General features: G+C 41.5%; 1 protein-coding gene across 4 annotated transcripts; it reads left to right on the plus strand.

The window, feature by feature from the left end:
- The first annotated feature begins 55,704 nt into the window (after positions 1-55,704).
- On the plus strand, positions 55,705-121,490 carry PRICKLE1 (prickle planar cell polarity protein 1). 4 transcript variants are annotated; one of them, XM_074903022.1, is made up of 8 exons: positions 55,705-55,897; positions 112,805-112,984; positions 115,230-115,343; positions 116,154-116,291; positions 116,799-117,002; positions 117,565-117,751; positions 117,915-118,778; positions 120,135-121,490. In XM_074903022.1, the coding sequence occupies exons 2-8, from the start codon at positions 112,853-112,855 to the stop codon at positions 120,989-120,991; spliced, it is 2,496 nt and encodes an 831-aa protein (XP_074759123.1). In that variant the 5' UTR covers positions 55,705-55,897; positions 112,805-112,852; the 3' UTR covers positions 120,992-121,490. The 4 variants fall into 4 exon arrangements, with proteins under 4 accessions (XP_074759123.1, XP_074759124.1, XP_074759125.1 ...); XM_074903023.1 differs by lacking the exon at positions 55,705-55,897 and adding an exon at positions 106,816-106,954; XM_074903024.1 differs by lacking the exon at positions 55,705-55,897 and adding an exon at positions 107,242-107,336.
- The last annotated feature ends 406 nt before the right edge of the window (positions 121,491-121,896 follow it).

Consider the following 121,896-nt stretch of genomic DNA (forward strand, 5'->3'; position numbering starts at 1 on the left):
AACTTGAGCCATCCAAATGTAGACACCAGTTAGGCTGGTCAGCTAGGTTGTCCCTTGTACCCAGTGAAGCGATGGCCCTTCCACAGTGCAAGTCACCCAAGTAGTCTCAGAAGAAGACAAATCACCATGTGGAAATATTTATCTCCATCTATGGGGGGATGGGACTACAGGGATAACTTCGGCAAATAGCTTAGTGAGAAACTTAAATTTTATGTAGTTCAACATAAGTCAGATGAATCTCACGCTTTTGTCTGAACTTGGGAAAATAACCAAGTAAAATAAGGAAGTCATAAGTGATTCAGTCTTTTTTTATTACACTCTACCAAGCTTTGCATAAATGCTGGCTAAGGCATTTCTGTATCTAGAATAATAACATGAACTGACATTGCTGGCTGCAATTTTTTCCCCCTTTCATTCTGAGGAGGCTGAACATGGAAAACAAGTCACTGGGAGGGAGGGAAGCATGAAAAATGTGTCTCTGTCTGCAACTGGAACCTTTTGCTTATTAATTCTCAAAGGACTTAAGGCAGAATCTTGTGGAAGTTTAAAATCTGACAAAGCTTAAAAAAAAAAAAAAAAAAAAGGCAAGTCCTAAAACTTTCAAGGTAATAAATCATAGATTTCAGATTACCCATTTCTTAGAATGTCAGTTAAGATGAAAGAGCCTGAGAAGGAATAAAATACATCATCTTCTTTAATTATTCTTCTTCCAAGTCATCATTCCTGTGTTTCTTTTTATTTTACCTACAGAAGATCCATTTCTCTCTGTGTAATTTACAGTTAATTTACAGGGGGTCAAACTTTTCCATGGCTTTTTGCAAAGAATGTAGAATAGTCTCTGTGATGGACTGTCATGAAATAATATTCTAATGTACCATACTGAAAAATTATCTCAACTTTCCCTCCTATTAGATAGGAGAAAGATGTATCAGATGACGCATTTATTACTCAAATCAGTCAGATACAGTATCATTCTACTACATAGGCCCCTGAAATTGTAGAAAAAGACCGTTGAAGTTGCAAAGTACAGCATACAGATTCTAGAAAGTCCCAAAGTAAAGGATGTATTAAGTGGAGTGTTGCAGGGGCTTCATTACACATCAGTACCAAAGAGCAATTTAATGTTCCCATGCTGTGCGCAGAACTACCTAAATGCAGCCAACAGAAATGCCAGTCACTGTGATGTTTTGTCTGCATCTTATGCAGTTAAGTGAAGACTGCACACAGATATTTTTGTCCACATGGGAACTAAAATTTGGAATTTACTCTAGACAGTAGGTATCTGCCTTTGCATGGGAGGGGAGAAAGTTTTGTGACCATGACTCATGATGGGAAAACAACTGAATAGGTGAAGCACTTGACCAGGAGAAAATACAAACTTAACCCTGAAAGAGCATTTGAACAGAATGCTGACCAGGAGGCTCTGCTGACCACTGAGAGGGTCAGCTGGGGGTGGAGGGGAAAATCATACCCTCATCTCTGGAAAGCCCACTGCACTGCTGAGCATAGAAGTACCATGGCACCAAAAAGCCCAGAAGTGAGAAGCACTGAAGGGCCCAGGTGCTTTGGCAGATTATCTTCTCCAGGGAGGTGTGTGACATTTAGGGACCTCTCCACTCACCTATTTGGATCATGAAATCAGACAGTGCACTCATGGACAGACAGTTGGTCTGTCCAACTTGCTGTCCTGCCTCCAGCAGTAGGACCATAGCCATCAGCTGACACCTGAGGAGGATTTGGAGAAGAGGCAAGCCATACAGCCATGCTTCCCTGGTACCTGCCCCACCTTGAGGTGTAATTGCTGACGTCTTTTCGTCTGACAGCCTTTGATGGCTTTTCCTTCTGTGGACTCCTCCTCTAATGTCATGAATAAAGCCAATCTCTGCGGTGGTGGGGATATTTGTGCCCCCACAGGGACCTGCAGGTCCAGAGTGAGGGGCCAGCCGGCAGCAGTGGGGGACAGGCATTCTGAACGGCTCCCCAGCAGCCAGGTGCCTCGGCTCCACTCCAGCCTGCCAGAGGTGCCGAAAATAGCTAGACTCAGTCTGGCCTCAGGAGTTTAATGTTCCTTTTATTGCTGAAGCAATAGCATAAAACATCTGAACAACAGTTCCAGAATGTAATCTAACACATTGTTTTGTTTGCATCTTTTTAAAATAAAATTACTGGGGTATAAAAGGCGTTCTGTGAATTATGCTGGCTTTCATGTGTACTGGAACAGGATGTTTGAAGCCATTCAGAATAAGAGTCTGCTGTGGAAGATACCATGTTCACACAGTAAATATAGTGTTATCTTATGATCTGAGAGAGGACATTTCCAGAACAGGTACTTCTTAGCTTTCTTTTCTTAATTAAGCTATGGCGTAGATATTACATGTACAGCCAGGATGTTCCTTCACCCTGCTTTAGGCATCCCCCAGGGGGCTCAGAAGAGCCCCTCCTCAACAGCTACCATCACAGGTCGCTAGTGCTTTACTTGGTCCCCCTCATCACCCCCACCCCCCACCCCGGGGAGCTCAAAGCAGATAGCACAGCTACCCCAGGGGAAGCTGGATTTTTCAAAAAAATTGAGCACTTATGAGCGGGACCAGGTTTTTAAATCCACCCAGCATCTGCCAGCTCCCACGAAAGCTGAGAGCATTTAAAGTTTCACCACTTCATTTAGCTGCCTAGGTGGGAACTGGTGGGCACTGAACTCTTTGGAAATGCTGCCCTGTGAAACTATCCTCCAAGCGTTTTACATCACAGCTAACAGTGTCAGTGTTGACTTCTACATGTTGAATAAGTAAGGTCCTGACATAATACACTATAATGACTCCCTGTGCAGCTCTTTAAGGCTTTTATGTAAAGACACACTTAGATGTCTTAATAGCTCAAAGTTGTTACTTTTACTAGCCATAGCTGTCTTAGACATGCAGGTTTATATATCGATTCTTGTCGGTATAACTGCTAGGTGAACATATTCACTTAAGCCTTGGAATTTTTCTCGGAAAATGCACCAAAGCTTTCCCCCCTTCCTGTAAAATAAATTACATCCATTTGATGGGGTGCCTTCTCTGGTATTCAAAAAGGTCATCGCTGCAAGAGTTAACCAATTATCTGCCAGAACATCAGTTGTAAAGATATGCTTGTCTGTGTATCCACTAAGCTAAGTGTTTTTCAGTCTAGTATATTAAAATCAAGTCTGCTTTTAAATTTTAGGTTTTTAAATTAATCATTGTTTGTTTTCAATTTTGAAGAGGTTTCTTCATCTAACCATTGAATGCCTGAAAAAAGAGTTTATGTCTGGAGCTCTAATGTAACAAGAGAAGCAGGCCTTTAGATTGCATGTATACTTTAGACTACACATGTATTTTACAAACACACTCCATGTGGCTATGTTTAATATAAAGTATATCACAATGAATGAACATTTAAAAGTAATCATGTAGAGGACAAGGCAGATCTCTGGATTAATCACTATAGCTTTTGGGTGGTCCAGTATATGCTTGTAAACATTTATGCTGGGCAAATTTAATATTATGCACAAAAATAATCTTTGCAGTATACTCCACCTCTGCGTTCCTATGTCTGCCATTCTCCCTAGCACAGCCAACACAGGCTCAGGCACTAACAGGGGCTCAGCCCGTGGGTGTGGAAATGCTGTGCAGACCCTTCACAAATGTGTAGGACTGACTGTGCAGGTATGTATTTGTTGGTACATGATGGACTTTTCCATTGATACTTGCCAGGCTGTCAAACCAGACCAGCTTCTCTTCTCTCAGATGTATTCCTGATGCTGCCGAGACTTTGAGGCCTGTATATTAATGTGTTTGGCTTTATTTTTGGCAAAGCAGACTCTCTGAACTCAACTCAGGATGAATGCTTTTTTCCCCCTTAGCCTCTAGCAATATGTAAATAGGTGAAATCATCTCTTACATTTAAAAAAATAATTTAAAAGTTAGAAAACTATCTAGCTATATCCACTTTTTCAGATCTGGCATTTATTGCTTTCTCTGTTTATAAAAACTAGGTCACAGTGTGTGTTCATTTTAAAGAAAAAATTTAAATACACCTTTCAAGCACAAATTAATACTTCCCTGTTATACCTTTCTACTGTGTTCAAAAAAAAGTTATGGAAAATAGCCGATTTAACATGGAATTAATTTTTAAAATTGCATTAAAAGACAAAGGCTATCATAATTTACTGACTAAGCTTTAAAGTTGTGGTAAGATTAAAACCAGAGTGATAAGCCTAATAACATCACACATAGTTTTATTGGTTATGATTGTAATTATTACATCATTCACAAACAGTACTGTCTTTTTGTGACAATTATGGAGCTATTAAAGCAATAATAACTAAAAAACTTCCCACGAACAAAGAATGAATGAGTGGGAAAAAATGCTTTTCTGTAGAAGGATATGTTAATTGTCCTTGCTATAGATGTCTGTCTGAAAACTATTCAAGCAAGAGAATAATCCAAAAGCAAAACTTGTCTACCATTGATATTAAATCTTCCAGAAACTTCTTCAGTTGCAATGGCAAGAGAGGAAAAGAGCAAAAGAAGCCAGGGTCTTTGGTTCTCTCCAGTGAGCAGGCAGGGGTGCTTCCCAGATCCCAGGAGCTGCACGCCCCCACCTCAAGACAGCGCAACAGCACTAGGGCAGCAGAAAGCACAGTCTCCTCCACAGTATTATTAGTATTATTTTTCCAGTAATCAGTCAGATCAGAGAAAAACCCTTGGTAGAGAGCAATGAAGAGAAGAACTGTGTTTCCCTTACAAAGCTTGATGCAGTTTTGGTTTCCCCCTGGGACCTAAGGAAGGGAAGTTGCGCTGATAGCTACCAGCAGAAGCACAATGCAAAGTGCTCTTGTTGCCTTCAGGAAAATATAAGCTTATTCCCTGTTCAGCTGAGCCCTTTCAGCTGGATGCAAACAATATGGTAAGCGGCAGCAACAGAACAAAGCGTACACACACCTCTCTGTTTACTGTGGTCTGCAGCTAGATACACCAGCTCTTAGTTAACATTTGAAGTAAGGAGTGACTGAAACAAGTGATCAGCTCTGGCATGCCTGCTGGTGGCCCTGCCGGAGTTACCCTTCACCCAGGTGTGGGTCCAAGGCAAAACAGTCCTGCAAGGGCCAAGGCTGCAGGGAGGCTGGAGAGAAAATTGGCCGAGACCAAGAGGGAAATTTGCATTGATGCTGCCCTCATTATCTTGACTGCAGGGATATAGAGCTTGCCCTTACAAGTATGCTGCAATGTATTACAGCTTTTCTCTCTCTCTCTCGCTTCTACCCCATTTTTTTAATCAGACACACACAAAAAGATTTCAACTCGTTCTTAATGTTAATCTTCATTGCTCTGACTAAGGAAGGTAATGAAAGAGGATAGACGCTGAAAAAGCCTGTTGCTAATGTTAGCACAGACGTAAACAGGTTTTCACACTGACAGTTCATTTTGAGAAAGCTCTCTAGCATTATCATCTTTAAGCTCACATTCAACATGTAGCAGGACTAGCAACTCATCCTCTAATCCACTGGCTGTAGAGTATACCTCTGCATGTATGTCTGCAGACAACCGTGGAGTAATATAAGTACAAATGAAGCTGGTGTCCCTGGCCCCTATTGTTTAGATCTGGCAGCAGAAATAAAGCAATAAAACTGTTAATAAATATTTTGAAATACCTACTCAGTCATAGCTAAACCAGACCTAAACCCAGTCTTTTTTGGAAAGAGGAAAGAAACAAACACTTCATTTCTGCACCTCAGCTACTCATGAGCACAGCCCTTGTTTGTAAACCTGGCAGGCTCAGGCTTATGAACCTTACAGTTACAAAAGCATTATGTACAGAAAGCTGTTTCCATTCATCCTTAGGAATACCTAATTGTGTATCTTTTTTTTTTTTTTTTGGCTTGGTCCATAGTAGGTATAAAGTGTGCTAGGACAAAAATGCAAAATGCCTGGGATATTGATGGAGAGGTGAGAACTTGGAATTCTTTTTTCCCTCTGCCTGGAAGACTTTTTCAGGAAGTTAAATTCTCTAGAATTTAAAACCTAATTCAGATGTAATTTCAGATTAAAGCATTTTCATCAAGTATGAGGTGAGCTGGATCAATCTTCACTTAAGATGAGCTACATATATTTACTTGTGGCTTTGCCTCTCCTGAGCAATGGAGTCATCCCTAATAATCACTCCCTAAAGGACCCAAGCCCCACTGATCAAGGGACTGTACACACAATAAAAAGGCTGTCTAAAGGAGTTCAGTCTATCTAATGTACAGACAATCAGAGAATCAGCTGAATGCCAGCTGTATTTACTTAAGCTGTTTTTTCTATTTCAAATGTACACAGCATGTGTAATTCTTGAAAAATCAGTTACATATTAGTTGAAAATTGACTTAAATAAAATCGGTGAAATATATTTAAAATACATTAATTCACTGATTTCTTAAACCGGTTATTTAAAATAATAGCATACGATTAAAAATTGTTTTGGCTAAACCAAAATATCAGTTGTCCCAACCATTAAAATGTCCTGGCTGTGCTCCTAGGTGATGACAGTACTATATTTAGCCACTGAGTACCACCAGCTGTCTTGCTAACAGAAGTCTGGCATTTTCCTTAATTGAGAGATGCAGTATGTGTGAAATGATACCACTCACACTCACTCATGATAATACTAGCATGACCTAGTTGAAAGCTTTTGATTTTTTTTTTTGCTTCTTTGTTCAGAAGAATAACAGTTGGTTCAGTACAATGTTAAAACCTGAAACCTATCCAAAGGGTTTATAAGGAATTCTCTGCAGATTATGAACTAGAAACCTCATTTTTCTGGGTCCCCCAGCAGGGAAGGGCAGGTGAGAGGGAAGAAATGGAAAATGTAACCTTCAACGTTTGACAATTACCTTCCCAGTCACCCATATCTTGCAAGTTTGAGTGATGGGTTTTTTGGTTTTTTTTTTTGTTTTTTGTGTTTTTTTTTTTTGCGTAAATGAACGCGGGGCCAGGGATAGCTCAGGGTGTTACATTTTAGTGGACATTACTGCTTTCTGTCAGACTTCTACTTTAAAAGCAATGGTATAACTAGAAGTGGATGATTACTGTTGTTGCTGAATAGTTTGTCTGTCCCAAAATCATGGTTTTGGATACAACAAAATGATTTGTGAATTCTGGTTTGAATTCCTAGAGTATAAATTTCAGAGAGAAGTCAATGGTCCCTTTCATCACTCTCATGCCAAGACTGTATTGCCCATTAGGTAGGACAAACATCAGGTTGGAAATGTAACTAAGTGCACCACTTCCCATGAGAGGTCCTTGGTTTTGGGGTCTGGGCGATAGGTAATGTAGCTTATTTATTCTTTCTTATAGACATAATTCCACTCATATTCATAAATAAACGTTCACTGAAGCAGCAACTAAAAATCTGACCTTCCCTTTGTCCAATGACCTCATCACCATCTTAGATGTATATTATTTTTTATCCAATAAGTATTCAAGTTTTCATTGTTGAGTGGTCCAGCCATAACAGAAGAGCCGTGAGCCCCTGCCTCAGCACACACTGCAGCTTAACACTTGTGATATTTTCTGAGTGGGGCAGCCTGGGGTTAAAACTCCTGCTGTGGACCAGACAAAGAAGAATCGGGCCCAACGTTTCCCACATATGATGTAAATGTCCAACACTGGTGTCTAGGGCACAGGAAGGAACAGCTTTAATACCAGCTTCTCATGATTACCTCATTCCTCTTGTGAATCTGACCCTTGGGGTTTTTTTACAATGTCCCAAAGTGAAACCAAATGATTCAAGGTGAATTAAATGTTGCAAGCAGTCCAGAACTGCTTTTTTTTGATTCATTGAAAATGTTGAAAAGCCTTGTCTGGGGGAGCAGTCAACCACAACAGCCAAAAAGAAAAATGGAAGAATGGTTGTTGAGCAGGAAACATCCTTGTTCACTGTGCCGGCTCCTGAAGGGCCAGCTGGAGCTGACGTGTGCAGCCAACCATCTTTACCAAGAATGCAACAGCTTATGAATGGACATAATAAATATTTAATAGTATTTATAGGCACTGTGGGCAGGTGAGGGGGCTGAACCTGAGCCTGCAATTCAGAGATGTGAATTCAGTTCCCAGCTGGGTCACAGTTTCTGTGCAACCTCATGTGAGTTGTTTACTCACTGGGTGTGCAGATGCAAATTCTTGTAGCTCTGTGAGAGGTTTCTCTGTTTCTGTGGATCAGTTATACCAGCTGGAGATCTGGGCCCTGCTACCTCATGCCCCTTGGTATAGCAGGGTAGGTAATACTTTCCTAGATCTTGAAGACCTTGGCCTAATGATAAAGTCATTAATGTCTCACAGGTGGCTATTGTGATGGACTCATAAAGACCTAAAAAAACAGAACAAGTAAAACAAATAGCATGGGAACACCTTAAGCAGCAATTTTTTGTATATTGCATAGCAATTTGCTGTACACTATATTACACTGCCATCATGGGCTTTTAAAATCTTTAAACACAGGATGGTTTCCTGGTCTCACACACTTGATGTTTCCTCCAAATGGGGAACTTCTGGTGCATACAGCAGATCAACCATTTATGTATTCATTGTTCTGTGCAGTCACATTTTTCAGGAGTGAAGCTGTGACATTTTGCTTCAAAGGTGATTAAGAAGACAGCTGAACCTGTACTACTTAGCAAAATAATGTAACTGGTCATAATTTCTCACCATGTATTAACTGTGAAATATACTTGAAAATTGAGATTTTAATTAAAAATCAGTGTTCTTATCTGACATGACTGGAGGGTCACTGAGCAGCACAAGAATGCAAATGAATTCTGGCCTGCTTCAGCAGTGGTTAACAAGCCAAAGGAGATTATAACATCTCACAGAAAGCCTGAAGAGCCGAATAGGAAACATACCATGTTTCCCAGCCTGCCAGTAAGTGAAGATCATCAGATCTGTTTTTCTGCTTTTCTGTTCCACGCTTGTATCTGCCATGGGGAAAAATCTGGAAGGGATGAGCAGGCTCTCAATCATTGTTTAAGTACCTTGCTTTTCATAAAAGCATGAAGCAGAAGTGTTTTGTTTCCCATTGCATTTCACAGCTTCTGCACATTAAATGTCTTCAGATTCCTGCAGAGAGCTAAATATGGTGTGCAGGCTGCAGCAGGTAAACAAGGTATATCTTAATGAACTGCCAAGTAATAACATGAGGGAACTTTTTAACACAGCTTTACTTTCATTACTCATGCTAAACTCCCTGACTGCTCCTATAGCCTCTAAGCCCTGAAAAGAAGTGTCCCTGTGCTTCCTAACATGGCTAAGAAGCACGGAGGCGCAAACTTGACCCTAATTCAATGCAGCTGAATCACATGCCTTTACAAAAAGTCTGGGTTAATTATTTTTTAATCATTTTTTATTTTTTTAAAGGAAAAGAGACTACATTGAAGATCTACATTTAACTGAAGAGATGTTTTGGTTTCAAGAATATGCTCAGCAGGGTGGCATTTAGTAACAGCACTGTCTCTTCTGGCAGTAGCTTGTCACTAGGGGCGCCCAGTTCTACCTGCTGTTCAAACATGATCTGAGAAATAGGTCCTTCCCAGAATATTTTAGGATCTCAAAAGAAAATGTGACAAGTTAGTGCAAGCAAACAAAAAGGTCTTGAAAGGAAGAAGCAGGGAGAGGGAAGGTCATATGGCAGGGCAGCTTGGCTTAGTGCAACTTGGGCACATGCTTTTTTAAGAAGAGAATCAAGAGATCATAATAATATCAGCGGGCACCTTCCATCAGCTAGAAGTTTGGCATGGACATGGTGGTAGTAAGGGACCTTGAAAACTAACCCGAAGGAAAAGACAGAATCCCACAATCATGGAATGATTGGGTCTGAAAGGGACTTCTGGAGGTCACGTGGTCCAATGCCCCCTGTTCAGGCAGGGTCATCTAGAGCCAGTAGCCCAGGACCATGTCCAGATGCCTTTTTGAATATCTCCGAGGATGGAGACTCCACAACTTCCCTGAGCAACCTGTGCCAGTGCTCAGACACCCTTACAGTGAAAAAGTGTTTTCTGGTGTTCAGAGGGAACCTCCTATGTTTCCATTTGTGCCCACTGGCTCTGGTCCTGTCACTGGGCAAGCAGAAATAACTAGGATGTTCCTAGGAAATTATTTTCACTCGTGGATTGCAAGATTCCAGATTTCTGTGTTCACAAAGCATGAGATGCATAACTAGATAAAATTCTTACCAGGCTACTCATAAAGACCAACATTTAAGAAACAACAAGTCAGCTTCAGACACTGTAACTTGAAGACCATGTTTGAAAAACAAGCATACAAAAACTGGAGATATTATATCCAATATCTGACTTTGCAATAAAGCAGGGGCTGCATGTTCCATCTGAAATTGCTTTGCTGCTTAGGATTTCTAGCAGGGTCACTTGTAATGCCATACTATCACTTTATATGTTTCTACATAATTGTTTTTCTTTGTAAATCAGCCACATATTCTGGCTCCAGAAACCTAGGCTTTCATTTCTTTCATATTAAAATCATTAACATAATTAACAGTAAAGAAAAATGTCACGTAGCAAATATAAGTTCTCTGATGTTGCAAACACCATGAAAACAACAGCTTTGATATGTGACCTGCAATCATTCATCTCAATACAATATTAACAATGGAATATTAATTGCAAGCATAATGCTACTTCTCAGGCCAACATTTTAATCTATTTCACAGGTCACTTTTGTGAAAACATCACCAACAGATGGATGCAGTAGAAGATGTTATGGGAAGATGCAACAGGCAGCTTGCTGTTGTCACTGATGCAGTAGATCTCAAGCATTCTTTGCCAAAGTATAAATTACTTACCAGAAGGAGAATATTCTCCAGGTTTGGCACTGAAGGAATCAGCTGCCTTCTATTCCCAAAAATCACAACCAGATTACATATCCCTGTGTCTCTCAATCTACTGGTTCTTCCAAGATCATTTCCACCGGGCATCTGCAGTACAAAACTGTGATACCAGATTGACCAGCTGACCAACAATTAATTTAGCACTGATTATAATGTTTCAAGTGATGGCACATAGTGCATTCCCATCCATCTGATGTCACCTGGTCCTCAGTTATTTTTTGACTCACGATGATCTATTTCTTAATAGGCAATGTAAATTGTTGCTAGCAATGTATCAGTCAAATAGATGTACAGAGCAGAACATCTGTATTATGCTCTCAACACAAAAGCCAGATGTCTAATACCATATACTAATGGAGAAAAGTGGGGATGTGGTTTTTCTTCCCTTATGTGAAGACAACTTAAAACAGTAAGCATCTGGTGGAATTTGCAAGAGCCTTGTGGAGCTGATGGGCTATTGTGGGTACAGCTTAGGCAATGCAAAGCCCACAGGGGTATGTCTGCAGCATCTCAAGTTGACTAAATGGCAACTGACCTGAAAATCTTTAAAGACCTGAATGTCAGCACTGGAAGGTACATTTTCTAAAGGGTGTATTTTATGAGATGATTGCCATCCAATTCAAAGGGCCACAAACTGCAAAGGTGAAATTTGATACTCCAAAGCCTTTGGGAGCAAGGAAAGAAGTGACTGGAGATCTGCAGGGTGAAACAGCACCTAAGCAGTTTCCATGTGTCTTCCAGCTTCAGAAGCCCTGCTGTGAAGAGCCCCTGAGTAGGAAATAGGACAGGAGCAGGAGACTGGAAGTGAAAGAAAAATTACTGTTTGGCATAGTCCTCCATCACATCAGAAACTGAACAGCGGATTGCAAGGAACAATGCCAGAAATTGCTTTGAGCCTGAATCTTTGCCAAACACAGTGACTGTGCAGAGAGACTGTCACATTTCTGTGAGGTGTGGACTTAATAGGGACTCAGGTGATACATCCAAATGACCAAGGCTGGTATCTGTGATAGAGAAGCCAAGGTTTGTCTGTCTTAAAGGCTTTGTGTCAATCTGAGGATGTTAATCCCTCTCTGACCAAAACCTGGTCATGTTGTAGCTTTTACAAGTGGATTTCTTCCCTCTTCCATGTTCTGCCATGAGGGGAAAAAAGGCCAGTTCCAAGCTAACCATTTTTTCTGGCTTTGCTCTTTCTTGACTAAGATAAGCACAAATAAGTAAGGAGAGCATGATAAATCGCATGATAGATTATTGTCAATAACTGAAGCAGAAGCCACAAAAATAAACAAAATACAGAAGGATCCATTTATAAAAGCATAAACCTCATTTGCACTGTTCATTCCTTGCTTCTGCATGTAAATTGCAGGGGGATGTCTTCAATATTTTTCATGCCTATTTATCTTACAACATTTTCATGGTTCTAACCTCTTTATTCCTCTCTGAGACATTTCTAGCACTGCGGCTGGAGAGCCCACCTGGGATACAGCTGTGTACTGTCCAGCTTTGATGAGCTATCAATGTTTTCCCTTGTGCTAACATTGTGACATTGCCCACTGCTTTGGTTCCTTGAATGCTGGTGGTTAAAAGGCAGATCTGAAATCCCCCAAACTGCTCTTTTTAGTCAGGCTTTGCTCTCCTTTTGTATCAGCAGCTTCTAATTAAACAGCACCATGCTAGAGGACCTAAAGATCATTAAAAGTGCACTCGGGGTGTCCAAGAATAGAAACACAATGCAGGTGCTGTTCCCTCAGTGCCTTTTCAAAACGGACTGGTCAGTCTCTTCATTGATTAGCAATTGCATTAAATGTCTTATAAAAGTCTGACCCTAACACTGTTAATACCTTTGGTCAGCCAAATAAATTCTTTCAAACTTTCACAGTGGAAAAAGCCTTCTATTTTATGATTTTATAACCCTGTCATTAGCAATCTCTGAAACAGCATTCCACCCCCAGGTTGCGTTCTGTGGTTATGAACTTCATTTGATCACTGTCCCATCAATTTGACATTAACTGCTACAATTTACAACTGCTCTGGCTTTCTACCTATTATTGTCGTACCTCTGCAAGTGCAAAAAACTGCTGCCCAGGGGAAGTCTGAAAGAATGCAATGTCTTGTTAAAACCTGAAAGGGCAATGGGGGTGGGGGAAGAACCTCCTAGAAGAGAAAACCAAAGGTTTGATAATGAATAATGCTTCATTCTCTGCTGTGAACATGGGTGACCTGGCATGTAGTACACAGCAAAGTAGTGAATAATTCACTGAGAGAGTCATAGACCTCCTGGTAGACCACAGCATTGCTTTGTCTCACAAATATGTTCTCCCACAGAACAGGGCTTGACAGGATGTTTCAGTCTACAAATGTTTAAACAAAAGGAGGGTGTGACGGGCTATTCAAGGGCAGTATTGTGCATGGCGCAGGCCAGCCTGAATGACTATTTTTCCATTAGCAGTTGATTGATAATTCTATAGGCACTGCCCATAAGGGCAATGGAGAGGAGAATGGCTTTGATGGAGCTGAGGCATACAGCTCATGTCCAATTTCTAACCCAGACAAGAAACCAATTCCACCCACAACCAGGGATGTTTAAGCATCATTAATTGTCTGAGCTGAAGCCATGGGAGCGTGGACATTTTGAGCAGCAGCTGGAATCCAGACTGATTTCCTGACCTTTGTGCTCATAAAAGGAAAAGCATCCAAAGGAGCTATTGGGTCTGGAATATGGTCTCAGTTTCCATGTGAGTTGCTTTCTTTGCTTTTGCGGGTTTTTTAGTCTGAGAGTCAAATCTGAAGCCAGGTGGTTTCTGTTTTAGTCTGAAAAAGGGAAAAGGTTCTTAAGTCACTGAACACTATTCAAGCTCTACCTCCTTTCGTCTCTGAGCCCAGAACTGTGGGCCTGGGACCTGAAGGCTGTGCTGGGGACAGGAGAAGAGCAGTGCAAACCCCCCTAAATCCCAGCTCTGATCTGGGTTTCAGTTGTGTTTGGAAATAAAGCTAGCAGGCACTTTTTGTTAACTTGGATATCAAACTGTTTATAGAAGCTTTTTGCCATTTCACTTTTGCTTTTCCATCTTTGTAGCCAGAAAAATTTTGAGACTAATCTCATGGTATATCTGAAGTTTAAATTGTTTGGTCTAATGGGGCTTCTGAGTAAGTAATTTCTATATCCAGGTCCTCTCATGTTACCTTACTCACACTAAAAAAGACCTTTTGATTTTATTGTGGTTATTTTTCCAGCCTATAAGATAGTTAATGTCTAGCCTGTGCTTTTCTTCTCTTATCCAGATGAGCTGAGATATTCTCAGGCTCTGTAAACTGCATAAGAATCAAGCAACTATTCCTCAGTTCTTCCTTCTGCTGATTCTCCCATGTTGCACAACCTTCTGTAGATCTGTTTTTTCTAACATATCAAGCAGTGCCTTGTTCTGTCACATGGTGAAGGACACGTCTGATCTGTCAGCTCACATGCCAGGAGAAGGATGCCCAGATGCTAAGACTTTAGTTTTAGACCATGTCCTTTTGGCATGAGGCAATGAGGCAGAGAGGACACAAGTTCTGGTCATGACTTGGCAACTACTGTGTCTTGCTTAGGTGGTCACCAAGCAGAAGAAAGACTGCAGGTTGTCAGCATGCTTCAGAAGTGAGCAGGATACCATTCTTAGTGCATGGGAAGTGGAGGCAGGGGTCAAATCATAGAATGGTTTGGGTTGGAAGGGACCGTAAAGACCATCTAGTTCCACCCCCCTGCCATGGGCAGGGACACCTTCCACTAGCCCAGGTTGCTCAAAGCCCCGTCCAACCTGGCCTTGAACACTGCCAGGGAGGGGGCAGGCACAGCTTCTCTGGGCAACCTGCTCCAGTGTCTCACCACCCTCACATGAGAGAATTTCTTCCTTACATCTACCCCTTTTCAGTTTAAAGCCATTACTCCTCATCTTATCACTATACTCCCTGATAAAGGGTCCCACCCCCAACTTTCCTGTAGCACCTTTAAGTACTGGAAGGCCACTGTAAGGTCTCCCTGGAGCCTTCTCTTCTCTGGGCTGAACAACCCCAGCTCTCTCAGCCTGTCCTCACAGAGGAGCTGCTCCAACCCCCTGATCACCTTTGTGGCCTCCTCTGGCCTCATTCGAATAGGTCCATCCCCTTATGTTGGGGGCCCCAGAGCTGGACACAGCACTGCAGGTGAGGTCTCACAAGAGCAGAGTAGAGGGGGAGAATCCCCTCCCTCGACCTGCTGGCCACACTTCTCTTGATGCAGCCCAGGATATGTTTGGCTTTCTGGGCTGTGAGTGCACATTGCTGGCTCATAGTCAGTTTTCCATACACTAATACCCCCCTAAAGCCCTTCTCCACAGGGCTGCTCTCAGTCCGTTCTCTGCCCAGCCTGTATTTGTGCATAGAGCCTCCAAGGAAAGGAAATCACGTCTTGAGTGAGATGTTTTCTTTCAGTCCCCTTCCCTCTTGGCACTGTTTCCTCAGCACCACTTGTACTGAGTGATGGTCAATATGGCTCAGTTCCACTCAGCATCACACCACAGAGGAAAAGAGATACTGCTGTTGTGATTCTATGTCAAAAAGCTTTTTGATTTTTCCATTTGCGGATCATGGACTGGTAAGGTGGGACAATTCATTCTGGAAATGTCCTTTCCAGTCCATGCAGTTCTGCATGTGCTTGCAGAAGTCTCTTCACCAAAATGCTCACAATAACCTGGTTGTACAACCAGACAATTGATTTTCACTGTATATTGCAAATTTGTCTAAAAACTTCATTTTTAAAAATGAAGACATTTTGGTGTAAGTTACTGCAGAAAGGTGGCTATTCCACATTTAACAGTGCTTTTAACTTTCAGATCATACTGGTTCTTCTACTTAGTAAAGCCATAAATGCTTTATAATATCTGTTATTTTTATTCCAGATTCTTGGAATGATTTAGTCATCATTTTCACTAGTTAAAAGGGATTTTAGAAGCTACACTTAATGTTTACAAGCTTCCACTGTAATCTTATTATTTTTCCAACCATCAAAGTCACATGGTCTCCTGCAAATTGGCTCATGGAACACCACTTTTTCAGTATCTTTTTTATTATTTCCACCTATTACATACTACCCTCAAGCTGAGAGAAAACTTTAAAGGCATACAACTAAAGAATCTTTGTCTATTATTTGGAAAAGCTTGGATTTATTTCCTTTGGCTAGCTTTTACTTTGAGTGGAGAGCTACAAGTCCCTGTTGTTTCTAGCAAATAACCTTTAACACACAATTTTCTAATCCGTAGTAGATAATAGCAGATAACACTGCTATTGGTATCAAATGAGCCCTCATATTTTCCCAATCGATGGATGCCTGGCAACTTCTACGAGAATTTTATCTGAGAACAGACTGACTTATTGTTCAGCTTCCAACAGCACGACTCACAGGCAGGATCCTGCCACTCGCTGTCTCCTCTTTTCCTGCTTTCTGGAGGGGCCTGGTTTGGCTCCCAGCTTCCACTGAAATCCAGGGGAGCCAAGAGCACTCTCAGCCTCTCAGAACTCACTCAGGACCTTCACGGGGCTGAGTCCATTATTTTCAAGGACTGCTTTGACAACCTGAATGTACCACCGAGGTAAGAGAGCTGCAATCCCATTTCAAGCCAAGATGCTCTGAGAGTCACTGCATAACACCTCCTGCAGATTTTAATAGGTGTGCCACCTCCTTCAAGAGAGACCATTACCAGTGCAGTACAACTGCAATGGTTACTACACTGATATCTAAATCAATTTTTCAAGGTGTTGCCCCTGCTGTGTGGGTACCACTCACTATCACTGACCTGTTAATGAGACTTTTATCTACTGACAGTACAGATCAGGCTCTGTTCCCATGGTGCACACCGAGAAGTGCTTTCTTTCTCTGGTTACGCCTCAGAAACAAGACTGACAGAATCTAACCCTTTGCCCTATAAAAATTGCATGTTGTTCTGAAAGTCAAAATGCAAATAATTCATGAGTTTTGTAAACATCTCTAAGAGAAGAGAAAAATGGTAGGCAGAATTGGAGTCTGCTATTTTTACACATGTGCCTAGTTGATTACATGTCATTCTTCTCACACAGAACTAAATATCTTAAATGCAAATAGCCAGAGGTTGTTGTACATTTTTTGCCCTTTTCCCAGCTGTTCATTACAGAGCTCAATAGCAGCTGACAGCAGGTGAATATGTGGATGATGGGCCATGGATATATTCTGTTAAATAGTATGAATAAACCATTAAATGATCTTATTTCTTGATATGCCTGAATGCAAGCTGCATCTACAAGCAAAGCAACATTAAATTCTGTATAGCAAATCCCTCTTGTATTTTGCAGCACATCAGTCATGCAAATTTTATGCTATAATCTTTTAAGCAATTATAACCTCAGTTTATTTTTAATGATATTGAGTATCCTTTTGCTTTTAGTTCTAGACAATTGAAATAAGGATGCGTGAACCTGATATATTAGACTACTTACACCTGGTTCATTTTGTAAACTATATTTGGTGTTTCGTATAACTTGTTTGACCTGGGTGGGAATGAGTCTCAATGTATCTTCCCTTTTTGAGAACTGGTATCTCTGGGATTCTCTAATACAGTAATTTAGCTGTATGTCTGTATGACATTGCTCTCATAGGAATTGAGGATGATTTGGAGAGTGCCATTTCAGAGTGAATGCATATTGCATGTAAGTAACACAATATAGACATAAATTGCACATTTTAGGCAAAAGGAATTAAAAGATAAAAGAAATTATAAAATTAGTCCTAAAGCATCATATCCAAAAAATAACCACAATATTTTGACCATTTTCTGATTTCTGATTTAGACATCTGATGCCAGATTTGAAAGTGTCTTCAATTTACAAGTTTCTATTTCCTATAGAAAGTATTACTTCACATATAGCTCTGCCCTCCATTTGCTCAAAAAGATATTTTTTTCCAAGTAGCTCCAGGAATGCAGGATCTCCAGCTCCTTCCACGGCACACCGTCACACAGGCATGACCCTGTGCCAGCCCAAAGGCCATTTTACCTGGTCCATGAGAGCATGGGTTTTTGAAAGGTCAAGCAGATCAGAGCACTCCTCTGTATAAGGAGGAATTAAGAGGACCAGCCTGGGTTGGCACCTTCACCTGAGGGATGGTATCACTGCACAGCTATTTCTCTACCTCTAAATATGGAGCTGGGGAAAAAAGTGACCAAAGAGCGTTAAAAAAGCTGACCATCCCTGCCTTCAGGGGTTCTTGTGCCTTGTTGCTTACTCTGCCGAACTTGCTTACAGAGCAGTTTTTGTCTGGACTCCAAAATCAGGGGAGAAGCTTCACCACCTTCACAGAGACCAGTGTGGCATTACTCACTCTGAGAACTGCAGAAGACATCCATCTTGGATTAGTAACACCTGCCTCTGTCAGACTTGCATGACTGTTGTGAAAAACAGGGTCAACTACAAAAGCGAGCAATTCCAATAGCACTAAAGGCCAGGTGGAAGAGAGGGTATTTGACATAATTAGAAGATTTCACATTCCTTCCTTGTGTGCAAGCAGAAAGCAGTGTGAATATTTTGTCCTTCAGTGAAGCTCAGATACAGCAAGATTTACTGAAATCAAAAGTACAGGGCATATGAATCAGAAGCTCTAGTAAACCAGACATATTTTATCCCACTGGCCCACATGAAAGTCAGACTCCAACCCTCCATAGTCCACTGCTATTATTTTGTGTGGAATTAGGTTGCATTGTACAGCGGGCCTAATACTGTTACTTTGCAGCCTACCGTGGACTCAGAACAGGAGAGAGGTTTAGTTAAGTTTAATCCTTTGTTTTCTGCCAGCTTCTGGAAAGATGTTATGTGCTGTGTATTTAGAGTTTTCTTTCTTTAGGAAAGTCTTCTGTTACCAGCTTCCAGGGAGCACTTTTTTCCGGTCATAGTGCTGCAGTTTGGCCCCAGTTTTGACCTAATGTGCTTTAAAAGACAGCCGTGCCATTTTTTTTAACAATTGAAATCCATGAAAAGGTGCTTTACAGTTGTCTGCAGAATTGTCACAGGTTTAAAGTAGGTTTTGCCATTAGCAGAATTAAAGAAGCCTGGCAGCAGAAGCATTTAAAATATGGCAAGAAAAACTGAATATAAAGAACAAAAAGAAAAACTAACATGTAGGCTACAAAAACATAAACTAGATAAGATTTATATATTTAAATGTATTTCAGCAATATACAGAGAAGTTGCATTATAATGAAAAGCAGATACCAAACCATCTAGCTATATACAATACTATAGATCTGTGCATGTAAGGACACTCATAAAAAATGAACATTGAACTAAACTGAGTTGAACAGACCAGAAAACAAAGAGCAACCCTGTCAGTATACCAAGTTTCAGTAAGATTAATCTGTGTTGCAAGTGTTGTTCCCAATGTATCTCTCTGCACTCATCCATCATCTCCCTCCATGAACCCAGCATGAGCTTGTAGCCTTTTTGCTGCCTAAGGCAAACTGGTGTGTGTATGCTTGTGTGTAAATATAGATTATTTGTCCAGTCCCCAAGCCAACAGTCCTCATGCAGTTAATAGCCAGCAGGACATTTTGCTGTCCCCTCACTGGGAATATCCAAGCATTCTCCTGCTCTTGTATTCACCCCAAATAACTTCAGCTGTTAAAAAAAAAATGTCTTTTACACTAAAATCAGTAGAAAAAAATGGGTACTTCCGAAGGAAGGAAGTATTTTAGACATTAAAAACTATGGAAAAGTGTATGTTAACTACAGAGGAAGCCTAATTGTGCAGCTCAAGCTAGACACCGATTTGTACATGGTTAACATCCAGAAAGATGCATCCAAACCATACTGCATACATGAGTAGCTGCTACAGTCCACCAGAACCTGTCCATAGCCTGAGTACTCGTTGGATCAGCACTTGAAAACCACCACAGGCTCACCAGCAATTTTTCCTCTCTCTCTGGTACACACTGTCTGTGCTTTGAAATTAGCTTAAATTAACCTGCTTCTTTTTTTTTTCATAAAACTGGTAACTCATAGTGATAACTTTTCCAAGCCCTTACATACAGCACTAGTCTCAGCTCCCAATTCCCCATCTGTGTGGACAGAGCCCAGAATATGCCCCACATCCACAGCAGAGATGAGGGAGAAGTGGGAATTCTCATAGTCCTGTCCCTGTGTGATGCCATCTACTTCCTCCCTCCCCAGATTTTCTCTGGTGTCATCTCTGATGTCATTACTAGCACAGAGTGGGGCTAACACATATCTCACAGGAATGTTGTGGGTGTTAATTAATAAATGCTCGGAAAATACTTGGAAACCTTCAGGCTGAAAAATGTATAAAAACTTTCCTATAAATATTGTTCTTATTTTCTGTATTCAGATACTATGTCTCCAGAGATCTCCGCAATTTTAAAGTAGGTCAAAATTTGGCTCTTAATAAGTTGAGTTAGGAACTCTGAAATTCTCCTGCAGACACAATTTTGTACTGCTTAAATTAAGAAACATGAGGCCTGCTTCGTACTGCTTAAATTAAGAAACATGAGGCCTGCTTCCCTACACCCAAACGCTGCTGAGCAACAGCTGACGACAGCAATGAAGAGATCAGAAGATGTGGTCCCCATGCCCAGGCAAGGTGCATCTGCAAGCCAAATGTTGACCTTGAAGTGTCAACCCACCCCGTGCTAACACATGCCTCAGTTTCCATGGGCTTCTATGATTTTACTGTTTGGGTCCCAAACAAAAGGCATCCATATAATTGTATCATTTACAGTAAACTCTTCCTTTTGGAGGAACCATGATAAGCCAAGTAGATGCACACATTTGATTCATGCCATCTAACCAGGTAGAACACAGGCTGTTAAAATTCTCTGTACATACCAATTGGAATGGCATCAAACCCTAAAAGAAATACATGGCATTACGCTTTGAATTTCAATTCTGTAGGAGCAGACAGGGCTGAGACATAGGGTGTTTCCTGAGGTTAATGATAACCTGAGGTTAATGGTTTCTGGCTGAACTTTAGGCCCTCGGCTCCCCCTAACCTGTCATTAATCCCCAGGAAATGCCTGAAACCAAGCGTATTATTTAAATCTGGCAGCAATTAATTTATCTCTGGACCTTACAGATGCTCATATTAAATTAAAAAGAGGATGATTTATGGAGAGCGCCAATAATGTCCAGATCTAGGCAAAGATAGATGTTATCCTTAATATTTAAAATTCAGGTTTCCTTTTTCACTGAGTCATTGGCTATCAGCTTTATTAAAGGTTTTTATTTAATTATTCCAGCAAATAGGATCTTTTTCCTAATTATTCCCTTTAAAAAAACACTTTATCTTGTATATCCTGCCAGCTGCATCAAGATTTTATCTTTTTTCCTCTTTAGGAGCGTTTCATGAACATTGTTCACTGTTGCCTCTGAACCAGAAAATAAATGTAAAATGTATTTTTAGCAACTTAGTTTAAAAAGAAGCAATCAGAACAAACGCAGTGGCATGTATAAGAAGTAAGAATTATTCTCTCGCTCAGCAGTAGATCTACAAGTCTCAGACAAAATAACAGCTGTTATTTTATTTCCACATATTAAGAAGATAGGCCAAAAGCACAGTATAAAGTTGTTGGATTCTGGAGAGCCAGAAGGTGAAGCTGTACACTGGTTTCTATTCTCAGTTTATCTCTGGCTTTTAGGCTGAGTCCGACAACAGTGTGTACACTCTCTATTAAGGCTTCTGAAGCCTTACCAGAGCTCTCAGTGATGTGGTTTGGCAATAGGTACCACTAAATCAGAGACACAGGCATCAGTGCAGTTGGCTCCGTAGTTGCAAACAACAGCCATAAATCCATTGAAACTAATCCATGTACCAACTGAAATAAAATCCTTAATCTCGCCTCCTTTCTGTTGTTCAGCTTTCACTTTCAAGTCTTATCACAGTGTAGTGCCATTAGCTCTACAGATAAAATGGAGTCTTCCAGACTCCTTAAAATCTGAACTTTTGCTGTAAAAACAGCTTAAGAAAAATATTTTTGACCTTCTGAGTTAAAGGTGAACTGCAAGGGGACAAAAATCAGAGCTGGATTTTTTGATTCTTTGCAGAGAATTCATCCAGTAATATTTTTAATTATAAGATGGTTACTGAAAAAAATGCACTTTATGCTTTAATATTTCTGTAAACTGATTAAACCAATTCCCTACAGAAAAATTACTGCCTGCATTGCAATATGAGCTCTACTGATACACAGTATTACTCCACTCTTAGAGAATAACAGGAACAATCTCACATGTGTATATGTGGTCACACATCTGGCTTTGTGCAGCATTAGCACTCCCTTTCCTGAAATCAATATCTCCTGAATATTTTCTTCCTTAACAGTCTTTTCTCCATGCTAGTTCTGCTGCCCCTCAGCACTTTCTGGTATAACCCACCCGGTGGAGAAGAGGGGGCAGGTGCGGTGATCGTGCTATTCTGGTAAGGCTCCTCACCAAGGTGGGTCTTAGTCCCAGAGCTGCCTCCTCTGAAGACAGTTCTGCCACTGGTAACACCAGTCTGTATATGTGGGGAGTAGACGTACACTGCTGTACACACGTATCCATGAATACTGCTATGAAAATTTCATGTGAGAACTGGAAGACAGACTTTAGCCTCCTCCACTGACATGTGGCTCCTTCATGTTTGAAGAAAATGATCTTTCTCCAGATTCAGTGAAGAAAGTGTTCAGAAATGTTCTTTTAACCCACTTTTTTTTACAAGCTTAGTTACATCCAGTAGAATTTCAGCATCTCTTCTTTTTACAATATTTTGTCTCCTTCATTTTGAAAATATCACTATATGTGTTCCAGTCACAGGTGTTGCCCTGTTTAATAGTAACTACTTAAAATACATATTCAGCGAGATAATTGTCTAATGGCTACAAATGTGTTACAGAAATATGGCTATAAAATGCCAGCCGGGGAAGGTGAGGGCGGTGTCTGCTGCAGCTGTACCTTCCTCTTTCCTGCAGAGTCATGTACAGTGTTCATTTCTTCCAGGATGCAGTCAAGAAGCTAATGAGCTTCACCAGTGCGCTGGAACCTCCTGTTCCAGCTGATACAAGCGGTTTGGGTTTTTTCCCTTGGAGCAGTCAAAATGTTTTAACCTTGACTGAATAACTGAAGTGCCCACAAATGTTAATGAGCTAAAGAAAATATATTCCTAGTGTCCCTCTAATCATTTAGGGCCCAATCTGTATCATACATCATTTAGGAAGGACTTTGCTATGCACTTTACTAATCCTTGGTCTGAAAGATATACAATGTGCTATCATCCATGTTTTGTGGACATTTCTTTATGGCAAGAGTCAAATCCAATGACGTTTACATGCTATTTTGTAAATGAATACCATTTCAAGGAAAAAGAAGCCAACTAGCAAGATACAGCCACATTTCTTATGGTTTCCTGATTTTCTGCCTTCTGGTATACCTAAATCCTCTAAATATAAGCTACTGAATCAGCATTTTGTATGCTCCGATGTGATTAAAGCTGCTCAGAGGACAAGGATTCCATTTTGCTGTAAATTTCAAGGTTTCAGAATTTGTTTTCACTATTCACAGGAATGAAAATAAACCCCTCAAACATTTTTGGAAACGGAAATTGTTATGAAATGTCTGTTTCTGGATAGAAAACCTGATCTTTTCAGCTCAAGTTCTTTCTCCTCTGGCCATAAGTGACAAGGGAACCCCAGGCAAAAACTTTCTCAAGAAACGTTTGTCAAAACTGATATGTTGATACAACATTTTGGCTTTGATGAAGTGACAAATTTCATTTCAGTGAAAATATTCTGACCAGCTCCAGATGTGATTGCCTTACTTAAGCTAAGAAAATTATTCACTGTGAGTCTGAATAAGCCAATAAAATAATAAAGTAATGCAATGTTCTTCAAATCAATAGCATTGGATCTGAACTTTTGTCTTTATGTATGGGAGACATTCATAAAATATAAACAAATTCATACTCTAGAAAGGATGTTTATGTCCATCCAATATAATCTCCTGGATAATACTGGCCATTTCCTTCAGAATTGTGAAGCCATAGAAAAGTAAGATTGGAATCCAATTTTCTCCTGTGCTGAAGAACTAATATACATAGAACACATCTGATAAAATTTCATGTAACATGTTCTTAAAGTTTTCTTATAGAGGAGAGTCTAAAATTCCGCCGGATAGCTGGTCTTGTACTATCAGCATAAGCTGGCCATTGAAAATGTTTTTCAGCTACCTAACCTACATTCTCTTGATGAAACCTCAGCTACTTAGTTTAAGTCAAACTAGAGAATAATTGAACATTGCCCTCAATTGTACCAGTTCCAGGTATATTTCAAATATGGTGGAACTTTTCAAGGTCCCCTCTCATTATTACTTTTTCTTAACTAAAAAAAGCATTTCTTGAAGTGCTTCCTAACTACCTGTGTTTTCTAAACCTGTCTTTTTGAAGGGAAGAGCAATGAATTCATTTTATGGGATGATTTCTGAATCATATTCATATTATGTGATTAGTCATTTCAACACTTATATAACTATATATCCTAGTATTTGGGTAGCATTTTCTACATCAGGTTCAGCTCCTACACCACCTTTAGTAAGGGGCCTCAACCTCCATTTCAATAAGAAGAAGGTAGTCAGATCCTACACCAGTTCACCACCTCAGGCTGTCATAATGATGTCTGGTGTTAAGTGCAGCTCTGGCCACCAGCATATGTCATGCAAGCCTTGACACAGCCACCAGATGCAGAAAATGTAGGGTGTCTAACTTCTTGTGAACTTTGCACTTATCAGGGATTGGAAATCCCTGCCTGAACTAGAGCTTTGAATATCGCCTGTGGAATTTCCCAAGCCATCTGACAAAGTGCAGGCATCACATCAATAGCTCCTGCCAAGCCATAGCAGTGATCCAAACGCCATTTCCTTCTTAGTGTGTCAGGAAGATTGGTGTGTTTTCAGACCAAGCTAGAATTAAACCGCAGAGATGGTTTCACCATGAACAGAAAAGAGGGGATGAATAATCAGTTGTTTTGGTTTTGAAACCAGAAAAGACCAAGACTTGCCACACTGATTTTATCTCAAAATCTATAAACAGAAAATGTGATTAGGCCTTAACAAAGCTCTGCTGCAGTCAATCAAAGAAGATAATTTTCATAATTAATTTGGGATGTTTGCCTAATTAATATAATTGCAGTATCTATCAGATCCAGAAGTGATGCAATTTGGGTGGGGTTCAAGCACCAATAGGAAATAAAGCCTCATTCCCAGACATTTCTCTTGGGAACAGGCTGTCCAAACCCTCATAGATCAAAAAACCTGATTCTTACTGACTTCTGTTCAAGAAGACTCCTGGGGCCAATGGAAACATATGAGGTTTCATATCAGGTCATTAAATTGTCATGCTTTGTCCTTTGATTTAATTAAAATCTTCTTAGTTATTCAGATTTCTATGCTGCAAGCTGAAATGTAAATGAATGGTAAGATGAATGGTTTAATATAACATCCACAATTCTATATTTCTTCTTACCTGAGAAGCTAAAATTTGATAATGTATTTCTAACTCCACACAATCATCACTTCTCAGTGTTCAAAATAACTGCTTGTTTTAGAAAACTATAAAACATAATTTATAGTTTCTGTACTACAAATGTTCCCTAAAAAAATTCTCTTCTCTTTTTCTATCCACCAAATGTTGTTTAAAATGTTATGAAGTTTAAGGGACTGAACAACATCCTACAGATCATTTTGATGTTTTCATATTTTGCCTAAATAAGCACAAAAGCTGATTGATATTGTTCATAATTCAATATCCTCCTTTTTTATCCCTTTGGTGAACAGGAGAACAGTTAGTCCCATGGCTATAATCTACTTTTTAATATACCACTAATGATTTATTATAGATGTCTCTCAGGAAGAAGAGTAAGATTCTTCTGCATTCTTCCTCTGCTGACTTCAGCAATATAATCAGGCATTTTATTGTATTTCAACTGATACCACTAAGTTCTAAAATCTAAGAAAAACATGTGTATTCCTTGATACCACTGGAAACTAACATTCAATACAGATGTTTGCATTCTGCACATTTGCATTCTCCATATGTATTCTCTTTTAAAAATCTCTGCTTAGTGTAGATGGCAACCTACTCAAATACTCTCAGAGTATTTTGCTCTCCTAGACATAACATCTGCAATTCAATTAAATGTTTAATCTATTTTCTTCCTATCATTCCAGGATATAAACCTTGATTCTGTTAATCCAGTGTTGGTGCTTGTTTCATTGTGAAGAGGACATTCTGAAATTCTTTAAAACAATGCAATACTTGAGAAGTGAAAAGAAAACAGCGTATTTTGACTTAGGAGAAGCTACTATGGGATCAGAACAGTGATTGCTTCATAATCACAGCTTTTCCCTGGAAGGCAATTAGAGGAGATCATATATGCTGGATTTCTCTGAGGGCACAGAAATGCTTAGTTTCTGTTCCAGTTTTGAGTAAGAAAAAAATTACCAGTTCTACAGCTTACAATTCTGTGAACGGTCTCTGATTTTCATCTACTTTTTAGATAATTTTGTAGTAATTTCTGCAAGAACAAGTCATAGCTTTCAAACAGTGGGTCTGCAGAAAGACATCTCACATGAATTGCTGTGGAGTAGCCCAACACCTGCAAAAATAGACACTATTTCTAGAGATAGGCTAAGAATTGCCTACTTATCCCACACAAATGCTTTTGCAGGTTATTCTGCATTGCACTGGCTTTTCTGAGCCCTTGTCATTATGGTATCTGATCACATCCAGACATGAATTAAGTGACAGCATTAATATCTGTTGCATTTTCTGTCATTGTCTGTCATGTCTTACTCATAAGGACAGCACTGCACAGAGTGGACAACATCTATCTTTCTAGGTCCGTTCATTTAACATGTGTTTAGTGCTTGTAGGAGTCCAGTTACTCTGGCAAGTCAATCCACCATCTCCAAGGAGGTCCTGCTGCTCCAGGAGGTGGTACTCAGCTGTTGGACCAGGAGGTGCTGGAGAATTATGGCTGCGCTCACCATCCTCCCTCAGTACACCTTTATGGGGGAGTCAGGCCCAGGCTGCTGAGTACGCTCAGCGCTCATGGGAGCAAGGCAGAAAGAGAGGGAAGAGTGGGAGCACAGGTGGCAGCCCTAGGGGCTCTCTCCTGGCAGAAGTTTCCCGATGCTTCTCTGGTCACCAGCTCCATGATGCTGCTTGCTGCCTTCCCTGGGGACCCTCTCCTGGTCCCTTCTTTGAGGCATCTTGAAGGATGGCTGTAAAACCTGGGGTCTGTCTTATTAACAGGAAAATTAAATTTCGGAAGTCACTATCTGTACAGCTGCCCAGACCCAGAATCCTTCTCCAAGCTAACCTTGAACATGGAGTGGTTTAGATACAAGTTCTGCACCCAAAAACTCTGTGTGCTCTTTGTCTGGAGTACATGCTCCCCTCCCAGCCTTGTCTTTTTTCTTCTCCTCATTTGCATCATTCTTTTAGCTTGCTAGACCAATGCACTTTATGCTCAATCTACAAAGGACAAATTTTTCAACCAAACAGCACACAGAGGAGACAGCTTGTGACAATAGCATCAAGTGTTGATACTGAGGGATTATTATTTTATAATAGAAGCTAGAACAAATTATTTTTTGTGAAAGAAAGTCTGCTTTCTCAAATGCATAAAGTTTACATAATAGTCAGAAACTGGCCAGTTCAGCAGATTTTATCCACATAAATGTTGTAAGTAATATTTTATGTATAAAAGTTCCAAGTTTACTCCAGCGTAAAGCTTTCCTTTAAAGAGTAATTCTCACCCCATAATTCACTTTTATGATTTTCTTAGGGCTTTAAGTGTAAAAGCTCAATCTGGTTTTGTTTTATTCTTTCTTTTTTTTAAAAAAAAAAAAAAAAATGCATAGAGCAAGTTAATTTTTACACTGAATCTGCCAAAGGCACATTGTCAGATCTGAAGTTAAACATGTCATGTTTGCAAACACATGCGCACACACACGTGCACATCCAGATACATAACAGTTTTTAAGGCTTAATGACAATAGAAATAGTTTCACGCAAGTGGGAGAAGGGAGGCCCTGACTGGAGCCGATGACTGCAGCAGGCTGTGCTCATTCTTGGGCTCCTCTCCAACCCTCCCTCAGGCCCTCCTGTTTCACATCTAGTGTAAAGATGTTTCTCTCCCCCAGACAGTTTCTCACAAATCTGAAACTTGGGCTTTCTGCCAGATGTTGGATCTTAGGCTGTCCTTTTCCTGACCACGACTTTTTCCATGTCTTGTCCCTTCCCTTCAGATTTAGAGAGCTGCACAGACGGCAACAGGCAGGTTCTTCGTTTGTTCTTCCTTTTCCTCTCCTGTCCTGTATGCACAGAGGAGAGTGCTGACTCCTGCTCAGCCAAACCATGTGCAAACATTCTCAGGTGGTTTAATATGACCCCAGAAGAGAGGAGTTGATGAGTCTAATTGAGGAAATTACATGTGTTTGGGCTGGAATGTTATCAGACCACAACACAAATTTTGAGAGTTCCCTGGATCCATCAAAGTCAAGGATGAAGATGCCTCTTTAGAATGGTAAGAATGACTGTCAGGGATGTCTGCTTCTTCAGTCTCCTTCCTTCCTCAGTAGCTGCTCAATTTTCAAGTATAACATGCACCAACCCCTTTTTGACCGCCAATACTCTATTTTGGACAGAAATTACTCCCAGTATTGTCTAGGATCTAAAATATACCTGCTGCTCCCAGAATTGCAAAACCAAAGCCATACATGGTTTGCATTACCAGAACTGACTCCGCTAGGAGCTTGAGTCTTAATACATTTTCTCCCCATGTAGACCACACTGTACTTGGGAGCTGCAAGGATTCCTCTTGCATTCCACTTTTTATTTAAAAATGCTTTAACTCATGTACATGCTGCAAAAGGGAAATGCTTTTATCATCAGTATGTTGTATAAAACTGTTTAAATCCCCTGTTCACCCACACAGGGGTTACAGCACAAATAATGACAGCAGCCACTCCACCACCACTACCTCCGGAGTCCCTACCATCTTACTGATATGACAATTTCATAGTGACGATGCTTAATTAAATAACACTTCAGGATCAGCCAGTAATGTGGCCCCAAGGTTCATGGCACAGCACAAATACAGAGCAGCTTATAGGATTCCTGCTGCGCTTCAGCAGCTTACAGTTTCTGGTGTGAATATTCCTCAGTTATTTTATCATTTTTATTGACAACCACATTTATAAAGGTGGATCTAGTTGTGTAAAGGTCAGTTTTCTAGGAAAACAGAGATTGTTTCAGTCAAAGGAGATATGCCAAACTCACCAGGAGCAGTCACGCAGACTATCAGAAATGAGAAATAAGCATTGGTCTCATGGGATTGCAGAGGATTCCTCAAATCACTTAGTCCTATGATTATCCACACTGTTCAAGTCGGCTCACTTTTTAAGTGAAAAAACTGGTGCTCCCTAAGGCCAAAGCCGCATGCAGTTCTGGGGATAGTCTACTCCAGGGACTGCTGCTTACTGTGAGAGAGGTTTGGTTACCAGCAAGCCACGTAGTACATGCTCACATGTAGGCATACGACTGATACCCTCAGTATCATCTTATAAAAAACAGTCTGCAATATTGCCTTCACTTTATGAAAAATCATAAGTAAAAATAAGTATTTATGTATAAACACATGCACACACATATACGCATCTTATGGTCACAGAGATGCCACTGGTGCCTCTATGCACTCAGCAGCTCTGCTGTAGAGAAACTGCCCCAAACAAGCATGAGGGAGATCAGTCTATCTTTACTGTTTAGACACTGTTGATACTATTCTTGCAGTCCTGGAAGAGACATCTTTCCTCAGAGCGCTTCAATTGCTCATTCAGTGATTGCTGCATATCTGCTATATGAGGTGTGTGACCATGTAAAGAAAAGGCACAGCGAGGGAAGTGAGCTAAGGTTGCACAAGCATCTTAATTTTGGCATTTCCTAGTTTATAAGTGACTTCAATGTAAATTTTGCCTTTTATTGTGAGAACTTCCATCATCATTGGAAAGATATTTCTCAGCTACATCTCACAGAAAGTTTGATTTGAAATTGTGCTCCAAAGGAGCTCATCTTCGTTACATATTTAATTACTTCTGGATCCAAACCAGAATGCCTGGATAGTTTAATATGTCACCATAACTACAGCTGAGCACTTTGGTTTAAGTATTTTTTCTCTACTCTTCTGTTCAAAGAACCAGTAGCTGAGTCATAGATTTCACATTCTTATTCTGAAACAGGCTTAATCAGACCAAAACAACCATTTTAGTCTGTTTGTCCTTGGTACACAATAGACCATAGGCCAAATATTTCCTTGGTCCCAAGAGGTAAGTCCATTGAAGAAAATACTTTAAATGCATTATTATTGTTGTGTGATCAGCAGAAATATGTGCTTCTGACAAAATGTTGGTAGCTTTTGATTTAGTTACCATTTTTAAAGATTTCATTTTCATACCTAGTAAATCTTGATTTAACATAAATAAATACATTTAAGCAACAGATTTCATAAACCTGTACTTTCAGAGGGATTTCTTTTTCTAGTGAGCACACCCACATAGATTTTCAGATGAGCTTTAAAATCTTGGTTCCTTTACAAACAATTCCTTTACTGGAATCAAATACTGGAAAAGTTTGATAACAAAACCTTTAACTAAAAAACTATAGTATTTGAAGTAACAGTCAGACATGTTCACTTCTGAAGTGTGTAAACCAAGTGGGATTCTTAGTTTTAGAGGTATTAAAATCATACTTAATATCTTTGATAACCAAGATTTATTCTTATCAAAAATATAAAATCAATCATAAATCTCCATCACAAATTCCCTACACAACCCTCTTTGCATTACTCAAAATTTTGGGGTTGCAGACAGCAGGCACTAAGACATATGTGGAGACCAAGTTTTTACTTGCTTCTACAACTCATGTACTGAATTACACAAATAATGTTGAAACACCATGAAGAAAAAAATCTCAAAGATACATGATGCACTATAATTTGCAAGAGATTTCTATATTTGTCAGATACAAACCTCAGGATTAATTTAATGAAGGAGGTAGTTCTGCCATAGTCTATGAAAAGCTGTACATGTCAGAAGGCTGGGATGTAAGACAAAACATGGGCCAATATCAAGCAAAAGGGAATGTGTACCACGCCCTCATTTATCACACCACTCCTTTTGTGTGGCTGCATAACATGAGTTAGTTTTCATGTTAGTGATGTCCTTGGTGATATAAAAAGTCAGCATATCACCCTGAGTGATGGAATCTTAAAGCATTGCTTATGCCTTTGAAAGCTCATTTTATATTAGTCCAAATATCAGGTGTAGATCTCAGTCAGTGAACTTCTTAAAGATGTTATTTAGCATATTGTGAATGGATAAGATGTAGACCAGCTCAATACAAATCCTCCTTTGGTCTCTCTACAGATGAGACCACAGCTGAGCACCTGTAGAAGAGATTATGTACAGATGTCTTCAAAGATTCAAACAAAGAAGAGCATTAAGGGAAACAAGGTGCTGTGAATTCAGGAAACTATGTTTGGATCACTACAGTCACCAGAGCACTGCAAAAGTCAGACTAATTTGTCATCTAGAAAGCCACAAAAGCTAGATCTGTCAAATAAATATGAACCTCCACCAGCCCCTATCCTGTTTCATGGCTGGAAATAACATATGATTAAGTAGCTGAGAAGATAAATTCATTAAAAAGTAATAAAACAGCTTGTAGGAACGTAGCAGTGTTCTATCCCAAAACTGACTATGTAGATCTAGAAATTATTTACACACATAGTGATCATTCACTGCCATGTTTCAAGGGTAAGACAAACTTTTAAACAGCACAAGTCAACGTATGTATCCATAAGCATTTTCTCAGAGAGACCAATTTGCTCAAAACTCAGTTTTAAAAGAGCAACTGGTTCTCTAGATTATGTTATGCTGTTTTGAGGCTGGTCCCAAACCTACTTTCAATCCCAATGTTATGTTATACCCACATTCTCAGACACAGGTGCCTAGTTTGTGCCAGTAACACTCTTTTGTCTCCACACTTTGATACGATTATCTACTGACTCATTGAGAAGAATGTTCACAAGTTATCATTCTGAAATATTTATTGAGTTAGTGGCAATTTAATTAAAAATATTTAATCTCAAATACGGTTGTCTTGTTAATGCAGCTGAAAATATAGCAAAGCTTGTCTAGCTGAGCCAGAGATTAAATCACCAGGAACACACTGAAGTAGTAGTTTATACACTGTCCCACATGACATCCTTATCTCTAAATTAGAGAGACATGGATATGATGGATGGACCACTCAGCGGATAAGGAACTGGCTGGATGGTCTCACTCAACGCGTTGCAGTCAATGGCTCGATGTCCAAGTAGAGAGAAGTGACAAGTGGCATTCCTCAGGTATTGGTATTGGGACTGGTGCTGTTCAACATCTTTTTCAGCGACATGGACAGTGGGATTGAGTGCACACTCAGAAAGTTTGCTGACAACATCAAGCTGTGTGGTGCGGTCAACACGTTGGAGGGAAGGGATGCCATCCAGAGGGACCTGGACACGCTGGAGAAGTGGGCCTGTGCAAACCTCATGAAGTTCAACAAGGCCAAGTACAAGGACCTGCACATGGGTCGGGGCATTCCCATGCATAAATACAGGCTGGGCAGAGAATGGATTGAGAGCAGCCCTGCAGAGAAGGACCTGGGTGTATCAGTGGATGGAAAACTGACTATGAGCCAGCAATGTGCGCTCATAGCCCAGAAAGCCAAACATATCCTGGGCTGCATCAAGAGACGTGTGACCAGTAGCTTGAGGGAGGTGATTCTCCCCCTCTGCTCTGCTCTCATGAGACCCCACCTGCAGTGCTGTGTCCAGCTCTGGGGCCCCCAACATAAGGAGGACATGGACCTGCTCGAATGAGGCCAGAGGATGCCACAAAGATGATCAGGGGGCTAAAGCACCTCCCTTGTGAGGACAGGCTGAGAGAGTTGGGGTTGTTCAGGCTAGAGAAGAGAAGGCTCCACGGAGACCTTATAGTGGCCTTCCAGTACTTAAAGGGGGCCTACAGGAAAGATTGGGAGCAACTGTTTATCAAGGAGTATACTGATAGGATGAGGGGTAATGGCTTTAAACTGAAAGAGGGTAGATTTAGATTAGATGTAAGGAAGAAATTATTTACTGTGAGGTGATGAGACACTGGAACAGGTTGCCCAGAGAAGCTGTGGCTGCCCCCTCCCTGGCAGTTTCAAGGCCAGGCTGGACGGGGCTTTGAACAACCTGGTCTAGTGGAAGGTGTCCCTGCCCATGGCAGGGGGGTTGGAACTAGATGATCTTTAAGGTCTCTTCCAACCCAAACCATTCTATGATTCTGTGAAGTATGCTCACAGGTCTTTAGAAATGTTAGTCAGATTTCCATGGAGTTAATAGATTCTTGTATTTTCTAGAACTAAAAAGGACAAACCAATGCAGAGGAAAAGTGATCCAATTTCAAAGAAGGATGATCCAGCTATTATTCTTTTCTGACAATCTAAGTACAAATTCCTGCTCTGTTTCGGTCATAAAACAGTTTTCCTTATTGCACAGGATCTTATGAGGATGTTCACACTTAATAGTGTGAGGGACTTCAATAATTGAGTCACCCAAACTCCTAAAATAAACAAAACAAAAAAGATGGAGTCAGTGACCTCCATTCTTCCTCTGGAAACCCTTCCAAGGATGTCGTGGAAAGACTTTCCTTTGGATGCATCAGCAAATTTCTCAAATGTGATTGTAGGACACCCATCATATGGTCTCATTTTTTACTGCTTTATGCTAGTAACTTCAACAGGACCAGGCTGAAATGTCTGCACATGGTTGTCCATTCTGTTCAGCTGTTAGCATACTCTCTGTGATCTCTGTCCATCACCGCTCACACTCTTCTCACCTGGGCAAGATTCCATATGAAAGATTGTTCCTAATTGGCAACACAGGGGGAACCATCCTGTTTTGAGGAGAAAAGCACTATGGCTTGAGATGTGATGTGTTGTTGGCCCTCAGAGTCTCAAGGGCCACTACTCAATGCTCTCAGAGGCCGTGGTCCCTTTTATTCACTAGAATAGTCATAAATCACAATCCCACCTTCCATAGCTGCTAAAAGACAAATTCTGCATCTTGGGTTTTATTGTTGATATTTTTGGTGGTGTTAGTATGTGGAGAAGCACAAGGCATAATAAGGGAATATTTCCTACTATGCCCTATTCCCATAACCTTCTTTGCATTTTCTTTAAATCCCAGGCATGCGTTTCTCTTCATTATGGAAAATGTATGCTTAATTTAAGACCCAAATCTGAAATGCTGCTTACAGTAATGCTTTCTTGAGTCTTATTAACTTATGAACTCTTGGTGGGTTGCCCAGCACTTAGAGCAGCTTTTCTGTTATTTTCCAAGCTACATCAAAGTGTTTGTCTCAAGGGCCCGAGGTATTTTTCGTAATTTTTCAGTGAGCGAAAGCCTCAAGAATAATTTTCTAATGTTAGTCATGTGTGCTATAACTGCATTTCTCTCTTTATGCTAAGCTTAGTAGCTCCTCTACACATAATACAGAGGGGAAACAGTACTCCAACGCTAGACATAAGTGATGTACCAGTTATCTGACACATTTTTCCTTCTAGCAACCTTGGGAACTCAAAAGAGGACCTCAGCCATGTAGTGCAAATTTATACCCAAATGTTTTTCTGTTACAATTACTCAGGGTATTACACAAAGACCACAGCAGACTTCAGATGAACTTCAAGGCACTGCAGAAAGTACAATGAGCTATAGCCCATATCATTCCCGCATACAGTAGAACCACATCCATGAAGGGTATGTATATATCCAAAGTTTGCTCTCTAGCTGGCAGCATTCACATCTGAAGATGAATCATGAACATTATTGATTTGTCAGGTTTGCATGCTTGGAACAGTGACAGACCTTTCTTCTTTTCTTATAAAGCCAATTTGTACAACCAGCCCTTTTCCCCCAAGCTACATTAACCCACAGATGCAGAGTAAACACATTGCTGATGAGATATGGAAGGCTTAGAGCAGTGTATCATACAGACTACAATTTCTACTTCAGCATGCATTTGCACAGTATTTAGGTGATTGGTATCCATACTTTTCCTGAACCATGCAGGGCAAAATTCACTTAGTAACAGTTACTGTCCTTGCAGAGAGACTCTTAAGCTTTCCCTCATGCCTGAAGAAGCAGCTGCAGTGTCACTCAGTCAGGGATGCCTGAGCACCAGAAAGCCCTTCTGCCTAGATGCGGATGAAGTAGGATCACCACTATACACCACAGAGCAACATGATTGTCTGTGCTCAGATTCAGCTCCTCCTCACACCCAGAACATATATTTTGCCACTGCATTTTACCTCACCAGTTTCTGGAAAACTTGAGAGAAGGTAAGCAGATTTTCTTTCTTTCTAATGTTTATCCTTGTCCTGGCTGGCAGCAAAGCTCTTTCTTAATTTTTTCAGATGCATTGCATGGCTACTGATACAGTGAAGACTTCAGGTAGCAGCACATCATGATGCCAGCAGTTCTGAACATTTATTGCCTCAGTGGGAGACTGCAAATCAAACACAGCGAACCAGCAGCTCTCCTTTCAGCAATCAAATGTCCTGTCTTCACTTCCCAAGGGATCAGACCTTCTCGGCCTCTGCCCTCTGCTTCTTACACAAGAAAACTACGTACATCTCTAAGCCCCAGAGACCTGTTTGACTAGGATTGGTCCTTAAAAGCAACCTGGGGTGGACCCAAGTCCACAATGTTATTGCTTTATGTTGTTATATGAGATAAAGAAGTCACAGTGACCTTCTAATGCAACTCGCAGATTAAGGGCAGATTTCTCCTAGCAATAAGCACTAGGGACATAGATCTGCAAACACCAGCAGGGCTTCATCTCTAATGCATACCACAAAATAGATACAGACATATGTTTGAGAGGAGTTCAGAGAGAATAATTTTATCATTTGTTGTTTGTTTTTTTCCTGTGGAGCAAGGGAGTGTGGGGATTAATCAGTATGTGTGCAGTGTGGATGATGAGAAGACATCAGCTCCCGCAGAACAGGGAGAGATCCAGCTGGAGTGTGCAGCCATGTGCCTGGGGCAGCTGCATGCCACTGATCTGTACTGCCCCAGAAACCCACACAAGAAAATCCAGAGGTGCCATCCCGTGGGCCTCCCTTGGGTACCAAGGGAGCTGATGGCAGAAGGAAATAAGGTTAGCTGTTCCTGATTTCTCCCTGGTCTGAGCCTCCTGCGCCCTGCTCCACAGGCAGCCCAGCACTGAATCAATCCTCTCAGCACTGACATTACCCAGGATGGGTGAACTTTGAGTCTCAGGCTGAGCTTTGCATCTTACAGTCAGCTCTTTTAGTATGTGCTGGGTGATTTTATGCTATGTGTAGTGTATTGTAATCCACTACATATCCCCTTTTGCATTGCAGCTTCAAAGAGACACGCTTCTTACTTAAAAGTAATTCATTCACTTGGGGCTACAGGCAAGCTTAAGTGACCCCAAAGGCAGAGGCAGGTAACAAAGACAAGACCTAATCCCGAAGCACATTAATGCTGAGTTTTGTTGGGAATTTTGTCTGAGCTGGAAGGATCTGGCCACAAAGAGTTTGTGGAAGCACAACTCTCTCAGAAAATGTAACCTATTGAACTCTTCCTAATTAGTAATCAGGCTCCTTTCATTCTTCTGAATTGCAACCACCAGCAAGACAGAGAGGGAGAAATCCACACCGATGCTTTATATCAATTAATTGCAACAGAACATCGGAGTTTATGTATTCTTAAACCGGCTATATAATTATAGCAAAACCCCTTGCAGTGGTTTGTCAGATATATTAAGTAATCACTTTTTTCCTACATCACTCCTTTTCTTTCACAGTTTCATCTGTCATTAAATAGTTACTTTCTTTTTTAAAAATCTCACAGTTCTTTGGTACTGATTAAGCATTTTTCATCACTAACATTTCTCTAACATTCAAAAGTTCTATGAAACTCTGCTGACTTCAGTGTAACCCCTTGTGTGAGCATCCGTTCACCAACGGGAGACGCTCATGTTCTGGCATGTTTTGTTTGTCACTGGCACACTGGCACTTCTGATTTCAGAGGACTTCTGAAAAGATAGTGGTTTATTGCTTACTCTGTCATTGATATAAATCTTGACAGTCTTGTAAATAAGCACAGGTAAAAAAAATATTTCAATTAATTAGCCCCATTTTATTGATGAGGAAAAGTGGGCAGAGGGATGATGTACCACTTCTAAGCCTTCCTTCATAGTATTTTGGAAATAAGATGGAAAGTTGATTGCACTACTCAGTACAGTGGCTCACAGGCCATAAGGCAGATTGTCAGGAGACTACTGTCTGCAGCTCCTGGGTTCATGCCTTCTGAGACCAGAATGAAATCCAGACCTAAGTTGTTCGTATCTATTATTTGTGTATTTATAGGGTGTCAGTCGCTGAAGTACTGGAAGGCCAGACTAGCCCAAGGCCACAGACTCAGCATCCAAACGAAGTTCAGCTCTCAGGAATTCCTTTGTCCCATTCCCATGCTCCGTCCCCTCCTCTGTGTGACATGAAAATAAAAATAAAGCTCAGGCCACCATTATCTCTAGGACTTTTTGATTTGACATCATAGATACAAGTACACCATCACTGCTGCCAGTAAATATTTATGAATTTTATCCACATTTCTACAGGAGTTTTATGATGCAGAAGAGCAGTGCTTCAATCATATAAATCAAGAGACTTATCTCAGGATTGTCATAAGCCAATTGCATTCCCCTTGCTTGAAGTGAACAAGAAGACGTAAGAAAAACAGCGGTGACAGAAAATATACGTTAACGTTCAGCCACATCTCCAACTTGCTCAGCAAAGTGCTTGTTTATTGTCTTTATTCATTCTCATGCTCTTTTTTGTCCTGTTCAAGACAATAAAAAATGCAGCTTGGGAAAAGAGTGAGGTAGTGGAAGAAGGGAACAGTTGGATTTTTTTTTTGGTACTCTTTTGTTGCCCTAAATGATTATCTTTTTCTAGTAATAAAAATCATGTTGTGAGCAATGAAGGTGACCTTTCATACAAGTCTTGCAAACCACAGGACTTTGGAAACTCAGTTCGAAATCTGCTGAGGAATCTAGAAAAGTTAACTCCTTTATTCTCCTCTTGCCTAATCCACAGTTAGAAACAAAGAGAACAGGGCTCACCTAATGAAACATAATCTGACTATCTGAGTTAGTTATCAATGTTCCCTTTACCATTAACAGAAAGAAATAGGCATCTCTGCTAATGAAGGCCAGGTAAATCTTACTCTGTTTCTTTCTCACCAGTAGTTATGTAGGTGGTTTATTGGCTACCTTAAACAGAGTTATCTATACTAAAGTCCTATGAGACAAATCCCAATTTGAGACACCACAGTTTAATCAGCTTTATCCTTATCATTTCTGGATTATTAACAGTTTAGCACAAGGTATGAGGTGTATAACCCTTTATTTTATATACTTGAAATAAGTATTGTAGTTTATCATTTCCCTGTTCTCTGTGAATGGCTCCACACTAAGAGCCCAACTCAGTAGGTGTTGCTCAGCCACAATTTCTTTTTAATAAGTAAGAAATGAGGGACAAAGACCGGAAGAGCTCAGAGAGCTTCTCTGCCCTCCTGTCTTTTAACTTCTCTCCATATTCCTTTCTCTCACCTAAACTCTCATCACCATCTACAGCTATTAGCAGCTGGTGGCCATGATAAAACATGTCAGCTGCTGAAATTCTTCAGATAACTTTTGACAGTCAATTTGGATCAACCGTCTACAGGAATAGTGCATTTCTGAAAGCCACACTCAGTTTATACCCCAGTGCAAATGGCTAATGTTCAAATATGTCAAACAGCTCAGGATTAACTGTACTGGAAAGTATGAATTTAATTTCCTCTGTTTAAGAATTAGAAGAGAAACTTGTTTTTAAACTTCACAGTTGCAGAATAGTAATTTAATTTTACTTTAGGGTTGATTTCTGCAGGATGGGGGGTTGGTACCACATACATCATTCATTCAACAACATGCTTAAGCATACATATAGTTTTAAACAACTAAGTAGCCCTAATGAAGTAAAGAATTTAATATTGCACTGTAGGCAAGACCTGAAAGTCTGAAAAATAATTTCTATTTTTTCCCCATAGAAAAAGCAATAGAAAAACGTTTCTTTCTTAAAAACCTATTCATGCAGTAACTAACAACTTGACTTTGGACTGTGGTATTGTCTTGATAAACTTGCTTTCCAAGATACTGCTTAGTTTACTCCAGACCAGGAAGAAAGGGAGCAAGCGAGAAAGACTGACACAGGGTTGTGTTTGAGGCCAGATTACCCAGAGGCAGAAAGTGGTGGGCAGCCTTGTTTGGGACCCTGTTCCAGTGACATAGTATGTCTTTTCACTAAAGAAAAACTGCTTTCAAAGACATCATAGCAACTCCTGAAGGACACTCTGACTTTTAAAATGGGACAGAGAGTTACTGTTTAACACTGAAGTACTATTCATTAGATAAACATTACATTTAAATAGCAAGAAAACACATTAAGCCATTGCAAAAGTTAATGTATTTTCTTTGCTGCAGCTTTGTCTTTCATGTTACTTTTCTTGAAGAAAAAGTTTTATATCAGAGCAAAGGTTCAAAAAGCACCATTAATATAAATGGCAATTTCCTTCCTCAGTAATACTGTGTATTCTCCACACTGTTCCATCACTGATTTCAATGTTTACTCCTGAGCAATTGCTTTCTTTTTCCCAACTCAAGGATCTTCTCATTGGTGCAGGAAGAAAGTAAAAACTCCTGTGTGCGTGACATCAGTCTGCTGCCACAGCAATGAGTGTCATCTTACATGCAACCTTTCAGGCTAAATTCTGCTCTTAATTATACTTGATTCATGCTGTTGGCTTGCATGCTTTTGCAGAAATTTAAGAGAGGAGAGAGATCTACTGCAAGACTATTATGGGTACAGCTCTGCTCCCATGCTAATCTTACTTCACTGGTTTCAAACAAGTTGCTCCTGATTTATATTAGTTTACCAGAGATCAAGTTCAAGCATGAAAATTATCAGGAAGTAATAGACCTTTATTCAAAATAAAAATATTTTCCCTCATTAATCAGGAAAGGCTATGGAAAAAGTAAAGAAGTGACTTTACATTTGCTGATATGTGGGAACATTTGCCCAAGTACTAAATCCCCCTTTAAAAAAAAATAACATGTGCTAAAGCTTTAAAGGAGTCCAAACAGAGGATTAATTGAGGAGATCAATTTCAGTTCTCCCCACCCTAGTTTAATAGGATTTTTCCCAACTGAGTTTTGGGGGGTTTGGTCTTTTAAACCACTTGTTCTTAACAGCAGTGAGGAAGAAATCTGGGAACTGATTTATTGTGAGGACTTTCTATTGTACTCAATGGACATTCTGTACTGCCTTTTTTTGCATACTTTCTACTTTGCATCTACTAGTAACATATATCTTACTTAGACACTAAACACAAAAGACCTGGAGCCTGTATTAAAAGACTGAAAATTTCATGCTGATATTTTACTGAAACATATAGCTCTTATTTTCAGGTTGCTTGGGACTGTAAATTTGCTGATACGCTACTGTGCTTTAGAACTGCCGTGTATTAGCTGAGGACCATAGAGTTAGATTGAACCTGAGAACTAAAAATCTTCCATAACAAATGTAGCATTTGACCAAAGACCAAATCCTGGTTTGGTTTTGGGTCATGAAGGTGCAAGTCCCTCATCAATCAAGTTCCTTTTGAACTCATCTAATTCCAGGACATTAACTCTTAAGAGCCCCAGGAGCCAAAACAGAGAGGAAATTACTCCTTTTAACAGAGGATGCTCTTGTAACTGCAGCACCGTGACCCACTGACAAAGACAGCTGTGTCCCACACTGCAGGAGAGGAGCTCAGGGCAACTCTGCCCAGGGAGCTACATCTACTCTTGGTAACATCACAGGTGGGGACAAGCAGTCAGAGGCAGCTATTTCTCAGCATTGCTCTACCTCCTGCTATTTAAAGCTCTGGCACAGCACAGTGTGATCCAGCTTTACTGCAGCTCTGCTAGCGGATTTGGTCCTGCTCTGCATACGCTGGTGTAACTCGGACCAGTGTCAGACACGCCAGGCCAGATCCTTGGCTGCATTTGCAGACCACACACCCAGCAGGCTTCGCCTTACATCAGCTAGGAACAGCTAGAGCTGTTCAAAAACCAGAAGGGGAATACTCCTGGTTTTATAACAGCATAATTTTTAATTGTGAAAATGTTCTTCCAGGTTTATTTAAGCCACAAGAGATCAGAACAGCAGGCAGGGAATCAGCTCCCCAGAAGAGTATCCCAGGCACACCCCTTTCTCTCTAGGAACAGATATGCCCATACTATGGCCAGAAACTGCTGACTCTGTGATGCAAAGCACATGATCTGGCCTCTATACTACATTTTCTGTCAAAGCTATACCTTGAATTTATGAAACTCTGGTGATTTTTTTCCCCTCTGTTCTGTTTTAGATCAGGCTGAGAATTCATCTGAGCATTCAGAGATTTTTAATATCGCCTTTTTCTGGCTAAATAGACATAATGTTTTATTATTTTCCCACATTGCAGGCTTTCCAAAATGTACTGCTTTTATAAGTATAAATGTAAGAAGAGGGAGAGAAAATGGGCAATTATATGTATTATCCTTTCTTATCAAAGCTGTGTGTCGGAAGAGAGGGAGAAATTGAGAAAAATTGAGAATAAAATTTATTGTAGACATTATTTCTCATCTCAGCTGAATGTCTTCCAGCTAAACTTCCTCTCTCAAACCTTGTGATTTCAAAGATTGTGTATGATACATCTTTTACACAAGGATTTCAATTTTTTTTTTCTTGCAATGCAAGAAAATAATGTTTCCAGTCTAAAATACCAGGGAAAAAAGTGTGTTCAGTGATATCTCCCAGAACTACAGCTGCATTATGACTGTACAGAGAATTTAAAATGCCTGGCCTGCCTATAGAAACCAGCTGGGGAAAAAAAAAAAAAAGAAAAAACCCTATTCCTACAGGAACCTGAAGGAAAGCACAATTAGTAGATGTTCTCACTTACTCTCCAAAAGCTATAGCATGTGCTCCTTTCCCCAGGATATATATTAGTGATCTCAAAGGAGCATTTGCCTGTCACATTGCACCCTGGAGCTTTGAATCAATATTTGCCTACTCCTGTCAACCTCAAGCACTTAAAAGTCATGACTCCTACCCGAGGCCAGTATGTGATGAGCTCTCAAATCCTTAGATGCTTTTTTTCTTGTATTTTCATTTTTCATTAGAAAGTTTAGATCATATTTTTAGATCATATCTTCCCTTGCCAGATATCCATACAGTATTTATAGTGCTGCCAGATCCAAAATATTGAGACTATTGAGAAATACTTTTGGAAGTTCTTTAGCTGGGAGCCCCACCTGTGGTCAGCTCACAGTGGCTTTGTTTGGGCATTATGTCTCCCTCAGCTTCACATCGATTCAGCGACATTCATCCCCACATCTACAACTTAACTTTTCGAGCAGCTCAGCCGGAGAGCAGAAGCAAGCACACACTATCCAGCTATAGATCAGTTCAGCCCCCAGCCTCACATCTGCTTCTTGACCTAGCATCACCCCTGCTCCTTTTGCAGCACTGGAGGCTCCATGTCTGATGGGGTTAGTCCAGGGAGGGTTCAGTCCCCGCCCCTCCTCCTTGTCCTGAAGAGGGATGGAGGCTCTGGCAGATGCCTTCTTTGAGGGACTGCAAGATGAGAAGAGCACAGATGGGGCAGCAAAGCCCACAGTCCTGAACCACCGCATCTTTTCCTGATCCCCTCTTCTTCTTCCCTCCTGTAGTGTTTATATGGTATTCCCCTCTTACACATTCCTGCAGAAAATGTCTCCAGCTCATGCACAAGAGGGAAGGTGTCCTGTGGGCTGCCCCCAGCAGCCCTGCCAGATTCCCTGTGACTGCAGGCAACATGGCAGAGGCAGCTAGTCAGGACTGCAAAGCATGCAACGGCTGAAATCTCTTACCCCACTGGGACCTCAGTATTTGTTAGACATGCTCTTACTACCAAGAAGTTTTAAAATGGGGTGACACTATTTCTTCCCACCTGTCCTGAGCAACCCCAGTCAGGCTTGTCATATTCAATCACCCTAGCAGGAGATATGTTGTGTCTAGAGCTGCTTTCCAGTGGCTTATTTTATCTCTTCAACTAGAAATTCCCTGGCACTGCCTTTCATAAAATATCCACTTTATCGCTGTTTCTCATTACTTTTAGTGACCAAGCTGTACTTAAACATGCAGCTATCAGTTACACTCACAGTTCCATACTGAAGTAGTAAAATTGGCTAATCAGTCAGAAGCTTGAAGTTTGGCCTCGATTTCTGAGACAGATTATTGTAGTTCTTAGTATAAATTGTGGTTATATTATTCAGTTGTAACCAGCTACTGGAGTTACCCCAGCTCCAGTGAGAAAATTAGGAAATCTAAATGAAAACAATGAATTTTCACCCCTGCATTTAGGCATAGAGCATGGATCAGATTCCCTGAATGAAAACGGTACAGGATGACATGGGTATTACGAATTCAGACAAACCCAGAGGTTCATATGAAAGATCATGTACCTGATGGAAATTCAGTTTTGAGGTGAATGTGTGCTTTGGGTCTGAAATTAACAAGAGATAGACTTTTCACATTTTCCAACGCGCCCAGCTCCTCCACATCTATTTTGTGGTAATCTATTGTCTTGTTGATACTACAGCATTGCAGAGGTAAGAAAGAAGAATGGTTCCCTGTTTATGACTATAAATTCTACCTAGTCAATGTTATGAAGCACAATGAAAAATTCCACACAATAGGATCTTTAAAACTAAGTCCAGCCTATTGTGTAAGGCTGAACAGGGAGTAGCTGGGGAAGAGTGTTGCTGACTTTGGAACTGTTGTTCCAAGATGCTCTACTTAAGCACCTTGGAAATTCTGTAGAACATCCAGGCAGTGGAGGTCCCCATAAGATTTGGAGCAAAGAGTATGGAAGACCTACATGAAATTAGGATGAAACGCTCGGGAGAGTTAGGAAACCTAGCAATCTAGCGACAGCTGCCTGGAAAATGGTAGGGAGAGAAAATGGAGAAACAGGCTGTCTATGGAATAGGTGTAACAGTTAAGAAGTTTGCTACTGAAACTCAGTAGACTATGGTTACCCTTTTTGTCTTGGAGGTTATTCTTTATATGTTTTCTTCATTTGCTTGGTCCTAGGGACTGGATTAACAGTCTTACATCTTTCACTATTAGTGTACTTGTCAAAGAAATTTTACTTGTTATTTACATCTTTTCACCTCTGGAAGACGTATAAAAGGATTTCTATGTGACTTGGATCTTGCATGCAGACATGAAGACTCACATGCATCTCAGAGATTCAGGGGCAGAGTCACAGAGAGCAGAGCTCTACACCATGTTGATGTACAACTGGGAATCAGTCAAAGGAATTGAGTGAAGTTCAACACCTCAACAATATCCCACAATGAATTGATTTTGATGATTGTTTCAAGATTTATCTCAACTGTTTTATCTCCCCCTCCTTGAATGTATTTAATGTCACACTGTCTTCTCACCCTCCACCACACCTTCTGTAAGCCTGCTGCACAGAAGGGTCATTTTACAGACTGAGAGTAACTCAGCATCTCAAAGATACCTGTGCACAAGGTCAACTTTTTCCATTTGAATTGGGAGCAGGGGCAGGTAAAGAAAGCAAGACTAGCAAATTTCTAGCAGTGAATAGAATAGCATAGTTTCTACTAGATTCTATTTTTCAGGCAAAATTCTGCTTCCAGAGTAACACAGCCAATTCTCACTGACCTCAGCAGGAGTCTTGGGTGAGTATCTGAGGGCAGAGTTTGTCCCCTTGACTTTTTTGTGGACCAAGGAGAGAGAAACAGGCTGTTTCAGGATTGCCAGGTCCAAACTAATGCACCAAACACACCCACTACTTCATTTACATTTTGTACATACTCACATATTACCTTGCATCTTGTTTGTGAAACAAAAAAAAACCCACAAAAAACCCCCCAAAAAACCCCATGTTTCTTTTCCATTCCATTTCTGTGAAAAGTAGATCAGACTTCAGAGAGCTCATAACTTTTGTTCACAGGAGTCATATTGATAATAACAGTTCTGGACACAGTGCTGCACCCCTCATTTTTGGATGCTCTCTCCCTGGAATGGAAACTGTTAAACGAGTGCCCTAGTCCCAGCGGGCACCTCCTGACAGTGACACACATAGCAGCAGAGGTGCTGAGTGAGCAGGTGGTACAGGGATGGTATGTCAGGGAAAGAACCTAATAGCAAATATTATAGAAAGAGGAAGAATAAGTAGATTAACAACAAGGGAATAAGGGAGAGCAAAACTTCACTGCCAGTGAGTCAAAGCTGTATCGCCATCCAGGAAGGAGAGTAAGACTCATGATGCTGAGAAGAGCAGCCAAAGCTACAGCACAACTGTGCTGCCCAGGGACACAGGAAGCTCCCAGACAAGGATAAGGCTTTGATCCACATCTCAAGCTTCAGGATGCTCATACAGCAGGAATGAAATAGTCACTAGCAAAATAATCTGGGATTATCTGATGGGAAAGCAGATAATCCCAGATCTCCAGTTGTGTTTTCCTATAGCTGTATTTCCTTATTCCTCCTCGATTCCGCTCCCTTTTACACCCTCCCTGGTCAGATGAATAGTTACTTCCCTGTCCAGCACCCTGTGTCCTGTTTCTCCAGCACTGTTTTCACATCATTCTTATGCAAGGTAGGAGATAGGAATTTTAGCCCTTAAACTGTGGAGAGAAGAGAAGCAAGGTAGCCAAGCCTCAGGTTAGTGTTCTGGTGACCAGGCTGACATAGAAGATGGGAATTGGATTCTCCACCATCAGCTGGATCTGGGGCTGAACTTCTTCCAATTGGCATGCACCCCTTTGGTTTTCCAAGCCAAGACCGCCTTTTTAGGAAGCACCAGAGCAGATACAAATTTTCTAAAGAAAGTGCTCTCCTCACTGTCTTGGTATTGTCTGCAATGTCTTTGACCAAGTCTTAACTTAGAAACTATACAGATAGAAAAGAAAACACTTTCACTTAATGAATGCCATTCCTCCCCTCTTTTACTACTTTTAAAATCTGTTCCCATTTTGTGTGTGTGTGTTAGCTACATTTGATAAGTCATGAGCTAGGGGGCAGTGAGATATTGCCATGGTTTGACATAGATTTGACAAGTACTGACTAATCCTGACAAATTTCCCACTGATGACATTTCAAGATACTGTTTTGCCACTGGCTGAAAGAATTAGGACTTTCTAAGACATCTTTGTGGGTGAGCAAATTTCTCAGATTAGTACAATGAGAAGAATGAAAAGGATCACAGCTAACACATGCACAAGAATACTGTTTTCTAAGTATGAAGGAAACGTGCTGAAAGATTTTACAAAAGGTTGTGATTCTGTAATTTTTGTACCCGATTTTAAGTCCATTGGCTCAGTTGCTTTCCTTTGATGCAATTAAACAATGTACAGAATAAAATCATATTGTATTCTAGAGACTCTCAAAACAATGTGAAGAGCACAGTGAGTCCTGAGATATTTTCTTCTCAATTAGCTTAAACTGGCCAAATAATTCAGTGTAAGTTTGCCAAATCCTGCTTTGCTGACTCCAGTGTTTTGACTTTCTGGAGTTTCCATTATATCAGGTTTAACTACATAAAATGCAAGCAAAGAAATATAAGGCATATTTAGCTGACAAATCAGGCAACTTGACATATTTTCACATGTCAACCTTGACAGATAGTTAGGCAGTGCCTGAAAAAATGACACCTCCAAAGGAACAAGGATGCCTTTTTACATCCAGTACCTCAGCTTACTTAATTGTTGACACTTCACAGAGGCAATTAATATACAAGGAACCTTACAGGATAGAAAATGAAAAAGTACAAAAATTTGGCAACAGTCCCCTCTAACGAGACCTAGAGCGAGACTGAGTGCCTAAGGGAGCTGTCAGGGCTATAGCAAATTGTGCTGTGACACTCCATGGGAGAGAAGAAACCCGAAAACTATCAACTGTTTTGGTTGATTCTTCAGTGAAGAATCTTGATATCTGAATCTGGCAAATGCTGAGGGAAAAAAGAACAAGCATTCAAAATCTGTAAACATTTTTGATTTTCAGAAATGCAGCTCACTCGTTATCCCCTTTTTGTTCTGTTGAATTTCTGGATCTTTACCACCTACAAAAAACATCCTTTGATTTATTTATTTACCGCTTTTATGTTTCCATGAATTTCCATGTTACCAAGTTTTACAACTCAAACATTTTCTGAAAAGGCATTTCAAAGCCATTTGAAACTTCTACAGCAGTCAGAACCTTAAATTCTATGCACACACTAGCAGCATAGTGCCTTTACCCAGTAAGAAAATAGAAACAATGTCATGCAGCCTAATACTTGGGAACACAAATAATTTGAATAATCATAGAATTACAGAACAGTTTGGGTTGGAAGAAACCTTAAAGATCCAACCCCCCTGCCATGGGCAGGGACACCTTCCACTACATCAGGTTACTCAAAGCCCTGTCCAACCTGGCCTTGAACACTTCCAGGGAGGGGGCATCCACCGCTTCTCTAGGCAACGTGTTCCAGTGTCTCATCAACCTCACATGAAAGAATTTCTTCCTTACATCTAATCTAAATCTACCCTCTTTCAGTATAAAGCCATTACCCCTCATCCTATCACTGCACTCCCTGATAAAGAGTCCCTCCCCATCTTTCCTGTAGCCCCCTTTAAGTACTGGAAGGCCGCTATAAGGTCTCCTGGAGCCTTCTCTTCTCCAGGCTGAACCACACCAACTCTCTCAGCCTGTCCTCACAAGGGAGCTTCTCCAGCCCCCTGATCACCTTTGTGGCCTCCTCTGGCCTCATTCGAACAGGTCCATCCCCTTATGTTGGGGGCCCCAGAGCTGGACACAGCACTGCAGGTGGGGTCTCACCAGAGCAGAGTAGAGGGGAAAAATCATCTCCCTTGACCTGCTGGCCACACTTCTCTTGATACATTTGGCTTTCTGGGCTGCGAGTGCACATTGCTGGTTCTTTGTCAGTTTTCCATCCACTGATACCCCCAAGTCCTTCTCCGCAGGGCTGCTCTCAATCCACTCATCACCCAGCCCATATTTGTGCTCGGGATTGCCTCGACCCATGTGCAGACATTGCTCTTGGCCTTGCTGAACTTCATGAGGTTTGCATAGGCCCACTTCTCCAGTGTGTCCAGGTCCCTCTGGATGGCATCCCTTCCCTCCAGCGTGTTGACTGCACCACACAGCTTGATATCATCAGTGAACATAATGAACATCAAATACTGAAAACACAACATGCATTTAAAGCACAGAAAGCTAATTTCTTGCGTGCTTTCAATAATATAAATATGAGTATTCTTTACTTTGGTTTGGGTCTGTTTTTTTCACATTTATTTTCCATAATTACTTTCAACAAATGCTGAAAATCATTCAATAGTTGATACTTAATATAAAGACCCAGTAAAATGTATTTTGCCTAACAGAAAGGAGAGAGAAAAGAAATACTTCTGATGACATTACCATTTCTGCCTCATGTTAGAGGTCTAGCTAAAGTGTTGTTTAAATTTGATTGAATTCTGTTCCCCCTTTTCATTTTTCGAAACAATGACTATGTAGGGAATAGAATACATTGTTCCATGTGCATATATGTTACCTGCAAACTTAGCCTTTATGGCATCTGAACTGATAGTTAAAATGCATGTATGCCATTGAGGCAAAAAGATCTAAAAAACTGAGACAATTCCTATCTAAATCATAGTCCTAATCATAACTGAAAGCATATTCCCAGTACATGAATGTCAAATCTACCTAAATATTTGCAGTCTGTGTATTACTACACTAATCCTACCAGCACCAAAACAATGTCATATGAGGTTATTGTTTGCAGCTAATAGCTGCATTTAGTTGTATAGCTTGAATAGTGATTACTTTTACAGAACAGTTCATCCCTGGTGTTAAAAAAATCCCTTAACTTCATCGATCCTTCTGAAATATTTTTTTGCATTTGATAAAGAATTTGCTACATTAGTGACCTTCCAGTCTTCCAGTTTACTTCTTCAGGTGGAAGATCATTTCATTCCTTTCATTTTTAGCATGATAGCCAAAAAATGCTGAATATTTCAAGACAGCATTCATACGTGTTGGGGACTGCTGTCAAGATCAGACTTCACTTTTACCTGAGTCCAATTGACTGAGAAATTATTTCATTAACAGTGGCTTTGATGAAAACTAATGCTAATGTTTTTAGTGTTTCCTAGAGATACTTTTTCTAGGAATGTTACACAACTGAAAACAAAAGGAGATTTTCCATTGGTTTACATGGCCAAAACCCAAATTCTTACAGCAATTTAAATTTATCTATATTCAGTTTGAATCTAGACTCTGAGTGGCACTTAGTATGAAAAAGCACAAATTAGGCTAAAGATAAATCTAGCACTGGAATTAAACACTGAATGTGGTTTTAAGAATCTGTTTTACTTTTTGTAACCAATGCAACGGTCACATAATAATGGAGGAGGCTAAAATCTATAATTGTAACAGCATCTTTGCATTAGACAGAAGTAATGCATGGGGAAAAAGAGAAAATATTTCAGGTAGCAAATGTCATCTGTGTCCCCATACGTGAATACATTCTAGTAGATTACACTTTTCTACAATCATTACTCAGTGCCTCAATCAGGCTACTCACATTTTAATTTCAATTTGATTTAATTGCAAGAATTGTAATTTCAAAAGAAATTATCAGTACAGAACGCAATAGTGTTTTATCTTAATTATAGCTTATTCTTCATGACATCTATTCTTCTCTGAGGATGATGAATAATTGATTACATGATTTGCCACAATTATTTGATGAATAATCAATGGTATTCAATCAATTTGTTTAGCGATTGTACTTTGCAATTTACATTTAAGTAAAAGATTAAGATCTTCTGCACAGTTAAATAATGAACTATGTTTAAATAATGTTAAAACCGTAACACGGTGAAACAAAAGCTAATCAAGTTAGGGTTGTGATTTACACTTGTGCCACTATGGAGAAGGAAGAGGACAAATGGTATAGCGTATTATCCTTAACTTCGAACACCCTGGCTTCTCAAAGTGTAATTTTTAAGTAAATTGAATTTAATAAGAACAAAACATTCTTAAAATCACAATGGATATTTATCCAAAATAATATTTATTGCCTTCTATCATTTTTTTTTCTGTGTAGTACTTATAAATCTGAGTGGATCTTATGAAACAGCTAATCTCAGGGGATGTGGGATCTGATATATGCTCCCAGAGATGTTTCATCTCTCAAAGTGGGGACAACAGAAGGTTATTCAACCTCAGTGTCTCATGTTCAAAGAGAAACAGCTCCAGGCAACGAAATGGCCACGCTTGAGGAAAACACTGTGAAAAATCCGTGGTAGCCTCATAGGCATACAGGTAGGAGTCTAATGCCTGGTGGGACTGGGAAACAGATATGCAAAGGACCACCGGGTTTCTGAGTATTCGTCTAGAACTAGAGAAATGCAGGGAGTGTGGCCGTTATTTCTTGAATATAACTGGATTCATCTGAGACCACTCAGAAGGCAGAGTACAATCATCCACGGCTGGAATAGCTACAGAAACATTGGGATGTTTTCCAAGAGCTGCTCCAAACATCACTGGAGCTTGCAGGACTGACTAGAGCTCCAGTGGGAGGGAGCACAAGGCACAGCAGTGGATCTCAGAGCAACAGGACTGGGATTACTTACATGTATTGTAAACTGAATGTTGTTCTTTTCATCTCAGTCAAGTTGTCCATTTTATCCTAGTCCACAGGAGATAACTAGGCTAGAAGAACCAGTGGAGAAGTCTGTGATCAAAGGCAGGGTGTGAAGCCTTCACCTAAGGATAACGTTTTAGCCCAGGTAGAGAGGACAGAGAGTTAAACAGTTAAGGAAGGTGCCTGGGAACGAAATCTGTAAGAAACTTTGTTTAGCTGGCCATGTGAGGATTGACTTTTAAACAGAGATTAGGAAAAACCATATAGCTGAATAAGTTATGAGCCATTGGATAAGGCTAAAACAAAATAAAACAGGCAAAAATCGGCAGGAGAGCTCTTACAGAAAAATGAAGGACTATTACAAAAATAAATCAGAAAAGGAGACTAGCCTAGAACAGTATTTGAACTGGAAAACCTGAGAAACTATCCCCTGTCCCGAATGCAAGCATACATTCCAGCTTTCTCCTGACTCCATATCAGGATGCAATTCCCTCCCTCCATGTATGCTACACCCAGGTTCACATGGGAAAAGGAATCAAACCTGCATGCTGAGATGGAGTCATAGTACTCCTCAGTCTATCCCTGATTTGAATGACTGGTGACCAGGTTTCCAATTACCCTGCAAAGACCACTGAGCACTTGGAGTAGGTCTGATTTGTTGAGACTCCTGAGGATACAAAGGAGGAAAGCAATACACCTGCTAAGGTAGTGGGGAAAGCTGTGCTCTTAACGAATCACATTCTGAAAACTCACTATTAAGACTGGGTTTTTTAAGCCGAATATATACACCTGATAAAGAACATATTACTGGGTACAAGCTAAAGAAAAGAGTTGGGTTTATAAGAATCAGCATTTGAAAATTTATGCCTAATTGCTTCCACCAGTCCACATGACTTCATTCCAGTTGAAGTGGCCCAGAAACACCCAACAACGAACTAGAACAAGGTGCTCTTGTTAATATGAATCACTGACGTGCTTCTATACAGCTTTTTGTCTGAAAAGCTCAAGTGCTGCACTTGATTAACTAAGCCTTACAAGACACATGTGGTTTAAGACAGTTTTATTCTCTGTATGAAAACAGGGAAACTGAGGCATTCCTACCACTACTTAGAAGTACAAACAGGAAAATAATAGCCATTGTACCCATTGTGGGCTCCCTTCCTGAAGAAAGACCAAGAAATAAAATGAGAAAGTATAAACCCATTGTACGGTGTTGTAGAAAATGAGCAGGAGAAATTAAAGCATTGTTCCAAAAAATCCCCAAATGAAGCTGGCCTATTCTTCACACCACAGAGAAAACCTAAAACAAAACAAAAAAGTACAGTCTGATCTTGTAAAAAAATCAAAATCTTGCCCCTAATCTGACACAGTTTTTGTTTTAAATACACAGTAAACCCACCAGGTAGACCACTAAGCTTCAAACTCTCCATCCCCAGCCACTGCCTTTTTTCTATTCCCCAAAATTTAAACTGCTTTAGTAATCAGCATATTGTGACCAGTATCTTCTGTACGGGCTGAATGTAACAGCTCTAGATCATAGGACCAGGGTTGGAAGGGACCTCTGAGGACTAGCTCGTCCAGCCATCTCTTCCAAGAAGGCCTAGCTTCGAAGCTACATCAGTGCTAAATTATATTTTTGCTACCTAGCTAAGAAACTATTTCTGTTCACCTACCTGCAGTTGTGGTTGCAACTCTGCATGTAAGGTTTCAGTATGAAAGCATGGGATACTTTAAAGACAATAAGAAATATTTAAAGTATTAACTGGAAGAGGTAGGATTGGAAAAGAAGGTCTGATGGATTGCTCTAGGTATTTCCCTCCAGGGTACCTGTATGAACCTACCTATATGGATGCTTTTTCCCTTACTTCAAAATCACACAAAAATTTTTCATACTTCCCATTTTTAAATTTTAAGCTCCTGCAACATAGGCCAAAAATTGCATTCCTCACATGAAATTCACAATAACTGTCAGCACTACTTTCTAGAGAAAGATCCTAAATATAGAACATATTTCAGAATACATTTTTCATACAATAGCTAACCATGGAAGTTGAGGTTTTTACAGGGTTACGGTAACAAAGCTGGGACTCAAGCCCCTTTAAAACTTGCTTCTTGGTAGTTTACATGTTTTTTCTTGCATAAATATTTTTGAAAGTTTGACATATATATAAATAGATATGGTAACTCTGGGCCTTTTTAATGTGCTAGTTTTCCTCTTTCAACATATTCCAGTGTCAGAGTAGACCTCATCCTCAAATTATCCCGACTTCAAGTGAACGAAAAGTGAATGCAATAGAAAACTGCAAACAGTACCCAAGGGTGGAATGCAACAAAATCACAGGGGACACAAATAGCTCCCATCGAAAGTGCAAAAAAACCTGATGGAGAATATTATAGCCCCTTCCCCAGTACTTGCATTTGCAGACTGTAATTTTTTACCTTATTTCCTACTGTTTACAGGGTCATGGGCATATTTTTCTCTCTGATGCCAAGTCCTGTAGGTCCAAAGAGAAAATTGCGCTGTTTCATCAGGACTAGAGTTGGCAACTTGGACTTGCTTTATTTCTGTCCATGTCGTGAAAAACAGAGCAGGTTGTAACACTATTAGAGCAGTTATGCTTGATTTGCATTGCAGACATGGCTGTAGAACGGGTAAATTACATTACTGTAGCAAACTTCCCAGGCTACCCATATGGTTAAGCAGAAACTAAGAGTTTATAGCTTAATTAGAGGCATTTGTAAGTGAGGATCAGATAAACAGATATACAACTTAAAAGAGTGCATTGGCCATAAATTCTTTCATTCCAGATTCAGATCTGCTAATATATGACTGTAAACACCTTTGACAAGGTTATTTAAAAGCCAAGCAATCTTATTTCCTATGCCTTTGGAACCTGAAGTGGGAAGAAGTAAATGACGGAAATCATAGAACATTGCCAGCACAGTCTAAACATATTTAGATCTTTGTGATAAGTGCTACAGAAATGCTTGAATAGGTGGCAGGACACGGGACAAACAGCCTTACGGCAGCAGCTACAAGCAGCCCTTTTGCCATCTTTGCCCCTTTATATTCTGTTTAGAATGTATTCATTTTTTCACATTTCTACAAAACCTCGTGATTTTTTTCTTAAATTATAGGAGACATCCAAATTCATTCTGATGCAAAAAGTGATGGAGACTTCTTTTAATGAGGTTTTACCTGTCTGTACAAGTGTCTTTGCTTTCTCTCTGAAAACTGTCATGTATATGCCAATGTATAATTATGCCATGTATAATCTGGAAGTGTTTATTTTCAGACTTGGTTAAGATTTAAAAGGAAGTGTTTAGCAATGTGATGGTGGTACTACATCCAGGCTGCACGGAAACGGCTGAACAGAGCACCCAGGGTTAGAATTGCAACTGGAACTTTTAAGGTCATAAGTAGATTTAACACTCTTGCCTATAATAAAGTTGTAGCCCAGGGTTGTAGTCTAAAGTTGTTTCCTGTGAGTGTTATGTTTGTATTGCTTCAGATACAGAAAGATGATTTTGACCAGATTGAATTCCAGATAACAAACTTACTCTGCTACCACAGGAAAAACAAATGTGCCTCAAAACATGAAGGGAAAATTGTCATTTCCTAACCTCAAATAATTCCTTGTTCAGAGAATCAAGAGAGACACTGCCAGACAACAGACCAAATTTCAGCTTTACATTAAGCTTTCATAGCTCCAAACACCTTTGTTTCACCAAGTGGGGAGAGTTTGTGATCATTCAGAAGTCACACTGGTAAAATTACCTCACCTTCCAATTTGCATCTATAGAAAAAAATACAACATTAAGCTAAACATCTCCGTTGTTAGTCATCCTTCTCTTTGATTTTTTCACAGAGGATTTAAACACTGCAAGACCACTACAGAGAGAACCAGGACCTAAATTCATGTTGCTTATTAAAGGGTGTGAGGTGTGAGCAACTGAAACAAGGGCTGCAAACTCCAGTAGCTTAAACAGGTACCACAAGTGCCAATAACAATATAAGGGAAGGGATTTAAATGTATACCTGGCAACTTCAGTGTCCCTTTAATGCCTACCGCATTTGTTTTGCCATCTTATTATTTACCTTAACACTAGGGATGCTTTGCTTCGAGAAGTGCCCAACCGTGCCAACCCTCCTAGGAAGCTTTCCTAAGCCACGCTGGCCCCACACACCCAGAAGGGCAAGGGCAAGGGCCGGTGATGGCGAGGGCCGAGGAGGGGGCAGTGACCTCGCACCCTGTTCTCTCCAGCACTGCCCCGGGTGCAGACGGTGGGTGCGTGCAGCCCACAGACAATATCGTGGGCTGCAAATACAGCCGGAGCGGGCTCCATCACCACTTCTGCACAGATCAGAGGGAGAAGTTTTTAATTAGTTTTTTCTCTCCAGCCCTCTGGGTGAGAGCGGGTGGCGAGGAGCCCGCACTCGGCCTCAGAGCTCCGTCTGACCGGGGGAACCGGAGGGGGGCGGTGGGGGAGGACACCTGCCCGTCCTCCGCCTGCTCCCCGGCCTTGCCCCCGTTGGCGGGGGAAAAGGGGTTTCACGAGTTTTGACGTGCCCCCCCGAGCTTCAAACGGCAGCGGCGCCTCCCCCCGCGCCGCCGCCGCCGGGCCCCGCCCCGCCCCGCCGGGTTCTGCGAGCCGCCGGCCGCCCCGGCCCAACGGCGATTGGCGGGCGCGGCGGGCCGCAGCCAATGGGCGCGGCGGAGCGCGCATGTCGCCGTCCCGGGCGCGGGGCGGCGGAGCCCCATTAGGGCGGGGAGCGGGCGCGGGGCTCGGCCACTCGCGGCGGGGCGGTGGCGGAGGCGGCTGCTGGCGGAGGCTCCGGGCGGGTGGTCGGTCCGTCCCCTCCGCGGCGCCGCTGGGGATGCGCGTCTCCCGCCAGCGCTGAGCCCGCGGGGCAGAGCCGCGTACTCGCCTCCCCCGCCGTCGACGTGACGGACTCCGCCGCCGCTGCTCGGGAATACGTCGCCGTGGTGGGCCGCGCTGCCGGGAGGGTAAGTGGCGGGTCTCCGGAGGGGAGGACTGACGGGTGGCCCGCGGCGGAACGCTGGCCGCGGCTGTGACCGTGCCGCTGGCGGCGGCGGAGCCCTTCCCGCGGCATCCCGCTCTGCGGAGAGGGCCCTGCGTCCTGCCTGGGGTCTGCATCGCCGGGGCGTGCCGGTGAGGAGCCGCCCGACCCCGGAGCCGGCAGTCGTCAGCGCCGCCGGAGCAGCGCCGTCCTGCACGGAGTTGGACGGGGGCTGCGGGCTCGGGAGAGCGGGACGGGGGGTCCCGCTGGGCCCCGCGGCGGCTGCCGGAGGGGGGCGGCGCGGCGCCGGCTCGGTGCGTCCGGCGGAGCGGGCCGGGGCCGCCGGTCTGAATGAGGGTCTGGATGCGGGAGCTCAGCTGTTGCCTGTCAGTGGGGTGACAACTGGCCACCTCCAGGCAGTCTCCGCCTTCGCCCTTACCCTCCGCGGGGTCCCGGCGCTCTCCTGCCCCGAGCGGGGCCCCCGCGGGGGGGGGGGCGACCTGGGTCCGGCATCCCGGCGGCATCTTTCGGGCTCTCAGCTGCGAGCGCCTTGTGTTGCTGGGGGTAACGCACCCCACACACCCTCCCCCCCCCCCCCCCGCCGTGACAGCGGCTGAGGTGCGGCAGGGACCTACCCGAAGTATGTGGGGGGTTTTCTTGCCTCACTGAAGAGAGCTCTGGAAGGGCGACGGGGGCTCCCTGAGCCCCCCTCTCCCAGAATATATATTCCCACCGCGGGATTTGAGTCCAGCAGCCACCATTTATCATCCGGCCGGGCTGGGCTGAGTCCAGACGCCTTCGTTGTGGTCCGAGCCTGGGGCGGACAGGAATCTGTCATTGTGCCCCAGCGGGGTGGCCGAGGAAAGCAAAATAAAGCACCCGCCGGTACCAGTATTTCTAAATGCTATCAACTGGAGAGCCAGGAAACGCAGCGGGGGATGTTTTACAAGCTCTCTGAGAAATGTTTATACAGAGGATTTAAAGGTTAACAATGCATATTCCCTACAAGCTAAAACCTAAAAGGTGGCAAAAATAAACGGCTGGCCTTACTGCCGGCGAAGTTCCCCGTTTTCGCTGCTCAGTTGGTAACCGAGGTCTTTAAACGGCAGGTTTTGCGTGGCAAACTCAGAGTGACGGCTGAGATTTCCTAGCAGGATGTGTTTTTCCCCCTTTAGTTATTATTTCTAGGAGGAATTATTATTATTATTACTTCTCTACCTCACAGGTATATCACAGTGGCCAGGTTTTCATCCCAAAATGTTAGCAGGGCAGAGTGAGCTTGGAGGGGGAGCGAAGGGGAGAGGAGAGCAGTTATTCTTGGCTGCAGTGACAGATTCTTCCATTCCCCACTGCAGAGCCCCGGATGAGCTGGGCTGGTGCAGTTCTGCCAACAACACGGTTAATTGTGTCCTGTAAATCAAGGTCCACGGAGCTGCTCTCTTTCTGTATAACAAAGGGTTTTGTAATGAGTAAGCCCAGATCAGTCATATAAAAATTTTAACATCAACTGGGCAAGGTGTGTGTGTGGGGACCTTGCAGGGTTAATAGCTAAACTATTAAGATTGAAGTCAGATGTGGGTAAAAGCAAAAGGACAGTCTGTTTTTTCCTAATATCCTGTAGTATGATAACTCTGAAGAAGGTAATTGTTTAAAAAAAAAAAAATCTGTTTCAATTTAAGATTTATTAAGCAAGAAGAACCTTAAGTAAACATCAGAATCTTTCTCTTGTTTGGAAAGGCAAGAAATGGCTAGAAATGTCAGCTGAACTTAAAAGTGGAAAACTACAAACTATGCATGGATTTTCATGCATATGTGCAAGAATGTTATTAATCTCATTTTTCAACTAGCTTATTCTACATCTTGTGAGGACGGGAGCATTTAACTCCAGCTTTTGGCAAAAAGTCTGCTGTGGTTTGTTCTTTCTAACATTTAATAACATGTTTAGAATACAGGAATAGGAGATAGCAAGTGTCTTCCAAAGGAGAAATCGAGGGAGGGGCAAGCCAGGTTTTACTTACATATATAATAAGACAGGAATGTAAATTTGTATATGAGGAGGAGATCTGAAGAATGAGTTGGCACGCTAATGACCTGGCTTTTCAGAACTTCGAGTTTGGTCTGTCTCCCCCTATGGTTATAATAAGAGATTAAATGCATTTGACATATTTAATTAATTAACATATGAAAATCAGATGGCTTTTACTTTGTCATTGTTTTCCTGTGAAACTTCTATGCTAATGAACGTCATTTTACAGAGTAATTTAAATGGCTTTGGTTCATATTATGTCCTTGCAGATTGCTTTGACCCTTTCTAATGCTGCAGCCTTTCTATCCTAGCCTAAAAGTCCTTTCCCTTTGTAATATGGATCTTGCATAATATATTGTCAACGGCTGCTATACACAGCTTGTAACAGGGCAGGCTGAGAGTTGCACTTAAATTTAAAGCCTCTATTTGCTTGGATGCTGTCTTGCACATTCCAGAGTTAATCGTATGTGTAGTGGTGAAGTCCATTTAAAATAAATGAACAAGCTGCGTTTTGTTTCTGTTTTCTACCACTACCTTATCCTAAAGTAAAGAGATCCCTGCTGTTGGGGTATAAAAACATGCTCTGAAACATTACTGGGTTGGTTTTTTTTACAATTACAAAGCATCGTTTGTGTTTCTAAGAAAACTGTTGTATGATATAATATTGTATTAAGAATACTTGATTGTGGGATGGGTGCATAATGACTAAGTGGCTTATATCAATATTCAGTTTACCCCCTTATATTAAGGCTTAAGCTTCAGTTTGGCCACCACTGTTTTCTGCCTATTCTGTTTAAACAGAGGTAAACTTGAGGTTAGCTCTAGTCTTTAGTATATGCTTGGTGTAAGCCATGCATGCTTAGGTCCTGCTCCTGGAATTGTTTACAGAAATGAGTAGCTTTTATTTGTGTGCTTAAATTGTTTGGATTAGGAGTTGTATAATGGGAAGAACCAGCTTGGAAGGATACAGAATGGCTGTCGCTCATCTTTTCCCATCCCACCTTGTGGCTGAAGAATGATGGGAAGAAACATGTTTTGCAAGTAGTAGCACACTGAAGTCGTGATGTTTCTGGCAGAAATTCCCAAATAGAGTATTAGATCACAATTTGCCAAAATTATGCATTTTTTACAGAAACAGCTCTGGCTGCTGGTTCATTGTCAAAGGATATTTCCAGTTACTGAAGAAAATTTCACAAGTGGTCTATAAATGCTTCTTCGTTGTATTTTGCTTGTTTATATTGTGCACTAAATACACTATAATTCTTTTAGCAAAACTAAATGAACAAATGACTTCTCAGCACAAACTGACAGTACTTCTCAAGCATGTTCTTGTGCAAGGAGACTCTTAAATGTACAAAATGAATTAAGTGCTCAGATACAAGAGGTATGAGCCAATACAAGCATCTTTAATATTCTTTAAGTATCTGTAAATGACAGCTTTTTGCTAGTTTACCTTTTCTTGGAACTCTGCCTAACTCCTTAAAAGTTCTTAAATATAGCCATAAGATTGAGTTGCTGTTCAAGATAATTTTGAAGCTCGTGTTTTGCTAGCTAGTAAACCTGGGGTAGACAGTCTCTCAGGCAGACCTTTCATTTCCAGTGGATTACACATCAACAAAAGCTGGAACTGTGTTATTTCAGTTGTTCTGTACCAAAGTCATGTACTCCTGTCTAAGGTTTGTGTTTGAAACATTGATTTATAGCACCTGATAGCTCTTGCTGTTCTGCCTTGTGTGCTTCTCCTTCATTTTCCGTCTTCACCCCCTCCCCCTTATTCCCTTGCTCTCTAGTTCTACCGAGCTGGCAATAAAGTGATAAGAGCATTATGGAGTATGCTTGTAGGTTTATATCTGTAACAGTTTTATTCAGTTGCTCCTCTTTTATCTAAGCACAGATACCACAGCTTGCAATTACGGTCTTTGACTTCAGTAACAATTCTGTTTTTTTGAAATGTTTCCAGTTACACACAATATTGGCTTCATTGAGCAGCTGCATGCCAAAAAAGCATTTCCAACTGCCATCCAAATATTGAAATATGATGGCTTTACTTTTATGTAAAATAAACTTTGTTTCTTGTGATGTTTTTATAACCACCTTTTTGAGCTTGTTGCCTTCTAATCTTCATCAAGTAGCCCCAGTCTTCTATATTACTTGATTCCAGAACTGGGATTGTGCAATGTGCCAAATCCATGTCTAATGTTTGTGTTAATGTGGTGTATACAAAAAAATGACTTCCCAGTGGATTTGATCACCGATTCATATAATTGCAACCGGCATGATTAAAAATCTGCATGTCAATATCATGATGCTTATAATAAAACTCACAGATTTCTTTTTTAAGCAGGGTGATGTTAGTACCTTAAATTTTCTTAAAGGGAGTCTTCATTGTCCAAACATCCTAATTTCTGAAGGTGTTCGAGTGTTTTAAAAAGAAAATAAGAACAGAGAACATAGTGCTCAAGGCCAGGTTGGACGGGGCTTTGAGCAACCTGGTCTAGTGGAAGGTGTCCCTGCCCATGACAGGGAGGTTGGAACTAGATGATCTTTAAGGTCCCTTCCAACACAAACTGTTCTGGGATTCTATGGTAGATGCAGTTATGAATATAGCAATGTAGGCTGCAGATCACACTGTGTGGTTGGACTCTTGCATCCTCTTATTCTGTAGGAAGGCTGCATCTTCTCTCACCAGTCTTAAACACTGAAATGTAAATTATGTGTTAAGAATTGTGCAATTGAATCTTTAACCATATCTAGACAGATTCTGCTATACTGCTTCTCACAGCACGCTTCTGTATTCCTGTGTAGCTCACTGGAGCAATGTAAACCACGTCTGACACAAGTGCTGTAATTGTTCAGTTTTACCCATTTTACCCTCCCTTAATCTCTTCATTAACAAAGTACTCCTGTGACAGAGATAGTGCTAGCTCAGCAAGAGGCTCCACCGAGGCACACAGGCACTCTTGCTCAACCCGTTGAGCACATGGTCTAGGTGGACACTGCCCTCACCCATGGCCTATTTCTGTAGCACCACAAATGCACAATAACCATGGCACAAATTGAAAGCCACCTTGCACTTTCAAGGGTGGATCAACCTGTCTAACCACAGTAAAAGCTAACTTGTTTTTAAGTATGTTAAAAATTAGTGCATGATTAGTGAAGATTTTTAAAGATCTCTTTTTGTAATCAAATGTTATTGTTAACCACCCAGAAATTTAAAAGTGTTTATGTAAAGAAATTGCATGTGTTTGTGGGCATACTTTAGAACTACTATATTTTTGCTTTAGCCTCCTTGCAGGAATCCATATTTTCATAGAAAAATGAAAGCTTTACATGCTGAGATGGCTATTCAAAGTGTGAATATTTATGTACTTTAAAATTAATTCCATGAAGGTATTGAAGAAATGTCTGAACTTAGTGTACTTGCATCAATATATACAGACTGATAAATGAATTATGCTAGGTCTAGAACCTCACTGGTGAATTGCAGATACCTTTTGTAAAAGTATACATAGGACTTTGAGAGCTTTGAATTGTTTTCTCATGCTTTGCTCATCAAAGATCTTATGGATAACTTCCTTGTAAGAGGGTTTTTTCAGTCTCATTTGCAAAGCATGGTGGATCTGTGTGATACTACTGAGTTCCCATTCATCCTAGGACTGAAATGAGTTTTTGTGAGTATGGAATATGGGAATCAGATACACAGAGGATATGTTCATATTTAACGAAATTAATAGTATAAAGCAGGTGCGAAGGAACTTAAAGGCCTAAACAGCTTGGCAGGCCAATAGCCAATGAATGCCTTTCTTAGAGTACTGCCAAACATGTAGAAAGCAGACCAGGCTCTCATCTGCACTGAGGTACTGGAAAAGTATGTAATTTCCAGCCTGGTAAGGATGTTGTTACCCAGGATGCATCTTTCTTCAGTCTTCTCAGCAGCTCAGTACAGGTTTGGATTTCAGCAGGTATCTACTAGGAGGTAACCGCTGTTACTCAGGAGAAATGCGAGCTGCCTAAAAAAGCAAGCAGTTGTGTTAGGGCAACTCTTCTCTGCAGCCAGCTTCCAGAGTGTGGGTCCTATTTTGCAGGGCATTGGCCTCCCCACTAGGGTGAGGCTGGAGAGAGCATCTGGATGGTAAGAGGGAGCCCTACTTACTGCTGACATGCTCAGGTATGAGCCGCTCAAAAGCTGTGGAAGCGGTCACAGCATTTGCAGCCGAGTAGGATAGTGAGCTGAATGGTTGAATTAGCTGTTTGTGAACTCAGTAAACTTCAAGCTTTACCCCCTGACCTTTCATACACACAATCTGCTTGGACAATCCCTCTGCGGGGGATTTCAAGTGGTGCAACCACTGTAGTTCAGTGGTCCAGGCGAATAGCCCATTTCTTTCTCAATATGTGATTTTCCAGTTATATAAAACTTGATTTCATGCAAGAACAGCTCTTATGGTTTAGAGTAGCTGTTAGTATGTTGAACTTGAGCAATTGCAGGTATTTGAACTGAAGTGACCACAGTGACAAGCAGGCATGTTTCATTGCTGCAGATTTATTGCTTCTCGGATTTCCTTGCAAAATCTTCCCTGACATTCAAAGCTCTATTGTCGTCTTGTGAATCTGCCACTTTTTAGGCTGTAATTTTAGTAGGTTAGATCCTAATGTCTCACTGTCTGTCTTATACCGTAGCTGTTTATAAACCCTTTTGACCTATTAGTTGATGTTTTATTAGCCTGGAGCTGGTGCTGTAAAGAGGTACTGATATGATGGTGACTCTGGCTGTGGTATAGTAGCACAAGGGTATACTTGGTGGCCTTACTTTAGGAATTGAGGTGATACTAGGCTCCTGTTCATTTAAGGCTTCTTTCTTTACTTTGTGTAAGCTAGTGTTCAATATCTAAATACTAAGTCCAAAACACTTAAAGCTTGATATTCAAGGGCATGTGTGTTTGTTTCTGGGTCTCTTTCCACCTTTCCATGGCCTCTGGAAGGAGACTAATGCTTTGAAAGAACAGGTCTCATGAAAATCAGCAGGTTTATCTTGAATTATGCAACATTTTTTCCACAGGTTAGAAGTCATCCTCCTTTGTGCAATTCTGTGCATTTACCTTCTTCCTGCTTTGTCATGTCCTAAATCAGCCAATATATAATGCAGTTGTGAGAAGAAAATCTAGTGTTTTTAAAGGAAACCGCTGGCACATCTTCCTACCAGGGTGCAGGGGGAGACTTAAAAAATAGTATGTGAGCTGCAGCATCGGTTGTGCACATGAATGAAGGTGGGGAAAAAGTATTTCCAAACAGGCAGTTACAGTAATATTCTGTCAGTCTTGAACTCTGAATGAGTCAGTCTTGCATTACTATGGTATATAAACCTGATATAAAAATGAAATAAGTCTGTATTCCCTCTGTAAAAATACTCAAGCTATTTTCATTGCACTCTCAGTTCTTCTGGTACAGCTTGAGCAGGGATGTAGAGACCATTTGAAAACATTTGTGTGTTTTCCTGGTTTTTGTTTTAAGGGAACTTCCCAAATCAGTACAGACTGGTACTGATGGTTAGTGCAGAGTTACTCACTGGGGTGGTGAAAGAAGAGATTCCTAACCATGTGCTGCTACCCAAAAAGAGACCATAAAGTTGTAGTTTCTGTTGTGCCGTAGGTCCAAACCATGAAGTGGTTTTGTCACCTATAAATCATCTAGAACTTTTGTCTGACATGAGTTCCAGTCACAAGTGTTGCTCTTTGTAGCTACTGTAATATTAGTTGTCTTGGACGATCCTGAAAGTTTTTGGAAGATACCAGTTTGAGCTTGGGTGTGAGTGGTGGTTAGGCACCATTTCTAGTGATACAAATAGTTCAGACCTCCCCTCGCCCCACTCTTCAGTTTCTGGGAACAAAATGTCTGTGTCCTTTGCAAAGAAAATGGCCTGCTCCTCATTTTATAGACTAACTGTAGGAAAATATAAATCAAAGAAAATGCAATATTTATTTCTAAAACTTGATTTTAAACCCAATTTAATTACTGGGTTTCTGACTTCTTAATACCAATCCTAAGTCTTCAAAAAAAACCCCTGGATAAGCTGCAAGTTCCCCACCACTACCCCCAACTAGAGCCTCTTTGCCTGCTTTTGCTTGTGTACTCTATCGGTTTCACAGTTCATATACTGGTGTTTTTTTAAAATCTCCCCCTGCACTCTGGTGGGAAACATGTCTGCTGTTTCCTTTCAAACACACAAGGCTTGATTCTCCTCTCACAATGGCATAAATTGTGAAGAACTCCACTTGAAATCAATGGAAGTAAAGACATGTAAAATGGGGTGAGAGAAGAGCCCAGCCTCTGGTTTCTATTTTTAAGTGAGTCTGGTTAACCTAAAATTGTTCAGTGTGCCACTGTGACTTTAGTTTGTAGATATCACTTGCTATGCTTGTTTCTCTTCATACATAATGTTTCATTTTCATATATAATACATTACAGCTAGTGCCCCTAATCATGATGCACATTTCTTTGATTTAATACCTCAGTACTACTACATCAATTTTGCTAGCTAATAAGCAATATGTATGGTAAAGTACTTACCTTACTAGGGTCAGATCTTACAAAAAGTCTAGGGTGTAGCTGTATTCCTGTTCAAGTCCTGAAGGAAAGAAGGCTGGATTGGCTCTATCCATACAACTTAAACTTTGTGGTTTTCTGTTGCTTTAGTTCTAATCTGTGAATCTTGTTCCTCGTTATCCAGGTTCAAGATACTAATTCTACATAAACAAAACTTTCTCGGTTATTGTTGGTTTTTCCTGTGCTTGTAAAGTGTTTGGCTCCACTCTTTTGTACATACTCAAGAACTTACTTTAACTTCAAATTTTCTCTGAACAGCTAAGTACTTGGCAATAAACCTGGAATATCCACACACAATTTCTGCCACTGCCTATGTTTTGGTGGTTGCTCAAATTTGTTTATTTTTTGGCAATGGATTATGGTCTTTAATTACCATCAGTAGTCAAATAACTGAATGAGATTATACAGCAGTGCTGTACAAACTGTTCATGCTAGCTATGATCTGTACATGTGTGGGTATCTTTGAAAACAGTCACCTCATTCATTAACCAACAGACTCCAACTTTACCACTATTTAATTTTTGAAATTAATGCAGCATTCTCTAACTGAAACGTTGCTTTGACTGCCTCTTTTTATAGTTTAAAAAAATAACATGAAATAGTTGACTCTTGTAATGTATTCTAACTTGGAGTAGGTCTGTTGGCTTATTTGAATTTGTTTTCTGCTTGAGTAGCAAATCATGGGTGTCTGCATGGGAGTCTCTTTAAACTTGAAGAATGTGGTAGGCTTAGTATATCACTTTAAATTTACCTCTAACTTGATTATGACGAGAGTGAAAACTTTGTGGTATTTAGTCTCTTGCGCTGTTCAGTCCTTGAGCTTCCCCCTTCAACTTTAATCCTCCACCCCCCAAAAACATCAAGAGGTTGCTTAGCTAGTATGTGGTAGCCTTATGTATCAGCGAAATATCAGGGAAAGAAGATACCACAGAAGGTTGCTGTGCTGCGCAGGGTTGTAGTGTTGCAGACCTCCATCTTCAGTGTGACTTCCCAGCCACAGAGGTGATGCACAACCAGCTTCTGACCTCTCGACTACAGTTATTAATCCCAATGGCAAGTTCTGTTGCCTCTGCTAGGTTTTGCATTACTTACCACGTGAAAAATCAAGCATTTTAGATAGTTGATTTATCATAGTGAATTGGTTGTAGCTTTAACTGTGGCTTTTCTGAAGTATAGTTGTCCAACAGTGAAGTAGCATTGATGATGAAGACTAAACCAACATGTGGTGTTCACTGCTGCTGCAAACTGTTGTGATGGTGTGCTGTAGTGCTTGCCTATAGCTGATGAGAGGAGTGCTGGGGGCAGAGAAGCATGTATGATAGGGATACATATGCTTGTCAATCAAATACGCTCTTCTCAGCTGGAAGCTGGACGATTCTCAGCTTTGTTCTGGTAGTGCAGTCCTTGTGGGGTAAGGAACTGACAGCCTTCCAGATGCAGAGGTGTGCAGGCGGTCTTCCTGGTGGCAGGTTTTACTCGTTTTTAATTTGATGGCTTTGAGACTCATTCTGTCATACCATTTTTGGAGCATTTTTAAGCTCTTCTGAGAGTTACTATTGTAGAGGCTTCAATGCATGTCTGGAAGAGAAACTAGTAGTATTTTAAAAGCATAAGATCTGGTGTGCAAAAGTTGTTTTTGGGTACAGAGAAACAAAAAGGTGCTGTGGCCAGAGTATGAGAATCTCTGTGAAAATGAGTCTCTAATGCAAATTGGTATATACAGCAAGCTTGAAGAACATCTGAAATCTTTGCCAAGCAATATGAAGCAACTTACCAGTTTCATGAGCAGAGCAGCTTCCATTGAAAAAGATACGGGAACAGAAGAGCATGCTTTGAGCTCTTTATTAGTTGTGGTGGTTGACAACTAGTCAAAGACTTGTGTAATGAGGTTGGTGACTAAAGTGACTAAAGTCTCTGAAGAGACTTAAGTTTGTCTTTCTGCCTGTTGTGAAACTGATGATGTAACACTTGACCTCAGGAAATGGAGATGTATTTGGAGATCCAGGGCTTGAACTTGTTTATAGTTTTGAGGAGTTGTCACCAGAAAAATGCGGGCCTGATGGTGCAACACTTCTGCAAGACACAAATCTGTTTTGAAAGTAGCAATAAACCCAAGGTAAATCTTAGGAAGCAGTCCTTCTAGTAAATAATTTCAGAGGTATTTGCTTGCAGTCTTGATTTATATGTGGGTATCCTAAAACTATGACTTGTGAATAGGTCACTATGTACCTACTCCAGATATCTTCAAAATCTAGCTTTTTTTCTCACACAAATTCTGACAACAGGCTTGGGTTAGATGCTGGGCACCCATGTCTTCAGTGGTAGTAAGCAAAAATGTATGGGATCAGGAGTGTGAATAGATTACTCTTGAGTAATCCTTCTGTTTAGTTACAGGTCCATGTTGTGTACGCTGTAAGAAAGTGTTTAAAACTCTTTAAGAATATGCATGTGTTAAGGAAAAAAGGGGAGGGAGAAAAGTAAAGCAATCTTTAAAATAATACCAGCAAGCTCTAAGTTTTTATCATTGTCCTGTTTAAGAAAGGTAAAAATTATTAAAAATTAGTATACTGTGAAAGGGTGCTTAGAAAATATGTATTTCTTGATACCCTTCCAAAATTACTATTTAAAGACCATTTTGTAATGTTGCTGCTTAACAGCATTCTGGTAGCCTTAGTTTTCTTTCCTGTGGAACCGTTCCAGCCCTCACCTACAAATTAATTTGTTCTGTAATACTTTATGGAATAAATATCAGGAGGACACACTGCAAAACAATTGTATCTAAATTTCTGACCAAAGTATGCATGCAGCTTGGTACAGCTATGAATTTGACGCTTAAGAAAAACATCTCTGAAGACATGTGAGCCTGTGTGCACACACTGCACCTGTACACAATAGGTAAACACTGAGCATGCTTCTGTAAGAAAGCCTGAGATCCCCATCTCCAAAACTGAAGTGTTTATGTAGCTGCTGGCCTAGCACTGAAAGGTGTGTTACCAGCATGGAGGGCAGAGCATACCTGACTGAGAAGGTGTAGGTGGATCTCAAGTCAGGGTTGTGCTGGCTGTCTGCAGGAGAAATGCTTGAGAACAGCCACCTTGAAACTGCATAGATGAAAAATATGCAGAATCAATGACAGTCCTGGACATCTTCACTTAAATACTGAAATACGGGGCTTGAACTCTAACTACATTTTTTGTAAAGAAAACCAGACTAGTGTGTGTGCTGGTTTTGGCTGGGGTAGAGTTAATTTTCTCTAGTATGAGGCTGTGTTCTGGACTGTGCTGGAAATAGTGTTGATAATTCAGGGATGGTTTAGTTATTTAGTTATCAGGGATATTTAGTTATTGCTGAGCAGTATTTGTAAAAAGCCAAGGCCTTTTCTGCCTCTCACCCCACCAGTGAGTAGGCTGAGGGTGCACAAGGAGTTGGGAGGGGACACAGCCAGGACAGCTGACCCCAACTGACCAAAGGGACATTCCATACCGTATGGCGTCAGGCTCAGCATATAAAGCTGGGGGAAGAAGGAGGAAGGGGGAGACATTCAGAGTGATGTCGTTTCTCTTCCCAAGTAACTGTTATGTGTGCTGGAGCCCTGCTTTCCTGGAGGTGGCTGAACACCTGCCTGCTGATGGCAAGTGCTGAGTGAGTTCCTTGTTTTGCTTTGCTTGTATGTGTGGCTTTTCTTTCCCTATGAAACTGTCTTTATCTCAACCTACGAGCTCTTTTTTTTTTTTTTTTTACTCTTTCGATCCTTTCCCCCATCTGATTGGGTGGGAAGCGAGGGACTGGCTGTGGAGTGCTTAGATGCCAGCTGGGGTTAAACCACACTCGACTGCGTGACTGGGTCTGCCTGGGCTCTCTTAGGAGGACTCCGGGGAAGTCACCAGTCTTCACTGGCCGAGGCGGGGTGTTGCAGTGGGGAGGGGAGCAGCCAGGTCTGGTCAGGCAAACACCACATTACAGGCTCCAAGGGGGCAGAAGATGTCCTGCTTGGCCGGTGGGGTATGGAAGGCTCGCACCCTGTGGTGGTAGGGCTCTGGCCGCTATTCATTTCCAGTGGGGGTCTCACTGGAAGTCCTGGTGGAAGAACGCCATGTACTCATGTCTTCTCACCTGAGAGGGGTGCGATGGACCTGCCGCCGCGGAGTTGGTGTGTCTTGAGATGGCGGCTTAATTTATAGCTGAACGGCGGGTCGGCGACTGCCAGAGAGCTCGTTCCCGCCCCGCCTCACCGCTCCCGGCGCCGCGGCCGCGAAGAAGCGGCGGAGGCGGGAGGGGCGCGCGGCGGCCGCCCCCGCTAGGTGGCGCTGAGTCCCGCGGCCGGGGCTGCGGGGGGGCCCTGCCGCGTCCGAGGAAATGAGATCGCTCGTGCAGTTTTTTCAGGGTACTTTGTGGCACTCGAAGCATTTTTGCCCGACTATTTCAAGGCTGAACTTCAGGACGCTTAAGATTTGTTCGCTGTGACACTGAGGGGAAAATAAGAGTGTGCTTTGTAATTTCCCTCAAATTATTGGTAATTCTACTTGAAATGAGTGAAATAAATGGATTTGAAGGACGGACAGCAACCTGCCAGTGCAAAAAAGCAGAGGACTTGCTATTTCTTGCTGTGTGTCTGTGTTAATTTGCACAAAATTGTACTGAAACCCAAAGGAGAAGGAGACAAGCTTGAAGGTCCTGTGCTGTGTGCTCAAAGGTATGTTTAAATGTACATCTTTTGGGGTGACATCTCACCTCTTTTTTTGTTGTTGTTGTTGGGAGATGTGCTTTGTAGGTAGAGTCTGAGAATGTGAAGGGACAGGAAGCCATCAGCCTCGGGTTGCCCCGGCTGACCAGAGGGGTATGGCAGGAGCTCAGCAGGCTGTGGCACCTGTGCCTGGGGAGTGAGCTGTTTCTCACCTGGCTTTTGTTCCCCAGAAGACCCTCTGGCAGGATGAGGACATGTTTTGTTTGTTGTTGTGGTGGCAGCTCCATGAGGGTGTAAGTGGTCCAGTGTATAAATGGAGGCAGGAGCCTAGTAATAACTGCTCTGCACTCACAGGAGACAACAGAAGAAAACCAAGCACTGTGATGCCTTTCAGTCCCTTTCAAGGCCCCTGGTAAGCTGCCTAAACTAGTTTAACCAGGCCCTGAGACAGCAGAGGGAGGAAGAAAGGGATTCTGCTGAAGAGCCAAAGCAGTGCTTCCTTATCACTCTCATTCCTGAGGAGCTTTTGTGCTGAAGTGAGCCTGTTGTGAAGGTATGGGAGTGAGATGGGCCTGCCTGAGACTGCAGGAGAAATGCATTTAGTTAATAATCATGAGGAGGCTGTTTGGGGTCAGTAACTATTGGTCCTTCTTTTGAAGGAAGGATGGGCAGGTGCTAAATACAGGCCTGAGGAGTAATCCTGCTTGGAATGAAGGCTGCTACAGGTTCTGTCTAATGGCCTTGGAAGGAGAAGGGGCACCTCTGGAGATCACTGAGACTTCAGGTGGGTTGTGCCTTCTGATGACAGTGTCTCTTTCCATGGATGCAGGGTGACTCACACAAGGGAAGGATGCATCTCACCTGGCAAACAAGAGAAGGCTTGGCAGCTTGTGCAGCCTGCAGCCAGAACATTTGTGGGTCAGAGTTATTGAGCATTGAACCCCAAACTGTGTGCGTGGTGAACTCCTCCACCTGGATTAAAACAGTCTAACTGTAAGAATTACACCTGGCCCAAATATTAAGTATTCAGAAAATTTTCTCCAGAAAAGAAATTTTGCTGCAGAAGAATTGCTGGCACTGCAGAACTCTGGCATCTGTCTAACTTGACCAAAATATTGCTAATAAAAATTTTAGGTATATGTCTTGAGAGTTTTTAGCTAACTACTTGTAAGCCTTATCCTGTTAGTGTGAAAAGAGTTGCTAGCTTTGTAGACTTTCTGATGGGGCTGTAAGACAGAGGTACTAATAATGGATCACCTCAGTGGCAGGCATTGAAGCCATTCCCAAGTAGACCAGAAGGGTTTGTTTTATCTTCTACAAATACTGGTTACTGCTACACCAAACAAGACCTGTCTCCTTTTGTACCCTTATTCCCACAAGAAAAAGAAAACATTCTTTCGGGGTGGTTTTTTGTTCCTTGATTTCAATCTTGGGAAAGGAAACCCTCAGTGGTAAATAATTAGGTTAGGAACTAGCAGGATGGGCTTAAATGAAAGTGCCTCCTTCAGCGACTCCTATCCCTTCTTAGTTGTACAATGGACTTTCTCAACTCTGCTTCCTGGTATTCATCCAAGTCCTCCAGCCCTGAGTACCTGTAAACAATTAACATTCTCCCACATGGCACACAAACCCTTGGTCAGTGTTTAACAGGGTACTTGTGTGTAGCAGCAGTTTAACCATCTCAAGGAATCCTTCTGTCCTCCTTCTGCCATTCTCTTCCATTTCTTTCCTCCCAGTTGTTTGTTGCTATATATTCAACTGATATACAGCTATTTCTATGTGCTACTGCCTCCTCTGTCTTAAGAAGCTATAATTGTACAAAAATACCAGTTTTTAACTGCATATCTCTAGTAGTCTCTGTCTAATGTTGTTTGCAGCTGGTTATTGGTTTGTTATAGGAATAAGGTGCTGGTGGGAATGTGGTGTTCCGCGTTCTCATCTTGGAAAGAATGAAGTGATTTCCGGGTGTCCTGTAAGGTTTCTTGTATTGTTGTTGTCACCCTGTTCTGAGTCTGAACAGAGTATGTTGCTAGTTGCCTCTTGGCTGGGCAAAATCACAATGTAGTGATGTGGAAGCAAGAGCTACTCTGAAATGTCTAGTATGTAGCATGGCCATTGAGTGACAGGGAGTTAGACCTGTGGTGCTGAACATGTTATAAGGTATTAAAATGGATGTGTAATGAGACTCTCTCAAAAGTATGTTTCTGACTAGCAGGACTTACTGGTGTGGGATATGTACAAATGAGCAGAGTCTGGGAAGTACTTACTAGCCAGTGGCAAAGGGTAAGTAAAAACAAATCATCATCTCCCCCAGCTGAACAGTAAAAATGGTCAACTCCTATGTGCTTCTAGAAAATGGGGGGTCTCTTAAGTGACAGCTTTGAGCAAAGCATTGCTCAGCCCTGGTGCTGGTTTTACTGTGCAATCATGAGGCATCAAAATTGCTCAGTGCTCCAGTATTTTAAAAAGAAAACCAAGCCTCAAGGTTTTGAATATTATTCCATTAGCATTCAGTTCTCATCAGATGATGCACAGCTTTAAATACACCTGAATGATAAGTTTAAAAAAAGAGAACTGTTTTAAATGTGAGGAAGTAATAAAAACAATGTAGTTGCATCTGAGATGCCAGTCCTTAGAATATCAGCAGCAGTTAGAGTAATTTAGGATTCTGTATGCAATGATAAAGTGTGCAGTGCCTGTGATCATCTTCCTATCGAGCAACCTGCTCAAGAAACCAACTTCAAGGATCAAAGTTGCCCACATTTCACACCAGAAGAGTGTGTATAACAAATAGCTAGAAATACTTTTGCCCAGTAATGGGTTTGACTGACAAATAGACAGAGACCTTCGGAACAAGGGAGGAATGGAACTGGCCCTTATTTTTAAAAGTTTTCTTCTTATACTGACTAAGGTTTCTTAACAAAAGCACTTTGCATTTCAAAGTATAGATACTTTTGTTTGGAACTTAATACATAATGTTAGGAACCAATATTTAAATCTTACTGCAAGTGCTAACTCAGTGTTTTGTCTGACTGACCATTTCTTACTCATTACAAAGCTAGTAGATTGAATTGATAAGGCATAACCCTGAAGGGGCTTCCTGTACATGATCTTCAGTGTCTTTAAAATTCTTTTCTTATCACATCGTAATCATGTCTGGCAGCATGACACATGCCTTTGGGGATGGCAGACTGTGGTCACGTCACGTGGGATTTTTGTCTTTAAGTTTTCTAGCTTAAATTTTAGGACGCTTATATTGATTAGTTAACACTTCTTTTGTCTCTGAGTGGATAGCATGGTGTCTGTACCCTGATAAGTAGAGCGTAGTACAGGAATACAAAAAATTGGCAATACAGGCAACAGTGTGCAGTTGATATGCCATAGTTCAGTGTTTGTGCTGTGACCAGAGCAAGCTAAGATTTGACAGGAATGTCAGCTCAAGGAATGCTTAGTGGTAAGTGATGTAAATAAAATTATTCTCATCTCAGTGTTGCTTCTATCTTAAAAAGTCTATAAAAGGAAGACAACTCTTCCACTTCACTGAAGCTTGTACTAAATGTCAAAGATGTTTCTTGAAATAAGACAAAATACATTGAAAAATAAGGACAGGAAGGTTTTGTTTCTTCTGGAAGCTCAAGTTAGTTCACTAGAGGGCTGACATTATGTGGATGATTGCTGCTGATTGCTGTCTCCACACAGCACCTCTTTGCTTCATAAACCCATTTTTGAATGAAAACCTAAAATATCCTGTCCCTTTCTGTAGAATGTATATGTCTGTGCCACTGGCTGCCTTTTTTTAATAGGACTGAATTCATTTGATGGACCTAGCTTGTGAGCAGCTTCTGAAAAGCTACCGTATGGTGCATCAGGGCAGCATCTGGACAAAATGCTTCGCAGAAGTATGTAGTACCACTGAGAAACCTAACTCATAAAATAAAACAAAGATCTAAAACACTGAGAAAGGCCATCTTCTGTGTCATTTCCAGCTCTAAAGTTCTTAATTCTCCTAAGCTGATGTTTTATGAAGTCAACTCTTGGGCAAATTATGTTATATAAAAATAAACAAACTTAACTTGGGACTACTACTGGCAACATCTTTGAAAGCTTCTCCCTTAAGACCAAATCCATCTTTAATCAAACATCTGTACCCTAACAATGGCAAAAAATGTCACTTTAAAAAATCCATTGTTTTTTTGAAGTGTTTGTACTGCATTTTTAGATTGTTTAAGCTGCATCTGTTCATCTGACCTGTTTTTGTCTTTTTCTATAAAATGTTACTGTACTGTTGCTATGGAAGACCTTAAATTATTGGGATAGTGACATTGGGCAAGTATTGATTACTTTGACAGATTTACACAAGCACATTTTGCCATCTGTACATAAAAAAAAAAAAATCCATTAAAGAATTGAAGCATTTCAAGTGAATGTGCTTCCCTCCCTGTCCTTTTTTCTTATCAGTAGTGTCTGTCAGGAGGATATTTAGAAAATGAAATTTACAACATAACTAGTCTTGTTTCTGTCTAAAGTATTGTATATGTTCTTTCCTGCTACTGGTTAACTTGATCAAGACTTGGGTTTACTTTTCTGCCACTCAAGGACTTGAGTCCTTAATGATTACAGTGGTGGTTACAGAAGGAAAATGGTACTCATGGGATCACAGTAACATATGCAAGAGGTAAAGAGGTTGAGAATCTGGAGTAATTACCTTACCTATTTTTCAAACAGTTCCTCCTTTTATTTGAATAGAAACAAGCTTATAGTGACCCAATACCGCTGATAATGAAATGGCAGTATAGCTCTGACCTGAGTGGGAGTTATACACTTTAAATGGTAACTGAACTAGGGTATTGTACTCATAAGGAAATAAAGTTATTGTGTGAGCAGTGCTTGTACATCTGCCACCCATAGTTTGCTTAAAAAAGCAAATACAAAGGATATCGTGCTCAAAATGTTACAGATTCATTTTAAGGGAGGACAACAGTTCTGTAGTGCTTCAAGTGTGTTTTTGCCAAACTGACGCAGCCACTGTGCTGGATGGGGGAGTTTTGGGGCCACTCCTGTTTAACATCTTTATTGATGATCTAGACGAGGGGATCGAGTGCACCCTCAGTCAGTTTGCAGATGACCCCAAGTTGGGTGGGAGTGTTGATCTGATCGAGGGTAGGGAGGCTCTGCAGAGAGACCTGGACAGGCTGGAGCCATGGGCTGAGCCCAACTGTGTGAGTTTCCATAAGGCCAAATGCCGGGGGCTGCCCTTGGGCCACAACAACCCCCAGCAGCGCTACAGGCTTGGGGAGGAGTGGCTGGAGAGCTGCCAGTCAGAGAGGGACCTGGGGGTGCTGATTGACAGCCGGCTGAACAGGAGCCAGCAGTGTTCCAAGAAGGCCAATGGCATCCTGGCTTGTGTCAGCAATAGCGTGGCCAGCAGGGACAGGGAAGGGATCTTACCCCTGTCCTCGGCACTGGTGAGGCCGCCCCTCGATTCCTGTGTTCAGTTTTGGGCCCCTCACTACAAAAAGGACATTGAATGACTCGAGCGTGTCCAGAGAAGGGCAACGAAGCTGGTGCAGGGTCTGGAGCACAGGTCGTACGGGGAGCGGCTGAGGGAACTGGGGGTGTTTAGTCTGGAGAAGAGGAGGCTGAGGGGAGACCTCATCGCCCTCTACAGCTACCCGAAAGGAGGTTGCAGACAACTGGGGATGGGTCTCTTTAACCAAGTAGTAAGTGATAGGAGAAGAGGGAATGGCCTCAAGTTGTGCCAGAGAAGGTTTAGACTGGATATTAGAAAGCATTTCTTTCCAGAATGGGTTGTTGGGCATTGGAATGGGCTGCCCTTGTTGGTGGTGGAGTCCCCATCCCTGGAGGTGTTTAAGAGTAGGGTAGACATAACGCTGAGGGATATGGTGTAGCTGGGAACTGTCAGTGTTAAGTCAGTGGTTGGACTGGATGATCTTCAAGGTCTTTTCCAACCTAGGCGATTCAGTGTGGTTCTCTGTATGATCACAATTGTAAAACATAAGTCTTCACATCCATGGATCATTGGAAAACTGGGTTTTGGACTGTTAGACTTATTTTATCATTTACATTTATTTGTCAGGTCAAACCAGGTACAAATCCTGTGTGAGAGCTGGCATAGTTACTCACTGTCTTCTCCACAGGAGAATGTACAAGATCTTTTGTAGAATCATTCTGCTTAGAAACAACCTCAGGAGATCATTTGATCTAACCTTCTCTCAAAGCAGGGTTGACCGCCCTTCATCAATGCAGCATTTGGATTTCTGCTGCACACAAAGTCTCTTAGGAAATAAGCCGACATTTCTAAGAATTGTGTCTTCATAAATTAGAACGTCTTTAATAAATCATGTTCCCACTGGAAGAATGATGCTAATAGAAAAAATAAACTTTTCTTCCCTTCTGTGTACAGTTGTTCTTTGAGTGTGCAGTACTGCATCTTGATTGGTTACAAAGAGTATGTTGACCTGTTTGTATGGCTTCCTTCATTCATGGATGCCTGGTTGCTGAAGTAGCTGGTTTCATGATTGTCTAAGTGGCACTTAAGTAACAATATCTTCCAGTGCTGCTAGGAAGTGATTAAGATTAAATTACTGAATTGGTTTTCTATTTAAAACATCTTCTAAAATACTAATTTAGAAGCTGTATTCATGAAATAGAGGGCTTGTTGCTGTCTAGAGATATGCCATAAGTGATGGACAATTGAGCTCTGTCATGCTAAGGTGACTTGGCCATTATGTGAGACAGCAGATCCTACTTGTAATTCATGGCCCATGATGGTCAGGGATTTGTTCTCAAAATCTTTACATCAGGAAAGTCTTCAGAAACAACTGCTCATGAGTTCCAGTCTAGAGTACTTCCAAAGGAAAATATAAATAAAAGGCAATAAAGATTGTCATCTCCTAAATCTGCATGGTATGAAATAAGGATGAAAAACTGATCATTTTGAATGAGTAGAAATCTTGCTCATTTTGAACCTCTTGAGTTTGTTTTGGTTTTATATTCAGCATGTCTGCATCATGCTCCCTTGCAAGCAGTTGAAGTTGCATGTTTCTGCCCTTTCAGACCAAATTTTTATGAGTGGGGATTCCTTCCAGGTAATTTGGTAGTAAAGGGGAAGTTTGATAAGTTGTAGCTACACCTTAAAGAACAACTCTGAAATTTCAGATGCCCAGACATATCTGCAGCAATTTAGTGGAAATGGGACAATAATGGTTTGAGAACAGCAAAGAAAAAGTTCTGGAAGAGGGCCTGGTTCCACTGGCTTAGAGTGTTATTTAGATAAGTGCTGCTGTGGTCTGTCTTTCCTCTTACAGTGGCATTACTGCTTGTCTGACCTCATGGTGAACTGGTTTAAAGAATCAAATCAACAGGAAATTTCACATTTTATCTTTTTCTTTTGGCAGAGTTAGCTTTGTGCTTGTTTAAATTCCTGCAGAGTTTCACCATGCGATCAGCTGAGTGCCAGTGCTGGCATAAGGAGGCTGTGTGCAGTCAGCAGAGAGGAAGAAGGCAGAGTCCCTGCAGCATCCCAAACATAGATGGGTTTGTGTTTTAAGAGTTCCCAGTTATCCAGTTCTTGTGTATCTTGCTTTGTCTTGTTCTGCAGGTACAGCCTACTTCTGTCTTTCTGCTCTTTTAACTTGGCTCATTTTTGTGACTTTCCTAATAGTGAAATGATCCTCAGAGATGTTAGCATGTGCTAAAATAGTCGGGGACCTGCTACCAGTGGTTACTGCTCTTGGTGGTGCAAAGATTATTAGGAATTGGAACCCTTTGCTGGCTCTGTGTACATCATCAGGGCTGTCATCCCTGGCCTCTTTGCTAAAACTTGCTGTCCCTCCCCAGTGGAGGGGGTGGAGTGTAGGGTGGGTTGGGTAGGTCTCAGCCACTTCAGGGGAGGTTTCAGGCTAAACCATGGTTAAAGATGGGTTTGAACCCAAGTAGTAGGTAAAGAGTACATGCCCTGGGAAAAAAAAGGCATATCCTCAGATCTTTTTAGGTCTAGGATGAGGGAAGTAATTTCTAAAGCTGAAGTCTCCTACATGACAGACTTTTGTTTTATGTTTTTCCTGTAGATAAAATCTGAGAACTTTTATACTAGTGCTTTTCTTTAATGTGTGATAGGCAGTAAGACAGAATTATTACAATGAAAAAAAAGTGAACAGAATCTTTTATACTTAGTGGTGTGTTTGGTTCTTAGTTTGCCATCCAATCTTCTGAGTCTTTTTCTAGAGTACTATAACTTATTTCGGTTTGTGGGTTTTTGATTGCTTCTTTCAGGTTTTTTGGAGGGTGCAGGGAAAAGACTCTAGCACTTGAGTTTACATTTTCCAAAGGAAGGAAGTTTGGCTTTGTGTGACTTATTTGTGTCATATTGATCTTGATGCACAGAAGGATGGTGGCAAGAGATTTAGGAATGCTTTACAATAATCAACAACCTCTGAAAATGGCTGGAACTTGCTAGATCTTGAATGCTAAAATTAGTCCCTCTTCAGTGGGGTTGTGTTGTATGCTTTTGTAAACTTCTATGTGTTCTATCCTTAGTTTGATCACTTGATTTGTATTGTGCCCACAAATGCAAACTCGGGTCTGATATTCATAAGCAGGTGTTGTTTTATCAAGTGTACAAAAGTAGAAGAAACAAGAAGGCTTAAAAAGAGAAAGTTTAATGCATTCATACTGTGTGTCCACTACTATGCTCTTAATAAAGGATTTCAGAGGTTCCACATCTAAGAGTTTGTAGATAAGTTCTTCCTTATTTGGACTGACTAAATACTGGGTTTTGGTATTGACAGAGATGAGTTCCTTGAGGAGGGGAAGTTTATAGAGAATCAAAGTTCTGACTTACTTGAAGGATGGTGCTCTGACATAAATTTATATTTTTGTAGATAATCTGCATAAAACATTTTGTTCAGTAGTTCAGCTTTGTGATCTACTTAACCGTTAGATCATACAGTAAGTTCAGTGTATTTTTAAATACTGTGACACAACTGTGTTTTTAAAATATTAACATATTCTTTCAGAGAGCAGACTTCTTGAGTCCCAAAAACTGGTGATAACAAACTTCATACATTTTTGAACTAAAGAGAGATTAAATTTGATCTAGGCAATTTGTGCCTATGATGTACTTGCCAAAAATTGTTACTTCATTATATCCTGCTCCTAGGGAAGGGAGATCCTGATTGCAGCTGTGTAATAAGTAGGCCACACCATGCTTTAGAAAAGAAGCCAAGAATATAATAAGTCTAGCAATCAGTTCATTTGAGGTAATACCTGTAGTTAAGTGATGATGAGCTGATGTAGAAACTCTGTGTTGTCAGTGATCTGTGCTGTTCTTAGGGTTTAAATTTTCCTGTGTACTCTTGTAATTATAAATCTTAAGAAACAAAAAGCATAAGATTTATTCATGCAATTAAAAAATGCAAAACGGGCCATGCATCTTCACATGGTCAGTTGAACTGTTACATGATCTCTTCTAGTGTTACACTGTGTGCAGAAGGTTTGGATGTTTAAAAAAAAAATCATTACACAAATAGAGAGCAGGCAGGGACTGGGAAATGAAGTTGTCAAGATTCTCCAGCTGCAGCAAAAAGCCGACTCAAATGCTAGTTGCTGAGGTGTCTGCAGCACTTGGCTAGTAATGCATTATCTTGCTGTATTCTTGACTTTGAGCCGCTATTGTGCTAAAGTGTGGGTCCCGGCTGTTGAAGTCTTTCCCACTTTCTGAGTGCAGGAATGGCTGGAGCTCTGAGAGAACAGATTGTCTGGCTCTTTTTTCTTTTTTTTAGCCAACCTTGTTTCCAATCTGGTCTGAATGCAATCAGTTATCTGTAGATAGCAAGCAGTGACTGGCTATGAATAATGTCTGTGTTACTTAAAAGTGACATCTGTGACTTGCCAGACTGCCTACGTGAAATGCTTCCAATGATCTAGCTGTTGCTCATGCACCCACATAGAAGGGGACAGCAGCCTTAGCGCAGGACCAAAGTGCGCTACTTCGCTTTGCTGACCTCGGTCATAGCCTGAGATCCCCAAATCCTGGTATATGTGATCCACTTTGAAATGGTGACCAGGCTGGCGAAGAGCCACAAGTGCTCCTGTTGCTAACAGCTGTGCCTGCTCCTGCCATCATACGGATGGTACCAGGAAAACCAAGACTTCGGCAACTCAGTGTTTTGACACTTCTTCAGAACGTTTTCTTTGCTCAATGAGCTTATATGTCAAGGTCAACTCATGAGGATTTCACAGAGAAAGCTGAATTTTCACTTCAAGGATCAAAACAACAAATCTTTTGAAAGTGATAATACAGACAGTAGATCACCCTGATGGTGGCTGAAGAGTGTATTTTAAGAGACTTCTGAGCCTCGTCTTACTCTTAAGAAGGGAACAGAAGGATAGTTGCTCAGCTCTAGTTAAAACCAGGATCTAAAAGTCTTTATCTCGTCCTTCTGAGGTGAGGGCTTACATAGTACAATATAAAGTCTGATTCAGAGGGCTGCAGTTGCTTACTGCTTGCATTCACGATCTGGAGAAGATACTGATAACAGATTGCTCTCACTGCCATTGGAAGTTCTTTATTCCACTGTATTTCATGATGCTGCTAGGCTTCAGCCTAATGACTATGACATCTTTCCCTACCTACCTTAATGTGTGTGTAGTGTTTGTGCTGTTTATGTTTACAACTGAGTCAATATTTGCAAACATTCAGAAGACATGGAAATACCCTTTTTTAGGAGGGAGGAAAACTAACAAAGACCTTTAATTGAAAAAATCCACTTGTTTATCTGTAACTCACTTCTGTTAGCTGTCCTGAAAGTTGGTTTAACAAGGAATGTAGAGGTATGCTCAAGTACTGAAGAAGGCTTGTTTGCTGTGCTCACATCTTTCTTCCAGGCTGGTAGAAATAGGAAAATGACTCTGACATGTGGGAGATAAGTTGTGTAGAGAAGTGGTTTTGGAGAGTTCTGATAGTGACTTCTGTCTAAGAAACAGTAATTACAGCTTTGAAACCTACTGAAGCAAAAGTCTGAATGCTGTCTAAGGATACGATTATTCCTATTATTTTTTAAAAAGCAAATGCATAGCATGAGATACTTAGAAGCAGTTAAACTCAATATGTTAACTTAATCATACAGCCTGAACAAGATCCCCAAAACACAGCTATTACTTGTTTTTACCAATTGATCGTGAAAAGTCAAAGTAACTGAGTTTAATTATCCCTGTGTTACGCCTAAGGAAGGTCAGACAGGGTTGTGGAGTGGGATGCCTCATATTACTGACCAGGTTTGGGTGCAGTTTGTCTCCTGGACCTTGTACGTTTTTCTGAGACTTCTGTTAAGGACAAATGGATAGAGCTTTACTGCTGTATCAGTGTTTCTCAAGACAGCAGGAGAGGATTAGGGCTTGGTGTTTTTACTCCAGAATTGCTGTTAACTTCACGTCTATACCCTTCAGAAACTTAGTAGCAAACAGGATGGGTTGTTCTCCATCATCCAGGTAGTTACTAATTGATTGTTTTGAGGAACTATAGTATGCAGATATGAAGACTATCCTTTGAAACCAACCCTTAAATCTGCATAAAGGTTTTCTCTTGCAATGGATAAATAGCTTTTTCACAGACATGAAGGTCTATATTTACAGAAGTTCTGTTTACTGTCTAGCCAGGAGATGGCTCTGTCTAGCTGTTTCCATAGGACATCAACATTTCTGAAGCTAGAGATAATTCCTTGGGAGAAGTGTCTTTAAAACTGGTATTTTTATGCATTTGTTTAATGAATTTCAGGATACCTGTAGTGGAAAGCTTGAATGTGAAGGAATTCTGAACAGAATTACAGTAAGAAAAATGAATACATGCGGACATGCTTGACTATAATTGGAGGTCTGTTTCTGGAAGGCCAAGATAAAAGCCTTACTGTAACCAGAGCCTGGCTACAAAAGCCAGGTAAGCACTTGTGGGGTTGTCTTGCTGCTGGAAACACAGCCTTTGGGGTGAAGCGTAAGTAGCTGAAAAGTGTTGTTACACCTAGTAGATACTTCCACTGATCTTTAAATAAAATACTAATGGTACGTGCTTAGTAGCTTCATGCTGTTAAGCCACTGATATTTTAGTCCATCACTTACAGGAAAAGAGAAAGGAGGGTTACCCATCCACTCTTTGGTACTTAGTGGTCCAGTACAAGACTGGGACCTAAGAGGCAGGAATAAACAGACTATTTTACTAAACTGAAGCAGCAAGATGGATACTTGGGAAGACCCATCTTCAAAGAGCAGTTGTTGACTACTGTCTGTTTAATATGCTGCAAAAATTCAAAAGAGCACATGTTGAGAGTCTTAAGTGCCACATAGAGTCAACTATGATATGAAGGAAGTGTTGCACGTACATAGATTTTACAGTTAAAAAGCTCACTGGAAAGAACAGATACAACTTGACTATGAATTGTAATTTGGAATTATTAATACAGGTGCTGATGATGCCAATTCTCACACCACCATATTCTTGTGTCGTCTAAATGTTCACAAATGAATCCTTGCTGATTAGGTCAGGTGAACTAACTACTGGGTATCTTGTCTACAGTCATAGCTTCTTAAATCAAAGAGAATCGTAGTGTTTTTCTGATGGGCAGTAGGTTATTAACTGTTACTTTTTTCTCAAATCAAATTAAAACCAGGTAGTTGGCTAGTATAAAGCCTCTTACTGTTCTTGTGTTTTCTCTGTTGTAGTACAGATGACTTGCTTAATTTAGACCCACATTGATAGATCTGTATTCACCAAATAGGGGTCTCTAAGTAGTTTTCTGTCTAGTTGTACTCTTTACTGGTAACAAATGTTGGGAAGACTTTGCATAAGCAAACATTACTGAAAAAGGAGGAAACTGCAGTTTTCAGCCCCTAAGGCTTCAAGTGAAGTCTTTGTCAGAATTCTTAAGTTTCAGGCACAAAAATACCATATGATGTATCTGAAAGTATTGTTGTAAGATTGTCTTGAAATGGCCAATATTTATTTTTTTTTTTAGTTCTTAGTATTTGGTGAAATTTCCATCAGTGTTTAATGCTGAGAGACCAACCTTCAATTTGTAAATGAAAACCTATACATTTAAACTCAGGCAAATTTGTGCTGAAAAGAGAAAAGCAAAATATAAGCATTTTAAAGTTGCAATAAATATGGCTATGCGATGGGTAGCATCCATTCTTCAGGGATAGGACTCAATTTAGGACTTTGGGAAGTTGCTTGGTTTTCTGTTTTTCTTTATTTGCTGCTTCCTTTATAGACAAGTTGATTTGCATTTTTCTTGTTACTAAAATGCCTCTGTGATTTTGAGATTATAATCTCAAATTATTCAACACTTCTGGGAAACCCTGGCTAGTAAATATGAATAAATTTGGCATTATTATTGTCCCAGGTTCTGAAAAGCTGGAATTGTCCATGAGGTTTTAGTATGGTTAGTTTTGTTTTGGTTAGGAGACACATGAATTTAGTTTTTTTTTTTTCCCCAGGGGTTTCATGGAACTGAGTAGCTTCTGGGCACACAGGGCTGACTTGTTTGCCTGCCTTTATTTTTTTCTCAGTGACTTGATAGTTAAATATTTTGTGTAAGAGCACTCAAGTATTTCTGACCTCTTATAAAATATGTATGACTGAATGGTCTTCTATAAAAGTTTTGCAACATGACAAAATATGAAGATACAATCAGTAGAGGGAGGTGTGTGGAAGACCAGTGTTTTCTTCCTTTCTGTGGTCCAAGTTCTGTGAGGCAAGGCTATTTAAAAAACTTTTGAGAACTGGCTGACTTGCTGTAAAATACCACTGGCTGTTCACTTGAGACACTGGTGTAAACTAATCCAAGTGCTTTAGGGAAGTGCATTCCTATACAAATAGATATAACTGCAATTATCCTTTCTCAGATGTTCATGAAACCATAGGCTGATCATAGAAAAGTTAATTTTGAGATGCAGAACCCAACTTGGGCTGTGCCTTTTTTGAGCAACAAGTTGCAAAGAGAATGAAAAGCACCCATTTCGAAATCCCCTTAATATCTGTAAAAATTCTCGTCTGGAGATTTTTTCTCATCTGGAAAAATCCTTGTCTTAAATTTTCAGAGCTCATTTACAACTGCGCAAACACTTATCCACTAAGAAAAATAATTGTACTTGATTTTTTTCCCCACCCTCTTTAATCCTTGTACTTTCTATAGCTCTGAAGTAAGAGTTTTAACAGCTGCCTCATGAGCAGCAAAGACATCCTTATTACCACTCAGAAAAGGGTGGAACAGGCAGGTGGGGAAGGAACATCTACAGTCATGTAAAGATTAGTTATTTTGAACTTTGGCACATCTAAGCACAAGAGAATCTAGAAAGCAGACAAGGTTTTGTGAATCTTTGATTTACTGTTTTTGAGTCTTCTAACTACGAGAATTGTGTGTAAGTGTGGCTTTTAGTGAAGCACTGATATAGAAGGTTTGCATTAGTAAGCTCTTCGAGATGCACAACAGCTGGTGAAAGTGTAATTTTGCCAAAGTTAGAGATTTAAGAAAGAAGCTTTTTCTTGTAATTTGTGCATGCATATAATTGGTAGGTTTAAACTCTTCCATCTGCATGATTGTTCTATTGCATTACATAAGCCTTCAAGAACAGGTTTAATTACTTAATTAAGGCTATGGTTATTATTTCCTGTGGAACATTTTAATTACAAATAAAATCCGAGGTGAAGTATCTAATGTTGAAGGAGAAGGTTTGTTCTGAGATTTTACAGCCATTTATGCTGGTGTAACTTCGTAAATGTTTCCATATGAAACCCTGAGGAGCAGGAACTCTTATTTACATCTATCCACCCACAGGAACAATTCCTCTAAAGGTAGCCTACAGAAGACATTTTTGAAGTTGCTCTCAAGCTGCCTTTGCTTCATACTTCGAAGTAGGAGGCCTAAAAATGGTTGCGCTTAAGTAGTAGATATTCTTTAAATAATTGTTTCTGGCCTTAGATAACAAAGCGTGTTGGATTAGTTACCCAGATCTTGATGGACTGGTGGTCATATTCTCCACGGTATGTGTTTTTGAAGGTTTACCAAGGTACAGGACAAGAAATGGAATTTCTTCAAAATTTACATCACTGAAGTATTAAAAGGTATTAATTAGTTCTTTAATGACTAACTAAAAAGAAAATCTCCTTTTAATACAGTAGTTTTTTCTTCATTATAAGAAGATATTAGAATAAATACATACTTAAGCTTTCTCCAAATTCTGGATTCTCAGGAAAGAATGAAATGCTTGAAAGAAGTGCTGAAACCTGGAAGCAGTTTGGCTGGACTGCTTTTCTTCAGCACTTAGACTTTTCAGGAGAGCAGTGATGTTATATGTGGGAAGATGATTTCTTCTCCATCCCTCAGCTCTCAAGAAAATCCAAGTCAAAACCCAATTTTTTTATAATCCTGTATTTATGACAGTGGTACAAGAACTAATGCTTATATAATCACCTGAACTTTCTGTTAGGCAAGACCTGAAGCTTTAGTGTGAAAATGATCTAACAATAAGAAAAGCTTACTCGGAAAAGGACACTATAAACATTGAGTCCACGGACTGCTTTTGTGGAGGAAGCCATGTTCTCCTTTTTACAGCAAAGAAAGTGAAACAGATGGGCCAAGTGGTTTGGCAGAAGCAGGAAGTTTTATTGTTGGAAAGGATCAGAGTTTAGGAATTTAGGTTTAGTGGCTTGCACACACCCTTCTGACTGTTTACTTATTAAAAAAAATAATAAGGATGTGGTTTGAGATGCAGGATATCTTGAGGGGTTTTTTGAAGAGGTAGGGGAGGTAGTCTTGCTTGACAATTTGATTCATAGGTACATAATACTATGCACTGGAAATGTAGCACAAAGTTCCAAAGATATGCTCCAGAAACCTTTATCTTTCTGGGGAAAGGAATAGCCATGATCTGTTTGCCTTGGTGAAGCGAAATGTGGTCACAGATATGTGCTTGCATTCAGGCTTTCCAGTGACTGCAAGAGTTGTGGAGGAAACAAAACAGATCACCAGAACGAGTGAGAGTCTGCACACTGAATGTTTTGAGAGAGAGAGAGAGAGGTTAAACTTTCTCTTCTTTGTTGGTAAAGCTTTATGAAATGTAAGTTCTGTGGATGATTCTTGGTCTACATGAAAGAGGATTTGCTTGTCCTTCAACAGTCCACGTCTGACTCAGAGCTTCAGAGCACAGCATATCAGGTGGCTGGAAGACCTGTGACTCCTGGCTGCTAGGTTAGTGCTTTAAGAGCAGCCATGGCTTTACAGAAACTTATAGCTACAGCTATTTAGGATCTACCCACAGAATAAAATAAAGGAAAAAACCCAACAATTTAAGGCTTGTTAAGCTTGACAGGGATTTCAGGTTAACTTATTTCAGGTCAAACTCATCTTGTACCCACACAAATAATTTTAAAAGTTGCCTGAAGCCTGTTTGCATTAATTACTACAGAAACAAATTTTACTGAATACAAAATAAATTATTCCACCATAAAATAGATGTAGGTACTTCTTAGAATAAACTACTTTGCATCTTTTTAGCTGTCAGCTTGCTCTTTTAAATTGTTATTACTTACTTGCCTCAGCCTGTCTACTGTTGTGTCCTTAAGTGCTCTGGAATCATCTTTCCTGCATACAGTCTTGCCTGTGTATATACACATACATATACACACATGTAGTCTATATCTTGTATATATGTATAGCAAGAGCATACAGCCAAGCCTGTCTTTGTTATAGCTCACAGTCTGTGTCTTCTGCTTCTCTGTTGTACTGTCTCAAGACCTTTTCCTCCCTGCACTTCTGAGTCTTGTCCTGAGAATAGTAATCAGAGTGTTGAGATTACTTCATTTTACATCGTTTCAAATGAAAGAAAGGGAGTGTGTCTGGATCAGCATTGCAGTGAAGTTATAAAACCTGAGATGTCCTTGGGGAGAGGAATCGTAAGGCCTGTATGTGTCATTTTGAATAGTAAGACTGATGATAGGGCAGGTTCTCATTTTGCCAGGCAGGCTGCCAGGGATCTTGTTGCCATCACAATGTAGTTGAGAGCTGAAGCCCCGTTAGGTGGAAGAAATCTGATGCAAAAGCTGATAGCGGTGCTGGGCATCCCTAATTCCTGGGTGGAGGACTGAATGGGAGGTGCTAGGCTGTGTGTATAGCAAAGTACATGCTGCAGCCTATCCTCTCTAACTATGGTGTACAATGGCTTTCAGACTTGCTCTTCTGAAAGCTCTCCCTTTTGGGGGAAGGTGGCTCTTCCCCAGCAGTGTCTCCACTGCAAGGGCAGCCTCTGGAAGTGCAGATGCTGTTACTGAGCCTGTTCCTGCTGTCCCTCTCCCTGGCCCTGGGATCTCCCAGCACGGCTGGAGTCTGGGGGACCAGGGTCCTCCAGACCAGCACAGTGGGGTATGGGGAGCAGAAGTGGGAGGGGGTGGTGTTTCTCTGCTTCCTTCCCTCTGTGCTCAAACAGAAAGTACTTAAAATGGACAAAACAAAGAAAATGTGGTTGTATTGCTTCAATATTAACTCTTTAATATGGAAGAAGGAGGAAGGGAAAGGAAGGCAGTCTCAGTCACCAGTGTGTGGTCAGACCTCTCTTCCCAGTAATTTTCACTCCCTGTAAATAGTTTCGGTGATTTGGATGGCTTAATGGAAGTTGTCTTCTGTTGCCTTTCCCTTCCCTTCCCTGCTCTGCACAGCAGTGCTCCGTGTTTTGGCCTAGGGCTACAGGCCTCCCTGAGAAGCTTCCCCCAAAATTTCTGAGTCCTGGCTCAATCTGCTGCATTGGTGTTGGCTTTTTCCCAACACTGCCAGTGCTGACTGTGCTGCTTATTCTTCCCATTGGACATATTAAAATAAAGCTTCAGTAGAATTTCTTAGGCTGTTCGGTAGGTCAGTGTTGTTTGCATCTAAAGTTGTCATAGTCTCACCGATAGTCAAAGGTTTAACTGAAAGCAACAAACCTCTCTGAGTTTACTATGATTTTTGTCAAGAACTGAAGTCCTATTTGAAATTTAGCCATAACCAGCTTTGCATTTCTAACATTTTCATTTTTCTTTGACATATTTTTTCTTCGGTGAGCATCTGTTTCCAGATCCAGACTGTCTGCACTAGCTTTCCTGTTCACCTGAATTCCCGCTTCTGCTCCTGAGTATTGCAGCTGCTTCTTCATAGGGGGAATAGGGAAGAAGGTTGGTTGTCAAATATCTTCCATCCTTCAGCTTGCAGCATGATGGTAATTCATCCTGTCAGCTTTGACTTGCAGCATTTCTAGACTCCAGATGTGTGTTCCCAGATTGGCTGTCCTTCCTTAGAAGCAGAAGCTGTGGGGGAATTCAATAGAGACATTCAAGTTTAGCAGCACAAGAACTATGCAAATGCAGCTATATCACTGCTAGCCCAAGCTGAATATCCAGCTGCACTGCATCATGTGGATTTATGAGCCTGAGTCTCCACTAGCTCATGAATCTCTGCCTCTGATCTGTTGCTTGGTGTAGGCATGCATGTCTTTGCAGATGCATGCACTCAGGGGTCTGGTCTGAGGCAGTTGTAACTCTTTATATTTCAAGTACTGGTTTTTGAGCTATGACTGGCGAGGAGCCCAGCAGCCATATCTCAAAGGGCATGTTGACTAATGCCTTATTCTCTTCACTGACTCTATTTGGAGTCATATCTATCTTTTGAACCCTCCAAACTTTTGGATGGACTAGCCTGGTCTTCCACTTTGAAGCACTCTCCCAGGAAACAAGTGGGCAACTGTGAACATTAAACTGCAGAGGAGGATGTAAAACTTAGTTCTTACTAACACCATGAAATGAGCTCTCTAGCAAGACTTTTCTTAGGGAGACACGCTTAGAAGGTGGTAAGCAACATGAGAAAATCCAAATGGGTTATGATGGAGTAACTTAAGATAATTACATTAATGAAGAGATGAGCTTTTCTAGATCGGTAGTAATCACTTTAGAAAACCAAGCCTGTCAGTTTGTGATAAACCTTTACATACCTAATCTTGCTTTGTTTGGTTCCCAGGGCTATCCTGGCTTGCTTATGTTACACTATAAAATGAGGCATATGGTATTTTAATATACTTGTTCCTGTATCTTGGTCCAATAAATCACAGAATCATCTAGGTTGGAAAAGACCTTGAAGATCATCTAGTCCAACCATTAACCTAACACTGACAGTTCCCAACTACACCATATCCCTCAGCGCTATGTCAACGCAACTCTTAAACACCTCCAGGGTTGGGCACTCCACCACCTCCCTGGGCAGCCCATTCCAACACCCAACAACCCGTTCTGTAAATAAATGCTTCCTAATATCCAGTCTAAACCTTCCCTGGTGCAACTTGAGGCCATTCCCTCTTGTCCTGTCACTTGTTACTTCATTAAAGAGACTCATCCCCAGCTCTCTGCAACCTCCTTTCAGGTAGCTGTAGAGGGCGATGAGGTCTCCCCTCAGCCTCCTCTTCTCCAGACTAAACACCCCCAGTTCCCTCAGCCGCTCCCCGTACGACCTGTGCTCCAGACCCTGCACCAGCTTCGTTGCCCTTCTCTGGACACGCTCGAGTCATTCAATGTAGTGAGCCCTTTTTGTAGTGAGGGGCCCAAAACTGAACACAGGAATCGAGGTGTGGCCTCACCAGTGCCAAGTACAGGGGTAAGATCCCTTCCCTGTCCCTGCTGGCCACACTGTTTCTGATGCAAGCCAGGATGCCATTGGCCTTCTTGGCCAATGAAATGGCCAGTGAAACTTGTGGCCAGTTGAAATTCTTTCAAAGTGTGTACACCTAAACCAATGTCTTTACAGACATGCAAGGATCTGTACAGGTTGCCTCTGACCAGTGCTGAGAGCTAAAGAAACCAGGCAGCTCTAGAGAAGTGACTGCTGGTGTACATGCTGGTTGTGTAAGCGTACCAGTACTCACCTGGTAGTTTTATGCACAACTGTGTGCCTTTAAGCTCTGAGAGAGTCTTTTCTAAATATATTTAATGGAAACAAGACCAGAGTTTTTATTAGGGGTTGCTAGCATATTTAAAACACCTCCTACCTAATTCCTCCAATTTTTTTGTCTTTATTCTTCTCTGAAAAGCAGCTTCTTTCTGGAAAGATTGATTCTCCTAGAGAGAAGGCAGGTACTAGTGATTATAGATAAAAGATCATCTAAGAGATCAGAGAACTGTGTGTTTTGCTGTAGTCCTGTGACTAATTGAAAGATAATGTAGTAGAAGGGAGGTGGGAGGTTGAGGACAAAAGAGAGGAAGAGGGACTATGTGAATGCAAGTGACAACCACAAGCTGTATTTCTTTGCTGCCCAGGAGACATGGAAGGAGGGGGTATATAAACGTACGTTTGCTGAGATGGAATAAAGCTCTAAGACAATACTGTTTATAACTTGTGTGTTATATTCCACATCAGCCCATCAACAGGGGAGATTAGGGTTTTGTTTTGCCCTGCTCAGTTTTATTAAAACTACAACATGCCTTCTGTTTTGGATGCATGCTGGGGAAGAGGTAATGGTGTCAAGTTGCACCAGGGAAGGTTTAGACTGGATATTAGGAAGCATTTATTTACAGAACGGGTTGTTGGGCGTTGGAATGGGCTGCCCAGGGAGGTGGTGTAGTCCCCATCCCTGGAGGTGTTTAAGAGTAGGGTCGACTTAGCGCTGAGGGATATGGTGTAGTTGGGAACTGTTAGTGCTAGTTTAATGGTTGGACTAGATGATCTTCAAGGTCCTTTCCAACCTAATTGATTCTGTGATTCTGTAATACTTGTGTTGCTGCCTGTTGGCTAAGGCAAGGGAACTGCAGCCTCTGCAAGGTGTCATGCATTGGTGTAAACTGCTCTTACAGCTTTGCTACTGGGACAAGTGGAAGGTATGTGGGGCTCTGCTGGTATCGTGTGACTTGCTGGGATGCGATAATGTAATAGCTTTCGTTGGTATCCCATGCCTTTCTTAACCATGCTTGCATAAACCGAGCACAGGAGGTCCAAGTGAAAATTTCCTTTTCCCTTCTGAAGGGAACTAGAATGACTAGAAAAAGGGTAATCTTTCAGTGAAGATTGAATCTAACCCCTATCTGAGTTTAAACTGCTCTCTAGACTTAAAACTTAATTTAATCAGTCTCTTTGTGCTATCAACAGACCTGTTATAGAGTAGATGGCTTTGGTTTGCTGTGGGTCACATGTTTACTCCTATGTGTAAACTGTGGCCTGTTGATCAGACAGGAAATGTTTGGGATTGAAAAGCTTCCTGTCACGTCCTCATTCATGTGAAAATGAAGCTTCTTACTGTTGCAATCGTTTCTGGCACATCTTGTTACCCGTGTCCCAAGGGTTACAAGCTAACAGGTCGAGGGAACTGCAGTGCCGACATTTGAAAGAGATTGCAGAGCCCTTTCCAAAGGATGCTGCTCCATCCAAGTAGATGCTTGGCCTGAAAAAACAAGGCTGGGACTCTGGGACATTGCTCCAAAGAAAGTGGGGAGAGAGCTAAGTGAAGAAGAATTTTAAAAGATGAATGACGTGCAAACTTCTTGCTCTCAGGGCAGGAGAGTTTTACTTAAAACATATGGTTTATGTGAGAGAAAAGGTCACAGACCAAATGCTGGGAAAGGTCTGAGGCTACCCATGGAAGATCTAGGTAAAAGTAGTGCATCCAGTGCTGATGCAAACTGGCAGATGTTGGATGACTGTATGTGCTTTAACGTGTGTGATCTATATCATATGATCCTGTGATAACTAGAGAATGGCCAGTCAGTCCATGCTGACTGCCAAGTCTCCTCACCTCCATTCCATATAACAAGATAACGCACAGACCCCGTGTCTCTAATCATCCGAGTGAGTACTGGCTCTCCTGCCTACTCGGGCAACTTAAAATGAATACAGGCTGGTGTGTCAGACAAGCAGCTGATCAATAGATCTGCTCTTCCAAATGCCCACTCCTGCAAGTTCTCCTCAGTAATACTGCTGTCCATGTGTGTTCTGCGGGAAGGAGGGTTGCAGGTTTGTGGGATATAAGCATGTCCTACTGGCCCTGGCTCCCTGCTACAGCAGGTTAGTTGAATTTTACATTATAGTAGCCCCATTTCTCTCTTGGTCAAGTACAGGCTTCTCGGTACCTAGGACAACGTGGGGATCTGCTTTGGAAGTAGAGGCACGTGATGGATTTGGTGCATTTCACAGGACTTATTACCTGTTTTTCATTTGCCTAGTGAAGACTCTGACCTCTGCATGAAAAAGTCTGTTGGATAGTGATGGCACAGAGAACTTGGCAAAATCAAAGCATTTACAACATTTATATCTTTTGAAGTGCGTGTTTAATAGTGCCATTGTCATGCCAGTTGGAGGCAACACTCCTCTTTGCAATTGAAAGGCTCAGCAGAGCTAGCTGATAAGTGCTGGTGCCCTGCTGGGAAATTGACCCTTTGAACTGGGAAGAATCCCTCCAGATAAGCAAGTAATTGAATTTTTATCAGGTCTTGCTTTTTACTGTAGCGTGTTTAGATTTGTCAGTCTTTCTATGCAGCAAAAGTGTTTTCTCTCTAATAGACATGTGGATAATATAATATTCACATTTTAAAGATGCTGCTTCCAGGCTTGGAAGGAATAGCCGTGCCGTGCTCTCACAAAACAGAAAGGAAGCAATGACAATGTAACTTAAATAGCAAACGTATGTTGGTTTAAGAGCCAAACTTGCTGAGCATCCTAACTCCCAAGGGAAAGGAGAGGAGTTGTGAGGATATTCTTAGCATCTTTGTAAGAAAGATACAAAGTTTTTTTCAGTGTTATTTTTTTTTAATAAAGAAAATGTCAGGAAATATATTTAAAGAACTTTTGTTTTTATTTCACTATAGAAATAAATGCTCTTTTCTGCATTAAGCCTTATAGATACATTTGGTCTCTAAAAATACAACATTTTTCTCAACAACCTAACAATGTCTGCAAGCAAGCACTGTTAAGTACTAGGCTTCTATTGTGCAGGTGAGAATCTGCTTTCATTTAGAGCAGGGATCAAGCTTTTCAAGGCTTTTTTTTAAGCCATAAAACTGAACCATTAGGCTTCTTGTCTCAAATCTCAGTACCAAAAAAGCAAAGAAAAGGAAACTAAAATTCAGACTTGACCTGGTTTTGAGCCTTGTTGTGTCCCTGCCCTGGACTACTGATATGTCCAGTATGACCATCCCAGGATGGTCCTGCTGTTGTCTGTGGGAGTGAGTCGGATTCGTGTGTTCTGGATCGGGATTTTGTATATTCAGTCCGTGCATTCTGTTTGGCAGAGCAGTCATCTCTGGCAAGCTCCACATCCAATACAGATGGTTTGAGTTGCAAAGTTTGAGACAGTAACAGAGAAGATATAGCTCTCTTAAATATATCAATCCAAACAGATCAGTCTTGTGGATGACCTATAGAACAAAAGGAAACTGTAAGGAAGGGTATTGAGAAGCAATGTGGGAAGCTGCTGCCATTGCAGTGGGGGACGGGACACATTGAGTACAAATTAATCAAGTTCAGGCTGACATTCCTTCGTGTCAGGTTTCCTCTTTGGTCTCCCTAAGACACTGCTGCAGTGGAAAACCTTTCTCTCCAAGTAGTTTTATCCCACTTAATTGCTCTTTAAAATGTGCTTTATTCCTTGCTAACAATATAGCACTGCTGTGCTATATTAATGAATTTGTAATTTGAAGAAGGGGGGGCAGGGGTTGACATATGGCAAATACAGTCTTTAGTTCTGGTAAGCACATGATTTTGAAGATAAACAAAGCTGTTTCCTTATCCTCAGCATGTACTTATTTTGTTTTGCTGATAATGAGAAAAAATTAACACTGTTAAACATGATTGAAAACAGCAGTATCCTCTGAAATTAATGTCTGTGTGAATTACATTGAAAGTCTCCTTTCTTCATTGCATTTACTCTAAACTAGTGTTCATTTATAAGTGTAAGAGAGGCATTAAAATAGCATCCTAACTGCAAAAAGTAGTTCCAAATTCTAATTTTGTTTCCTTTTCAGTCCTTTAACAATGGTCTTTCTGCATTTGCTTCTCAAATGTGTATACCTAAAAGCTATTTTTATTAAAAATTGAATTCTATCAAAAAATTTCCAAATTATGTGTAAAAGTATTTTATAACATAGATGCTTTGCATTGAAGTTTTTAACGACTTCAATCACTGAGATGGGAGTAAATCAGAGTTCCAAAATTTTGTTTGATAAGGAAATGCATGTAAGTCTGAAAATTGAGGGAAGGCAGCAGTTATTTTGCCATTCCACATTTTAAATGTATTTATTAAAGTCAGTGGAAGACTTTCCAGAAGCCCTAGATTACATCTGTCTGGGCAGTTTTAGCAGCGACTGGTCCCCTGAGACCAGATGCCAGACTGCCCAAATCCATGTTGCTTAGCCCTTGCCCACAGTTGCACTGTGCTGTGTGCCCCACCACACACGTGCCCTTCACAGAGATACTGCTCTTTGGTGGATTGTCTTTTTTTCTGTTCAGTGTGTCTGAAATACTCATCAGGGAGGTGAGAGTGTGTGTTGCATGGGTCAGAGTACTACATGAAAGCGTGCGCTGAGTGGTTCAAAGCCTCTTTGAGCTAGAACTGAAGGATTGTAGAGGGGAGGGTGGAGAAACCCAAACAACTCTTTTCTGGCCCACCTGGTAGGAATGGTCTCTGGCCTTTCCTGTATCCCACACACTGTGTCCAGTAGTGCTAGTTACTCAAAACCACGCCATGGGGTATACCACTAATGAAATGGTGTAGGTGCCACAGGGTGGTGCTTGAGCTTGTGCCCTGGCCCTGTTTAATTTAGTAGTGCAGAGACCGCTGGAGTGTCCTTCCCATTAAAGGAGGTCTGAGGTATTCCTGTAGTGGCTGGCTGTATTTGGCACTGCGCAGGCTGCAGCTGCACTGAAAGCTTATGGCTCATGTCTCTCTGGTCCTCCCAACCCCTACTCCAACGTGAGCGCTCTGCAGTGCCCCCTGGGCTAGGGGCTGAAGTCTCTCAGCACTGTCCTCTAGCAAAAGCACTCAGTGTGACCTACACACTGCAGCTGTCCACCAAGTCTGCTCCTGGGGCTTCCTTTGTGGTGACTGCTTTTCTCCAAGGGGGCAGCAGGCCAGGAGTCCCCAGAATGCAATTCTGCACTTACAAGATAAATATGTGGTTATATTATTAGGCATATGCAGTATGTGAGAAGTTAATCTAGGGTGTAAAAATAAGAGCCAGGATGAGGAGGTGTTACGATGGGTAACCCTTTCTGAGACTGAATGAAGAGCAGTGGTCTGTCCAGAAAAAAAGTTGGGCACTGCTGCCTTACAGTACTGTTGCAGAGGTGACATTTGTCTCTAACTCTTTACTGAAGCATTCTAGCAGGGAGTCTCACTGAGTTCATGGAGAAGGAGGTTGATGCCATCAGAAACAGCAGCACAGTTTATAAAAGATCTGTGGTATAACCTAGGTCTGTTCTCAGTTTGAAAGATAAGAACCCTTTTAATACAAAGCCCAGCCTCTGGAAGAAGTGGCTTCTCTCCACCAAATCTGAAAAATATCTTTGTGCCCTGGAGTTGCAGGAGAAGAAAAAGAACAGAGTATGCAATTTGGAGACCTTTTGTGACTTTTTTTTTTCTCCTCTATTTTTTCAAATAGAGAGGTGATATATATCCCTTCTGACTGAGCTGTAGATGTAAAATTTTTTGGCCCCTTGTGGTTAATGCTATGATGTTCTCCTACAAAGTGACTGTACTGTGAACAGCACAGAAAAAGCAGTGGGTTGTTTTATGCTTCATCATCATTCTTCTGATTAATGATCTCTAATTTCTCCCAACACTTCTCATACAAGGTTTATAGCTCTGCTCTTGGAAACAGATGTACAACTATGACAGTAATTAGGTCAAGTCCGGTGACCAAACTTGGCCCACTCTCCCCAAAGGGTTTCTCCTGGTTTGTTTACCTCAGCGCCTAGGAGCAAGAGAGCACTGTACAGAGCGAAACATGTTATTTAGCTGGAAAAGTGGATTCTGTTGCTGCATTGGTCTTCTAGAGAAGAAATGTGCATGCTGAAACCTTTACTAATCAAGTTCCAGTCGTTCAGAACAAACTAAACTAATTGTCAGTATTTTATGGATGCTGCTTTGCAGATGAGTTGAGGCAGCAGTGCTTTCAGCATTCTTACATTGTTACCACTTATAATGAAACATATTTTCTGTAAAATAACCAGTTTCTCCAAAACCTTGAACAGTATGATATTAATTTCTCCACTGTTGTGAGAAGTTTTTCTTTGCCTTCGTTTAATAGTGTCACAGTAGTGAAATAGTAGTATGATGATGCACTGTTTTACAGTTTTATTGAAGTAGTGTTCAAATATGTAATGAATCTTTGCAAGACAAGGTAGTGTCAACCCATCTTTCAGATGAGGAAAACTGACTATGTAAAAGTTCTGCTGGAGATCTGTTAGTAGTCACAGGAAAGTGATACTAAACCTTGATCCATATTCAAGTAGTTGAGTTTGTATTGTGTGCTCTGTTTACATGGCTGCTGTGTCTTTAAGTGTTCTGTATAGGTCTAATGATACAGAAGCTTTATTCTCTCATAGATCAGAATTGAAAGGGTAACATACAAGTGTGCTGCTGGAAAATGTGACTAGATTTGACTATTTGACAGGGGGTACACTTGGTACTGCTTAGAATAACTAAAAACATACAGCTCTGCCTCAGGTAGTCAGTGTTGCCCCAGAAAATGAATGCCCACTGTTTGAGGGATTCAGTCTTTCCCAAGACAGATCATGTACTTAATTATTGCCTTCCTGTTCAGATCAGACATTGGCTTTCTAAACAACGGGATTTGCTTTGGGTTCTCATTAAATGTTGTATGCCGTAGTGTGACACGCGATATGCCCTGAAGTGTGTCATGTGCTATGATGCTAATCAACATTCAATACCAAAAGAGGAGAGCAGCTGCTCCACAGTCCGCATGTCTGAACAGTCCTGCACCCAGCAGGATATCGCTTAATTCACGTTAATGGATAAAGAACTGGCCTCATAACACTTACGTAAATGATGCTAATGATCAGGGAAAAAATGCAAACTAGTTTTCATTTATTCATAGAGATAGGTGTAATTAGAGGTAATAGCTCTATCCAAAATCTTGCTCTCCAGCATTTATTTGTTGATAGTACAAAGTATGAATGGCTTATTCCACTGTCTCTTGTAAGTTATTAACTTCACACAGAAGTTGAAGTATGTATGCTCTTAAATTCTCATTGAGAGAGTTACAAGGCTTAATGCGGAAAAGCTACAGATAATTGCATCTCCTAAACTTACCTCAGTCATTTTCACTGTGTGGTAACGGATCTCTATTGAAAATCCACTGCTGGGAGGATCAGTGTATTGATTCAGTATTTTGACCTTTTTATATTAGCTCCACTGTCTTTTCTAGATTAGAGAAATCAAGAGGAGGCAACCTGTCCATTGCAGTTGTGGCAGCTGAGTAATAAGATCATCATTAGGTACAAAGGTCTTATTTTAACATCTAAGCTGTACAGTAGTAGCTGCCCTCTTCCATTTCCGCAGGTGTTCTTCCTCTTCCTCACTTGTTAAGTCTGTTGTTCCTCTTGCAGGTGGGTCGTCCCAGTGCACAGCTGATGCCACTTGATCATTCATGTCTTGAAGAATCAATCAGTTATGGTGGCGTAGTGTAATGATATCAAGTAGGAGTTGATCTAGTTGCAATTTTAACAAACTGTCATCCACTTGGGTAGTGGATAAAGTGGACTTTAGATAGTGCCAAGCGTTTGCTTCTGACCCTACACTGCAAGCTGATTTTGGCTATGCAGATTTCTTCAAGAGTAGTCTTTCTGGTGTGATGCATAGTGAAGAAGTATATCCAGCCTTAATCTCATTTACAAGAGGAAGCTGAGTAACACTTGAGGCTCAGTGGTCCCGACAGAGCCAGTCTGGGTTGATACAGGCATTCCTTATTTTCTGTACTTTAATGTGGTGCAAACTAGCTACATAAAATTCTGCGAGAGCGGGTTTCACTCTCGCTGAGCGGGCGCCTCTCTGGACCTTTGTGTGGTAACTTAAGTCTTGACAAATTTTAGATATTATCTGATCAGCACACCAAGAATTGCTTGAGGAAGGACTTTCTAATTCAACTGCATAGTGGCACCAACTTGGTTGAGAAAGCAGTAGCAGTGCTTAAAACAAGGTCAGGATTCTCTATTCTGTAACTGAAGTCTTTCTTAATAAAAGTGTAGCTAATTTAACTAGATTGTTTTTTAAATCCTATTAATCTTCTTTTTCTTTTCTTTAACGTGCCCATTAGTAATCTGTTAAGGTCTTCTTTCTGTGGAGTTTATACCAGTTTGGAGGTGTGTGTGGGATATTTGCTCGTGAAAGTCAATTGGCCAAACCTAAAAAGTGATTCTTGCCCACATCCCCACCTTGCTTTCTCGCTTTAGAACTTGCCCGGTGCAAGGTTCAGAGTACCTTCAGAGGGCTTGAGTTCTTGTTATGTTGTGGAAGTCCAGGCCAGCTGTCAATTGATTGCATTTACAAAAACAATGTAATTATCACTGAATTATCACTGACTCATTACTTCTGCATGTCAGGGAAGGAGAATTATGGAGTACCACTGAGGAGAAAGTAGATGATGACTGAGGAGGGAGGGATGTCTATGTAACACAAAAAACCAAAGATTACATCAAGCTGGAGTCATGTGTATATGGCTGTTGTGAAACATTTATTCTCATCTTTCCTCTGCTTACTAATCAAGAGTTAATCTTGTCTCAGCAATAATTTTTGTAGGCAAGAAAGCAAGTAAGGAAAATACGCAAACTTAAAGGTACTAAATCATGGAAAACTTAAACTAATACTAAACATACATGAATATTCTCAGGACTTCTTACAGACTCTGTATGTGATGATTGTCATTTCTCAGACCTATAAAAATGCCATGTATTGACAAATCACTTGTCAGACATATCTGAAGTCATATCGAGCAGCTCCGATATTCACAGGTTTTACTTACCAAAACCTGATTTGTTAAATTGTAGGGTTTTGCCTTGAGTTCACATTGCTATCTCAAGTATTTGCTTTCAAAACCTGTTTAAAAGATATTGAAGCATTATGTAGTTGGAAGGTTGCATGTGTTTCTGCTGTCTCATCTTGAAAGTGATTGAACTTTTTCCTTAGAAACTGCAGAATTGCAGAAATTAACCTTGAACTGTCTTTGTGAAAGTGACCTGGCACTTGAACAGATTCCCATAACCTCTGATGTTGGAACTCGCAGCAATGGTGAAATGCTTCAATTCCTAGTGGCTGAATGTAAATATATTCTTAAAAATGGGGGTGGAGGTTGTCTGTTCTAGAAGCATGCATTGTCTACGGCCATAGATTACATTAGCACTCGTTCAATTAAATTCTGGTACTGATTCAAAGCTAAGTATTATGACTTCAAGGCTAGGCATCCGAAGGAATCCATCCGGAGCAATCTGGTAAGAAAAGCTGGGACAAGCTGGCAAGCCCAGGTGGGTGTAGCTTAAAGCTCCAAGGCTGCCAGCTGAGTATCAGGTGTCAGGTATTGTCGAGCAGTTGCTGTTTCAGTAGCTGACAGTTTGGTAAGGACTTCATGGATGCTTGTACAAAGGTCACTCATGTCAAGGATACCAGTTGAGTGTTCTTAAAACAATCTTCATTTGTACTGTGTGCTTCATACATAAGGATTTTCATTACTGTGAATAATCTAAAATCTTTTACACCAAAAATATGCTTATATATTTCTATAAATCCAGTTAAGGAAATACATACGTATTGGAGGCTCCAGACTTTTGTAGTAATGTCATGTTGGTGATGAGGTGAAGCTTGATATTTTGGGGACTTAAACTGATTTTCCCTGTTGTAGTTACAGTTAAGTATCTTTCCACTTGATGTGGAAAGGGTAATGACTGCTAGCTAAGAAACATAATTAACTAGATTTTTATTTGAATATTTATTTAACTATTTAATATACATTAAATTATTATCCTGCTTGAAACCCAGGCGTAACTAACATCCTGAGCAAACACTACCTGCCCATTTGGCTTTGAACTTCAAGTGCAGTGGAGATGAAGGAAAGGAGCACCTTTATGTCTCCAGCCATCCAATCCTAAGCACCTCGCGGTGAAGGGAATACTTGGAGGAGAAATTTGACTCTTTCAAATGTCTTTGGATGGTGACTGTACTATGTCTGGGTTTTTTACTGATCTAGCACTTCTTGCCTAATCTTTCTTCTCAGTTGATACCTGTGTGTCCGTAATTCCTAGGGCACTTGGCAGGCAACTGAGAGAAGTGCTGGTGAAGCCATCTTCCGTGGCTGCCTTTCAATGTGGTTGTGATGTATCAGTGTATTTATAATGGCTAGCTACTGACCAGGAGTGGGACCTTCCCTCTGGGCTTTCCTCCCATCCCCTACCTAATATGGACAGTTGCGCTCAACTCATCCTGCAATAAGCCAGTTCTGGGAGCTAAACCAGAAGAGAAAAACTAATCATACGGGGGCGGGAGAGAAAAAAAGGATGTAACCTCCAAAATCAGCATTCCTCACTCTGTTAAGCAGAAGGCCTCTCTGGGTTTCCCAGAAAACGTGCTGAATCATAACCCTCCTAGGAAAAGAGACAGCAAGCTTAAACCTTGCATGTTTACCCTGCATCTGATTTGGTCATACACAGTTAGATTAATGTTAGTAAGATCAAGTTTATACTAAGGGCAAAACTCCTTTAACATTTACTTTTATTTACCCAGGCATGTAAATGGGAGCTGGTTTGCTGCCCATTTAGGGGTAATGTGTTACATTACAGCACTTCCATTGGGAAACAAGACAGTGAAAATGTTATTACCAAGATGTCAGCTTATGGAGAGTTGTAACTCATTCAAGCAAGACGTGGGACTGAGAGGGAAACTTTCATGGCTTTCACAGAAGGAACTTCAGTGAGGTGGAGGACTTTCTCTTGTTGCTGTTTTTTGTTTGGGTTTGGGGTTTTTTTAGTATAGGAGAGAAAAGGGAAAGGAGATTTGAGTATAATTTCTGTTTTAAGGTAGCGACAAAACATGGAAACTCATTGTAAAATTATACATCAGTGTCTGCAGTCATTTGGGTGTCATTTGGATGCTGCCTAGCCCATGGCAAGCTGCCTTAAGCATGAAGAAAAAAAAAGCTACAGTAACAGTAGTGGTAGAGAGCATAAGCTGGCTGAATAGAAGAGGGATGAACCTCTGTTGAGGTGGAAACCTGCCCAGCTTTGTGACAGGCTTTTTTGTCTGCTGAGCAAGAAGTGAGAGGACTGTTCCCAGACTTACCTGGCTGGGATAATTATTTAGCCGTTGATCTTTCTGGACAGAAGACTGAAACGCTTACCTTTTTTTGGTGATGCCTTTTGGTAGAGTTTCATGGCCTTCAGTCTTGACAGCTCATCAATCTGGTAGTCTGTCTCTCTTACAACTGCTGTACTAAAGAAAGCTAATAAAGGTGTAATGCATCTCATTACACACCTGCCATTTTTTTACATCCTCTTCGCATCACTGTCTGCCTTGAGGATGGCCTGTGAGATTAATTCAGTAAAATAAATTAATAGTTAATCTAAGCATTGTTCTCTCCCCTGTATTTGTAGTGTGCTGTGGGTATAGCTTATGGAAAATGGCAACGTAGCACTCTGCTGGGTTTCAGTGACTGCTAGATTTCCCTCCCCCTGTGGATTAAGCAAGAGGAGATTACTGCATACCTTTGCAAATCTCATTTTTGGTTTAGAACTGATTTTTATTTTCTCTGGATATAATGCTGCAGCAGCAGTAGTAATCCTCCATGTCAAGCTTTGCCTTCGCTTAATCACCTAGGTTTTTTCCCTAGGTTTAGGCTGTTGCAAATTAATGCCAGTGACAGAGCAGACTGAGTGTAACTGGAATATTACTCACGCAAAAAAACTGTACTCACGAAGGGCTTGAAATTTGTTTTTAAATCCTAGTTTAAATATTTGTCTAAATATTAGTTTCTCTACATGGATGCCCTGCTCCTGGGGTGGATCTCCCTTTGTGTGTGTGTATATGTGTTGACCATAGTAGAAGAGCCACACAGTTTGCACCATTTCCTAAGCTAAATCAATTTCCAAACCAATTTAGATAAATTGCAAAGGGTTTTTTTGGAGGCAAGGCCTGAGAATGGAGCTTTACACAGATAAGAGTGACATCATTCATCATCCGCACAGGCTTTGGCACAATACTTGGCTGAAAAGTCCCTCAATAAGCAAACAATGCATTAGCACTGGCTCTGCAACACCTTCCCTATTGCATAATGGTGTTTGTGCTGGGGTGTTATTAAAAACCCAGGCAGCGATTCCACCCTGTGTCAGCCTCTGCTACCGGCAAAGCGTTGCAGGCGCATGTTGTTGCAACTTACTTTGTTGTGCCTTGTGCAGCCTGGGAAACGGGGTGCTGATTAACTGAGGATGTTGATTTGGGCAGGAGAGCCCTGCTCAACCCTGTCAGCTGGTGGTTGTGGTGGTATTGTGGGCATCTGGGCGGTTATCTCTGCCCTGTGTGACTGTGCGGAGCCAATTATGATAAAATCAAGATTACTGGCTTCAGAAAAGCCTGTGGGGTTACAAGTTTTCAGATACGGTAACAGACCTGTTAGTTCAGGAGCAAGTCCTAGCCCGATCTAACAAGGAAGGGCATTTTAATGAAACTTTAATTCTTTGCTGCTGAAGCAAGTAGTATTGTGGTTTTAAAAGGTGTGTTAGTCTTCGACTCTGACTGCATTAAGAAAAGGAAATAGAATAAACCTCTTAGATGTGCATGCCCAACACAGTAGCTGATGCTGGCCAGTCCTCAGGCCAGTGATAGCTGGTGTAGCTCTCCAGCAAGCTGTTCAGGCGCTGTTTCCCTCCTATATGCCTGGTTGCTGGATGCCTTGGCAGTTCCCTGTGCCGTTGTTTGGCAGGTAACTTTAAAAATGCTCATTTTTATTTTTATTATTTATTTGTCTAGTGCTGCTTGACCGTCTCCTAATTTGCTATCTGATGTTAATGTTTCCATTGGATGTTTTCGCTTACTTTCTAAAGTTGAGGCATTGTTTCCACTCTGTCAACACTGAGGCAGGCAGAGGCAGACCGTTAGGATCACAGGGAGTGCAGCAAAGAGGGGAGTGGAAACCAAGCACCCTGACTCGGTCATAAACCTGTGCTGGACAAAACTAGTCTCATCCTTATTTTTTTAACTTCTTGCATTTCACATGTGTGCTTCCTTTTAATCCCTGTATCTCTTCCTCTCTATTGCATATCACCTCTGATTCTTTTACCTGCATGTCTCCTACAGAGCTGGTTTTCCCTGTATTTTTAAATGTTATTTTAAATGTTACTTAAAATTTGGCAAAGATTCAGACTTTGGAGCATCAGAACTCACAAGGTGCTGCCTCTGTGTCCTTTCTTTGCAAGCTCAAAAGAGAAAAATACAGGACACCAGTCAGCGACACAGTCTAGAGGCCCTGATACATCAGTAACAGCACCCGTCTGCCCCTGTTCCGAGCAGCACATGATCATCTGCTGTTGGGGCCAAACTCCACATTTGGGTGGGCAGGAGGAAGCGGTGTTTAATGGGGAGAGCACAAGGAGGTTTCACCAGTGGCTGTAGGTGCGGAGTGGCACAAAGAGGGGTGGCCTTGCTCTGGGGGGCCCATTAGGGTCTTTCAAGGCTTCCAGTGTGTCAGGTGTCTCCTAGTGATCATACATAGTGGTAGAATTGTGCAAACTGTTTCCACCTACAAAGGTGTACTTCCACACTAATGTCCTTAACCTCTGAGGGGAGGCCTAGGGCCAGGTTTGACAAGAAGTATCTAGAGAGGCAGATGGATGTCCACAGGGGTTTCAGAACGCACCAAGGTAAACATAGTTAAATTTCACTTGTATTTGAATTGTAAAGTGGTCTTGGAGGACAGTCCGTTTATGCATTGGCTGAGCGAGACTCTCTTGCCCTTTTGTTTGCAAGGTCCATGACTCCCAGTTTGCACAGAGGAGGGAGTGAAGCTGACAGCTGAGCCTCCAGCTCCACAACAGTCCAGCCTTGTAGGAGTTGGTCCTGGTTTTAGCTTGTACAGGTCCAGGGAACTAAACCTACATTTTTTCACTGGATTGGGTTTTTTAGTGGATCAGTTCATACCATGGGTGAAACCACATCCCTTACTCTGGCCTTGCCACTCCCTCAGGTCATAGACCTGGGACCATCTAAGATGGAAAAGGATCTTGGTGCTGTAAACACGTCCTAGAGCTCCTTGTGCTGTAGCCTTTGGGCAGGACCATACATGGTCGAGTCACCGTCCCTAAAATTCCTGAAGGGCATACCGGCCAGGACTAGGCAGGCTTTGATTTGTGCATAAACCCTTAGGCAGCAGTTGGAATTCCTGCTCCATGGACTCTTTCTGTGCTGTCAGAAACATGCAAAACCTTTCTTCCTTTTTTTTTGTTTAAAAACGTGAAAATTGGTTTATTTTGAGTAGTTTTCTCACTGATTTCTCTGAAAGAATTATTACTCAGATACTAGTTTTTCTTGTTCTAGCTTCCATTCACCTTACTGCATACTTTCACCTTTCATAGCTGACTCATGACTTTTTATTTTAAATGAACAGGTGAGATGATGTTCAGTTAAAATTTTTGTAGTGGAGGTGGTGATCATTAAAGGGTGATGATGTAGAGAGTGAACTCCTCTGTTTATCCACAGAAGATCAGGCTTGAGGTGGGTGTTATTCCACAGTCCTAACCGGAGAAGCTGCCACTAAAGCACAAGAGGTTAATTTGTTTTCTGCTCCTTGGTCTCGCTTCTGTGACTGCCAACAAAGGTAGCAATTACCAGTGTTATCTCAGGGGATGTTCCTTGATGTGGATAATTTCAACTGGGAAACCAAACTGATAGGCTTAGGGAATTTTATACAGGCCAGAGAACACCCCTGTCCTGGTTAGTAGTAAAAGTTAGTTGTTACCCGGACTAAATTTGTGTTAATAATTTAGGGTAAAAGGTTCCATATCCATTACACATCCCTTGAAGCATTCAGTTGTTTGGAGGATCAGCTCTACTCAGCCGAAGTCAAGAATTTGTAACATGCCTTAAAGGGCAAGTCCGTTTGTGCCTGTCTTTTTTTTAGTTTTAGCTGGATTTTTTTTTTTTAGGCAACTTCTGTGGCATAGTTTATGCTTCAGATAACAAGTGTGTATGCTGTCATATTTGTTGTGTAAAAATAAAACATAGCAACACATTTGTTCTTGGAGAAGCAGCCTGAATCAAAAGATAGTGAAGGAATGACTTTCACAATTTGCAGATGCCTAGGGGGAGTTATGATAGCTGGTTCTTTAGCCTAATATTCAAGGGTATGGTACAATCCAGTGTTTGAGCACTGAAACACAGCAATCCGAAATTAAAAAAAAAAAAAAGTTTAAAATAATTGACGACTTAAACCCACTACAGCCCTTGTTAAATTGTTTTAACAGGAGTGTGGTGGGTTTTTCATTGCTGGTACTTCTAAATCAAAATCAAGTGTTTTATTCATGCAGACAGTAATTTTAGAAAAATTTTACGACCACATGAGTTTAGGCTGGACGATCACAGTGATTGGTTTTGGCCTGATAATCTTAAGTGCATTGCCCAGAGCAATATAGTATAGTACTTTCTGTGCTCAAGCCAGAAAAATCCAGGGAAAAAAAGAACAGGGCAGCCAACTATCTCTGTATACCCTCAGACACTTCAGTGTTGGGGAAAGTGCTGGCAAGATCGGGGACAGTTTGGCTGCTCTTCTTTGGCTTTGGTACACTCTGGGTCAGGAAGCTTTGCAAACGTTTCTGCAGCCATTGAGATGGTTGTGTTGCAGAAGTCCCCAGATGAGTCTCCTTTTTGCAATGTGCTGTGCAGACGCTGTGAGCCCTCGCTGCAGGGAACTACTAACAAAAGATCAGGCGCCCCTGGAAAAGGAGTAGACAATATATGCAAATTGTTGGTATTTAATTCAGTCGTGTAGTGGGGAAGAATAAACATTATTCCTGACATTTCCATTTTTGATTAATGGTGAATGGTGTTGGCAGATGTTCAGCTGGCCACCAGATGGGGTCTGCTCAGTCCAACAAACAGAATAGAAAGTCTGGGTCGTGTAAAGCCAGCCCTGACAAACGCTCTGACAAAATCTCTAGTTCATCCAAGTGATACGCCAACTTTGACCTCAAAACAACTTCGCAGTTTGAGAATGGAGGTAGCACAACCAGTGAAACTGCTTATGGAAGTGAAATGGGGTGTGGAAGGATTGGAGCTGGTTCATTTGCTGGAGTTTCAGCAGTTTTGTTCTGCTGAAGGCGCCGCGGGCGGCAGCGTTGGTTTCACGAGGCTGGATCCGCGGGGGTTCACCTACGGTTGCAAGTAGAAGGGCAGGGTCTGCGGGCACATCTCGTGGCACGGCCGGTTTGTGATGGGGATCGGCTGTTGTTTAGCGTCGTTAGCCCAGGCTGGGCTTTGCGACTTGATCAGATAGCCCGGTGCTGGTCCTGCCCCACCGGCCGGCCGTGCTGTCAGGCTGCCTCTGGCGATGGTTAATCAGCAGACGGGAGCAGGAGGGGCGAGGGCTCTTCCCGGCCCGACGGGAAAGGCGACGCAGGGTTGGGGGACGCAGGGATGCTTCTCCGAGCGCCTCTGCCCGCGGCCCCCGCCGCGCCTTTACCCGTCAGGGCCGGCTCCCCTTAGCACCCTGCGGGCAAAGTCATTCACATTTAGAAGAATGAATTTAAATTCATGCAAATTCGGTTCCTGGGGGAAGCGATAAGTGTCTGCGAAGTGCCCGTCGCAGTCCCGCACCGCGGGCCGGGGCAGACAAGGCGCCCCCGGCTGCGGGACCCTCGGGGCGGGTGTGGCAGGTGGGGGGGTGTGTGTGGCTGCTGCCCCTGGCAGCGAAGCGGGGGGTTGCTGCTTTGGCCCCGAGATGCAGCGCGAATAAATTCCCTTTGATAATGACTTCCCAAGGGAGACAAAGAGCGGGAGGGAAGAGGAAAGAGGAAATTTGACCGCGGTGTTCACGGTTACATTCACGGTGCCAGAGGGGAAGCTGCCCGCTGGCCTTTGAAGCCAAACCACCCGTCTCTTGAGGCTTTTTAAGCCCACGCTGGGCGGGGAGTAAAAGTGAGGGCTGGCAGTTTTTTGTCCAGGGGCGTTTAGGAAATGACCCGTAGCCCGGGTACTACTTTCCTGTGCATAAGATGGGGCGCGGACGCTCTTTCTCACTTGCGACGTGCCAGCCGAGGCAGTGATGGACATCTGCTCGTTGGGGTCCTTAGTTTCGAACTGATTTTGATTTATACACGGCCATCTAGAACAACTGTTTTCCCGTCCTTATCCGAGCCCTCAATTTCCCCGGCAGGTCCGCGCTGCCGGGGCCGGGCAGGATCAGCCCGGAGGGCGGGGTGGGAAATCTATTTCGGGCGTTAAACACGGACAGAAGTCCTGGCGCTGAACCACGCGTCCGCCGTGTCCTCGGCGCAGGAATTTATCGCTTCTGGTGGTCCCCTGGGCGGGCGGCGGGGCCGCCGCCCCTTCCTGCCTCGGGGTCGGGGGCAGGAGCGGCGCCCCGCTTCCCCCCTCCTCCCCCCCGCCTGGGGCGGCACCGCGGAGGGAAGATCGCTGGCGGGAGACGTTCCCCGGCCGGAGGAGCGGTGAGGGGCGCCCGGCGCTGGGGCCGCGCTCCTGCCCCGGCGGGGAATGCTGGGGGTCCGGGGGAGCCCTCCGGGGGTGCGGGAGGTGGGAGGCGCTACCGGTGCCGGCCCGGGGCGCGTTTTGGGAGGGGAGGGGCGCTCGGGAGGCTGCTCCCTCCCGGCCTGCAGTCCCGGGGGAGGGGGAGAGGAGGACGTGGAGGCGGCGCAGGTAGCGATCCCGCCGCGCTGCCAGCGGGCGGGACGGACAGGGGAGGGCAGGGCAGGAGGAACCCCCCGCTTTCCTCGGCGGGGCTGTGCCTGGCGCTGGCCGCTCCTCCGGACCTGCCCGGGGAGGGGGAGCCGCGCCCGTCCCGGAGCCGGGGAGCTGCGGACGCCTCGCCGGGTCTGTTGGGCTTTCCAGCCCCGGGGCAGCGGGGAAAGGGGCTCTCGGTTTAAAACAGCGAGGGGGCGCGGGGTCGGGTCTGCAGCGGGCGGCGCCTCTCCCGCGCCTCTGCCGGCTCGCCGGCAGCCTTGCCTCGGCGCTGGGCAGAGGGCGTGTGCAGTCCCTGGTGCCCGCTCCCCCCGCGGCTCGACCGGGCTGGGGGGTGCCGGTGCCTCCGCGTCGCCGGTGGGAGACCGGGGTGGGGCCTGGGGGCTCCTCTCACTCACCGTAACGTCCTGGAAACTCGGGCAGGAGGGGAAAAAACCCACCTGTCCTTCAGAGAGCTCTGCCTGCTGAAGGAGGCAGCGTCCCGGCTCCTCTGAGATGGGCGCGTACGGCTCGGAGGCGCGTCTGTCAGAATAAACCGGGCTGCGCGTGGAATGTTTTGGGTTTTTTCTTTTTTTTTTTTTTTTTTTTTTTAACAACTCCAGTCTTGTGACTTACGGAGCACTTTCTTGAAGTGTTTTCTCTGGAAACTTGTCTCAAATGAGGGCTGTGAGCCCTAACAAAGAAGGGTGTTGTTCGGGAGCCAACAGGTGACGGGGTGAAACCTGAGTATATGTGTACATTGGAGTAAAGTCTGGCTGCTGTTTAAAATAGAATTTAAAAAAAAAAAATCAATAGGAGACTGTAAAAGGCAAGATTTCTTTCCTTCTCGATGTGTACACCCTCCGAAGGAGAGAGGAAGCATCCGTGAGAATCACACTTCCTTGGCTAGAGGTTTGTCCTTGCCGGCGTTGCCATCCTCGCAGCGCCAGGCGTGACACGGCCAAGAGAGACGTGTTGGCTTGGGCCGAGGCTTTGTCACAGTGCTTCCTCCTTTTGTTAACGCAGGTAGCCTGTCTTTGCACTGTGGCTTGTCAAAAGTAAATACTCTGAGAAGCATCGTCCGACTTGCAGTTGGAAAAGTGCTCTTTGCGCCAGGATGCTAGAGGAGGAAAGTGGTTAACTCTTCTGTCTGTCGGTCTGTGTATGCTGGCTAATGAAAGGGAAAACTAGTTTTTACTCCTAGGGTCTATCTAAAGGTCTATTGAATGGCCAAGTATAGAGGCTGCCTTCCTTCGCTCTGGAAAGGTCGTTACTCAAAGGACCCAAGAGCTGGAGAAGTTGCTGTGTGCTGATGCTGATAAAAATTCTGCTCAACTCTGGATCCGTATTTCCCAAGTACAGAGCTATAGAGCTGTCTGTAAATATGTTACTTGTACTGCAGGTAGGGAATGGGACTTTCTGATCATTTGCGTAATACATATTGGAAATAAGTATTTCAGTTATTAATGGTTATTTTGTGGTGGTTTATTGCTGCTGTATTACATCCTTCCTCTTCTAATGTAGTTATCATGCAGCAGGGATCCAATAAGCAGGTGAATGGGCTGGCCATGCTAATCTTAACTCGTTGAGCCCTCATTGTGAATGGATGCATGTGATATGCATCTTGTATCCCCTATAGCCTTGTTAACAAGCCTTCTAACAAAAAAGTTGTTAAACAATTTGCCCTGCAGGACAGACTAAAACAGCAGGGGATGGGCAAGGAGATGTTTGTCTAACTGTGCTCACAAATCATGACCTCTTCTATCTGGTCAGGGGTGAACATAATCAGTGAGCTGGAAATCCTAGTGCAGGGATAACCTTTATATGGGGTTCAGCAATAGCTTTACTCTAAATATGTCCTAATATTTTGTGTACCAGTAGGTTTGTAATTAGGAGCATAGTTTATCTTCGCTGGTAGAACTTTTGTCATAATGTGATTCCATCAGTGGAAAAAACGTATTAATTGCTTTTATTTTAAAATTAAATTTAGCTGTTTAATTCAATTATGTTATAGCTGTCAAGCTGCCGGTGACATACATACCTCTTTGTAACTATGAAGCTTTTTTTGAGAAGATAGCATTTGAACAGAGCTGTAACCCCAAAATGTTCCACAGACTTTAAGAAATCAAAACAAAGCATCCTTGCAGTGTTTTGTAGAAGTCATGGCAGGAGTAGAAAGACCACCTTTCTACTCATCCCTTGGAAAGCATTTATTTTTTCAGCTGTTGTTTATATTAATTTGAATCCTCCTTAGGATGTAATCATTTTGAACAGATTGCTTTGAAGGGTGAGTGCAGTTGGGGGATAGAGAGGAAGAACCCTGTAGTTTTAAAATGCAAACCAAATTACACTTGCGCAGGAGAGGAAGGAGAACTCCTAAACAAGCAATTGCTAAAATAGTTCTGCAGGTAGCCTGCTGTTAAGCTGGGCTGGTTTAGAAACCTCACTCTTAGCAACACCACAATATTTGTGACATGGCTGTATTGATATATGGTGCACTGTCAGTCACTTTATAGCTGGCTTAACATCAGCTCTATGGCAGCGTTTGTCTTTTAAAGTGAATGCTGTCCTTTGAGTAATCTCGGTTCATTGAGATTTATGAACCTTGCTTTAAATATTTTCAGTTGCCTCATCTGGGGAGGAACACCCTGACTGTAAAGTTGCATTTAACAGTTGGAGGTGAGGTGTATTCTTCCTTTATTCTCTACCAGTCATCCTTTCAACCTGTCCCTGTATCACTGGGAAATGGACCTGTGGGTCTGTGGTTTTCTCTTGTTGGAGCTGGAGTGCGTGCTGTCTGAAATGAATGGGTCAGAGGTGGCCCAGGCAGGATCAGTCTGTGGAAAAGCAGTGTGGTCTCTCATACCAATGCCTTGTCTTCCTTTGGAATTAGGCAGCAGTCCTTTACTTAAGTACCTTTGCTATACTTCAAATCCCAACCTTACCCAGAGCTGCGCTTTGACATATAGATGTAGCATGTAGCCTTAGCGTTCAAAAATCTTGACAAGTTAACAAGTCTTCATGCATTCAGATTTTGGTTTGTTTCCTTGTCTTTCAAGAGAAGAAAGTAAGTCAGAGAAATTAATCTTTGATCTTAAGGAGAAAGGTTTTTGAACAGCCAGTATGAAGCTCAGTTACCTGTGTACTTGTGAGCGAGCCAGGGGTACACCCTGCTTGAGTGCCTTGGGACTGGCAGAGCTGAACCCGTCTCTTTGCCTAAATTACATTTCAGATCTGCTTCCTGTGGTTCGGTTGAGGTCAGGCTGCCTAATGAAATGTTGGCAAAGGTGTTTCACCTAGAGACTCCTTTTATTCCTGGGTTATTGGCCAGGAGTCAGTTCTTGAAAAGTGACAGTTTGACCAACACAAGTTCTCGTGTTGCAATGCCATAAGAGTTGGAAATACCATCTTATGTGTCAGTGAGTGGCATGTTATTGTAAACCTGGTATCTACCCCTTTCTGAAGGGAAATTGTAAACCAGTTCTGTCTGCTTCTAAGATCATCTTGGAAGGACTTGGGCTTCTCAGTGGTACTCATAGTGATTTTATAATTCAGAATTATTTGGGTATAGATGATTCAGGACAGAAGCTGCCAACCTGAGCATCCCATCCATCCACAACAGTGAACACTTGCCTTTTTTTACTGGAGTGATTTCTTAACTGCATCACAGTATTCCTCTGTCCCTCCTTCTTCACACCTTGGTTTTAAGCAAGCAATAACAAAAACATACCTGATATTTGACTTCATTTCCACTAGTATGTGCACAGGAGAAACAGTATTGTATCAGTTGTCTTATCATCTGTTTCTGAAGGAAACTAATTCAAGGGAGCTAGTATGTACGGGTATGTCAGTCTGTCTGTTTTAAATATATAAGATTGAGCTTTTAGGACTGAGTTTGGTTTTAGTCACTTTCCTTGACAGAGGCTGTAATATGGTGATGCTAAGCTCAGAAATGTTTTGCTAACCTTCAGTTGTTCAGATAGAGTAAGATTTCAAAAATTTGCCTGACAGCTCACAAGCTTTATAGAAATAGCCTTTTCTCAAAGGGGAGGTTGAGAGGTTTGCTTGCCCCATCAAATATTAAATGAGTCTTTTATTAAGTGCAGTGTAATAGAAATGTGTTGGGCATCTTAGCAGTGCATGAAAAATAGCACGTGTTTTTTGAACCAGAAGTTCTTGGAGTAAAGTTAACAGACAAGTTAATTTTTTTGTGCACTAGTCCAGTGGAAGAGTTAAGCAACCCCATCTCTTTTTATTTGGTGTGGGAATATATAGACAAATTGAAAATGAGGGTAGATAGACCGTGCAATATTCAATATCATAATTTCTCTTGAGTTAGCAGCTTTGGATGCGTGTGGTCACTTTATGAAGCAGGTTTGGGTTTATGTACTGAATCAGCAGAGCCTGGCACTAACAGTGCCTCACGCTTCCAAGGAGGAAGAACTTCTGTTGAGTAACTAACTAGCAGAATACTTGAGTACACGGTCTTAAATCTTTCTTCCCGTCTGTGATTGATTGGCAAATTGTTTTCTTTAATATGGTGGTGATGAGACTGGAAGTGTAATGTGGGACCCACCAGAAGTTTTCAGATTGCTCTCCCCTTTAGACCCACCAGCAAGGTTATATGTCAAGGAGATTAACATTTTCTACAGCTCAAATCTATCATTGATAAGATTGCATCTGTGTTTAGATGAATAGGTGAAAGAATTGCCTAAAATGGGGAAGGCACGTTTTACAGTAATGTACAGATATCTGTCATGGTAGGATACATCCTCTCTGTTTTTGGTTATCTGTATTTCACTGAAATTCCTGGTCTGAATTTCCTAAGAACTTATGCTAGAATTAATATAATATATTTTAATAAGCTTTTTACTGCAGAATGATATGGATGTTGGTGAGAGCCACCTTTGCCAGTTGTGACTCAGAATGATCCCACTGATACTAAGCTTCACAGGCTTCATGAATCAACAGAAGCATCTCCCTGTAGGGTTTTAAATTAACAGAACAATCATGATGTATTTTACAGAGCCTAATCTGGCATAATTGGATTTCAGCTATTTAACTGGACCAACGCCCTTCCACTCTGGTACAGCTAAAACAAAGCTCTCGGAGGAATCCAGCAGATGCTCACTGCTCTGTGCCTACCTTGTGAAAGACACGATGCTACTTGCACAACTGTCTTTCCCCAACAACTTGTTTCGTTTTTGACAAGCGGTTGTCATGTCTTTTGCGTTACTACATTGGTGGTAGTAATGACTTGAGGAAGAGCTCATGACATTCCTTTTGATAATATCTGCTTAACAAGTCTTTCCTAGATATACCTACATATAACCTGTGATGTGAAACAAGCAGAAGTGTAAAAGATGACAAGAGTTAATATTGAAATGCATTGTGGTTGCCAAATATGGTGGTGTGTGTCTAGTTTTCTTTTTGTTGAGTAGTTTTATTTTTATAACTCTTTTAAGCACTTTTGAATTGCTTGTAGCAAGCTGTAATGATGCTTCAATTGTTTGGTGTTCTGGGCCACACAGGGAATATTAAACTGTTGTAAGATCATTTACACTGATAATTAGTTGTTGCATGTTCAAATTTATTAAAACTCTGTTAATCTCTTCTTCCAGATCAATTGCTTGATGAGCTGCAGCTGAAACATTTTACACTTCACACTTATGCCATTGGAAATGGAGCCCAAAGCCAACAATCTTGTTTTCGGGTGTCAGCGAAGCTCAACATCTGATGATGACTCTGGCTGTGCCTTGGAAGAATATGCCTGGGTCCCCCCAGGCCTCAGACCAGAGCAGGTACCAACTCTGCTTCTGCATTTTTACAATAAGCCTTGTAAGGGCTAAGGGAGTGATATGCTGCCTCTACAAGTCTAATTAAATTCTTACAATGTAAAGTCGTCTAGAGCTCTTCACTTCTTGTTTTGTTTCCTATTCCAATGAGGCTGTGTTTAGGGAGCTTAAAATCCTCGACACTGAGGAGTTCCATGTTCCAAAAAAAAAGTTTCCAGACAAGATTTTTCAATAAATACGTGCCACTGAGGTATGTATTGTCATGTCTAAAAGCAGCATAGAAATTTGCTTTCTATGTGAAGTTATTACTTATTAAAGCTCGTGGCATTGTGCTACTTAGCCAGTACTTCTCTGCACTTGTACAACTTTTTAAATAATGTGGCATTTGACATCTAGAACGTGTACGTTACTACGGCACACATAGTGTTCTGTGGCTGTGACAAGTAGTAATGTATTTTACACTTGTTTTGTTTAAATAGTTGTATGCCTGCCATTTGTTCATGGCAGGTTTTCTCTTGTACAGTCTGTGGAGCTGACACTTGTGGGTGGGTTGGGCTGTTCCTTCCCCTCTACCCTTCTTTATGTTTTGTGGTATCACAGTCATGAAAAAAAAAGTGAAATTATTGATGAGCAAGTTGCAATGGGAGATCAAAATCAACCTCTCATGGTATTTATTTACTTGATGATATTGGAACTGTGCTGAATCTGTGTACTCAATAATATCCAGAACTCAGACTGTAGTGTTAAATGGACAAGAGTGGCTTTGTAGCGTCTGCTAACAGAGGCAGAGCAACCCTCCTTCAGGTGGCAAGCTAATACAGTCCTTAGTCATAAAGGTGTAGAAGATATCTCCTTTTTGCTATGCAGAGATTTTCTTAATCATAAATAAAGTAACAAGTCAGCAGGAATGGCAAATAATGGGCTATTTTTAGGGAAAGTCTTTTTATTGCTTACTTAAGCATATATAAGGATTGTGATGAATCAGACCTTAAGGCAAACGAGCAAGCTAACATTTTGCCAGAACAATTAAGGGCCCTAAAATGCGCTCATAATCCATCTAGCTCAAACTCACTAAAGACTTTTTTTCCAAGAAGAAAGACCTATTTTGAGAACAGTGAAATAAACTTGAGAACAAGGGCATAAAGTATCTTTAAAGCTCCAGTTCTTACTGCATGTTGTTATGTTTTCCTGCAGCTTCTTGAAATAAAGTCAGTAGTAAGTGGGCTTACAGTAGACTTCTGATGTTTAAATTTTAGTTAAATGAAGACCAAGTCATGTTTTGTACGACCTTTCCCATATAATTTTGATTGCTTCCTGAGTCAAGTGACTGATTACTGCTTCTTTTTCATCTGTCTTGCACACTAATAAGCTGTTGACCTGAGCATTATTTAAATCTGGATGGCAAGTAATATTTTTGCCAGTAGTCGGTTCTTATTTACAGCCCCAGGCCTCGTGACAAGCTGGAAACTGCATAGGAAAAACAATAAATCTGTAGCTGTTCCACAAAAATATTTTTTGCCATTGGGCTTTGTCATAGTGTTCATTACAGTTTTCCTGTCATAATTTTCTTCTGAAAAAAAAAGAAAAAGAGTGAAGATTGATAGGTGTGTACACCTAATATTGATTTCTTTATCAAAAACATGCAGCCCGTGAAGATTTTACAGTTAATTTACATCTGATTGAAATGTGGCTGGATCCAGCCTCCTCCCAAGGGAAGGATGTTTCCCCCTTCTTACCAAAGCCCACATGGAAGCAATGAAAGCTGATGCTTTGGGTGAACCTTGATCAGCAGGAGACTACAAAACAGCTTTTGTCTCAACAATGTGTAAAATGCAGAGAGCAAATTAAATTTGTTTATATAGTGGCTGTTTTCTGGAAAGCTTCATGCCTTGTGTGGTAAATTGCAGAGGGAAACTTGGAATTTCCACGGGGTTGTTGACCAGCCCTGAAGGGGGTGGGAGTAATGAGAACATTAAATGTGCATAATTTATGGTACCCCCTCCTAATTGTCACTGCAAATTGCATTCCAGAAAAACAATTCAGCAGCTGTGTGCTAGTTTTATCAGACAGTTCAGGTTTGCTGAGCTGGTTCATCTGTGTCTCGTATTTTTAGCACAAACTCTGTCACAGGTCTAATGTGGCGTAACCTTCTTTGTAAATGAGACCTGGGATAAAACAGTAGCTGAAGGAGGCTTGCAGGGCTTGGGTGATGTGTGTCCCTCAGTTTGAGCTCTGTGTTCCTCCTGGTCAGGTCCAGCTGTATTTTGCCTGCTTGCCAGAGGAGAAGGTCCCTTACGTTAACAGCCCTGGAGAGAAACACCGAATTAAACAACTTCTCTATCAGCTGCCACCCCATGATAATGAGGTAAATACGGAATTCAGGATGCAGCATCAGGGTTTAGGCCTCCCTGGAGGTTTTACGTGGAGAATTACCTACCTGTGTATTTATTACAAGCCTAAACCATGGCCTGCAGTGGCATCTGACCTGTAAAGCAGCACGGTGTGTACACTGAGTCCATTGTTTAGCTGTCCGGGTGGCTTGCGTGCAGATAAGAGCTGTCTGGAAGGACACTGCCTTTGCTTGCTACGGAGGCTGGTGTCACTGCAATAAACTTAACACAAGTTGGTTTTATAGTGTTTGCAGCCACCCACCAATTACCAGGAACCTACAAATTCCTGGAATTGCATTGTAGCACACAAAAAGGATGCTTTGTGATAGTAAAAGGTTTGCATCTCAGATATGCAGTGTAACTTGGAGTAGAAGTGGAAATAACAAACAAGCTCTTTGTAAGGAAAGGGGGCGGGGGTGTCAATACTTAAGATCTTGTGTATACTGCAGTACTTAGTTGCGGGCACTTAACCGTAAATCTAAAGGGCAATGTTATGGCTGTTTTAGGTTCATTCCATTATTTTAGGATAGCAGCAGGTTTTGGTTTGGCTTTTAAAAATCTTATTTCTTGCCTAGACAACTTCTTAGTTTAGTGTAGTGGGGTTTTTTTCTCTGCAATACAAAATCTTTCTCTGTATTACTTTTGTATTATGCCATATTATCTATTTAATGATTGCCAGCATGCCTGATTAATTTCTTGCATGTGTGCACTTACTTATTGAACTGTTACTTTAAAAGCTCAGTATCTAAAATCTAAAATAAGTTCTCCTGTGTTTTCACTGGAAGGTGAGATACTGCCAGTCTTTAAGTGAAGAAGAAAAGAAGGAACTGCAGATGTTCAGTTCTCAGCGCAAAAAGGAGGCACTCGGCCGAGGCACTATTAAACTACTCTCAAGAGCAGTGATGCATGCGGTTTGTGAACAGGTAATACTGCTGGTGCCACAACCCAACTAGCGGGCTAAATAACGGAAAACTACAGTATCTCAATATTAAATGTATTAAATGTAGGCTTATCTCTGTCTATGTCTGAACACACACACACACACAAAAAAGATTATTTTTGAAACTGCATGTAAATAGAAAAAAGGTAGTGTTTGCTTAAGCAAAATACAACCTTTAGTACTGGGAATGAAGTGAATCTGATTCATTCCTAACTCAAAAAAACTTGTTGCTGACTCATACTGAAGCAATGACAAATTAAAAATAGGCATATGCTTGAAAATGTTATATATAAAATGAACTTCTATTCGCAAAACATTTGTTGATGCACAGAATTTGTTTAAACTAAAATTGAGAATATTTTTTTCTCTCTTGTCAGAATTTTGGAATAAAACCTGCATATATTGGGTTGGGTGTTTTAACTTCGTTTAAATGCTAGAAAGGTAGTAGTTTGGGATGGGAAGTGTGTTCACTTTCTGGTTTTGTTCCTAGTGTGGTACAAAAGTAAATGGTGGTGAAGTTGCAGTTTTTGCTTCAAGAGCTGGGCCTGGTGTTTGCTGGCATCCCTCGTGTTTTGTGTGTTTCACGTGTAACGAGCTGCTCGTTGACCTTATTTACTTCTACCAAGATGGAAAAATCCACTGTGGCAGACACCATGCTGAACTTCTCAAACCTCGATGTTCAGCCTGCGATGAGGTAAATAATTCACATTTTACAGCCAATCTACACTCCTGTTGTTCGATTAACAAACTGCATTACTTGACCAATTTCTAACTTCAGACGCATTTGTTTAAGAAGTCCGGACTCTGCTGCCTAGATGTGTTTGAAGGCTGAAGGATGTTTCATTTCTTGTCAAATTGGCAATAATACAGGCAATATGATGGTATTTAGAAAGTACATGCTTGTTTGTATTTAGAACTGAATCTTGTAGATTTAATTAGAAAAAGGATCTTTACAAGTACTCCAAAATATGATCCTGATAGCTTCTTTAATGGTTGAATTCTTATGTTCTCCTTATGTGTTTTGCTTTAAAAAGGACATGTTTGTCCCTTTTTTTTCCTTTTTTTTTTTTGTTATAGAAAAAGTCAGAAAGCTGCAGTTGCTATGGGGAGGTTGTTTCTATCTTTGTGTTCAAGAGGCAGCTAAATAAAAATAAACTTAGCATATGAACTGCACAGTTAGGATATTTTGCGTGTTCTAACTCCCAAGATGAGGTTTTGGCCACGTAACTAAAAGTTTACTTTTTATCTCTGAAAAGATAATTTTTGCTGATGAGTGTACAGAAGCTGAGGGTCGCCACTGGCACATGAAGCACTTCTGTTGCCTCGAGTGTGAAACAATTCTGGGTGGACAGAGATACATCATGAAGGATGGGCGTCCATTCTGCTGTAACTGTTTTGAATCTCTCTATGCAGAATACTGTGAGACCTGCGGGGAACACATTGGTAAGTATGTTCTTTTTAAGCATTAAATTTACAAATTAAGAAATTAAGGGAAAGCCAATTTATGAAATCATTTCACATTCTAGAAGTGTGGATTCTGCAAGCATTTTTTTTTTTTTTTTTTTTTTTAGAGAAACCCAAAGCATTGCTTTTTCTCCCTTTCCAGGTGTTGACCATGCTCAGATGACCTACGATGGACAGCACTGGCATGCCACAGAGACTTGCTTTTCTTGTGCTCAGTGCAAAACCTCTTTGCTTGGCTGCCCTTTCCTTCCAAAGCAAGGGCAGATTTACTGTTCAAAAACCTGCAGCTTGGGAGAGGATGTTCATGCCTCCGACTCTTCTGATTCTGCATTTCAGTCTGCTCGATCCAGAGATTCCAGGAGGAGTGTTCGCATGGGAAAAAGCAGCCGGTCAGCCGACCAGTGCCGCCAGTCTCTCCTTCTCTCACCAGCCCTCAATTACAAATTTCCTGGTCTTTCAGGCAGTGCTGATGATACTCTTTCTCGTAAGCTGGATGACTTAAGCCTTTCAAGGGAAGAGGCGAGCTTTGTTAATGAAGACTTCTGGAAAGGAAGGGTAGAGCAAGAAATGCCTGAAGACCCTGAAGAATGGGCTGAACATGAAGACTACATGACTCAACTTCTTCTGAAGTTTGGTGATAAAAGCCTCTTCCAGCAGCCCACTGAAGTAGACATTAGATCGAACGAACACTGGATTTCTGATAGCATGGTCAAGAGCAAGTTGGACTTGAAAAAAAATAATCCAAGCCTAGCAAGTAAGAAGTATCAATCAGACATGTACTGGGCCCAGTCACAAGATGGCTTGGGTGACTCTGCCTATGGCAGCCACCCAGGCCCTGGCAGCAGCAGGAAAATCCAGGAGCTAGACATGGAACATGGGGCGTCAGGATACAAACATGACCAAACACCATGGTACGGGGGTTCACTTGAATGTTTGTCTGACCTGAAACAGCAAGAACAGAGTGTTCGAGACTCAATGGATTCTTTGGCTTTGTCTAACATAACAGGTAATGGAGGAAAGAATGACTGGTTTTGATGGAGTATTTTGAACTTTTTGTATCTCTGATTTTTAAACAGCTTTAGTAGCAAGAGATGCATGTAAAGTATGCAGTAGCTTTTATCATGCACATATTCTTCCACAAGATATATTTCTGCTATTTCTATTTAAATTTTTCTTTCCTTTTGAATTCTCTTTCGTTTGCTTATAACAAAAAAAATCCATAATGTTAAACAGAGTAAGAATGGTCTTGAACTATGCATTTGTTTATACAAATGACTGCTTTTAAGCAAATGAAGATTTATTTTTTTCCATACCTTAAGTACAAGAAGCTGCATTATATACTAGGGTAATATTAAAAATAATCTGCAAAACACTTCAGGTAACTTAATGATTGCTTGTAAAGGTATGTAGAAAATCTGCAAGGGTGGTAACCTGCTCAGGCTTAGGAAATGAGGTTTATAAGATTATCTTTCTTCGTTGACTAAAGAGAAACTGATAATCCACTTTTGTGAACCTCCTTGTCAAACATGATTGAAATTAGCCAAAGGGATAAAAGTCAGATATGTAAGTGTCTGTGTGTGTGTGTGTGTTAACCTTACTTTTCTATTTCTCTACAAAAAACCCAAACCTGAGAGTTAGATATGGGAGACCCATTTTAAAAGTTGTCTTATCCTCTTCTCCATTCCTTTCCTTCTGTAACCTGCATTATTGTAGCTTCTCGTGTAGCTCAGGCCTGGCTGCATGCTGCACTGCCCAAGCAGTAATCAAAGAACTGCTGAGGGGAGCTTGATTCAGGGTCACGGGAAGAAGAGGAACTAGAGGTGTTGTACCTGGGAAGGTCACAGGGTAGATGATGCTGTTGTGGGAATGAAGGGCACAGATCTGGAGTAAACCAGGCCAACTTACTGCTGATGATTTTGGGAGGGCAAGGATCCTTCTCTGCAAGGCAGTAAGCGTGGCTTTCCTCTAGCAACAGTTGGAATATTGAATTTAGTGACACCAGAAGCATTAAATATTTTAGCCTTAAAAATGGTAAGCACGAACTGTAAATAATTTTAAGAAATTCTCTTTTTCTTAGAGGCTTAAATATATGCGTGTTAGAGCTGTTTAAAAATTTTAAACCCATTAAATTTCTTCTGCTCTTGATGTTTTAATGTTAGCTAATTCTTTGGTAATCAGAGCTAATACTTAAATATTTTAAGTCAAAGCTTAATTGAAGCTAGTCCTTTTGGTAATAGTTCCAAATAACATTAGAAAGGTCTGCTTTACTGAAATGTTCAATATTTTGTTATAATACTTATCTCTTGGATGGTCCTTTCATTTTTATTTTTTTTTTCCCCTCTTTTCTCTATTCCCACCACAGGGGCTTCGATGGACGGAGAAAGCAAGCCACGGCCATCTCTTTACTCTCTTCAAACTTTCGAAGAACTGGAGGTAGAGGACTGTGAGAAAATGAGCAACATGGGGACTCTGAATTCTTCAATGCTCCACCGGAGCACAGAGTCCTTGAAGAGTCTGAGCTCAGAGTTGTGTCAGGAAAAGGTCTTGCCAGAGGAAAAGCCAGTGCATATGCCTGTACTGAGAAGATCTAAATCCCAGTCTAGACCACAGCAAGTGAAGTTTTCAGATGATGTTATTGATAATGGAAGTTATGAGAATGTTGAAATACGTCAGCCTCCAATGAGTGAAAGGACTCGTAGGCGTGTTTACCATTTTGAAGAGCGTGGAAGTCGGCCTTCTCATCATCGTAGAAGAAGTAGGAAGTCTCGTTCAGATAATGCACTTAACTTGGCCACAGAAAGAAGATGCTCTCCAAGAGAGAGATTTCGTTACTACTCCCCTCAGGATCATGAAAAATTTATTCAAAATAGAAGCTCACGTGAGATTCGGGCATATATTCAAAATGCGGAGCTGTATGGACAGTATGCCCATACTAGGTCTGATTATGCACTGAGGAATCAGGTGGTTGATAAGTTTTTTGGATTGTATGGTGAGGAAGATGACTCCTGGTGTTCAACTTCATCTTCATCATCTGATTCTGAAGAGGAAGGATATTTTCTAGGACAGCCAATTCCACAGCCACGATCACTGAGATACCCATACTATACAGATGACCTGTCTGGTCCAACTACTGCATTATCTAGTTCTCAGTTTGGACAAAGGACAACCAAATCAAAGAAGAAGAGGGGACATAAAGGCAAAAATTGCATCATTTCTTAATTTGTTTTTAACAGTCAGGAAAACCAGTCAACTCTGTAGCTACAGTTTGAACCACATCTTTTTCTATTAATAAATGTACTTAGGCAAGTTGCTAAGGTTCTTAATGCTTTGCCAGTGTAAATGATAACCTTGCCAGAGTTTACATTGTACAAGTAACATTCAGAAATGTCACTATGCCAAATGATGATCTGCTCGGATATTGCTAGGTTTACATATTACATTTCAGCTGTCAAAATACTGTTATTGCAGTTCTTGATACAGATGTTTTGTAGACATTTTATTTTATGCTCGCTATTCACCTATGTTGAATTATCTGAGAGAGGGGATTCAGCAGAGATCAATAAATAAAATTGCCAGTCCTGTGCTGTAGCTATACCCACGCAGGGTGATCTTTGATTTTTTCCTCTTACCACCAAGAAAAAGAAGGCGCTATACTGTGCCCTTTCTTCACTGATAAAACTCACTCTTCCTCCTTCAAGTTTCCTTACAAAAACTCTTGTGGGTTTTGTTGTTTTTTTTTTTTGGGGGGGGGGGGGGGACGGGGGGGACGACCCACTCCTTTTCCAAAGAGACCACTATTAGAGGCAAAAATCAGAATGTGGGATCTGAAATGCTTGAGGCCTTGATGTATCCTAAAGCAGCAGTAAATGGTTTACACATTTAACTTTCATGTGTTCCCCTCCACAATTTTTTAAGAATTCTAAGGGGGGGGGTTTCTGTGCCTGTTTAAAGGAAGATACTCATTCAGCTGCTGGAGTTGGACTTAGCTGCCAATGAGTGGTGATGGTTTTTAGGCTGTGCCTCCCACCCCCTATCAGTGAAAGAGATGTACAAGTGCTGGAGTCCTTTGCTCAGGCATGTAACCCCATTTAAGTCAATGAATCTACTTATGTAACAAATACTTT

Source organism: Athene noctua, chromosome 3, assembly GCF_965140245.1.
Source record: "Athene noctua chromosome 3, bAthNoc1.hap1.1, whole genome shotgun sequence".
Classification (NCBI taxonomy): domain Eukaryota; kingdom Metazoa; phylum Chordata; class Aves; order Strigiformes; family Strigidae; genus Athene; species Athene noctua.

Bases quoted from the DNA above. Each gene is read 5' to 3' on its own strand.
- PRICKLE1 (XM_074903022.1), top strand. From the start codon at position 112,853: ATGCCATTGGAAATGGAGCCCAAAGCCAACAATCTTGTTTTCGGGTGT. The intron at 115,344-116,153 runs GTAAATACGGAA...TTTCACTGGAAG, and splicing joins TGCCACCCCATGATAATGAG to GTGAGATACTGCCAGTCTTT. The intron at 116,292-116,798 runs GTAATACTGCTG...TTTTGTTCCTAG, and splicing joins TGCATGCGGTTTGTGAACAG to TGTGGTACAAAAGTAAATGG.